Source organism: Malania oleifera, chromosome 1 (assembly GCF_029873635.1).
Source record: "Malania oleifera isolate guangnan ecotype guangnan chromosome 1, ASM2987363v1, whole genome shotgun sequence".
In the NCBI taxonomy this organism is placed as follows: domain Eukaryota; kingdom Viridiplantae; phylum Streptophyta; class Magnoliopsida; order Santalales; family Ximeniaceae; genus Malania; species Malania oleifera.
In genome coordinates, this window is record NC_080417.1 from 134,664,403 (window position 1) to 134,808,581 (window position 144,179).

The following is a 144,179-nucleotide window of genomic DNA, read 5'->3' on the forward strand; positions in this document are numbered from 1 at the left end:
TACTATGTTTGTGGTTAGTATTACTTATTAGGATATTTTTAGTATTTTAATATATATGGTATTACTTATTATACTGTATATTTATTATTTTTTACTATGGTACTTATTTTTATATTTTAGTATTATTGTTATTATTTTTAAATAATTTTGATTTTCTTTATCCCTATGATTTTATTGCGGGGGTATGAGCCTTCGGGCATCACGTACCCTAAGCTCTGAGAGAATATATATATATATATATATATATATGTATATATTTATTTACTTATTTATTTTACATGTATTTATAAATTCATAAAAGGGAGTAATTTAAAGAATTATTAGATTAACTTAGAGATAATTTCAAATTAATTAGGTACCGTTCGTAAGAACGGGCGCGTAGGGAGTGCTCGTACCTTCCCCTCGCGTAACGAACTCCCGGCCCCAACTCTGGTAATGTAGACCGATTCTACCCCTAACGGGGTAGTAATTATGTGTTCTAACCGCATTAAAGGTTAGTGGCGACTCCGATATTCATGTTTTTCCATGAAAATATTAAATTGATTTTTGATTTCGCCGCCCGGGGCACACGCGCTCCTGGGACGTCGCGACAGCTACGACTGCAGCTGAATACATGGCGGCTACACAGGCTTGCAAGGAGGCAATATGGGTTAAAAGATAATTGGAAGAAATCGGGCACAATCAAGAGAAAATTTTTCTATATTGTGATAGTCAGAGTGCCTTACATATTGCAAGGAATCCAGATTTTCATTCCAGTACAAAACACATCGGAGTACAATATCACTTCGTTCAAGAAGTTGTGAAAGAATGAAGTGTGGACATGCAAAAGATTCACACCAAAGACAACCTAGTAAATGTTATGACAAAACTAATCAACACTGACAAATTCATATGGTGTAGATCCTCTTATGGCATAACAGAAACGTAAGTGGCATGGAACTGACAAGATTAGAAAGGATGAAAAAAAAAAAAAAAAGGTTTGAAAATGACTTTAAGTGGGAGAATGTTGAATTGTAAAGTCATTTCTAACATTCAAAGTCCAACATAGGGGCTGCACTACTCATATGGTGGTTGTACTATTTATATGTTGGCTACACTATTCATTTGGTGGTTGCACAAGTTTACAAAGGTGGCTGTACTATTCATATCATAGTTGTATTATTCATATGGTGGTTGTACTATTTATTTGATGGCTTTGAAAAAGAGGCTTACAAAACCCCTATAAATAAGTAAGTGGTGGTGAAGGAAGATATCATCTCAAACATCTCTAACTCCACCTTTAGAGAGAGAAATCAAGTACTCTCCTACAAAGTGTCCCTGTTGTAGCATGTGTTTCTAATTTCTTCTAATTTTAAGGAGATTTGTATACTCCTAATTCAAGAGAGATGTATCATTGCTCTCCTCTTGTAATTAGAGAGAAGTTATATCATTATTTTTCATAGTGGATTCCTTCTACTTTTGCTCGTGGTTTTTCCCTCGATTTGTTTAAGGATTTTCCATGTAAATCTTGGTGTCAATTCCTATTTTTTCATTTCTTATTTTAGTTGTGTGATACTGTTCCTACCCATTCAATTTCTTAACAATTTATTACCAAATGGAAACACTAATAAGGCTAATCCACTAGCAAGAAATTGATTGAAGAATAGAGAAGTGCATATAGTTAATATACACTAACATATAGTAAGTTGATGAAAAGAGAAGAAATAGGGGGAAAGGGCCATATGTTGGATTTTGCACGATAGCAACTAAGTGGTATATTATTATAGCTTTGCCAAACCCCCACTGATCAGTATTTTAAATGACCCATATTGCGAGGCGCCAATGCATAAGGCTGCTTTTTTTTTTTTTTTTCTTTTGTTTTTCAACTAAAGGAGGGCGGCACCTCCATTTATTTATTGATATGCCCTCACTTTTGGTGAGGAATATCATGGTTACAAGACAAGCATTGAGAGACTACAGATAAAAAAATTAAAGGTCTCCCAAAAACAACACTAACAACCAACCAAAACTGGTCTACAAATCCAAATAAAGTTAAATAAGAAACAAATCTAAACAGACCTATCAAAAACAAAAATAATCAAATCAAATCAAATCAAAAAAATCTAAACCTACCAAACAAAAATCAAGAGGTTGAACTAATGACGAAAGGAAGTGAACCCAATCTATCCATCCAAAGGATACCTTTCATAGAATGTGATAAAAGAACACATAAGGCTGCTTGTGTTGCTAGCACAAGCAACTAAGCTGCTAACACTTGTTGACCAAATTTTTGGTTTTTGAAGTTGACCAAGACTCCTAGAACTTTGCCAAAACCCACTCAGTATATTTTGACTAATTCAGCCAACACTTGACCCCTTGGTTTGGAACTTAGTGAAAGTAAAACTTCCCATTCCCCACCAAGAGGTAATATTTTATCCCCAACTGGACACCCATTCTCCGTCACCTCCTCAGCCTCACAAACACTCAAAAACATTTAGTACTGACAATGGCTGCAACTTTCATCCAGCTCACAACCATCTTTCTGTTCCTCACTTTTCCCCTAACATCACTTGCCTCGCCACCTCCAATGACCTCTTTGATCCTCTGACAATGCCGAAGACTACAAAGAATATGAAATCGACACTCCATTCCCTAACACCGAATACTCAAGGGGGCGGTTCTCACGAGTGTCATAAAGAAAGGTACACATTGTGATGTTAGCAGCAATATATGCAATGGGAATTCGGCGACTAATGATGATAACCGTCTTTTTTGCTGTAAGAACAATTGTCAAAATGTCTTCCAAACAAGAACAATTATAGGACATGCGGGCAAGTGTGGTTTTGGACAACTTTATTATGGAAGTAAATGCATGTTGGTTTCAATGATCTTTATTGTGGCAAGTGCAACAAAGCATGCAGTTCAGGGGTTGCATGTGAGAACGTATCATGCAGAGATTTCTACATATAAGGAGTTCAAGCACAAAGATTTCACTTTTGTTTTTCTTTTGTAATTTTTTCATGCACAATATTAGTTCACTTTAATTGCTTGCATGAATATATCAATTTGTTGGATTGTATTCATAGTGAAAATAAGACCAAATGTACATTTATACATGAACATTAGTTGCTACATAGAAGACATTTTATTATTGATTCTAAATAATCGCAATTGATTGTTTATCAATTGAGTTCTTTCAAATATTTTTCCTTTTTAAAAATTTTTTTTAGCTGGATAGAATTTATGAAATTGAGATTAAAGTGAGTTTTGAGTGCAAATATGGTTGGTATGATTTAACAAGCACACTGAATAGCTTGGCATAAACTCTCAAATCATAATACTACTAAAATTAAGTCCAAAAAGGAAAAAATCCAGTCCCACAAAAACATAATTTAAATTTTAATGTCAGGCAACCATATGTTTGCATGCAAGGAGTTCGAGTCTAAAATTTTGAATTATGTGGAATTTGAAAAAAATTAAGATAATAATTTGTTTTGCATAAATATGACCTAATCTACGAAATTGAATCAAAGAACAGACTCAATACTTCCAAGCATGGGACAAATGTTTTTGTTGTTGTTGCTACTCACGATTGATGTTGCTACAAATAACCATATGCTAGTAGCTTGAACAAATGATCAAGTCCCTAGAATATGGCCAAGATCACTTGGGCATGCGGTAGTCACCTAAGTTACTAGGCAAGGCAAATTGCTTATCACCCAAGCGACACAGGAATCAGAAATAGCCGCCTATGCGATAAAGATCACACGGCCATTAGGTGATGTTGATCACTGCAAAGGTCACCAAATCATCAAGCGACGAAGCAAAGGGAAAACATGTCAATTATAACATATTAGACATTTAATGTTACGAAACAATCCTAATTTATTATAGGGTTCTAATGTTTAAGAAACGTGTTCAATATTAGGATTTAATATTTTAAATTTATACTTTTAGCCATAGAGTTAGCGTAGGTTTGACATAAGGATATAAATATGCATAATAATTATTGTATCGATATCTCAACTAATTTGCACAAATAATACAACTATCTCAGTTATGAACAAGCCCTAGTGCCTAGGCATGTACAAGTTTAACCAAAAAATACCAAACTGAAATCAGACCGAATTCCCCTCCATTTCAGTTTTTCGGTTCTCGACTTTGGTTTTGGTGTTTAAATTTTTTTAAAAAAATCGATTTCAGTTTTAGTTTGGGTTTCTACTTGAGAAAAGAACCCAAAAACTGAAAAAATAATTTTATACATTGAATTTTACATAATATTACCATTACAATTATATAAGTATATTTATAAATATTTAATCATTTAGTTATAATTTCTAATTCTTTATTCGTTCTGAAAAATGATTTTTTTTATAAATCAGAAGTCATAATAATAATAATAACTCATTAAAATGGGAAAAGTGTTTTATACAAGTGGGGGAGGCTCCCCCATGATTTAAGCCACAACACAACGAGTGTTGCCCGCCTACCACATGCAATTGCCCAAGGAATTCTGAAAACCAAGGAATTTGATTCGTTTGTTGGTTTTGTTAGTAATCAAACAGAATAGAACCGATTACTTATCCATCTCTTTATCTTCTCTTTCTCACTTCCTTCTCCTCTTATTCTTTCCTCTCAATTTCTCCTTATCTCTTCTATCTGAGTCTCTTCACCTCTTTTTCTTCTTTCTCTTATGATTTTTATGATTCTCATAGTCTCTACCTTTACATCTCTGACGAGATTTAACATAACAAGTTCATCCACAATCCATCACCACCATATCAATCTAAATTCACATCGTTCTTTAAAAATGCTTGATTTTTTTATCAAACTTTTTGGCATATGCCTTATCGACCCTTTATTTCATCAGTTATCAGAGGTACAAAGTAAGGCCAATATGCAGCCAAGGCCAATCCGACTTACCAATGCTAATTTGGCAATGATATAACAACAATTTTCTGAAGAAAGTTTTCAAGCAGACATTAACACCTTTCACAAAGGTAACAACTGTGATGAATATGATTGTGTGCAACTTGAAGAGCGAGATGAGATCATAGATGGAAAACCTGTAAAATGACATGTTTGGTGGCTCAAAACTCACAATAGAAACACCTACAAAAGCCTTATTGCCGGGCTCACACAATCCAAACATGGAAGTGGTCAAACCATCGCCTATAACTATTATGATGTATATGACCAACTTTCCTTATTCCAAGTGAACACGAGGGGTCAAACAGCATTCGCCTTATTACAATCTCCTCTTGGCCGTGTTAGCCCCAAGTTTTAATTAACCTAACTTCGATGATAACAAATTATTGTGTACAAATGGCTTTGTGCTTAAGTTATTCTTAACAAGATTAAACCATTAAAATTGAAGAATTGAGAAAAACTTTGAAAAATTAAAATCTTATTTATTTTTTTATTTTTCTCAATTGTAATTTGTTTTATCTTGTAAAATTCTAAAAATATTAAAGATGTGGCACTAATTGACTAAGACTATAAAAATGGCCAACAAAGAAGACCAAACCAGACTTTGTAGCATGAGGTGATTTATTGGCCCACAGAGGGCAATTGATTAGTCAAGACAGAAGTTGGAGATGGTCGACTGACCCTTGAAGGCAGTCGATCGAGTCACATAATTTTCATACAATGATATGATTTTTCCCTCTGATAGCTAGTAAGCTATCGATTGATTGACTAAGTAAACAGCCAACCAGTTTGACTAGAAAACTTGCATAACAGACAAAAAATGGCTAGTTTTCATTTAACCTATATATGCCCTTTAAAGCCTAAGAATGAGAAAGAATAGATCTACATTGAATTTCTATGTGCCCAAACTCTTTATTCTCTTTTAATATCTTGTGTCTAGTGTCATCACTTGCATATTCTTTGAGGATTTCTTCTATGTGCTTCAAATTTATAAATCATTCCTTGTGAAGAAATTTGTTTTGTAATCTCTCTTGTAATTTGGTCTCCTTGCCTCTATCTAAGCAAAGTATAATTGGTTTCCTTAGTTTTTGGAAAACATGAAGTGTAATTGATGACCTTGCTGTCGTGAAAGTAAGGGAATTAGTGGAACCTTAAGGTGGTTGACCTTAAGAGAGTGAACGTAAGCAGAGATAGTCGAACCACTATTAAAAAAAGTTAAAAAACGTTTGCATCTCTCTTCCCTTCTCTCCTTTAATTTTGTTTATTTAAATTATTTTAGATTGTGTAGTCAAGCACCTTAATTTTATTAAACCCAATTCATCCCCTCTTGGGTTGCCACTTGGGCCAACAAGTTGAAGCATCATGTGTTGATGATTGTGGCTAGACTCAACAACATGGGGGTTAAGAGGATCTTGTTACAGAGCTATGTAGATCATTAGGATGACCTATGGGTTGATTCTACAGTAGAAGATGAGAAAGTCATGAACCCCAAGTATCTTGGCCCTCTAATTTAAGGGGCCAAGAAAATTTTGGTTTAAAATGTAGCCTTGTCTAGATCAAAAAATACATATTTTATATTATTTTACAAGTAAAATTCACATATTCATTAGTTTTTTATTCAAATAAAACCCTCGGAGCCTATTGACCATATTAGTGTCTGCCTAATATGCTCAATTTTTCAATTGTGTAAAGAACATAATATAGATGTACAAAAAAAATGTTGAAAGTTGTAATATTGTTAAAATTTGGTCTACTAAAAAAAAATCTAGTCCTATAGAAAAATTTTAAATTTCAACATCTGATGATAATTGTATATTTGGATGCATGGAGTCCGAGTTTAAACTTTGAATTATGTTGAATTTGGAAAAACTAAATTAAAAATTTGTATTGCATACGTATGACCTAATCTACAAAAATCAAATCCAAGAACAGATTCAGTACTTCCAAGCACAAAACAATTTTTTTTTTTTTTTTGATTGCTACTCATGATTTATGTCGCCACAAGCATCCATATGCTATTTGAACAATGACAAATTCGGACATAGAACAAAGTATACCAATAACTATCAAGTAATTCTTCTTAGCTTTAGTGCGATTCTATGTTTTAAAAGCCACTTGCAAGGCGTGTCTTAAGGCTAGGAGAAACAAAATCTCATTTAAGACACTCTTTTAAAAGACGAAGATCCTAAAATGCACTCTCTTTGTGGCTTAAGGCTTTTGCTCATCAAAAGCGTTTTCACCCTCTCTCTCTCTCTCTCTCTCCACTTCAATGACTAATAGTATGCAAGCCCACCTTCTATCCCGTCAATGACTCCCTTCTAACAACCTTGATGATCTCTAGTGATATGTAATAAAGCCCCTCCCTTATGCGACAAAATACAATTTGCAATTCAAATTTAACAGCCATGTCATTTTGAAGAAACATAATTTTTTGAAAAACAGGAACTATTGGAAGCGGTATTACTTATTTACTTTATGTTTATAAATAAGAGGTCTTAATAGCAAGTTTATCATTTCAAATTCTTCTCCCTGTTTCTTCTGTTTTTCAATACTCAAACAGTCTATTTGCAACAGAAGTTATGTAGTTTGTTGCGTACAAATTTCTAGTGATTATTTTTCTTCCAGCAAACCCAAGTGAGTGGGAGCAAATATCTTTTTAAAAATATTGATCATTCACACATAAAAAATGTTTCAAGTAAATTGCAATTAAAGTTATATTAGCTTATTTTCAAATGCAAGGCCTGAAAGGGATTTGAGCCTGCACTAGGCGGTCATGAACCCTGAGTATATATCTTGGCCCAACGATTTGGGAGGCCAAGAAAACAATAATGAGCTAGCTTGAATGTTTGTTAGGGTCAAGTCAAATTTTTGTTTAATATGCAGCCTTGTCTAGATCAAAAAATACATATTTTACATTATTTTACAAATATAATGCCCATATTCATTAATTTTTTTTATTTAATTAAGACCCTCTGGGCCTCATTGACATTGACCCTATTAATATCTGCTTAATTCACCTACCATAGAACTACAACTGGTTCTGTAACAATTAAAATGAACTCACATCAATATATATTTAAATTAAACACACTTTAATTATATCAAATCGAGGATTGTTAGGCATAACCCATTAAAGATCATGACTCGACTTGGATTTGCTAAATTGAGAATCATCCATAATTCTTACATTCTATACGCTACACATGCCAGTATAATTGTCTGCCCCACTCAGCTTACTGTATGCCACAATATTGAAACAAATGTAGCTCACTTTTTGGGTAGAAACCATGAATGAAGAAAAAAGGAAATGGTCATTAGCATTAATAAGGCTAATCCATCAGCAAACAGAGACACCAATAAGCATAATCCATTAGCAAGAAACTGATTGAAGAAAGGATAAGTGAATATAATACACATATATAGAAAGGTGATGAAAAAGAAAAGGAGGGGGAATGGTCAGCTATGTTGGATTTTGAATGACAGCAACTTAAGTAGAATATTATTAGAGCTCTGCCAAACCCACTGATCAGTGTTTTGAATGAAAAGAACGGACAATAACCAAATTGCAAGGCGCCAACACTAAGGCTACTCGTGTTGCTAACAGAAGCAACTACGTTGCTAGCACTTGTTGGTCAAGTTTTTGTTTTTGAAGTTGACCAAGACTCCTAGAGCTTTGCCAAACCCCACTCAGTATATTTTGGCCAATTAAGCCAAACGAACACTTGTCCCGCTGGTTTGGAACTTTGTGAATGTGAAACTTCCCATTCCCTCCCAAGCGGTAATATTTTATCAAACCTCGAGCTATAAATACCCCTACAATTTCAATTCCCTTACACCCACAACTGGACATCCATTCTCTTCCAACTCAACCTCTCAAGCACTCAAAAACATTCAGTAGTGACTATGGCTGCATCTCTCATCCAGCTCACAACCTTCCTTCTATTCCTTGCTCTTCCCCTAACATTACTAGCCTCACCACATCCAATGAGCTCTTTGATCACTGACGATGCCGAAGACTACAAAGAGTACGCAATCGACACTCCATTCCTCAACACTGGATCCTTAAGAGGGCGGTTTCTGGCAAGCATCATAAAGAAAGGTACACATTGTGATGCTAGTAGCAACATATGCAATGGGATTTCAGCAAACAATGGTGCCAGCCTTCTTTTTTGCTGTAAGAACCATTGTCGAAATGTCCTTCGAGATAGGAACAACTGCGGGACATGCGGGCATAAGTGTGGTTTTGGACAACTTTGTTGTGCAGGTAAATGCACCAATGTTGGCTTCAATGATCTTCATTGTGGTAAATGCAACAAAGCATGCGATTCAGGAGTTAAATGTGAGAATGGCTCATGCGGATATGCTTCGTGAACAAAGAAAAAAGATTTCTACATATAAGGAGTCTGAGCATTGAGATTTCACGTTCGTTTTTCTTTTGTAATTTTTTCAAGTACAGTATTATTGGTTCATTTTAATTGCTGACATGAATATATCAATTTGTTGGATTGTATATATAGGAAAAATAAGACCAGATGTTTATACATGCTGAAGATGTAGTTGCCAGATAAAACATTTTCATTATTAATTCTATGAAATAATTTATTTGTTTATGAATCGAATTCTCTTTCTTATTCTTCCTTTATTTTTTTTTATTTGTCAGCTGGATAGAATTTATGAAACTGAGATTGGCGGTGACTTTCAATTCGCATATGATTGGTGTGATTGAACAAGCACACAAGATAGCTTGACGAAAACTCTAAAATAATAATACTATTAAGCTTTCGTCTAAGAAAAGGAAAAAAAAAAAATTCAATCTAAAGAAAAATTCAAATTTCAACATCTCATAACCCTATGTTTGGATGCAAAGAGTTCAAATTTTAAGTTTGGAATTACGTGAAATTTAGAATAAATAAATTAGTTGTATTGTATATGACGAAACCAACAAAATTTGAAATCCAAGAATCAAAATTTTATGAAAAAATTATTGCTTAAAATGGATAAATATTGGACATCCCTTCATCAAAAGTGCTCACACCCGCCCCCTACTTCAATGACTAATAGTAGAAATCACTTTTCTGTCTCTCCAACACTCCCTTCCAAATACCTCTATAATCTCTAGAAACATCTAACAAAGACTTTCCATTATGCAACAAATTTGCAATAGTTGCCACTGAGATTTGGTTCTTCATGTAAAGAAAATTGTCAAGATTCATTAGAAGGTGACAATCTTCGTCTTTATGAGCAGCTTACATAATTTTTTTGGTAACCAAGGTTTAATCGACCTCTTTTGCTAATGCATATGCAGAGCGGCAAGAGAATGCCGATAGAAACAAGGGTAAAAAGCAAATATGTAAGGAAACCAAGTCGACTGAAATAGTAGGTATAATTCTCTGTGGATTTTAAAGATCAGAATAAGCAGAATAAATACTCAATTTATTGAGCATTTTAAATAATAGGTACAATTCTCTTTGATTTTTCAATAATGACAAGTGAAGAACTCCGAGCTTGATCTTCAAATCTATTACATTATTCAAACAAGAAGGTTGTGAAGATGAAAAATTCCAATCAAGAGGAAAGTTGAAAGCTTGTCCTAAAATTCTTGGAATATGGTCTTGTTTTGATTTTAGATTTGACAATTACACTCCTTTAGAAGTTGAAAGGCTTCATATTTTATTGTTGAGTTTTTCTTTCAAAAATATTTTCTATAGAAAATGTTGCTTTGTACTATCATACAATGTTTTGACATCAAATTAGCATCTCATAAATGAATTTAAATGGAAGGGAGGTGCCTCTATTTATAGAGTGGAGCTTCCATTGAGATTGTGCCAAAAAGTATGGCCAAAACCATTAAGTTGCCAAATGGGCTTTCTTAATAGATTTTTCTAAGCGTCATAGTCTCATATCAGATGTGTATTAGGGAGATCTTGGGTTTATAAGAATGGTTTAGGCTTCGACTATGTCAAGTGTCTTTTATAGGACAAACATGTGAGGTCAGTGGGTCAAAACTGACAATACCCCACTGGAGTTTGACCCAAGATCATTACATTTGGTATCATAACCACTCTGAGGGTACTATCATCTAAATGGATCCATCCTAGAGGTACTATCATGTGAGTGTATCCTACACAAAGGTGTAAGTCACTTTGACGAGGATGTCAAAGATCAAACGAGAGAGCTTGTCACGGTCCCACATCAAACATATACTAGAGAGATATTAGGCTTATAAGGATGGTTTAGGCTCCGACAATGTGAGGCGCCTTTTATAGGACAGACATGTGAAGCCAATGGACCAAAGCGGACGATACCTCACCAAAGTTGGACCTAGGACCACTACACTAAGTGACAAGACTTCCCACTTTGTGAGGGTAGGGGAGAGTTGTCACAATGAACACAACTTACTCTTGCTTTCATTTTTTTTTTTATGTAAAGAATTTTTCTTTAAACTCAAACTCGTGACAAATCGATCACAGAAGAGCAACCTTACTATTGATCCAAGGAGCACCTGCTAACTTTCTTAATAAGCCATAACCAAAAAGGGTTTTTCACCCAATTGAAATTGACCTAAATCCTTCAAATTAGTACAGAACTTGTCTTGATTCAAGCTTAATTTAGTTTAAACTATTTTGATTTGAGTTAGCTGAGCACAAAATTGATTACATTGGATTTATTTAGCTTGCCACAATACTAATTAAATTAAACTTTTAATAATAGGGTTAACTTTATTTATTTGGTGTGGAGACACATGGCAACGGGTGTTTATCTCCAATTAAATGGGAAAAAAATGAGTTTATATTAAGATGTGAGTGTTTATCTCCAATTGACTGGGGAGTCATATTTTATCCAAAAACAAAAAAGAGTTCAAATCAATATTCAAAGAATAGATTTATAAATTAATTTTTATCTCCCATATCCATTTTAATGTTTTTTTTTTTAAATGGATATTGCTTGCATATATCTTATTCAGTACAAAAAGTGATTATTTTATGTGTTGTTTTACTGTTTTAGGTAATCAACATTGTTGTTAGTTTAGGATATCCCCATCCCCACACCCCCCCGAAAAAAAAGGCTCAAAACAAGCCTAAGCTTTGTGAAAAATGCAGTTTGATATTGCCAAAAAATACCTATTTATTTTATCTTATATGTAAGATAAATATATTCATTAATTTTGATCTAATTAAGAACCTATCATAGAGACCCATATCATAATCCTATCCAAAGAGAGAAGAAGGCCTACGTCTACACCCAACTTTACTATTTGTTTACAGAATTGTTCATATAAAAAAAAAATAATGATGGAAAGTTGCCCAGAAAATACCTTTCCACCTTTAGGAATTTTTCTTTGAGTTTTCTCTCTAAGAAAACATAATTTGTAAAGAGCAAATTAGATCCTCCCCGAAGAACCACTATGGCCTTCCTGTCAATTTTCAATAAAATCATATCAATCTGTCAAATACTCAGATAAAATTTGCATAAAATTATATACAGTCCACATGCCACACTATTACACGCAATATCATTGATGAAAAATAAAATCTACATTTATCGAATTAATTTTTCCTTGTGGTTTGCATGGTGCAACTTGCCTACTTTTCGTTGTGCAACATTTTTATTACTGCCCCGAAAAGAGAAGAAAAGAGGGAGCAAGGGTGAGCAAAGTTGGATTTTCAGTGACAGCAACTAGTAATATACTATTTATAGAGCTCCGCCAAACCCCACTGACTATATATTTTGGGTGGACAAATTGTGCAATTACCCAAGTTGGTAGAGACAGCCGAAACTGTCCCGCAGTAAACATATGCACATCCAAGCTTTTGATGATTTTGCAAGTTGACCAAGAGACTCCTAGAGCCTGCCAAACCCCACTGATCAATAGAAACGAACACTTGGCCACTTTGTTTGGAACTTGTGGAATAACTTCCAATTTCATCCCACAAGGAAAATTTTTATTATCAAACCTCGTACTTTAAATACTCGGCCATTTCCATTGTCTTTCACCCACCAAGACACCCATTTCTCCTTCATCTCCTCAGCCTCACCAGTCCACAACACAACTTTCAGCAGTGAATATGGCTGCCACTCTCTTCCAACTCACAGCCATCCTTCTCACCCTTACCCTCCCTCTAACATTACTAGCCTCCCCCTCCCCACTGGCCTCTTTGATCGTTGCTAACACCGAAGATTACGAAGAGTACATCATCGATACCCCAATTTGTCAATACCAAATCCTTGAGGGGTAGATTTTTAGCGAGTATCATAAAAAAAGGCACACATTGTGATGTTACTAACAATATATGCAATGGAAATTCAGCAAATAATGGTGCTAGCCTTCTTTTTTGCTGTAAGAAACATTGTCGCAATGTCCATCAAGATAAGAACAATTGCGGGACGTGCGGGCACAAGTGTGGATTTGGACAATTTTGCTGTGGGGGTAAATGCACCAACATTGGTTTCGATGCCCTTAATTGTGGTAAGTGTAACAAAGCATGCGATTCAGGAGTAAAATGTGAGAATGGTTCATGCGGATATGCTTCATAAATAACCAAAAGGATTTCTACTTACAACTAGCTAGTCGATGCATAGACATTTTGTTGGGGTTTTACAGATCAAGTAATTAATGGATAAAAAATAAATAAAGTACACACACACCAATATTGACACCAGAGTTACGTGGTTCGGCCAAATTCCGGCCTACGTCCACGGGAGCGAGAGATTACTATTTACTGAAAAAAAATACAGAGAAGGAGGAGGATACAATCACTCAACTCTCACTCAACTCTCTTATGCACGCTGCAACTCACCACACTCACTTCTCTCTTTTCACATATACAACTCCACACACACACATATATATATACACAAGGGGGAGCAAAAATTCAACGGGTGGTGGCTTAATGTCAACATGTCCGGAAGAGTAGGTGGAGCAGCAAAGGATGACGGAGGAGCAGCTGGCGCCGTAGATGTTGAAGGAGCAGCAGCCGTCTGCTTTGACTGGGTATGGATTCATCAATTCTCCCCCTCCATACCCATAGGAGGAGAATAATATGTTAATCTTCAATTGTCGTCCATCCCAGCTATATCCCTACATAGCTGGAGCTTCTCATAAGTTACCCCCTTTGTTAACATGTCTGTCGGATTCTCTTTAGTATGAATTTTGACTAACTTCAACAATTGTTGTTCCATCACTTCACGTATCCAATGATAGCGAATGTCAATATGTTTTGTTCGGGAATGGTACATTGAATTCTTGCTCAAGTCCAGTGCACTCTGACTATCACAATGTACCTTGTATTCTTCCTGTTTGACTCCTAACTCTTGAAGAAACCGTTTTACCCACAACATCTCCTTCCTAGCTTCCGCTGCGGCAATATATTCTGCTTCTGTTGTGGATAGGGCAACACACTTTTGCAATTTTGACTGCCATGATACAGCTCCCCCTGCAAAGGTGAACAAAAAGCCTGATGTGGACTTTCTTCCATCAAGATCACTAGCCATGTCTGCATCAGTGTAACCCTCCAAGATTGGTTCAGCTTCCCCGAAACATAAGCATAATCCCGATGTACCTTTCAAGTACTTGAGAATCCATTTCATAGCTTCCCAATGGTCTTTCCCTAGATTGGAAAGAAACCTGCTCACAACGCCTACAGCGTGGGCAATGTCTGGTCTCATACACACCATTGTGAACATCAAGCTTCCAACTGCTGATGAGTATGGGACTATTGACATTTCTTCCCTTGATGAGTGAGACAACTTCTTGCTTAGCTTGAAATGATTAGCCAGTGGAGTACTTACTGGCTTGGCGCTTTCCATGTTGAACTTTTTGATTACCCGTTCAATATACTTCTCCTGTGATAACCATAACTTTCTGGCTTTCCTGTTGCGACGGATCCTGATGCCTAGGATCTGCTGAGCTGGGCCTAAGTCCTTCATTTCAAAAGATTTAGACAACTCCATCTTTAACTTGTTGATCTTGCTTGCATCCTAACCAATGATCAGCATGTCATCAACATAGAGTAGTAGGATGACAAGATTACCATCAAGAAATATTTGAACATATGCACACTGATCTGCTGCAGTCCTCTTGTATCCGTGACTCACCATGAAAGAGTCAAATTTTCTATACCATTGTCTCGGTGCTTGCTTAAGACCGTAGAGACTTTTCTTCAACCTGCAGACTAGATGTTCTTTCCCTGGAACTTCAAATCCTTATGGTTGCTCCATGTAGATGTCTTCTTCCAAGTCTCCATGTAGGAAGACTGTCTTCACATCCATTTGTTCAAGCTCTAGATTTAACTTGACTACTAATCCAAGTATGACTCGAATTGTTGTCATTTTCACTACTGGTGAAAATATCTCGTCAAAGTCAACGCCTTTCTTCTGTTCGAAACCTTTGACGACCAATCTGGCTTTATGCGTCACAATTTGTCCAGTACCATCTTTCTTAAGCTTGAACACCCATTTGTTCCTTAGTGCTCTCTTCCCTTTGGGAAGTCTTACCAGTTCATACGTTTGATTCTTATGTAAAGAATTCACCTCTGCTTTCATAGCTTCTATCCATTTGGCTTTGTCGGTATGAGACTGGACCTCTTGGAAACTTTCTGGCTCCCCCTAATCAGTGAGTAAAAGATATTCTGATTCTGGATATCTTCTCGACGGAATCAAAACACGACCTCTTTCAGATCTTCTGGGCTCAGCTTCTTCTGGAGGAGGATATACTTCATCATCTGACTGATGTGATGATTCTGCAATTTCTGGTGAAGGGGGTTGTTGCTCCCCCTGCTCAACACCGTCTACATCTGTTTCCAAATGATCATCCTGCAATTCTCCATGATTTGTGGGAGAATATGATGGTGTAGGATTTGTTACAATGACTGGAGCACTGGAACTAGGCTGGTTAGACTTTGTTTGTGGTTCAAAGTCCTCAAATACCTGGTTTTCATGGAAAACCACATCTCTCGATCTGATGACCCGCTTCCTCTCTGGATCCCATAATCTGTAGCCAAATTCATCATCTCCATAGCCAATAAAGATACATGAAATGGACTTCACGTCGAGCTTTTGTCTCTGCTCATTAGATATATATGCAAAAGCTTTGCACCCAAACACTCTTAGATGAGTGTAAGAAACTTTTCGTCTGGTCCATTCTTTCTCTGGGATTCCAAAATTAAGTGGTGCTGATGGTGATCTGTTAATAAGGTAACATGCGGCATGAATAGCTTTCCCCCAGAATGGCTTAGGTAATTTAGCCATACTGAGCATACTTCTAACTCTCTCCATAGTGGTCCGATTCATTCTTTCAGCTACACCATTATGTTGTGGGGTACGTGGGACCATCTTTTCATGCCTAATACCACGTTTAGTACAGTATGCTCTAAACTCGTTGGAAGTATACTCGCCTCCATTGTCTGTCCGGAGGCACTTCAATTTCTTCCCTGTTTGCCTCTCCACCATAGCATGAAATTCCTTGAAATATTTAAATACCTGGTCCTTTGTTTTCAGAAAATATACCCACACCTTCCTTGAAGCGTCGTCAATAAAGGTAACAAAATACCAGTTGTTGCCGATAGATTTTGCTTCAATAGGTCCGCATACATCAGAATGTACCAAACTCAATGGCTTTGACCTTCTCTTCATAGAGGAACTAAATGAAACTCTATGCTGTTTCCCAAATAAGCAATGAACACATGGGTTTAAGGCAATACCTTTTGTGATTTTGATAAATGCCTTCTTCGCCAGTGTAAGGAGCCCTTTTTCTCCCACGTGTCTGAGTCTCTTGTGCCATAGGTTTGGTGATGCTTCATCTTCCATTGCATTGATGGCATCAGTACAAATCTTCACTTGCATTTTGTACAATGTGTAGCAAATGCGTCCTCGTGATATTGTCAAATTACCTTTTGACAATTTCCAAGCACCTTTCCCAAAGTAGCTTTCATAGCCCTGTTTATCAAGGGCTGCCCCAGAAATAAGGTTGAGCCGAAGGTCTGGGACATGTCGAACATCCTTTAGTGTTATGGTGCAACCAATATTGGTCACAATTTGCACGTCTCCGATTCCCACGATCTGAGAAGAACTAGTGTTCCCCATCTAACTGTACCAAAATCTCCAGATTTATACATCGTGAAGAATTCCTTGTGGGGAGTGGCATGGTAGGAGGCTGCTGTGTCTACCACCCATTCAGTGTCGTGATTCCCAATATGACAGCATGCATCTTCATCAATTGAAAAAACTGATATATCTTGGGTTAAGGTGACCGTGTTCTCACCTTCTTCTTTCTTTTGTTGCTGGCAGCTTTGACCATGATCCCGCCGAAATTTTCGACAATCTTTCTTCATGTGGCCTTCAATGCCACAATAGTAACAAGAGATTTTCCCTCTCTGCCAATTTTTACCATCACTGAATCTGCCGCGATCCTGGGATCTTCCTCTAGATCTGCTTCTACCTCTGCCTCTACCTCGACTTCTGGTACTGGTACTTTCTTGAGGTCGGCCTCTAGTTTCAGTAACAAAGGCTTGTGACTGATCTGCACCTGTTTCTTTTCTCCTGGCCTCTTCGTTGAATAAGGCATCTTTTACCATCGCCATGGTAAGTTTGCCGTCAGGAGCTGAATTGCTGAGAGTGATAACCAATGTCTCCAAGCTGTCTGGTAAGGAGCTAAGAAGCAGCAATGCTTCTGTTTCATCGCCAAGATCCATCTTCACAGTTGAAAGCTGATTTACTAGATTTTGGAACTCACTAGTATGTTCAGCTATAGAGGTCCCGCTTTTTAACTTTAGATTAACAAGCCGTCTCATTAACATGGCTTTGTTGCGGGCAGTCTTGGCCTGGTACATGTTTTCCAGATTCTCCCAAAGACTATAAGCATCAGTCTCTTGTGCGACGTGATGATATACCTTGTGGTCAATCCATTGTCTGATTTGACCAATGGTCTTCCTATTCATTCTTCTCCAATCATCATCTTTGACGGAATCTGGTTTCATACCTTTATAATCCAAAGGGTCTGCCAAATCCTTACAATTAAGGAGATCCTCCATCCGAGACCTCCACAGAGTGTAATTGGAAGCCGTGAGTTTGATCATAGTACCCGAGTCTGACTCCTCCATTGATTTTTAAGCACTAACTTGCTTGTGCAAAAAAATTGGGGCAGAATCTCAAGAAACCGAATGTACGGTTGCGTCTGGAACGGTCGAAAACCCTGGAAATGGCTTAAATTGTTCAAAAAACGGACCTGAAATGGCTTTGAAAAGCCTGGTCAAACTTCAGTCAAAAATTGGTCAACACTGGTCAACTATGCTGACGTGGCAGCAATGACGTGTCAGCTGACGCGGCGCTGAAGTGGCTTGCTGACTGTGCGGCTGACGTGGCCTGGCACTGGTTGACGCGGCGCTGACTCAGCTGTTGATGTGGCGTTGCCCGGGTTGCTGACTAGGCGCCACATGTCGCTGACTGGCGCGGGTCCCGACTGACGTGGTTGGGTGACATGGCGCTGACGAGGGTCCCGGGCGACGTGGCGCTGACGTGGCCGTTGTCTTCCTCCTGCGAATGTGCGCCGGACGTTCACCGGCGCGTGACGCTACTTCCCGATGAGTAGCCGGTGCGTGGAGGCGCGTATGGGAGCGTGGAAACGTCCCCTGGACGTTGGAGCTGCGTGTGGGCACGTGTGACGTCGTCTGATGTTGTTTGGAGCTCCGGTTGACACCGTTTGCTTTGTCTCGACGAGTGGAGTTTGATGGTGGCCTCAAAATTAAATTTTGAGCTACTGGACAGAGGCTCAAAATCTGGGAATTTTCTCCGATCTGAAATTCTGCTCCAACAATACGCTCTGATACCACTTTGTTGGGGTTTTACAGATCAAGTAATTAATGGATAAAAAATAAATAAAGTACACACACACCAATATTGACACCAGAGTTACGTGGTTCGGCCAAATTCCGGCCTACGTCCACGGGAGCGAGAGATTACTATTTACTGGAAAAAAAATACAGAGGAGGAGGAGGATACAATCACTCAAATCTCACTCAACTCTCTTATGCACGCTGCAACTCACCACTCACTTCTCTCTTTTCACATATACAACTCCACACACACACACACACATATATATATATATATATATATACACAAGGGGGAGCAAAAATTCAACGGGCGGTGGCTTAATGTCAACATGTCCGGCAGAGTAGGTGGAGCAGCAAAGGATGACAGAGGAGCAGCCGGCGCCGTAGATGTTGAAGGAGCAACAGCCGTCTGCTTTGACTGGGTATGGATTCATCACATTTCACTCACTATATTCTTTTGTAAATTTATTGGATTCAATATGTGTTTGATTCACCTCAATTGATTACATCAATGTTGATTAGTTAGATTTTATTGATAAGTGTAATAAGACCAAATAGTTATAAACAAATAGTATACTTTCCCCTTTCCCTTTTTTCCTTTTTTCTTTTTAATTTGTTTCCTTGTTGAACAGAGTTCCTAATTTGAGAGATGGCAACTTTCACCACACAAATGTGCTTAGTGTGATTTAAGATGTATACTAATAGCTTGATGAAAAATCCTAAATTATAACATTATTAAATTTTAATTTGACAAATAAAAAATAAATATTAGTCCCCAAAAAGAAAAATGAAAATCGTGTTCAACATTTGATTTCAACTAATGGGCAATGTTATGGGGGAAAAGGCACTCCTATGGAAATACAAGATAAAGGAAACAAAGAGAATATGTATATTTTCCCTTAAATGTTTATAAATGAGCAGTCTTGGTTACGTTGCCTTTGTCGCTTGGGTGGCTACTTGATATTTCTAGGTCACCTAGGCAACAAGTAAATCGTCTTACCCAAGCAATTGTTTCCTTGTAACTCTTCAGGCGATTTCCCTAACTAGATGACTCTTATGATTCTACAAGGGAGCACGAAAATACAGTGCAAACAATGCTTCCTACAACTACTCCATTTAGTTACACTTAAATGTTTATATATAAGCAATCCTAACGCTTTCAACCTAGAATATGTATTTCATTCACTATATTCCTAGGCCGAATGGTTTCCTAATCAGTCAATTTACATATAGGTAATGCCCCTGAAGCCTATTGGAACGCATTTGACCAATTGATGACGAGGATTAAGAGAAGATCACCCAATACTGAATTTAGGCCAGACCACTAGATGGTCCTCATATAACTCGGAATTTTCACCAATTAATTTAACAATTTTCAAATTAGTCTTGAGATTATTTTCATTCTTAAGATTGCCTTAGTTTTCGACAAACTTTAAATTCTTGGCTGAAAAATAATTCTTGAATTCCTCATGGTCGGTCGAGCTAAATTATTCCTCGTTAATATATTCAACTGTTGAAATCCCGAGTATTTGTGGGAATAGTGAGTAAATTTGGAAAGTGGGTAAAAGTAGAAGATTGTATATTATTCTATAGGGAAATTGTTTCCTTATTTAGAATATTTGATTGTATTATATATTGTAAGATTGGATGTACATAATTTAGAATTCAAGGAATACAAAAATCGAATTCCGTTTACATGGTATCAGAGTTAGGGTTTCTCAACCTTAGCTAACTATGGCCAGCAGCAGCATCAACAGCAGAGGGTCGACCGCTTCTAAAAATATCGACGGCAACTCAGAGGCCATCCGTTGGGGGTTCGAATGGGCTAGACAACACAGCCTTTCCACTCTCAGTGAAGAAATTAAAAAGAAAAGATTTCTGCGAGTGGGCTCAATCCATAAAATTGGTGATTGAAGGAAAAGGGAGACTAGGTTATCTTACCGGTGAACAGAGAAAACCAGACTCTACCGATGTTGTAGCCTTGCAAGAATGGAGGCCTTAAATACCAACCCTAAATTTGAATGGGCTTGACGTCTTGGCCTTAACTTCAAAAAGCCCTACAAGATCTGGGCAAAAGTCACAAAGAGGAAAATTGTGGTGCGAGCACTGTCGTAAGCCAGGTCATTCAAAAGATACCTGCTGGGAGATTCATGGAAAGCCTGGAGACTGGAAGCCGAGACAATATCAAAAAAATCGTGACTAGCAGGCTACTACTGATACTTCAACTGAAAGGTCACAAGGTGAGAAAAACAATAATACCACTCCAAGTGGTGTATTTAGTCCTAAGCAGTTGGATCAGCTATATATGTTTTCCTCAATTCAGACATTGGGTCAGTCTTCCACTGATTCTTTAGCTCACCGAGGTAATTTTTTGTCAGTCCTAAATACTATATCCCATTACAATTCACCATGGATAATTGACTCGGGTGCATTTGATCATATGACTGATTCTTATCATTTGTTCTCATCCTATTCACCATATGCTGGAAATCTGAAAGTTAAAATTGCAGATGGATCTCTCTCACCAGTTGCAAAGGAAGTATTCACATATTTGATTTTATAAATTTAAAATATGTCCTACATGTCCCTAAGTTATCTTGCAACTTGTTATCCATTAGCCAGTTAACAAAAAGACCCCAATTGCTCGCTAAATTTGTTTCATCTCACTATATTTTCTAGGACCTATCATCGGGGAAGACGATTGGTAGTGCTAAGGAGTATAAGGGACTCTACTACTTTGAGGAGGCAAGAACGAGTGAACAATGTAATACTGCAATTTGTGATTCTGCATCTATTTCTAGAGATAGTGAACTTTTGTTATGGCACTCTAGGATAGGTCACCCAAATTTTCAATATTTAAGACTTTTATTTTCTTCTATTTGTTCAAATAAAACGTCTTCTGATTTTCAATGTGAAGTGTGTGAGCTTGCAAAACACTAGCGTACTTCTTTCCCAACATCCACATACAACCATCCCGCCCATTTACTATGATTCATAGTGATTTGTGGGGACCCTCACGATCCCCCAATCGCACACATACGAAATGGTTTGTTACTTTTATTGATGATCATACTCGTATTTGTTGGGTTTACTTGTTGAAAGATAAAACTGAAGTTCATTCCATTTTTGTCAGTTTTCACTCTATGATTCAAACACAATTCCAAACTGACATTCAAATTTAAAGTATTGCTAATGGTACGGAATATTTTAATGATATTCCGGGAACTTATCTTAAAAAAAAAGGGGATTGGTCACTAGAGTTCTAGTGTGGATACCCCTTAACAAAATGGGGTCACTGAACGAAAAAACAGACATATACTTGAAGTAGCTCAGGCGTTGATGTTCTCTACAAATATGAAAAACTATTTTTGGGGAGATGCTATCTTAACAGCTACACATCTCACTAATCGAATGTCGAGTCGAGTTCTTTCCTTTGCCACTCCTCTCCAGAAATTCCAGGAACATTTTCCTACCTCTCAACTCCACTCCAGTCTCCCTCTGAAAATCTTTGGATATACTGCATTTGTCCATGTTCATGCTCACAATCGGGATAAATTGGAACCTTGTGCCGTTAAATGCGTCTTTATTGGTTACTCTCCTACCCATAAAGGCTACAAATGTTATGACCTTGTCTCAAAAAAAATGTTTGTTAGCCTTGATGTCACGTTCTTTGAAACCACTCCTTATTTCCAAAAGCCCTCTCTTCAGGGGGAGAAGTGGAGTGAAGATAAGTTCTTTGATTTCTTTACTACTAACTTTGTGCCATCTACTGCGTCTCCCATTGCTTCATTCCCTGACCCATCTACCAAGTCTCCCATTACATCATTTCCTGACATGTCATACACAAAAGATTACTTAACCTCAGGGGGAGATGTAGAAAAGCAAAACGACATAGAAATTCTTGTTTACTCAAGAAAGTTGAACACAAAAAATAGGGAGAATCTCATACTTGAGGCACCAAGAGCGTTGGAACCGATGATAGCTCCGAGCAACCATGAGTCCACGCCCAATCCCGATCTGGTAATAGATATTCATGAGCTCCCTTCTGATAAGCATGTACCTGATGACATCAATTTACCCATTGCAGTTGGAAAACAAACCAGGTCGTGTACTTAATATCCCTGGTCTAAATACATGTCTTATAAAAGCTTGTCTACAGGATATTGTGCTTTTACCTCTAACCTTGACAGGATGAAAATTACAAAGAATATTTAGGAAGCCTTGAAAATTCCTGAATGGAGGGAGGCTATCATGGAGGAAATGTGGACCCTAGAGAAAAATGGAACTTGGGACGTAATGAATTTTCCGAGAGGGAAGAAGTCAGTTGGTTGTAAATGGGTCTTCATAGTGAAATATAAAGATGATGGAACAGTTGAACGATATAAAGTCAAATTCGTAGCAAAATGATTTACACAGACTTATAGCATTGACTACACGGAGACATTTGCACCAATGGCAAATTTGAATACAGTTTGGGTCCTCTTGTCCTTGGCAGCCAATTTAGATTAACCACTATAGCAACTCAACATTAAGAACGCATTTCTAAATGGCGAGTTAGAAGAAAAAGTCTACATGACGATACCACCAGGTTTCAGTAAGAAAGGTGAAGAAAACATAGTATGTAAACTCAAGAAGTCCTTGTATGGACTCAAGCAATCTCCCAGAGCTTGGTTCGACAGATTTGCAAAAGTAATAAAGAACCAAGGATATCGACAAGGGCAATCAGATCACACTCTATTCTTCCAACAGTCTGAAAGTGGTAAGAGAACGATTTTTATAGTGTATGTTGATGATATAATCCTAACTGGGGATGATACAGTAAAGATGGAAAGATTAAAGAAAGTCCTAACTACTGAGTTTGAAGTTAAAGAATTGAGACAAATGCGGTATTTCTTGGGCATAAAAGTTTCTAGATCAAAAAAGGGTATTAGTGTCTCTCAGCAAAAGTATATCACTGATCTCCTAACCGAAACTGGCATGCTTGGATGCAAACCTAGTGAAACCCCGATTGAAGCAGTAAAGATGGTCGAAGACTGCGGAATACCAGTTGAAAAGGAAAGGTATCAAAGATTGGTTGGTAAGCTAATCTACCTATCACATAGCAGACCCGATATTGCATATGCGGTAAGTGTGGTAAGCCAACACATCCATTCACCAAAAAAGGCTCATCTAGATGTTGTGTACAAGATCCTTAGATATCTCAAAGGCTTTCCGGGCAAAGGACTTTTCTTCAAAGATGTGAAAGTAAGGAAGTAGAAATTTTTACAAATGTATATTGGGCAGGATCAGTGGAAGATAGAAGGTCTACCACCGGATATTGCACCTTCGTATGGGGAAATTTGGTAACTTGGAGAAGCAAAAAACAAAATGTAGTGGCTCAAAGTAGTGTTGAAGCTAAATCCAAGACAGTTGCTCAAGGAATATGTGAAGGACTGTGGTTACGAAAATTCTTGGAAGAGCTACAGATTCCGATGAAATTTCCTATCAAACTCTATTGTGACAACAAAGCAGTCATCAGTATCTCTCTCAATCCAGTTCAACATGACAAGACTAAACATGTGGAAGTGGACCAACATTTTATCAAAGAGAAGGTTGAAAAAGGAACCATCTATGACTTATGTACCTACCAAAGAACAAACTGCAGATATCTTTACTAAAGGGTTAGCACGACAGAACTTAAGTTAGAGATGATTAATATCTATGATCCAACTTAAGGGGGAGTGTTGAAATCCCGAGCATCCGTGGGAATAGTGAGTAAATTAGGAAAGTGGGTAAAAGTAGAAGAGTGTATATTATTTTGTAGGGAGATTGTTTCCTTGTTTAGAATATTTTATTGTATTATATATTGTAAGATTGAGATGTTCGTAATTTAGAATTCAAGGAATACAAAAATTAAATTCCGTTTACATCAACCCATTATGAAGTCTTAATGACGTGGTTGATGGTGGGATTAGCCTCTTCATCTTCTTCCTATAATTAGCCAAATAAATCATTCTCATGATCTTCATGGCTGATATTATCTATAATCAGAGCCTATTGCCTCTCATGTTGTTAAATATGGTTAAGATCATTATAGGCAATGCTTCGACTAAAAGGAGATCGTGGGGAATTGTCGTTTGCCCCCAACATCCACTATAAAAAGGCAGGTTGGCCAAATCCATCACAAGTCTTTGGCAATGTTTCAACCACTTCCATGGAATGAATGTGAGATATCTGCAATGGAAGCTTTCCTAGGTGTTTTTGTTGTGAGTCCTAAACTACCAAACATGTCCTTCACAGGTTTTCTATCCAGAATCTCATCTCACTCTTCAAATCACGGTTATCTTCATCGTGGTTGTTACCACATGAGAGCTGTGAATGACCTCATGAAAACTTTCTTCAAGCAAATTGTTATCAAATCATCGCCAAATAAGCATTGATGAGTCTAATTAGCCTTGGTGACATCATATTTTTATTTTACACCTTTGGTAACTAGTAACATAATGGATCCCACCATGCATGCCAAAAAGATGTTTGATCGGAATCAAACAACTTTTAAAGGATGGCGATGATAAGATTCAGATGGGGTGAAATGTACTAGTTATGCTAACCAACGTCAATGGTGCAAGGATAGGGATAAAATAGTAGATTTCGTACAAATCGTGGAAAGAGGGAGAAAGATGGGGAGGTGAAAGAACTTAAATTAGATGAAGGAGGAAAAGGAGATAAGAGGGGATAGATTAAAATGGGAGACAGAGAAAAAAAGAAAAGGGGGATAAAAGGCACTAGGCCTTTCCTAACTCTGAGTTATTGCATATGTATTTTGAATTAATTTGAGTTATCTTACAAGGTAGTTTGTACCCCATATTTATATTCTATAACAGTTAAACCTACATCAATTTTAAGGTTACAAACCATAAACTCGATCCATATATCCTAATTATAAATTCGATCTGCTTCTAAACATTAAAAGTCTAATCATAAATTTATGCCATTTTTAAACATTAAACATCCAATTATTATAGTTGGCATTCATGCTCGCCCAATGCTTATCTAACTCATTGCTTAATGACTAGGCGATCTCAGATGATTGGAAAACATTTTTCACTCGATGAATGAACAATCTCCATCGCTTAGTGTAATGGTCTTGGGTCCAACTCCAGTTAGTACACATCCAATGTGGGACCGTGACACTTAGGTAGCCACTTATGATCTCCTTGTCTCACCTGGTGACTAGGTGATCAACGTCATCTAATGGCAGCGTAGCCTTTGTCCTCTGGATGGTTATTTGATATTCTTAGGTCGTCTAGGCTACAGATAACTTGCTTTACCTGAGCAATTTTGTCAGTGTGACTCTTCAAGCGATTTTTCTGACTGGGCGACTATCACCATTCTCCAAGGAAGCGCAAAAATACAATACAAATAATAAGTTAAAGAACAATCAATAGTTTTTTCTAATAGAATAGTTTTAATATCAACAAGCACATCAAATAGCCCTTAGTCACTATTCTACTTGAAAATACAAAATTGTGCAAATTAACATTTAAAAAAAAATTAAAAAATGTTGTTTTTCAAGAGAGAGAGAGAGAAAGAGAGGCATCACAAGAAGAATCATGAATGCATATACCCACGCATGTTACCCTCTACCTCTCTCCATTTCCTATTCTACACTTCCACTACTCTCTCCTCTCTCTTCATACTGCTCCGGGCACATGATATCTCCTCCCATGATGAATAGCAATGCTAAACAACAACATTTATCAAGCCTTAACATTCCTTTTGTGTCAATGGCTGGACAATTCATAAGGTGTAAATTGTCATGCATCACTAGTTAAAACACTCTTACTTTACTAGTCAATCAAAAGTATACTGTAGTTAACCACAAGAACACATTCACAATCATCAAATATAAATCAAAAGTAGTAAGAAATCATGCAATCAAATGACACAATGAATTGTAAAGCAAAACAATTCATTGCTAACACTTATATAAGCGTGTATTTAGTAATGGAAGCAAATAGACTAAACATGTTCACTAATGCTTGTGAGTTTTACAATGACTGATTAATACTCGCTCTCACCTAAAGAGTTTTATGTGGTATTCTAGCTTTCACACTAGAAAACATAAAATTAATCAAGAAGTCATACTCTCATTTTACATTAAAGCATAAACTCATTCAATGAATAAAACATATGATTACCAATCCCATGTACACAAGACGTGCGGTCACAGATAAGCATGATATCCTAAACAAGCTTAGCTTGTTCCACCCAAAATGTAGCTAATTTGAACATGGTGATATAAACAAAAAATGGATCACCCATATTCAACTATGATAATTTTTATTTTTATTTATTTTTTCACAAACTTACATTGAACGCAAGCAAGATTACTAGAAGCCAACACCTCCAGGCAACCATGGCTTTAATACCATGTTAATCAACCATTTTACCTAAAAACTTAAGCTATTAATCTATGGACCAGCAACATAAATCAAGCCTTAATAGTCTTCAAAATGGGACTCTAAAAATATAAATCAACTAAATAAAGAAATAAGCAAATCTCTCCCAAAAATGATGTTTCAAATAAATTACAACTCTGTATTTAATTATTTTGGATGTAAAGGGATAAAGTAGACTTGTCCGCCAACCCTCCCAGCCCAATGATTAGGTCCATAAAAAAAAATGAGTTGGAAGGCTTGATTCAAATAAACTAAATTCAAGCAGGCTTAAATTTTTTTAAAAAAAATACAACTCTATCTTGTCTGAAAAATACATATTTTATAAGATACACATATTCATTAATCTTTTTTTCTAATGTTTAAGGAGATAAAAATGCCTACACCCGATTTTTCTACAAGTCTAACAAGCAAATGATACATATATACAAAATTGAGTGATGTCATAAAATCTAAATTTAGAAATAAACTAGGAGCCTGCCAACCCTAGAATACAACACTAAAAAGGAATCCAACATCAATACAAATCCAGCTATAGTATTATTTTGATCCAATGGTAATAAACTAAACATGTTATAATTATATTAAATCATGCGTTCTTGGACATAACTCTTGAAAGATAACCCTTGAAAGATTTCAACTCAATTGGGATTTGCTAAAATATGATTGAAGCATATCTAATATTTGATATATATGAATGAAATGAAGTGGAAGTGAAATGAAGCGAAAATTTATATTGTAAAAATATAAAATTAGAAGGATGTATTTCATTATATTTCATTCTATTTGGTGTAGCAAACAAATCGTTAGTTCTCACATTGTGCTCCCTATATCGTGCATGGCCTGGCACATTGATTGAAGCCGAAAAGTATATTCTCTTACTTTTTGGAAAGAATCTGATTAAAGAAAGTGGGGAAATGTTAAGTATAATTAATAAGGCAAATCCATTAGCACACACCACCACTAAAAAAGCTAATCCATTAACAAGAAACTGTTTGAAAGGCAGACAAGTTCATATAAAATAAACACAAATGCATCCAACAAATGTCTTCTCATCACTAAATAAAGTGCAGAATAGTCCATATAAAAATAATAATAGAAAATTGTGCAGAATATTTCTTCCCATCTCTAGTGATTTTTTATTGAATTCTCCTAAAAGTAGTGTGTTTTGCAAAAAAAAAAATAAATAAATAAATAAATCCTCCCAAAGGACCATTCTTCTTATCAATTGTTCTGACTAATAAAATCAGGCCAAGTACCTAGATAGAGTTCATATATAATCAATTATAGCGCACATGCCATGTTGAAAATTAAACTTGAACAGTGAGACGGTGGCAGCAAAAATTTGACTGCAGCAGCTTCATCAACTGGCAGCCCACCTCCATTGAAATTGAGCAAGATTCGGCCACCAACCTCACCAAACCAGCCACAATCGTTGAAGTTTAATTCTCACCATTATTGATTATATTATTGTATGTTTTACTATAAATAGGTGTGTGTATGTGTTGTGATAATGTGGTGTGTTGAGAGAGAAAAACCAACGAGTGTTGAGAGAGTTGTTTCCTCTGTATTATTGTTTCAAATTGAAATATATTTGTGTGCAATTTATCCTTACTGAGTTTCAATCACAATCAGTGACTGAGTGTTCCTCTCCACCCATCAATGGTATCAGAGCGTCCAGGAACGTTGAAATCCGCCAAACAGAGGCAAACAAAGAAAAAATCCGATTTTCTCCCAGTTTTGAATTTGCTCAAAATTCAAAATTGAGCATACCATTTTGAAATTCGACTCGAGTCGATTCTAACGGTGAAAACCACGTTTCAAACGAACACCGAGAGACTCCGCACGCGCTCCCACGCGCCTCCCACGAAGATAGCGTCCTTCCCACGCCCGCACGCGCCAACAAAGACTCCGGCAAACGTCGACACGCGCCCGCACGCGTCTTCTTCACCCTATTGGCGATCCGGATCCGCGACTCGTAAGCTGGATCCGTACCCGAGATTTGACCCGCATCCGACCCGCTCCCAGCAACGGACACGCGGCACGCGTAGAGAACGCCACGTGGCGTAATGGGAACATTAACGCCGTTAAATTGCCGTTAAGTTAAACCGGTTAGTTTAAAAATTCACCAGAATTTTCCTGTAGCCGGTTCAGTGATTTTTAGACTGGTTCTTTGCAACCCAAAACCGGTTCCGAAGGTTTTTCGATCTTCTGAATACATTGGTGGCATCAGATTTGCCAAAATCAGTCCCCATTTCTCTGTTTTTATATATTAAATTCAATGGCTAACGGTACTATCCAATCGGTCATTCCAAAATTGACCCGGGAGAATTATGACAACTGGTCGATTCAAATGAGAGCCCTTCTAAGTGCTCAGGATGTCATGGACATCGTTGAAGATGGGTACAGAGAAAGCCCATCAAAAGAAGCCGAAACAGCTATGCCCGATGCTCAAAAAACGATCTTGCGAGCCGATCGAAAGAAAGATTGTAAGGCGAAATCCATAATCTACCAAGGCCTTGATGAGGCCACGTTAGAAATCATCGCCTCTGCCAAGACATCCAAAGAAGTCTGGGACTCTCTCCATCGAACACACAAAGGTGCAGATAAAGTGAAAAAGATTCGTCTTCAGACATTGCGAGGTGAGTTTGAATCTCTCAAAATGAAGTCTACTAAATCCATTGCTGACTACTATACACGAGTAATGGTAGTATCAAATCAATTGAGAAGAAATGGAGAGACTCTCAATGACGAGAGAATTTGTGAGAAAATTTTGCGATCTCAAGATCCAAAATTTGATTATATTGCTGTGACCCTGGAAGAAACAAAAGATCTTGAAACAATGTCCGTAGAAGAACTTGTGGGCTCACTCCAAGCCCATGAGCAGAAAGTCAACAGAAGAAGTGATGATAAAGCACTGGAGCAAGCTCTCCAAACGAAGTTGTCCCTCACTACAGATAGATACGACAAAGGGGGGACGTCACAGCAAGGAAGAGGACGAGATCGATGATCTCGTGGAAGAAATTCTGGAAATTTTGATTCCAGAGGAAGTAGCAGAGGCGGAAGAAATTCTACTAGAGGAGGACGAAATCAACAGAACTATGTCCCACGAGGCAGAGGACAAGGAAGAAGAGGAGGATACAATAACCGCTCGAATGTAGACAAAAGAAACATTCAATACTACAATTGTCACAAGTACGGACACTATAGTAATGAATGTTGGGGGCGACAACAAGAAAAGGTTAATGAGGAGGTCAACCTTGCCGAAACTGAACATGCAAATAGAGAATCGTTGATGCTGATGGCACACAATTCAACTCCCCAGGACCAAAATGTTTGGTACCTTGATTCTGGAGCCAGCAACCATATGACTGGCAGAAAGAACTTATTATTTGAACTTGATGAAAAAGTTCAATAGCAGATCTCTTTCGGCGATAATTCTAAAATCCCAGTCCGAGGGAGAGGAGATGTTTTGATCAAACAGAAGTCTGGAGATCATGCTTACATCTCCAACGTCTACTTGTGCCAGCCATGAAGACTAATATACTTAGTCTCGGACAGCTCGTGGAGAGAGGCTATCGAATTAGCCTCAGTGATAAGCAGATGGTGATAATAGATGCTCGAGGAAAGCTTGTTACTCGAGTTCAAATGGCAAAGAATCGAATGTTTCCGCTCGCCATCCAACATGATACGCCAAGGTGTTTGAGCGCTATCATTAGCAACAAAGACTGGCTATGGCATCTAAGGTATGGGCATCTAAACTTTGAAAGTTTGAAACAATTAGGAAGCAAGAAGATGGTGAAGGGCTTACCCAATATCCATCATCCAAATGTGATATGTGAAAGCTGTATTTTGAGCAAGCAATACAGAAACAGCTTTGGAAAGCAAGCCGACTGGAGATCAACCATGCCTCTCCAGCTAATACACACAGATGTGTGTGGTCCACTAAGACCATTTTCGAATGGACAGAATCGATACTTCCTCACCTTCATTTACGACTACAGCAGGAAGACCTAGGTCTACTTCCTGAAAAAGGAAGTTAGAGGTGTTCGACAAGTTCAAAGAGTTCAAATCTCTTGTGGAGAAACAGAGTGGCTTCTGCATCAAGTCACTCCGGTCAGATCAAGGAGGAGAGTACAAAGACGAAGCTTTCCTGGAATTCCTTAGACAACAAGGGATTCAGAAACAGTTCACACCATCATACACTCCCCAGTTGAATGGTGTAGCCAAAAGGAAGAACCGCACAATCCTTAACATGGCTAGAAGCATGTTAAAGGATAAAAATGTGCCTAAGAGTTTTTGGGCAGAAGCAGTGTTATGTGCAGTCTATCTGCTCAATAGGTGTCCTACAAAGAATCTTGATACAAAGACACCATATGAAGCCTGGAGTACTCACAAGCCCAGTGTAAGTCATCTTAGGGTGTTTGGCTCCATAGCCTACACCAAGATCCCAGTAGCAAGAAGGACAAAGCTGGAAGATAAAGGAGAGAAGTGTATCCTCGTTGGATACGGTGACAGCACCATGGGATATCGACTCTACAATCCCATCAACAAGAAAGTCTTTCACAGCCAGGATGTCATTTTTGAAGAAAATGAATCCTGGAAATGGGACCAGGCTGAATGTTCCAAAGATGCGGAATTGACACTTGAAGGAGAAGAACCTACACAGACAAGAGAAGTGGCTATCGAGCCACAAATTCCTGAGCTGCAAACACCTCCACGTGGTTCACCACAGAGGAATGAAGCTCCATCACCAATAGAGCGTGAAATCTCAGACATGAGACCTAGAGGAGCTCGAAATCTAACCGATCTGTATGAAAATATAGAACCAATGGAAGAATATGTTGCTCTAAACTGTCTGTTGCTAACTAGCGACCCAATTAGCTTTGAGAAAGCTAACGAAGAAAACAAATGGAGGAAAATGATGGATGAGAAGATTCAATCCATAAAGAAGAACAAGACTCGGGAGTTGACAAATCTCCCGAAAAGCAGCAAAACTATTGGTGTAAAATGGGTCTACAAGACCAAGAAGAACACTCAAAGAGAAGTCCAAAGATACAAAGCAAAACATGTTGCCAAGGGTTACAGGAAGAAAGAAATGGAATTGATATCTTGCAGAACGTATGATCGGATGGCTAATATTTCAAAGCCACTCAGGCATGATATTTTTGTAAGACTGAAGACAATGCTCGAAATGACAAAGTTAGGAGAGTCAAGTTTAAGGGGGGATGTTGAAAATTAAACTTGAACAGTGGAACGGTGGCAGCAAAAATTTGACTGCAACAGCTTCATCAACTGGCAGCCCACCTCCATTGAAATTGAGCAAGATTCGGCCACCAACCTCACCAAACCAGCCACAATCGTTGAAGTTTAATTCCCACCATTATTGATTATATTATTGTATGTTTTACTATAAATATGTGTGTGTATGTGTTGTGATAATGTGGTGTGTTGAGAGAGAAAAACCAACGAGTGTTGAGAGAGTTGTTTCCTCTGTATTATTGTTTCAGATTGAAATATATTTGTGTGCAATTTATCCTCACTGAATTTCAATCACAACCAGTGACTGAGTGTTCCTCTCCACCCATCATGCCACACTACTTGACATAATATCATTGATAAAAAATAAAAATAAATAAAACAATAAATAACAGAAAAACTTTGGTGATCCTTAATTTTTTTCTCGCGGTTTGCATGGTGCAACTTGCTAGTTTTCACTGTGTAAGCCCAAAAAAAAAAAAAAACCAGCTAAGTTGGATTTTTGAATGACAGCAACTAGTAATATATTGTTATAAGATCTCTGCCAAACCCCACTAACTGCATATTTTTAATGAACAAATTGGGCAAATAAAGCGCCCTCACTGACGCAGTATATATGTACATGCACATCCAAGCTTTTGATAATTTTCCAAGTTGACTCTCCTAGAACCTGCCAAACCCCCACCGAGGCACTCATCAGTGGCAACGAACACTTGGTCCCTTGGTTTGGAACTTGTGGAAATACTACAACTTCCCGTTTCATCACAAGTGCGAAAATTTTTATCACCAAATCTCATACTTTATATACCCCCAACAATTTCCATTTGACTTTCACCCACCAAGACACCCATTTTTTCATCATCTCCTCAGCCTCACCAGTCCAGAACACAAATTTCAGTAGTGAATCCAACTTACAGCCATCCTTCTCACTCTTACCCTCCCTCTAACATTACTAGCTCCCCCTCCCTACTGGCCTCTTTGATTGTCGAACACACTGAAAATTACAAAGAGTATGTCATCGATACTCCATTTGTCAACACCGGATCCCTGAGGGGTCAGTTTCTAGCAAGTATCATAAAGAAAGGAAAATACTGTGATGCTAGCAGCAACATATGCAACGGAATTTCAGCAAATAATGGTGCTAGTCGTATGTTTTGTTGTAAAACTCATTGTCGCAATGTCCTTCGAGACAAGAACAATTGTGGGGAGTGCGGACACAAGTGTGGTTTTGGACAACTTTGTTGTGCTAGTAAATGCACCAATGTTGATTTCAATGCTGTTAATTGTGACAAGTATAATAAATGCGATTCAGGAGTTAAATGTGAAAATGGTTCATGCAGATATGCTTCATGAATAACCAAAAGGATTTCTATTTACAAGAAGCTAGTCCATGCATATACATCTCACTCACTGTATTTTTTTGTGTACTTATTGGGTGCTTTGTTTCTTAATTGATTACATCAATGTTGATTAGTTGGATTGTATTGATATGTGAAATAAGACCAAATGATTATACCCGATCATTGATTATTACATAGATAACATTTCTTCAACAATAATTTTTACTTTTATAAATTGAGTTTTATATCCTTTCTTCTATTTTTTTCTCGTTGGATGGAGTTTCTAAATTTGAGATTAATAATGACTTTCACAACACAAATGTAATTAGTGTGATTCAAGATTTACGCTTATATGATAGCTAGATGAAGACTTCTGAATCACAGCATTATTAAACTTAGTTTGACAAATAAAAAAATAAATATTAATCTCCCGAAAAATAGTGAAAACCATCTGTGACATTGGATTTCAACAGAGGGCCAGTGCTATGAGAAGGGGCGCTCTTAAAGAAAGATAAGATAAAGGAAGTAGAGAGGAAACATATGGAAATGTGAATAGTTATTCAGCGGCTATCTTATTTATTTGACATTACATCATCTTTAGATCAAATTATGCAAAAATAATAGGTGGTCATCCAATCATTGTATATACATTTTTCTAGTACATAGATGGCATTCCAAATTCACACACATGCATGCATATACACCAAATACAGAGACAATTGATAGTCATCTGACTATCACACCTCACTAAATTTTCTATTTGTATCTAAACTTTGCATCCTTCACTTTTTATTAATGCAAAAACTATCATCTAACCACTATATTGTATTTTTTTCATTTTACAAAGAAATGAACGATAGTCATTTAGCCACTACATCCTTAATTTCATTTTAAATCCTTCTTAAGACAATTTTATACTTTGCATTATTTCCTGCATCCTTCCAAGTGAAGAGATGAACAATGGGGAAATTTTACTTTACCCAATACCTTCAACTTCAAAAGTAATTAAGTTTAAAAGTTTTATTCAAGATCCCTTTAAATCTGCAAATGCCGACCCTTTTTTCTTTCTTTGAGGTCATTTTTGTGCTCTTATTTGAAAAGAATGAATTAATTTGCATAATTGAACACATTAGTTTTTAAATATGTATATCATAAATTTTGTCCTGAAAACTCCTCTTTCATCATTTATTCAATATTTATTTAGGATTTTAACATTTCTATTTATGTAGAGGTTTTCATTGTATTTGCTAATAATTTAACAAAAATGTGTATATAAAAAACCTTAACGTTGCATTTGAGAGCATGAATTTTAGATCTTGAATTTGGATTTGGGTAAATTTGGATAAATTTCAATATAATTTTATATTAAATATTATCCAAATTAAATACAAATACAAATTCCCAAACATAGGGTTAAAGAATGTGTATGAAATATCTTAATTACCTTTTTTCCTATAAGAGCGCAAGCCTTGGATCAATGACAAGGTTACTCCTTTGTGACCAGTTGGTCACGGAAATCCAAGGAAACAGTCTATTTGCATAAAAACAGAAGAAGGTTGCGTATACTATGATGACCCTCCCTATAACCTCGCAAAACAAGGAGTTTTGTGGTCCAAGAATGCCTTTTTACCTATTTTCCTCTTCGAAAAATGTGTATGAAAAACTCTTAAAAAATCATTGAATTTTTTGTAGATTGAAAATTCCCAATTTTCTTATTTTGCTAACTTTTTTGGTAAACAAAATCCTCGCATCACATTCCCATCACAAACACACATTTTCCCACTGCCACAAAGATAGATGAACTTAAACACAGGACAAATGAGAGAGAGAGAGAGAGAGAGAAAGAGAGAGAGAATTTATGGTTGTAAGCTCATCACCACAGCTAACAACTAATTTTATGGCTGTAAGCTCATCACAATAGCTAACTACTATTGATATTTCATATGAGTTTCACAACAATCCCAACAAATCCTTGCATTTTTGGATGTTTGGAGCTAGTACAAATAAAGCATTTTGGATGATTTGAGCTAGTACAAATAAAGCAATTCACCTCCAAATCTGATGGTTGAATGGTGAGATCTTTATCTTCTTGGAGAGACGAATAGTGTTGGAGAGAGAGAGAGAGAGACTAAGACGAGCTTGTCCTATCATCATGAGGGCAACGATGAAGAAGCAATAAAGAGAACTCTTCTTGAGAGGAACTCTTCAAGAGGAGCAAAGAGACTAGGAAATTTTGAAAAATACGTAGAGGACTTAAAGTAAAGTTGAGTTTGTACCCAATGCCACCAACCCCTAGTACCCCACCCCAACGAATAGAGGCCAATAAACAAACATGACCTAGACGGCTTGAATCAAATAAACCCAACCAATGTTAGGATAGGCCTAAGTTATATTAAAAGAAAAAAAAAAATACAACTCTATCTAGCTCCAAAAATACATATTTTTATTATTTTATAAGTAAAATGCACGTATTCATTAAGTTTTTGAACTAAACGCCTATCATAGGGCCTCATCAATGTTGAAAGAGGGAAAAATGCCTCCCCGTTACACTGATTTTCCTATATGTCTAATAAGCGTCAAATACACAAGCAAATTTGAGTAATGCCGTAAAGTCAACATTATAAAAACAAATTAGAAGCCTGCAAACCCTAGAGCTACTAGTGAACCTACAACACTAAAAACAAATGTAACATCACTACAAATCTAACTATAAAATTTAGATCAAACTTTGGATTTGAAATTGTGTAAATATAAACAAAATGTTATATAAATTTATATTAAATTTTATTCAAATCTATCCAAATTCAAAATCAGAACTCAAAATATATACTCCTAAACATAACTTGTTCCAATAGTAAAAAACTAAACATGGTATAATTATATTCAATCATGAGTGGGCATAATTCTTCAAAGATTTCAACTCAACTAACTAGGGTTTGCTCAAACGTGAATGGGACTTGGTTCTTACATTTTGCACACTACATATTCCATTTCTTTTTCTTTTATTTGGCCTGCATATGTCACATTGACTGGGGCCAATCTTCTGAAAAAGCAGATTCACTGGCTTTCCGGGAAGAATCTGATTAAAGAAAAGGGGGGAAATGGTCACTATAATTAATAATTCATTAATAAGGAACTATTTAAAAAGCGGACAAATTCGTATAAAATACACACAAGCACATTCCAAAAGAAAAGAAAGGGGGGAAATGGTCAGTTGGACTTTTAGTGCAGCAACTAGTAATATTAAAGATCTGCCAAACCCCACTCAATATATAGTCTGAACGAACATAATAGGCAATAATGAAATTGACTGAGAACAAACTGTAACATAGCCAAGCTAGATTTTGCTGGCCAAGTTTTTGATTTTTGAAGTTGACCAAGACTTCTAGAGCTCTGCCAAACCTCACTTGGCATGCTTGGCGAATCCAACCAACACTTTCCCTCAGGATTGGAGCTTGTTGAAGTACAACTTACTGTTCCCTCCCAAGAGGGAATTCTTTATCACCCACCAACCAGACACGACCATTCACCGCCATCTCCTCAGGCCACCTCACTATAGCCTCAAATGGCAATCCAAGTTCTTGATTACCAAATTTATATTTTTTAAAAATAATAATAATAATAAATAAATAGAGGCAAATCCACACAAACATAAAGAGTAGGGAAGAGATGTAAACTTTTTTATAGTGGCTTAGTTATTCCAAACTCTACATCCATTCTCTCTAAGCCTCAACTGCCTTAAGCCTTAAGGTTCCACTATTCCCAAACTAAACTTTACAACCCCTTGCTTTATATGAAAGCAAATTTACTAATTACATCCCTTAATTTGATGAATGCAACTACACCTTTAAGTACAACCAAACAAATTCCTCGCAAGAAAATATTAAGATCAAATATGAAAACAAAAACTCTCAAGAGAAATATTGAGTTATGGCATAAGAGTTTATAGGTTTTTCTCTCTTTGAAGAAGATAAGCAAATTTAAGAGATTGATGAGAGATAAAAGAGAAAGATGGTAAGGCAAAGTATTATCAATAGTCTCTTATCTCTTTCTTTGGGCTTAAAATTTGGAGTCAAACTAGCTATTTAGCTCAATTAGAATGTGTCAAGCAGTTCGAACGATCAACCTATCCCTTGAGCTAGTTGACCTATCACTAGCCATTACATAGCCATTGACATGTTCTACCTATCAATTGGTTTAGTCACCCTTCAACATTTTGTTTGGACCAGTCGACCTATCCCTCAACACTATACATAAGACATCCCATTCTTACCTCATTTTGAAATCCTTTTAAACCTAAACACATCTCCACTAAATCTGAGGTTTAAAATAAGGTTTCCTTGTGCCATAAAGTAATAAAAAGCATGGAGTTCAAAAATTCAAACTTGTAATTAAAGGATAAAAAATACTAGTAGACAAAACAAATATCTTCAATCTCTCACAATCTTCCAATTCTAGCTTAAAACCTTGTTGAATCATAACTTAAACACAAAATTATTAGTTCAAAATAGTTTGTTATCATCAAAATAAAGTTAATAAAGCCTTGGAGCTAACATTCAAAACTCCACAAACTTTCTATATTGACCATTGCTAACACACTCATCCTCTCACCCTTCCCCTCCCTCCACTTGGGCTGTCAAATGGCATCTCTATAGTGACTTATAAAGAAAGGTGCACATTGTATTGGAAACAACATATGCCATGGGATTTCAGAAAATAGTAGGGCAAGCCATCTGTTTTGTTGTAAGAAGCATTGTCGAAACATCCTTTAAGACAAGAATAACTATGGGTAATGGGGTTAAAAGTATGGTTTCATATAGCTTTGTTGCACCAACATTGGTTCTTGTACCTCTCATTGTGGTAAGTGCCATAACGGGCTCACTACCCTTCCCAAAACTTGTAAACCAAGAAGATTTTCAAAAAACACATGCCCAGGATAAGCCCCAAGTCCGAGAATGGTTTGTGTGTATTTTTTGTGCATTAAAGCATGTGCTTATGAGAATGGTTCATGCATATATGCTTCCTAAATTAGCCAAAAGGACTTCTATCTACAACTGGCAAGCACAAACATTTCATTTGTTTTTTTGTATTTTTATTGGGTACAATACATATTTGATTCAATTTAATTGCTTACGCAAATATATTGATTAGTTAGATTCTATTGATAAGGGAAATAAGACCAAATGGTTATACATGAACATTATTTGCCAAATAGAATTTCTAAACATGAGATAAGTGGTAACTTTCACAACTATGTGATTAGTGTAATTTAACAAACCGCTGTAACAGGATAGCTTGCAAAAACTATCAAAATATAACATTATTAAACTTCAGTTTGACAAAAAAAATAAAGATCAGACCTAAAAAATGAAAAATGAAAAAATTGATGATAGATTTTAACCAAAAACCAGCAAGATGGAGGAAACCACAAAGAAAAAGAAGAGGAAGCAGAGAGGAAATGTATAGGAATTGAGTATTTATCGGGCTATGTTATTCATTTGGCATTTCATCACCTTCTTATTACATGATAAAAATATAATAGACAATTATCCAACCAAAGCATGTACAGTTTTTATTTGTATAAATGATAAGTAACCATTTAGTCACTGCATCTTTTATGTGTATAGAGTTTATCTAACTTCTTCCAAGCAACAGACTTTAGGTTCACAACCCATGAGGAAGGTCTGGAGTTACTGGTAGGTGGCATAAGGGAAAGGACATATGAATGCACCCTATCAGAACAAACCCACAAATAATGATTTGAGAGTACCAAAGTTGATGATTGGTAAGCTAACTAGGGCATAGACATTGTTGCTCATACTAGATGTGAACGAAGGGGCTCATGCTAGATTATGGAAAGGTGTTGGTTGCACCAAACTGAGGAGAAGATGAAGACATGTTGGGGGCCATTGTAGATGCTTCAAATTTTAATATCATACAAGGTTTGAATATAAAATTATCTTCACTATATATCACAATTAAACATGCATGAGTGTAATATATAAGAGCATTAATTTCCTAGAGTTTATCTTTGATTATAAATACTTAAGGCATTGTCAACTACAATTTCAAAATACAGGGTGGAGAGATGAATTAGATTAGGATTTGGAGTATTTATCCCCAACAAAATAAGAGTTTATATATTAGTCAAGAAAATAAAAACAAACACGACAGTATCCAACACACACTGTTTATCTCCAAATATTGCCCTAAAATCAGACATTTTTGGTTCAATGCTCAAAGTTATCTACTTTTGCATCCGTGTAAGGACTGACATAACTGTGCAGAAGTGAAGGTGGGAAGATGGGTTGAAGGGGACATGCTTTTACATTGTCCTCTCTGGTTAGTTGTGTTCTTTTTAGCATTTTGTAGGAACGGATCCATGGATCATGCATTTTAATGTCAATATTTAACTACTATAATTAACAATTAGTCATTCAATTATTATTTAGATATGATTTATTATTCAATTATTACTTGGCATTATACTAAAATAAGCAACGTAAAAATATATACATTCTCAAATGAATTTTAGTCTAATTTAATTCAATTTTGACAGGGAACACACTAAGCAAACGCTCCAATTTGATTCTAGGTTCTCGTTTATGGTAGAATTCTTTGTTCAAACCAAACAATGTAATTGAGTTCAAACAACAGGCCAATTTTGGGCCTCATCCCTTCAGACAAGCTGGGAATCACAAGATTTTCTGTAGGTGTCGGAGAAACTCCATGGCATTAGAGCAAGAAAGTCCTGTCATTCTCGTGGAGACATAATGTCTTCAATATTTATCTCTCTCTTGCCATAGAACGACTTACCTCTTCCATAGTATTTGAGCACGATGGCCTAGGAATCATCATCAATGCAGAATGCATCCACTTCCTCACTATTCTTCTTACAGTAATTTTCAACAGTCAGTAAATCTCTACTATTAATGAAGGAAGGCAGAGACAGTTTTCAATCTGCCATTTTTTTCCCATATTGTTCCACAGTTCTTTTTCTATGGAGTAACAAATGAAATGAAATTTTCAAATTGGACAATTAGTAAATTGATACTCTCTTTTTGCAGATATTTGTCTCTAGAACTTTTGAAAAACTATCCACAACTATCAAAAGCCTTGGAGCACACAAATTGCACGTGCCCACAGCTAATGTGGTGTATGTGTGTATATATAGTGTGTGTTTGTGTGTGTGTGTGTGTGTGTGCACGCACGTGTGAGTGAGAGAGAAGGGCAGAGGGGGAGTTCAAATTACACATGATGCAAACTTTTTGCAAGTTCACTCTTTCCAATAATCACAGGGATTTGATCATAGTGATCATAATGCATTTAACTTCAAACTTCTAAGCAGATTTATGTCTAAATCAACCATGAACACAGAAGAACAATGGCTGGAGACTTCAAAATTGCAAATCCACTTAATCAACGGATAGGCAAATAGGCAACTTTCTGAAAAAAAGAACAAGAAGACAATAAAGGGATGATTTTAGAACACAAAAACATGATCTGGATTCCAATGATGAAGTTATTGTATGCAAAGTTGCCATAGAGATGCACAAGCTACGTGAACAGAAATTTGCTTAAAAGAAGATTCAGACATCAAAACTGACTCAAAGCACCAGCCAATAGGAAGGGGAAAAGAGGGAGTTGACACTAAAGCTTGCAAATAATGGATGAACATAAATAAATTGATGTAGATCTTGTGAACGCACTCCCCCTCTTTTACGGAGAAAATAACATGTATTTAAGCAAAAGAAAAAATAATCTTTTTCAAGTTACCTCAGGCTGAAGCTTATAGATATCGAATGAGCTCAACTGCAAATTTTCCCTTCTTTGTTGAGTTAATTTCTCCTATCTGAACAAAATCAATAAAAAATTCGAAGTTGATTATAGTCATATGATGTGACAAAATTTTCTGGGACAGTGGTGTTTCACAGAGTTGATAACTCACCTTTAGTCTCCCCTTTCCACTAACTGAAACAATATCTCCAGTCTTCAGTATGGTGCCATTTTTAGTCACCATGGTCCAGTTAATGCGCACATCCCCATTACTACAAGAGGGAAAAATAAAAAATAAAACACACATATATATAGGATTTTGAATACCCATGCCTATGTTATGCAAAACTACATTGAAGTAAAGTAATATACAGTCCCATAATTGATTTCAAAGATGACCACCATGAATCACCCCATAGGCAGCTATAAGACTAGATATTCTGTATTGATCAAAATGTTTAAGCAACTAAAGACCATACCGTGCATTAGTGAAAAAGAATTATTTGTTTTAAATTAGGCAGCAGCGAATAGGATAGGGAGGAGTAGATCTACAAAAACATGGGGTGTATGAAACAAGGGCTTCATAGGTCTTTAACTTTGAAGAAAGTTACCTTGGATCAAGCAGAATGCTGGAAGAAGAAAAAAACCAATCTAATGATAGGAGTTAAACACCATCCTTTTGGCAATTGATAGGTTCAATCCGCATAACACTAGTTCTTTAAACCCTAATGTAATATTATTGAAAGAACAGATATAAAACAATACTAGACAATATGTATAATCATGCAACATTCTTTACTGTTCAACAGCTATCAAATACTAGTCATAAAATCCTAAATCAAACTACATGTAACTCATTACCATTTGGCTTTTTTTTAATAGCACTGTATGTTATACAAACTGCCATCCATTTGCTACCATTTGACTAGATAAATAAATCACAAGTACAAGATCCAGTAGGGCTTGATAACAAAAATTTTATAATAAATAAGAAAAGGTGCAAGGTTGGAGGAGGCATGTCAAAGTCCTATTCTAAAACCAATAAGAATAAGATTATAATAGGTGTGGATTTAACAGTCCAAAAATGTGCAAATATGACTAATCATTGAGCTGGTAAAAAGTAATCAGATTTCACTGAATGTGTATTATCTATAGACATAGGAAAACCAAAAATAATATGAGCAAAAGGCTCTTAGAAAGGACTTGATTGTGATATGGGGCACAATAAAGGCAACGAATAGTTCCAATCACTTTTTTTTTATTAAATATATATATATATATATATATTGAGAGAGAGAGAGAGAGAGAGAGAGAGAGAGAAATTACAACCTAGGTGAGGATACTAAATCCTCAAAAGTATTTTAAAAAACAAAATTAAACAATTTTTTTAATATAAATACATAAATAAAATCAAAGCTAACAATAACTAACCAAGAAATCCCCTCTTTAAACTATTACCACTATAATTCACCAAACACTTCACAAATTTTTTAAAAAATAAAATAAAATCAAAGCTAACAATAATTAACCAAGGAATCCTCTCTTTAAACCCTTGCCCCTATAATTCACCAAACATTTCAAATTTGCTAGCTCCCTTTGCCCTTCTTCGCCTTTGTCTTATCACCATCTATCCAAATTCGATTTCCTCCACAATCATAAATCCATAGACCCAATTTATCCATCAAATGCTTAGCTTGTAGATCCTTCCCAAAAATCTCCTCCATGGGAGTGGGAAAAATTCCATCCTTGCGCATTTCCATTTTTTCTATACCACCATAATCAGAAAGACTAATCCCCTCTAATCCTTCCATTGGACGTGGCAGTACATATGTTAAATCCCAAAGCAAATCAAATGAATCAGAAGCATAACCATACAGTTCATGAACCTTGCCCAAAAGCAAACCCCCATCACAATCAAAATTACTAAGGCCTTCACTATCACTCTTTGAAACATCCTCCCAATTATGTTTTTCATTCCATATGCTAACCCTCTTACTAGTATCACCTTTCTAAACAACTGGCTCTTCCACTATACTTAAAATTCCTCCTAAAACTCTTGTTAGAACCTTTTTTTGTTACCCCACTAGAAGAAAGCCGCTTTTCTTCAAACTTTTTCCTCATTTCAACCTTGGTTGGGGCAAAAGTGTCCTTGCATAACAAAATGTCATTGGCAATGCAATGAGGAAATGGTTACCCTAGAAATTAAGGGGGCATGTATAACCCCTAGGGCATTAAGGAGAGGAATGAAGGGGTGTAATCCCCCCATAAAGGATCTCAATAGCCCCAAATTTGAGAGAGGCATTTAAGCTAACGGGAAAGGCGTACATAAAGGAGGAGCAAGGTAAAGGTAGGGGACATGACTTCAATTTTCGTTGCCAACTTCTGTCATTTTTCTTTCTTTCTCCATCATACCCTGACTTAAGCATCAGAGAGATCCATGGAGGCTACATTGGTCCTCCCAACTAGTTTTAACTTTTCACTGATGGATTTTTCTTTTTTCTTTTTCTTTTTTTTGGCAACAGATTGGCATGCCAAGTAGGTGGAGAGGGAAATTATCTTGATACCATTTCAAACCATGTCAACTTCTTGTAATGAAGCTCACAACAATCAATCAGAGGGAGCTGACTCTCCCGTGTCAATAGGTTCTCCACCACAAACCGACAAACCCTACCATGTCGAGATGGTTCCTATGGAACAATTCATTGCCTTCCCTTTAAGACAAAGTAAAGTATTAAAAAATCAAGAGTCATTGGGTTCTAGTATATAGGAGAACAGTCCCTCCAAATTCTAGAGCTACCGTTTACTCAGGAGGTGATGGAGGGAACCCTACCACCGGGATGCCAAGCCTTGACAATTATGACAATACAATGGATCCTATAGACCATCTGGACGCCTTTAAGACATTGAAGCAACCTCAAGAATCCCCTGGAAGCTACAATGTGTAGAGCTCTTGTGGTTGACTTATAAGGCCTAGCAAGATCATGGTATCATGGGTTGAAGGCGCTGTCTATAAGCACCTTCAGGGAGAGACAATTCGAAGGGCACTTCATCAGCAGCCGAAAAATAACCTGGTCTAGGGGGAAAAAAAAGAGTCCCTCTCTTCAAGAGCAAACTCTCGAATGCCACCCTCAAGGTAAAGAATTTAAACCACAAAGTAGTTGTAGGTGCTCTAATCACTAGAACTTGGAGTGTTCCTTATCCCATCCATAGTTATTATAACTATTTGATTCTCAATTCGAATCTTAAGCTTGGAATCAAACAGGCAATAAAACAGTTGCCCTGGATCATAAGATAATCGATCAATTCTCAAGGTGAGTTGATGAATCATGTCAAATCACAAGACTCATGCGATTCAACCCTAATTGTGTCACATCCAGCTTTGCCCCCTCTAAAACCCAATTAGAAGCCTTTTTTTAACTTTTTTTCTTTGCACGATTTTAGTCCTTGAGTAATTCACATAACTTCTATCCCAGAAAAGAGAAGGAAAAAGTCCATTGGCCTTCTACACCTTTTTGTTTTCTCACTTTCTACCTTTCTAGCTTTTTGCCCTATTTCCACCATTGAATAAAACCAAGGAAGGGTCTAGACTAAAGCACCTAGATTGGAGAGGAAAACCATTGTCAGTGTGTGAAGCTGTGAAGTTAGGCACTTGGTTGCCTTCACTTTCAATTTTTTTCTTTTTTGGTGGTTCATTTTTTATATTTTAATCAGTTTTTTTTTCTTTTTCTAATTTACTTTCTTCTTATTTAGTGGTTGAGATAGCCATACATTGAAAGTGATTTTATTTTTTTTTTATAAAACACCATAAAGTTCAAATTTTTATTGCTTTTTGTTGATGCATTCTCTTAAATAAGCCTTTAAAAAAAAAAAAAACCATAGTTCACTTTTTTATTAATTTTTTTCTTGATTCCTCCACTTATTTTTTAAAAGAATGCATACATATGATTTTTTTTTTGTTAAATGTTAGTATGTTACATGCATAAACTTAACTCTGTAAAGATAAATTTCAATTTTTCAAAATTTTTCTTGGTTACTTTACTGATTTTTCAAGCATTTGTATCTTATACTTTTATACTTAGAGCTTTATTATTACATTGCATCAGCCATTCAACTATCAACAATCAACCATCAAATATCAATAATAATAGAATGTTATAATGGACATGATTTTATAATATTCATTATACTATTTTAGAATTACAGTATTATATTATACTTCTTCTTTAGTTGTTTCTTGCTTTTTTTAATATCTTATTCATTTTGTATTTGTAGGTTTAAAATTGAAATTAGAATTGGAAAGTCTCTGACTCTCTACCTATTTGAGTGTTGGATTTGGGAATATGCTTCTAGTTCAAGTGTGAAGCCTAAAAATAAGAGTTCCAATGCAAAAAGTGAAGATCCTATAGGGGAGCATTATTCTCGAATTATGATAATAGAATGCATTTGAAGTGCAATTATTGTGACTTGAATATGGAGTGGCATAATTAGAATGAAGCACATTTCGCGAGGGATCATGATAATGTAGCTCCTCGTAAGAAATGTCAAGACGAGGTGAAGGGAAAATTTGTAAATATTTTGGAAGGAATAAAACAAAAAATAAAATTGACAATGAAAATGAACTTTTCAAGAAGAGATTGGAGAATAAGAATAAGAAGTTCAAATTATAGGAGGACAAAGAAAAGGCAACATGGATGCATTTGTAACTAAAGGTAAAGGGGCTTAGGGGAAAAGTGTTTAAACGACAAAACTATGAAGGCAATGGTGAAAAATAGGGATCCGGTGGTTCAACACATTTGCTAGATTTATATGGACATGCTAACCATTCAACTTGGTGTAGAGTACATTGTTTGCTTCAATGATGAAGATGGTTGGGGAATATGGAAAAGGATTGAAGCTTCCAAATTACCATGAGGCTAGAGTAACCTATTTGGGAAAATAAGTTTATAGTATCAAAGCAATTATGGGCAAATATAATAAATATTGAAAAGAATGTAATAAAGACGAGATGTTCTTTGATGTCAAATAGATGAACCGACACAAAACAAAGGAATCTTAGAAATTTTCTTGTTAATAGTCCAAGTGGCATGATTTTTCTCAAATACATAGATTGTATGAAGGGTGCTTATAGATTGTATGAATTTTTTGACTCGTTAGTGAAAGAGATTAAACGGAAAAATGTGGTCTAAGTGGTGACGAATACTACTTCAACTTATGTAGGTGCCAATGAGTTGTTGAAAGAAGAAGAAAGAAATATTTGGTCCTCCATGCGTGACTAATTGCATTGACTTTATATGGGTGCTTAATATGTATGGGGAGTTTTTTTAAAGAAAGAATTGAAGAGAGCAAGGGTAAGGCTTGCTACATCCTTTCTTACTTTGAAGAATTCTGATGAAAACAAGCTTCCTCTTCCAGCCATGCTCGCATGGGAGGAATAGACCACGCATCATTATGCTTTGATGGAAGCTAAGAAAGTGGAGATCATATTATGTGATGATAAGTTTTTGAAGCAATGAAGTATTGTTTACAGAGTGTGACCACTTGTGAAAGTTGAGGCTTGTTTATGGTAATGCCAAACTCGCAATGGAGTATATGCATGAAGCCATGTATACAACAACAAACTGCCCAAAATTTTAATAAATAATTATCAAAAGACCAAGTATGATTGTATTTGGAACATCATTGGCATGAGATGTGATTTGCAACTCCTTAAGGTACTTCATGTGGCTGAATATTTCCTTAATCCGAGGTAAGTTGCATTGTTTAAAACTATATAAACTTGGTAACATGTTGTGTAAGCCTATTAAGTATTCATGCATCTTTATTACCTTTTTGTTTGTGTGCTCCAATATAGTGATGACCATAATGCGGACACAGAAGTCAAAGTTGGTCTATACTAAAAAATTGAATAAATGTATCCGGATAAGTTGCTTCCCACCCCCTGGGGCGAAAATGCTATCTCGATTGGATGCATCAATTCAAGGGTTGATAGCATCCCATATCGATGGGGATTGGGATCCAACTCTCAAAAGTGGTGCCCTAAACTAATTAATCATTTTCATATAAAATCATAAGAAAACATTTAGAAAGTTTAAAACAAGTTGTAAGAAAAATTGCATAATGGGTTGTGCTTAACCGTGAAAATAGAGCCCTAGAATAGAGATGAAATTGCTGCCACAAACTGCTGCGAAGCCTGTTATGGTTAGAAAAAGAGGACTCCCTGCTGCTCCGAAGTGTGCGGCACATAGAAGAGGCTCCAACTTCTTGCTGTTGGCCTGCTGCGACGAAGGATGGATCCCATTCAAAAAATTTGAGAGAGTTTTTCAGTCAAGTGAGAGAGAGAGAGAGAGAGAGAGAGAGAGAGAGAGAGAGAGAGAGAGATGTTTCTCCATTTCAATTTTCAAGTGAAAGGGAGAGATGGGTTATTTCAGTCCCAAGAGAGAAAAACAACAGTTTTGACCTTGAACCCACCCCCCCCCCCCCCCCCCTCTCTCCTTTTTTAACTGGTAATGGAATGCCAAAGTTGCCAAACATTCACCCTTGAAAGTTGTACAACTGGGAAGTTATTCAGCTATGTTGGAGAAAGTTGAGTTTGTCCAAGGACAGTGGAGGAGTTTTTGACAATATCTTTTGTTGGGTTTGGGAGGAAGAAGGAAGGAAAAGCACTATGGATTAGTGCTTTATTTGCAGTATTTTGGAGTTCATGGAAGGAACGTAAATCACGCATATTTTCAGGGAAGAAATTAGCATTTGTGTTGGTGTGGGAGAACATTCATTTTCTGGCTTCTCTGTGGTTTGTGGGTAATGGTAATTTCAAGGGAATATGTGTGATAACCATACCCTTTAGGCCACAGTAAATTTAAACTACTTTGATAAATTAGCATGACTTTGTTATTCAATAAACAAGTTCATACTAGCCTTGCTATTCATTTATCTGAGTTGTGTTAACTAATATTGGAAATTCCATTTGACTTATTAGTGGTAGGAGGGGCTTAGATGAAACAAATTATTAGGGTCAAGCTAAAACATAAATAGCACAAGAGTTGGGGCACAGAGAGAGACAGAGAGAGAGAGAGAGAGAGAGAGAGAGAGAGAGAAGGGGGCATGCTGAAATTAGGTGTGACACCTAGCTGCACTAAAACCAGCAACCACCACCTGGCAGTTCTGAGAAGCCAGGAGCAGACACCCAGTGCACAGCTGTCTGCACTGCAGGACCCCTGTTGCCACCAGCTGCTATGGTCCTGCCGTGTCTCCAGCTGCTGGCTTCACTTTTCCAGCCTGCAGAACAGCCTGAACATAGAAAGAATATCTCAAAACTCTTGCTGAAAACCCCAGTTCTAGAGAGAGAGAGAGAAAGAGGGCAGAGAAAGGGGGAGATAACTCTGCAGAAAATCAGGGAAATTAACAGAAAAATCAAGAGAAAATACAGGAAGTTCAGAGGGAAACTTGACTAAGGGAAACTTGACTAAGTTGAAGTTGAAGAAGCTGAAAATCAAGGTAGGTGTTCTTAATTTTCATTAATTCACATAGGGATTTTGGGTATTTAAAGGAAACAAAGGTAGAAACTTGTATAAAACTGAATCCTAATCAGGAAGATTTAAGTTGTTATCTCTAATTACTTGATATGGCATCATAATACAAATGTGTTTCTTTGGTTATCATAGTTGCATATCTTGTTTAATTGGAAATTTTTCATGTGATAGATATTCCTCTTGTAAGGATGATGGTTTTACCTGCTATGGCAAAGCTTGTGTATGCGTATGGTGAATTGTTAATGTGTGAAATAGATGGCACCATGTGTTGTTGTGGCTATGGTATTGTGGAATTTGAGCAAGTAGGGATTGTGTCTCCCTTGGGTGAAAGGCCCAAAACCTCCGGAGGGTATTTCCGTGTTAAGCAGTAGTTGGCCAAGCTGGAATTTGGCACTTGCTAGTATTTTTGCATTAAGCAGTGACTCGCCAAACTAGAATTTGGCACTTGTTTGAGATAAAGTGTGTACTTAGTTGGGATAGCATTGCTATATTGGGGGAAAAAAATGTGTAAATGCATGCTATTTGCATGTTTTGCAATGGTCACTTTAGATAAACAAATTGCCTAGAATAAAGAGTGTGTTCATGCATATTGCTTTGAACAAAGAGTGTGTTCATGCACCTTATGATCATGCATACACGTAAGAAATCCTGTGTTAAGTATTGAAATCCTCATTTGAATAAGGGAGAGTTAAGAATGTCTACTGAGCTTGTGGCTGCTCACCCTATTCCTTAATAATTTTAGGTTCAAACTGAAGAAGAGCTCCACTTGTTAGGTTCCCCAAGATGCTACCATTTTGACATGTTTTACAGGTTGGCCGGAAGACAATAAGGATACTAAGCATGTGTTCAGTTTTGGGGCGGTCATGTATGTAGACAAGGAAGTGAGAAAAATGTTGTATGAAAAATACTGCCGAATGTGAAGAGCTTGTTACTAAATGAAAAACGTTTTTATTGCTTATGAAATCATATATATGTTTTGTGTTTCAACAAATGTTCACTCTTAATTGGCTTTAACTTGGTTCCAAATGATGAATTGCAAAACAAATTCTTGCCTAGGCCTAGTGATCCCATTAGATTTTAGATGGAGTCACAGCCAGTCACGTGCCAAAAACTAGGGATGTGACAGAGCCATATCAGAGCTTTGGTTACATTGGGCCTTACTTAAAGAGAGAGAGCATGATAATATTAACTTGAGTAGCGTGTGGGTGGGTCCTTGACTTGCATTTGCTTAGGTCATTTATAACTATGTTAAGTAGATTTAGGCAAATGCATAAGTATAATAAAACAGCTAGTTGTGTAGCTTAGTCAACGACTACATGTCCATGGAAATATTTTATGGTTTCGTGAGAACACTTGATATTTTTATTTTCCTTCAAGGAGTATGAGACTAAGGGGTGGTCCAAGTTCTTCAACCCCACCACAGCAGGGTATCGATTCGACGCAGAACGTTCCAAGAGAATCTGAGGGTTTAGAAGAAATTTACACAGCCTTACAGATTATTAATCAAGCTATAGCTATAATGAATCAAAATAATCAGTCGACTCGGCAAAATAACTATGATAGTCAGCTGAATCAACCGCCAACGGCGGAGCAAGAGCTAGAAGAAACAATTGCCGAAAACAAATGCATATTCTGAAGGGGTTTAAGAAATTAAACCCTCCCAGCTTTGCAGGGAACTTAGAACCCCTAGAATCAGAAAATTGGCTGCAGAAAGTTCCAGAAACTTTTTTATATGCTTAGAATGCCAGATGAGTATAGAGTCATCATTGCAAGTTCACTATTTGAGGGTGAGGCTGACCATTGGTGGAAATCTGTGCAACGGGTAAGAGATGTTGAAGCTATGAGCTGGGTAGACTTTGAAGCAATTTTCAATGAGAAATATTTTCGAAAGGCATTCCGAGAAACCAAATTACAGGAACTTATGCAGTTGACTCAAAGGAACTTGTTTGTTAGCCAATATGAAAGCAAATTCGCTGAATTATCACGGTTTGGACTAGAACTTGTCCGCAGAGGAATTGAAGGTTCAAAGTTTGAAAGGGGACTAAGACCTACTATCAGGTTTAAACTTGTGGCTCTAGGGATTGAGAGTTTTGGAAAAATAGTGGAAAGAGCTGCCTTGATGGAGCAAGATATTGAAGACGCTCGGAAAATTTATGACCAGAAGAAGAGGTCTTCATTTAGCCAATCCGGATCAGCTGGAAAGAAGCCAAAAGTCTCTCCAACACCATAGACCAGTGCTCAAATCGGTCGCCCCTTTCATAGGGTTATAAAGTGTTATGAGTGTGGACAAGAAGGGCATATAAGGAGGGAGTGTCCTACCTCTCAATCTCCTGTGATACTACAAAGACAACAACAACAAGCAACTCAGTTCTCTCGCCCCGACCTTATCAACCATATCCTTCCCCAGGTTTGAGTTTTCCTTGAAATTCAGCACAACCAACCCAACTGGATACTCCTGCAAATCCATCTAAGGTTGAAGCTTCATATAGAGGAAAGGGGAAGGAGTTGTGGAATAAGGTGCAAGGAAGATTTTATGTCGTTGCACCACCCCAACATGGGCATCATGGAGAGCTACCAAATGAGGAGGCAAGTAATGCTATGGTGGAAGGCATGATTCTATTACACTCAAGGTCTTAAATTTCAATTTCGACTCAAATTTTGAAGCTCCAAAAGTACGAAAAGTTCGATTTCTATGTCAATTTTGATTTTGATTCAAAAAAGATAACGAAAATCAATAGTAAAGCATGGAATTCTTCGTGAAACTTTAGAAATGGTTAACAAACATAATAATGTAAGTTTTAGGACTAATATATTACAAGTTAAATACATCTATGTTGTGTATGAGGTGGAAAAGTTATAATATAGTATGTGTATCAAACATATTTGTAAGATAATGTACATTAAACATATTCAGTTAATACAAGTGAAATTCATAAATCATTTAAATATTATTTATTATACAAATAATGATAATTTAGACATGAATGATTACATAAAATGTTGCTGCAAGTTTATTTTTCATATAATTTCAAAAGCACTTGTAAATATCTTTTGTTTCAATAAAAATAAATAAAATAAATTAAGAGAGAAATTTCATTTCACTCCTAAATCTCTCGTTTGAATTCCGAGGAAATTTCATTGTATAGTTATAATTTTGACAAGTTTCGCTAAAATTTTGAGATTTCAATAAATTTTAGATGATTCATTGATATTTTGACGGAAATTATGCAAGATAGAAATCGACTACCATTTCAATTTCGAGGGTAACAGAAACCACAAATTTCGACGAAAATTTCAACAATTTCGTGGAAATTTAAGACCATGATTACACTACACTTGGGCAAGAGTTTTATTTGATTCTGGTTCTACATACTTCTACATTTCTACATCCTTTGCTAATATGTTGTGTTTAGAATCTGAACATTTGCGTAGTGTCTTGTGTGTTGCTTCACCTATGGGGAAAACTATAAATGTGAACAAAATATGTAGAAAATGCATTTTACATATTGATGAACATGACTTCCCTATTGACTTATTAAACATGGGTAATATGGATTATGATGTAATCCTAGGAATCGAGTGGTTCTCCATTTATCATGCATTTGTTGATTGTTTCAAAAAGAAAGTAGTACTCAAAGATCCAAATGGAGCGATAGATTCCTTCCATGGAGACCAAAATAAGAAGCTATCATGACTCATGTTTGTATCTAGGTTGCTTGTGAAAGGATGGAATTTTGGCAAATGTCTAGGGTTTGTAGCAGCAATCAAAGAAAGTACACAAGTTAATGAAACCCAAGCTTCTTTGCCTATAGTTGATGAATTTCCAGATATTTTTCCAGATGATTTACCAGGACTGCCTCCAAAGGGAGAGATTGAGTTTACTATTGATTTAGTGTCAGGGACAGAACCTATATTGACTACCTCATATAGAATGACTCCAACTAAACTAAGGGAACTTAAGGTGCAACTACAAGATCTCTTCAACAAGGGATTTATTCGACCTAGGGTATCACCATGAGGTACACCTGTATTATTTGCTAAGGAACATGATGGGCATTTAAGGCTATGCATTGATTATAGGAAGTTGAATCGGGTTACTATCAAGAATCGGTATCCACTTCCAAGAATTGATGAACTATTCAATCAATTGGCAGGATCCCAATATTTTTCGAATATTGACTTGCGATCAGGTTATCATCAACGAAGAATTCGAGAATCAGACATCCCAAAGATGGCACTTCGTACATGATATGGTCATTATAAGCTTCTTGTGTTACCATTTGGGGTTACCAATGCACAACCATCTTTATAAAATAGGAGTGTAATCGGTTCTATTCGGTTCGGTTTTAAACAAAACCAATAACCGAACCGAACTAATCAGTTTTTAAACTACACAAACTGAAACCGAACCATACACCGACGGTTTATTTAAACCAAAAGCCGTTTTTTCCCGGTTCAGTTCGGTTTTTCCGGTTATTAAACAAAAAATTTCAACTTTAAAGACCCAACTAAGGGTGGGCCAAAAATATTAGGCCAAAAAACAAATATTTTATGCCTAAAAAAAATGGGCTTTAAGTTGCTAACCTACAAAATATTCAAATACCTAAAACAAATGGGCTTAGTTAAGTAGGCCCAGCTCATCAATTAAGAGACAAGTCTAGCCCACAAATTGAGTGCAAAAGCCTCACCCACCCAGCCCATGCGTTTATAAGAGGGGGAAGGATTTCCCCTCTTTCCTCCAACCGATGAGAGACAATGGTCCCCTCCCCTCTTCAGCTCTTTAATTCCCCCCTCCAATCCTCTCACTGTTCCCTCTTTAGTTGTCCCACATTGGAAAAACGGAAGTGGGTGCTGCCTCTCCTTCTTTATAAATATGAAAAAACTTCAACTTAATCATACACCTCTTTATATGCATATATATATATATATATATATATATATATATATATATATATATATATATATATACGTATATTATACATGTATATTATATACGTACACACACACACACATATATATATATGCATATTATTAAAGTTATTTATATATAAATTGGTTATATATATATGAATATATGTATATTATAAAAATTATTTTTATATTAATCGGTTTTCTGGTTTTTCAGTTCGGTTTTTTTATAAAACCGAAACTGAAACCGAAAGTCGGTTTTCATAAAATCCAAAACCGAAACACCGAACCGAATTGTTAAATGGTTCGATTTCAATCTGACTTTTAATTTTTCGATAAATTTTGTTCACCCCTATTTATGGATATGATGAATCGAGTTTTTCAACCATACCTAGATCAATAGTTTTTATCGATGAAATTTTGATATATTCAAAGACTCAAGAAGAACATGAACTACACTTGCAATTCGTAGTTTCTTGGGTTTGGCAGGGTATTATCGCAGGTTTGTGCAAATTTTTTCCAGAATAGCTATGCCATTGACTAAGCTAACAAGAGAAATTTGCGTGGAGCAAAGAATGTGAAAGAGCATTTCAAGAATTAAAGCAACGATTGACAAAAACCCCAATACTAGCTCTTCCAAACAACAAGGATTGCTATGTAGTATATATAGATGCTTCCTTGAATAGACTAGGATATGTGCTGATGCAGAAGGAAAAGGTGGTTGCATATGGATCATGACAATTAAACCCACATAAGCGCAATTATCCAATGCATGACTTGGAATTGGTTGTTGTCGTGTTTACGTTAAAATTATTGTGTTCATACTTGTATAGAGACAAAATTTGAAGTGTATTCAGACCATAAAAGCCTTAAATATCTCTTTACTCAGAAGGAATTGAACTTAAGGAAATGGTGATGGGTGGATTATGACTTCGTACTCCATTATCATCCTAGTAAGGCAAATGTTGTGGCAGATGCACTAAGCAGGAAGTCGTGACATACATTGGCAAACTTGAAAATTCAAGGTGGAAGATGTTGGAGACAATAGATTCATTTAACTTGCAAACAACCCTTCAAAGAGATAAGGTTCGTATATATAACTTAAGGGCACAAACAACTCTGTTGGAGCAAATTATTAGAGGATGAGCAAGACCCTCAATTTTAGAAAATATTGAGAGGTATAGAAGAGGGTACACACTCTGAAGAATAGACAAAATCTTCTGATGGAGGACTTTGTTATACGGGTAGGCTTTGTGTTCCACATGATTTGAAAAAGGAATTCTTGCGGAAAGCACATTGTTCTAGATACATAATCCATCCCGGTAGCACTAAGATGTATAGGGATCTGAAAAGGCAATTTTGGTGGGCAAGTATGAAGAAGGGTGTGAGAGAATTTGTGACAAAATGTCTAACTTGCCAACCAGTGAAAGCTGAACATTAAAAGCCTGTGGGTTTATTACAACCATTACCAATAGCACAATGGAAGTGGGATGAGGTAACAATGGATTTTGTTTCAGGGTTGCCAAAGACTACTCTTGGTCATGATATCATGTGGGTTATTATGGATAGGTTGACAAAATCAGCTCACTTTTTACCCATCAAGACTTTAGAATCACTCAAAAGGCTAATTTGGTTGTATATAAAATAAATTGCGCGAGTACATGGGATTCCGTTATCCATCATCTCCGATAAAGATACACGATTTACTGCTTAATTTTGACAAAGTTTCCAAAAGGTTATGGGCAGCACAATAAAAATTCAGCACTGCCTATCATTCTGAAACAAACGGCCAATCTGAAAGGGTAATTCAAATTTTAGAGGATATGCTGAGGGCCCTTAGTAGAATTTGCCTAAAGCAATAATTTACAATCAAGTATAAATACGGCATCTTATAAAGCTCTATATGGGAGACCTTGTAGATCACCGGTGTGTTGGGCAAAGATAGGGAAAAATCAAATGCTTGGTCCAAATTTAATTCAAGAAACTACTAAAAAAATTAAGCAAGTTCGAAATCATCTCGTCACAGCCTAAAGTTGAAAAAAGAGTTATGCTGATAAAAAAGAAGATGGCCACTAGAATTTGAAGTCAGAGATTTTGTATTCCTAAGGGTGTCACCTCGAAAGGGAATATTTAGATTTGGGAAGAAGGGGAAATTACAACCTCATTATGTTGGGCCGTTTCAAATTGTCAAACGAGTTGGGAAAGCAGCATATAAATTGAGGTTGCCATCTAAATTAGCTCATATTCACAATGTTTTCCATGTCTCGACTCTCGATGCTTCGAAAGCATAAACCAGATCCGAGCCATGCTTATGAATGGTCCAATATCCCATTAAAGGAGGATGTCAGTTATAAAGAAAATCCTACCCAGATTCTTGGAAAGAAGGAAAGGGTCTTAAGGAAAAAGGTTATTCCTTTGCTGGTACTAGGGCAACACCATGGCATCGAAGAAGCAACCTTGGAATCAAAAATCAACATGGCTGAAAGACATCCTCATTTGCTTATAGCCTAAGGTTGGATGAAATTTTGAGGATGAAATTTCTTAAGGGGGAGAGAGTTGCCATACCCTTTAGGCCACGGTAAATTTAAACTATTTTGATAAATTAGCATGACTTGTTTTGTTTTTCAATAAACAAGTTCATACTAGCCATGCCATTCATTTATTTGAGTTGCATTAACTGATATAGGAAATTCCATTTGACTTATTAGTGGTAGGATGGGGCTTAGATGAAAGCAAATTACGAGGGTCAAACTAAAACATAAATAGCATAAGAGTTGGGGCAGAGAGAGAGAAAAAAAAAGATGGGGGATGCTGACACCAGGTGTGACACCTGGCAGCACTAAAAACCAGCAACCTCCACCTGGCAGTTTTGAAAAACCAGCAGCAGACACCTAGCGCACAGCTGCTAGCACTGCAGGACCCCTGTTGCCACCAGCTGCTATGGTCCTACCATGTGTCCAGCTGCTGTCTTGACTTTTCCAGCCTGAAAAACAGCCCAAGCATAGAAAAGAATACCCCAAAACTCTTGCTGAAAACCCTAGTTAGAGAGAGAGAGAGAGAGGAGAGGAGAGATAACTCTGCAGAAAATCAGGGAAATTCAGAGTCAAGACATAATACAGGAAATTCATAGGGATCTTAAACTAAGTAGAAGAAGCTGAAAATCAAGGTAAGTGTTCTTAATTTTCATTTATCCACCTAGGGATTTTGGGTATTTAAAGGAAACAAGGGTAGAAACTTGTATAAAGTTGAATCCTAATAAGGAAGATTTAAGTTGTTATCTCTACTTACTTGATATGGCTGCATAATACATATGTGTTTCTTTGGTTATCATAGTTGCATCTTGTTTAGTTGGAAATTTTTCATGTGATAGATATTCCTTTTGTAAGGACGATGGTTTTACTTGCTATGGCAAGCTTGTGTATGCGTATGTTGAATTGTTATTGCGTGAAATAGATGGCACCATGTGTTGTGGTTATGATATAGTGGAATTAGAGCAAGCAGGGATTGTGTCTCCCTCGGGTGAAGGCCCTAAACCTCCAGAGGGTATTTCTGTGTTAAGCAATGGCTGGCCAAGCAAGAATTTAGCACTTGTTAGTATTTCCACGTTAAGCAGTGGTTGGCCAAGCTGGAATTTGGCACTTGCTTGAGATAAAATGGTGCATTTAGTTGGCATGGCACTCCTATGTCGGAAAAAAAAAAATGTGTAAATGCATGCTATTTGAATGTTTTGCGATGGCTACTTTAGATGAACAAATTGCCTAGAATAAAGAGTGTGTTCATGCATATTTCTTTGAATAAAGAGTGTGTTCATGCAGCTCATGATCATGCATACATGTAAGAAATCCTGTCTTTTAAGTATTGAAATCCTTATTTGAATAAGAGGGGAGGGGAGGGGAGGGGAGGGGAGGGGGGGGGGGGTGGTGTGGTTTAAGAATGTCTACTGAGCTTGTGGTTGCTCGCCCTATTCCTTAAAATTTAGGTTCAAACTGAAGGAGAGCTCCATTTGTTAGGTTCTCCAAGATACTAACATTTTGACATGTATTACAGGTTGGCAGGAAGACAATAAAGATACAAAGCGTGTGTTCAGTTTTGGGGCGTTTATGTATGTAGACTAGGAAGTGAGAAAAATGTTGTGTGGAAAGTACAGCCCAATGTAAAGAGCTTGTTACTGAATGAAAAACGTTTTTAGTTGCTTATGAAATACATATATATATGTTTTGTGTTTTCAACAAATGTTCACTCTTAATTGGCTTTTAACTTAGTTCCAAATGATGATTTGTAAAACAAATTCTTGCCTAGGCCTAGTGACCCCATTGAATTTTACATGGAGTCACGGCTGGTCATGTGCCAAAAATTAGGGACATGGCAATATGCTTCTCAAATATTAAGCAGGATTGGCTTGCTTTGTTGACTTCTTAGAATGTGCTGATTTCTTGCCTTCTTGGGCTGTTTTTTACATCTTTTGGTTTTCTTTTTTTGTTTTCCTTGGGGTTTCCAGACTTTGTTGAGGAGGTGTCTCTTCTCCTGATTGTACCCCTTTTCTGTCTAATGACTTTCTTTTGCTATCAAAAAAATAATTAATTTTTATTTTTGTGCATTAAGTTGTTATTAAATTTAATTTTTTACGTCAATTTGTCTATTTATAAAATCCAACAATCTGTTCACTTAGTAGTACAATAGTATTAAAAAATTAAGATACTAGTTTCAAATAAGTTAATTTACTAATTTATTATTGTTTATTTAAGAATAATAGTGATATAGCTATGTTTCTCTAATTGAAATTTGTAAAAGAAAAATTGTAATTGCAAATTATTGATAATTAATAAATAGGGGTGAATTTGGTTTTCTTCATCTCGGTTATGGCCTAAACCAACAACCAAACCAAATTGCTCGATTTGTAAAAATACTGAACTGCAACCGGACTGCACACCATGAGCTTAAGAAGAACGCAATCTGTCAGTTCAACATTTAGTTCAGTTATTTTCGGTTTTCAAAGTTATCAACTATACAAATCAAGTCCATTAAGGCCAAGACTTAATGCTTTATAATAGCCAAAGTCTCAGCCCAAGTCAATCGAAGACCTGGAGGTCCACAGTTGAAGAGCACTGTGGGGCCTTTATAGGAAGTCAGAGAAGTTCCCTTCTTCTATTCAACCAATGTAGGACAAGAAGAATAAAAGGAGAAGCTGCAGTGGACTATGGGATACAGCAACAGAACACTCAATCAGTCAATCCTCCCAGTTCCCACATCAAAAACTTACAAAACATACTAGGATCCAGCATAGTGGTTCAAGTGTATGATGACAAAAAAAAGCATTTAGTCTAAGCCTACCCGCTGACCTCCCCAAGGAACTGCACGCCTCTTAAGTAGCATACCCTGTGCCACACACATGCCAGAACCCAAAAAGCAAAGCATTCCAGGTAACTATGATTCGTATGTTGAAACAAGGATCAAGATTGATCAATAATTGGAGATGGCTACTCTAAAAAGAGACAAGAAACAATTTGGTATTATATTGATTTAATAGTTGCCTTTATGATAATTTTTTCAACTTCTAGTTTTTCTTAGTTAAAAGCATAGATACGATATGGTGTTTGTTCATTCTATTTTATCATATATATAGCTTTATGGTGAGAGATTTATGGAGAGGAGTGCAACGAGCTTCGCAGGGTTGGAATACGAGTCCATAGCCTTATATGTAGTGCCACAGAATGTCAGTGGAATTGGACACATTTGACCATGTTCACACCAAAAAAGGAATCTGTTGGAACAACAAGATTGAATACTCTTATTTACTAAAAACAACACTAAACTAGACCTATGGCAAGCAAGGAGGCAACAAAATGGGGAGACATATGATCCTATTCGTTTATTTGGATATGGAATCGGATTATGAATGGATCGCTGAAAAGAAAGGCCCCCATCTGAAAGACATTTCATAGATGGATGTCAATGAGTGCTTTGAAGATAGAGGAGCTGGATATAGGAAGAAAAGAAAAAGAGGTATGAGTAGTATGACTAAGACTTTATATTTGCTACTCTCTAAGTGATTAGTTTATGAATGGAGTTCTAAAAGTCCTTGTGTTATATTCTAATAATTTTATAATGTCATACGATTATGTACAACCAAGGAACTTGAGATTTGATCATAGAGGAAAAGGCAAAATGTTTAAGAAGATGCAGTCGGCAACCCTTTCTTCTTTTACTTCACATAGCTTTTCGTCCCCTTGATAGTTGGAAGTTCAGGTGGAAGAATTTGCATCCAATGTTCCATATTAAGAGGACCCTTCCCCATAAATTGAAGAAGGTTGACGAATGGATGTCATTCTGGTTTAGGTCATTTAGAAAGTTATACAAGGTAGTCAATGATTTATAATGAGGAAGGGGATAAAGAAGAAGAGGAATGAGAAAAAATAATTGTGGTAGACGATGAAGTTGATGGCGATGAAGAGATGATGATAACCTCACACTCACACCAAGGGAATGGGATGATGATGCACATTAGACATTAGTTGTCTATAAATAGTTTAGAGTTTATTTTGTTTTATGAAAATGAGAGGACTTCTAGATATCTTTTTTGTTTTGAAGATAACATATCACATAATGCATGCGTTGTAGTTCCGTGCAAAACTAGCTTAACTTGAAAGTTGGTAAAGGTGAAAAAGTTAGATCATGGTATATCTTTTGTATATGGATAGTTTTTCCTTTTATATGGATATGTGTTTGAGGTAAATAGATCATGGTAAGAGGGACATCCCGAAGCATTCTAATACAGCTGAGGAAGTCGCACATCGACCTAAGTTTCAACCTTGCACCCTGTTAAATAAAACTCATGCTCGTGTTTTAATGCAGATAGAAGGATAAAATTACGTTACCTAGCCAGGAAAAATGACAGCCCTCGAACAAAAGCACAATACTGCAAAATATTGCAAATACCATGCGAACCACAATCATGACAGAGAAGATTTTGTTCATCTAAAAACCGAGATTGAAGTCTGATCCGACCAGGTCATCCCTCCAAATTTGTAAAGAAGGGGAGATTGATCTTGGAGAAAAGAACAAAATTTTGGCAGCTGCGCAAAATGGAGGAACCAGTTGCTCAAGAGTCGAGAAATTCTGTGATTTTAGAGGCCAGATGGCAAAGGAGATAGTGGAATAACCTGCAAAAGGCATGCTTGCCAACTATTCCACATAAGAAGGAAGCCATAACCTTCACAAAGGATGATATGAACGGCATTCAGGTGTACCATGATGATGCCTTTGTGGTATCCTTGATGATTGCGAACTACAAGGTGAAGAGGATCCAAATAGATTTTTTCTATTAGCAAATAAAATCTTTATAAAAGGGCATCAAAGGTATGCCAACCAAGTACAACAAATAAAACAAGGATCACCCACACTGCAGGGTGTCACAAAAGTCAAAAATTACATGAGGGTCACTCAAAAACAGCTCACTAGGCCACCTAGTAACAATAGAAATTCACCAATATTTACACTAATTTGCAAGGGTGTAGCTGATCATTCAAAGGCTCTCCTATTTCTTTCCTTCCAAAAAAACCAAAAGATGGAAAGTGGGGTGAGCGTCAAAACTTTCCTCTTCTCTTTAGTGGCTCAGGTACCTTGCTAGACCCATAACTCCTCTACCACAGAGCTGGCAATGGCCCACTGCTGCCTGGTCAAGGAAAAGGCCATGCTCCAAAGGCTCCTGGTCCAGGGGCAGTGCAGGAGGATGTGATCTATGGATTCAACATTAACCACACATAGACAACACTATTGACAAGGGACAGCCCCCTTTTTTCCAAGTTATCATGGATTAAAACCTTCCCATGCATTGCCTCCCAAGCATGGAAAGCAGCCTTTGTGGGGGCTGTTGTTTTCCAGATGCGATTCCAAGGGGTGTTGCTGCAGTTTGTTCCCAGTCAGAAGAGCTTCCTGTAAAGGATCTGACTGTGAAGCTACCATTTCTGTCCATAAAACATTTTGGCTCATCAGTAATGTTCCAGTAAAAAAGGCCGAAGCTTATACAAACTCCTGTAAAGTCAGTGACGTGATCAATTTCCCAATCAGCAATGTCTCTAATCAAGGGAATATTCCAAAAGTCCTTTGATCTGAAATCTAAAGATATTGACTAATGAGGGCTTCCTCATCACAAGCTAAACTGAAAATGGATGGAAATTTAGCACTTATAGGCATTTGGCCACACCAAACATCGTGCCAAATGAAAACAATGTCCCCATTCCCCACTTGAAAGCTGGTGTAGGGAAAAAATCGTCCCAGCCTTTTTCCTCATGTATTTCCAAACTCCAACTCCATAGAATCCTCTTCTAGCGTAAGTGATCCATTCATTGCACTGGAGCCCATACTTAGAAGCAATGAATCCCTGCCAAAGGTGATTTTGTTCCTTCATGAATCTCCATAGCCATTTCTATAGAAGGGCTTCATTGAAAGTAGAGAGGGGTTTCATCCCCAAGCCTCCCAAATAAATAGTTTTAACCATCCCCCATTTGACAAGGTCGTATTTAAATTCCTTACCCAAGCTCCCTTAAAGGAATCTCGTTGAATTCCTTCAAGCTTTTAGCAACTGATAGAGATAAATGAAAAAGGGAAATATAATAGACAAGGAGATTGGTCAAGGTGCTCTTGAGTGTGTCTCCCATCTTTTGACAAGAAGTTCCTTTTCCCAGCCACCAACCTTTTCTCGAACTTTTCAATTATGGGATCCCGAGCTCCTTTGTCTTTAAATTTGGCTCGAAGACGGAGACTGAGTTGCTTAACGGCGAAGGTCCCCATCTTGCAGCCCAAAAGTCCACCAAGGAGAGGCCCACAAGTGCTGCCCCCAACCAGAATATTTTCACTTTTCCCCAGACTCACATTGATGCCTGAGACTGCCTCACGCCCAACCAAAATTCATCAGAGGTTAAGGATTTGGTGAGGTCTTCTTCATGAACACACCAGGACCCCTCTAGTTGAATTCAAAGGAGACATGGCACAACCTTTGGGGATGATTTCGCTTCGTATGACAACATGAAGCATAGTCTCAAATTTCCAAGAAATTGTTGAAATTCCGATTTTCATCACCCTTAAAATCAAAAATGGCAATTGATTTCCATCTTACAAAATTTCCGTCGAAATTTCACCGAATTATCCAAAATTTATCTAACTCTCAAAATTTTAGCAAAATTTGTCAAAATTTTAACCATAGAATAGAATTTCCTTAGAATTCAAATGAGAGATTTAAATGCAAAGCAAAAAATCTTTTTTAACTTATTTTATTTTTTTTATTGAAACGAAATATTATCAAGGGCTTTTGAAATTATATAAAAATTAAATTTATATATTAGCAAAAACATTTTATTTAACTAGTCATGTATAAATTATCTTTATTTGTATAATAAAAAATATTTAATTGATTTATTAATTTCATTTATATTAACTGAATATGTATACTATATATATTTTTACAATTATTGCACCTCATATACAATATAGATGTATTTAATTTATAACATATTAATCCTAAAACTTACTTTATTAAAAGTTTCATAAAAGAATTCAATGCTGTATAACTAATTTCTATCGGTTATTCAAATCTAAATCAAAATTGGCATCTAAATTTCCTCACTTTCGGAGCTTTGAAATTTTATCAAAATTGAAATTTAAGACCTTGGTATGGAGCAAGCTTTGTCAAATAATGATGATGACAGATTTCCTAGTCTTATATACAATGTCACTAGGACGCCCAAGCTTGAACACATTGAAGGTGGTGACCTCCACTCATCACCTCTTCATGAAATTCCCCACTCCTCATGGCATAGCTAAGGTAGAAGGTGACCAGAAGGCAGCCTATAGCAGTTATGTTGCAGGCTTGCAGCATTGAAAGGTAAATTTAAGATATAAGAAATTGATAGCCGAAAATCTATATGTAGGAAACTTTAGTAGCCCGTGAAATATTTTCTTAAAATTTGAATAAAGAATTGCAATTTATTTATATCTTCCACAAAAATTGTGCAAGGTCAACTATATATATATATATATGTACATATCTCAGCCAAAAGAGCCAGGTGCAAAGCCTATGGAGAGCCATTAAAGGCCTAATACTTAAAAATATTACTCCTCATTCCCTTCCTCTTGAAGCTTACTCTTCATCATCACTGCGCCCCGCCGGGGGGTGGGCGGCAGCAGTGTGGGGATGGGGTGGTGAGGATGTCAAGTGATCACCTAGGGAAAATGCAGTGTCTCAGGAAAGGATCTTTTTGAAGTCTCAACCAATCAAGATAAAGAGCCAGCCTCTCAATGTGGTAAGTGGTAGCCTTGACAGATAGCCTTGAAGAGCAGGCCAGCTCCCAAGGTGGCGATCTTTGCAAAAAGGCTGAAGAAGGAGGCCAACTCCCAAGATGGCGCAAATAGCTCTGAAGAACAAGCCACCTCCCAAGCTGGTAACCTTGGCAAATGGAGAGTATGGGAGAGGGTGTCCAGGGCCTATGAGGGTTTGTGGGAATTGGAAAGTGCAATTTTTTTATTTTATTTTTTTTCAGATTCATGCTGTTATGAAATATGGATCAAGTGGGGAGAAATAGCAAAGAAGCAGGCAGAGGTGGCACAAGTCGATTTAAATTAAAATAGCAAATCATGCACATTTAATTGAAAACTCATAGACAACCCTGACAAACATCAACAGCCATGGAGATTTGAGATAAAACTGCGAATCCTGTCAAGAACATTATTAGTTGTACTAGATCACTATCTTCTCTAATAACGCATGATCTAGGACCAATGTCCAAAAACTTTAAGTCTCCATTCAAGTTTGAATTAAACTACTACGTAAGGGCCTTTTGATGGCATAGAATGCTTGGATGATAATGAATTATTTTTAGAAACCAAAATTACTAAAATAATAATACCACAGAATCTTGATTCCTAAAAAATAATACCCTAGAATCTCAAAGATATAATCCTAATAAAATTCCCCTCAATAAAAAATGAAAAATACAATAAAAATTAGAAAGCCAAATAGATCTTGTTAGCATGCTGCATCATCTTGGGACGCAAACAAAACTGAACTAGAAAATTCTAATTAGTAAAAATACTAACAAAAATAAAATGTTGAAATAAAAGAAGGCATTAAAAGGAAGTAAGATCTTCTAAACTTCTTGGAATTGGCCTGCATTGACATAGCAACACATATACTTAGAGGGCGTTTGATAAAATTAAGTGTTAAGTATTGAAATCTAAATCAAGTTCCGAATTAGTGAATCTAATTGAGAACCAATTTGAGCCACTAAGTACATCACAAGAAAATTTTAGAAAAAGAAAATTATCAACCACCAAAAATTCATTGACCCCAAATCAAAAATTCATTATTCTCATGGTTTGATTTCCCATCAGACAAAATGAAAAATAAATAAGTAAATAAAGATCGTAGTAGAAGAAAAGATCCCTTTTCTCCTCTACACCCTCAAACTCAATTCGTGCTCTAGGCCAACATTGGTGTTGATGGAGGAGGAATTGGCCAAAGGAGCCAACACTAAAGAAAGAATAAAAGAAAGAGATTAAAAGAAATTGCAAGCATGAACAAGAGAAATGCATCAACTTCAACTTTTTCCAGCGGACTAGGACATGAATGAATGTCCTAAGTGGCAAGACCACAGCTTCAAGAAAGGGGATTTCAAACTTGCGCGAGAAACTCTTTCTATCCATGTGGTAGAGGTAAGCAAGATCATGGATTGATGTGCCTGAATCAGGTTGATCAAGTATAGCTGCTTAGAGCTTTCTCTATACCTTAAATTGAACTGCCCTGCTTGAATCTCTCTTTTTGACAGACAAGCAAGAGTTCTTAGTGTCATCACATTGGCAGGGATGCCTACACCCTCAGCAAACAGGAAAGAGGGAGAGAGATCAGCTGTGGGAGATAGGAGACGATTGTGTGCATGAAATTTGAGTCTCATCCAAATAAAAATTAATGTCTACCCGAACAAGAGAGCTTCAGATTTAATTCAAACGCCTTCTCAAACAAATCCAAGTCTAACTGGTGTAACTTAATCATTTACCACTTCAGACTTACCCTCTACTTAGAGGCAAATAAGAGCAAACAAAAAGCCCCTTAATGTTCCAAAACAGATTACTGCTGCTAACCTCAAGCTACAGATAATTACTCTTTTTAGTATTAATAAATTGCATGCTTACAAATGCCTAGATGCTGGTTGAATGAATTACCGCAATCCATGTAAGCAGCAATACTAAGGGGGCTTTTATTTGCACTTATTTGCCTCTAAATGGAGACTAGGTTTGACTTGGTTCATTATTAAGTGAGCTGGTCAGAATTCCATGCTTTTGGGAACACATTATGTCTCGAGCCCTTTTAGCCATAGTTTAAACTCTATTTGAATAAGAATAAAAGAGCTCATCGCACTCTCTCAGGAAATAATAGCTGAGTAGGCAATGATGGGTACCCTGCATGGCTACAAAAGTACAAATACACCCCGAGCTACGACAACTTCCAGTGCTTGCATCACCACCATTTACAGACAATGCCTCTCCCTCACCAATGGCTTTTGATGTCACTATAATTCATCCCTTTCCAGATTTGGGTTTTCATTCAGATCCATCTTCTTCAATGTGCAACAATATATATATACGCACATATATATATTTTGTTACTTCTTTGTATTTTCCTGTGATTTGTATTTTTTACCCAGTTTGTTGCTGCAGAAAAATCTGAATTGCAAACCCAAATTTGAGAAGAGACAAACATGTCAGGTCTGAGAAACACAAATCTGCAATTTGTTTGGAGAAGTGGAAACTCAAATCTGAGAGGGAACTGCAAAAATCAAAATGGAAACACACATACCATCCGCTGATTTTCTGATGCCATGTTAAAGACATTGGTTTATGAATTGTTCTCTCATGGAATGCTGTCAGCCAAACCATGCCATGGATTTTTGCAATGCAATTATTTTCATCTGTAATAGATTGATATGTAAATTTTTCATTCATTTTTTATTTTTTTATCCATCAAAAAAAAAAAAATTTTTTGCTGATTAGGATCTGCCCATTTTAAATTTTTCTATTATGTGATTTTTTTCTTCTTTTTTTTGTTGATGCAATTTTTTTCAATCAAATTTATCAATCGTGGAAAATTGCACCATAGGCGGATCCCATAAAAATTTACAAATGTTCAAATACCAAAAAACTTTTAACCATTCAGTCTTCAGTAATTCAAACTTGGGTCTTAATCTAGTTCATCAATTCAAAGCTTTATTTAGAGTTCAAAACTTAGCACTTATCTAGGCTAGAAAAACCTCAAGCAAGCAATTATTTCTTACCAATGAATCATAAATCATAAAATCAGCTCATTATAGGCAGCATATGATGTACCTGATTAAGTCGACTAGTTTTGATCTCGAAATTTTGAATCCTGCGCTAGCTATAGCATCAACCCTCAATGATGCTTCAATAGTTTTGAATGACTTAGTCCTGCAAATTGGAAACAGCCATGTTAAAAGTGACGCTAAATGGAAGGTAGAATAAAAATGAATATATATATATCTCAATTACATAATGACTCAGAAACCTTGGTGGTTCATATTCAATAGCAGGCAATGGTATCTTTCTACAAGTAACCGGAACATTACCTACCTGCGAGAGGAAAACATGTTACTGAAAAAACAAAAGATAGTATGAGAGTTACTTGTGTAATAAGCCACTACTATCCTACAGCTGGTAACTATATTTTCATGTTGTCGCACACACTTTATTTAATTGGGCAAAATATACAGACCACTCCCGAGTTTCATCAAAAAGAAAGGGATTTCCCTTGAGTTCTCAAAAAATACCATGAACTTCCCTTGACATTTAATCCTGGTCTCATTTACTAACTCTCTGTTACTCAACAGTCAATGACATGAACAGAATGTAATGATTTTTCTATAGCAAAATGAAATGAAATCACTTTTTAATTTTTTTTTATATACCATTTTTACCATTCATTATAATCCAGAAGGTTATCAAGATAGTCTATGATGTCATTTTTTTATTTTTCTTCGTTCATATGTGTTAAGATTTGATTAAAATGAATGACCTAACTTGAAGATAGGTCTCTTCCTCTATTTATAATACAAATTAAATACATTCCAATGACAATAATACCCTTACTAACTCTCACTAATCAACATACTAACACACACAATAATAATAATACTAAAAAGCATACATAACCTCTAACACTCCCCTCAAGCTGGAGCATAAATGTCATGTGCTCCTAGCTTGCTACAAATGAATTTAACACAAGCACCCCCCAATGCTTTGTAAACAAATCAGCAAGCTGCATCTCCGAATCAACATAAGCGATTGTAATGAGCTTCTGCACAAGTTTCTCTTGAACAAAGTGGCAATCAACTTCAATGTACTTCGTCCGCTCATGAAAGACCGGGTTGGAGGCAATATAAAGAGCAGCTTCCTTATCACACATCAACTTCATAGGCTCAGAAAGTGAAAAACCCAATTCTTCCAACATGTTCTTCAACCAGACAAGCTCACAAGCAATGTGAGCCATAGCACTATGCCTCTCCTTTTAACATCCTCAACCACCTCATTAGCTACCAAGACGACATCTAAAATTTGTCTCTCTTTAACAAAAGCATATTGGACCAAAGAAATAGTTCCCACCAACACCTCACTAAGTCTCCTCGACAAGACCTTATTGAGGATATTGTAAATGCTAGTAACTAGACTTGTTAGCCTAAAATCTTTCACCTTCCTCGACCATTTTTCTCTTCTTTTTTAAAGGAATGAGCACAATGGAAGAACAATTAATGCTCGTACACACTACACCATTCCTATGGAATTCACCAAAAAACTCATCACGTCTCCTTTCAGAACTTCCCAACTATCCTTGAAAAGAAATCCGAAGTGAAACCATCCAGTCCTAGAGCTTTATCCCTACCCATATCAAACACAGCCTCTCTAATTTCTTCCATTTCAAATGGCCTCTCTGACCAATTAGCAATTTCATCCCCAATGGGTTCCCAATCAAGCCCCTCCATCATCACCCTATTCTTGCAATCCATAGTGTGGAAATACCCGATCCCTGATTTTTAGGGATACCGCTGCAGCAATTCTTATTTTATTATTAGTGACTATGTTAATTTAGGAATAAAGAGATTCTGTAAAATTCCTGATATCTCTATTACTTTGTTTCCTGATTTTGTGGCAACTAGTATCTTGTTACCGAATATAGTGAAAGGAATTTTTCTTTTTCTTTTTTTTGATCTGTAAATTATAAATTGTATTGATCAAAAAAGGATATGTACAGAAGCACTGGGCATACCCCAAGTAGCAAACAAGCTACTGAAGCAAACACAAGAAAACACAAACAACTCTAACGAATTACGTCAAAACCTGGGCATACCCAGCACACAACATAACACAAATTTTAAACCACCAAAGGCCTTATGAGAAATGGAAATTTGTCATAAAGGACCCTATACACATGAATTTGAACAACCCTGATGATAATAGAGGCAACCGAAGTGACACTACCTTCAAACTTCCTTTTGTTATGAAAGTGCCAAATCAAATAAACCATGGAGGTAAAACAGATCTTCTTGGCCATAGACTGCATACCCTTGCCCCTAGCTTCCTTAATAAGCCATTTGAGGGAAGCTTTAATAGTAGACATTTTCCTTGACAAACCCAACCAAACCTTGAGCTGGTCCCAAACAGCCTCAGAGACCTTACATTTAAAAAACAGATGGTTTCTTCCTTCCATTATAGGCTGTACATTTATCATTAAGGAATAAGAGAATTATTTTCTTCTCTAAAATCAACATGGTATCAGAGCCACCTCTGAACCATAGATAGATGACAAAATACAGGATGACAATGGCTCGGCAAAGTCAATCCTTCTCCGAAGTCACCTCCCATCCTGAAATCTCAGCCACAGGCAGCAATGGATGATCATATGGCAATCTTCTGCCCATTACAGGGCACAAACTCAATGGACATCTGGCCTCCTGTGACGAGAACCACACAAAGCCAGAACAGAGTCTATTCAGCAAAGTACAAAATGAACTTTTGCAAAAATTGATCAACCAGCAACAATCATCCAATACCTCAGTCATTGGAACCAGATCCTTGGCACACAAAGGTAATTTTTTTAAATGCTCTCAGTGCAACAAGAGAGAAAATCAGCCCATAGATTGTGGATTCGGGAGCTTCCGATCACATGACTGGAGTTGCAAGGATTTTTAATACTGAATAGTCCATGTCATGAAAATTTTTCTGTCAGAAATGCAGATGGGTCTCTCTCAAGAGTAACAGGAACAGGTTCTGTGGTTATAAAGAACCTCACCCTAAACTCCGTCCTCTTAGTCCCAAACTTAGATTACAATTTACTTTCTATTAGCAAACTCACTCAAGAGCTTAACTGTGTTACCAAATTCCTCCCTAACTTGTGTGAATTTCAGGACTTGAATTCGGGGAAGACGATTGGCAATGCTAAGATGTGCTCAGGGCTCTATATCCTCAAGGTTGGTGATCTTCCAGAACAACAAACTCACAAGATAGATTCGGACAAGGCAAACAATCAGTCTAAAAAATTTTCTTTTTCTGTTTCTCGTTTCAATAATGATAGTGCAGTTATGTTATGGCCCTATAGACTAGGTCATCCAAATTTCGTATACCTTCAAAAACTAATTCCTTTACTATTCAGCAATAAAAATCCAAAAGATTTTCAGTGTGAAGTTTGTCAATTCGCTAAACATGCCCGTAACCCTTATTCAATTCAACAATATAAAAAATCCCATCCATTCTCAATGATCCATAGGGATGTCTGGGGACCTTCACATATCAAAAATATTACTGGGACTCGCTGGTTTATTTTATTTGTAGATGATCACACTAGGATCACTTGGGTGTTTCTCATGAAAGAAAAGTCATAGGTTGGACAAATCTTCAAAAACTTCAACACAATGATTCAAACTCAATTCCATACCAAAATACAAATCTTAGGACTGATAATGCAAAGGAATACTTCAAACACATTCTCGGAGATTACCTACAAAGTCAAGGCATTATACACCAAAGTTCATGTGTCGATACTCCTCAACAAAACGGAGTAGCGGAAAAAAAAAAAATAGACACATTCTAGAGGTTGCTAGATCACTTATGTTTTCCACTCATGTCCCAAAACACTTCAGGGGGGAAGCAATACTCACAGCAACTTATCTCATAAACCAAATGTCTTCCGGCGTCTTAAAACTTCCAAACACCTTGTCAACTCCTTCTTCACTCTTATCCCAACACCCGAATTGTCCCAACAATACCACTCAAAGTATTTGGTTGCTCCATGTTTGTCCATGTCCACCAACAACACAGAAGTAAACTCGACCCCAAAGCACTCAAGTGTATATTCCTTGGTTACTCTCCAAACCAAAATGGGTACAAATGCTATTCCCTGGCTACAAAAAGACTATACACTTCAATGGATGTTTCTTTCTTTAAACATCAACCTTACTACCCCAAATCTAATATTCAAGGGGAGAATCTCATACGAGAATAAAAGCTGTGGGATATTGATGCCACAACAACCAACAACCACCCAAGTCCACAACTCACCATCCCTCCTATCTCAACTACTCCTACTCCTACTCCTACTCCAAACCACAGTCACCAAACATAAACAAAATCTGAAAATCTTCCACCTCCTTCAACTCATGTCCAATGTCCGAAACCTGCAACAATGGTGAGTTCATTGTATATTCTCAGAAGGAGAAGATTCAAGAAGACTTAGAGCAACAAGCACCTCCCGAGCAAAGTCAAGAATCTAACCCGAATGCAAGAACACATGAAACTTCACCAGGTAACACTAGCCCTGAATTCATCACTAATGAGTCTACTGTTAATGACCTTAATTGTCCCATTGCTTTAAGCAAAGGTAGGAGGTCATGTACCAGTCATCCAATCTACAACTTTGTCTCTTATAAAGGTTTGTCACCTAGCTTCCAAACATTTGTGGCAAATCTACTATCATTGGCTCCCAATCTTGACTGGCCTCTTCACCAACTTGATGTTAAGAACGCCTTTCTCAATGGAGACCTTACAGAAGAAGTCTACATGGACATTCCTTCTGGCTTTAAAACACAGGCAACTATGAATAAGGTATGGAAGCTAAAGAAATCCGTTTATGGACTGAAGCAATCCCCGAGAGCTTGGTTTGACAAGTTCAACAAAACAATGAAGAAGTATGGGTATTCTCAATGTCAAGCAGATCACAATTTGTTTATCAAACACTCAACCGCAGGAAAATTGGCGATTCTCATTGTGTATGTACATGACAACATCTTAACAGGTGATTATGAAGACGAACTGATCAAGCTCAAAACCTTACTTGCCAAAGAATTCGAAACCAAGGATCTTGGGAGCCTAAAATACTTCCTTGGAATGGAAGTAGCCTGGTCAAGAAAAGGAATTTCAATGTCACAATGGAAGTATATACTAGATCTTCTTAAAGAGATAGGAGTGCTAGGGTGCAAACGAGCAGAAACACCCATGGACTCAAGTACTAAGCTTGGAGCTAATAAGGACAGTGCTCTAGTGAACAAAGGCAGATATCAAAGACTTGTTGAGAAGCAGATTTATCTCTCACACACCAGACCTGATATTGGGTTCTCGGTTAGTGTAGTTAGTCAATTCATGAATGATCCAACTGAATAACATATAGAAGTTGTCAACTGAATACTGAGGTACCTTAAAATGACACTAGGTAAAGACTTGTACTTTAGGAAAAACACAAGGAAAGATATTGAAGTGTTCGCTGATGCTGACTGGGCTGGATCAATAACTGACCCAAGGTCAACATCTGGTTACTGTACATATGTGTGGGGAAACCTAGTAACATGGCAAAGTAAGAAACAACCAATAGTTTCTCGAAGCAGTGCAGAAGTGGAATTTAGAACTATGGCACTCGAAATTTGTGAGGGAATATGGCTGGAAAGACTAATGACAAAACTAGGAATCATCACTTCTGAACCAATGAAGGTATTTTGTGACAATCAGTCAACTATTAACATTGCATAGAATTCGGTGCATCATGACACGACAAGACATGTGGAGATAGATGGCCACTTCATAAAGGAGAAGATAGAAAATGGGACAGTTAGTTTGCTATACAGGCCGACAAGTCATCAAATAGCTGATATCCTCACTAAAGCTCTACCAAGGAAGAATTTTGAAGATTTGGGTACCAAGCTTGGCTTGATTAACATCTACGCCTAGCTTGAGGGGGAGTGTAAAAATACCCAATCCCTAATTTTTAGGGATACCGCTGCAGCAAGTTCTGATTTTATTATTAGTGACTACGTTAATTTAGGAATAAAGAGTTTCTAGAAAATTCCTAATATCTCAATTAGTTTGTTTCCTATTTTGTAGTTTCCTATATTTGGCTAGTTTCCTCATTTTGTGGCAATCAGTATCTTGTTACCGAATATAGTGAAAAGAATTTTTCTTCCTTCCATTATATAAAGGCTGTACATTTATCATTAAGGAATAAGCGAATTATTTTCTTCTCTAAAATCAACACTTAGTGTAAAGGGATTTAAGAAGTCATTAATCCCCTTTCAATCTGCATTTGATCCCTCACGACCCTACCTAAATCTAACTCCAACTCTTTGATCAAAATCTTCCTTCTCCTCCCATTAGCTACTCTATGGAACAACCTAGAATTGCAATCCCATTCCTTACCCCAACAAACCCTAGATTTTTGTCCCCAACTCCTTTCTTCCCTTAAAAAAAGCACTTCTAGTTCATCACAAAGGTGAACTCTCTTATCCCTGTCTTCCTTTCCCAACGAACCACACTCCCCTAATCGATCTAACCCTATCAAATCATTCAAAATCTCTTTATTCCAAGCTTGAAGCCCTTCTTTTACAAGCATCAACTTCTTCATCACCATAAAACCTTCCCACCCTTGAACATGACACTCCTTCCACCAATCCCAAATATGGTCCCAAAAGGAAGGTTGAAAGGCATTAGATTCCAACAGGTTGGACTATGATTGGACGTAGGCCTAACCAACACCTATTGTACAATGTTCAAGAACAAATTGTCGCAACGTCCTAGAGGGATCAACTCTCAAAATACTGGATTCGAATCTCCGTGTCACCTCGACCGAATGGCGAACTCGAGATTATGTAAAAAGGGGAATATATGCAGTGAGAGATGGGCTATAAGATAGTCCAATGGAGCCACCACTAACCTATTCTTACCCTAGGTGAGGTTAGAACACCTATTTAAGATACTACCAGTTTGTTGGTCTCTAAGCTATTCCTAGGTCTAAGGAAACCGATAGTCAATGATCTGTGTTACCGAGTTGGATTTGGGAGTACAGTTAATCGGTTATGTAGACGGAAGGTAGTAGCACCCCTTTACACCTGTCCAAAGGGCGGCACCTGATTAGCCTAGAATCACCTTTGAAATTAACCGATTAAGACTCAAACTCTTCCTTCTTATTTCAATTACCAATCCATAATATATTAGGCAACTCTGCGAAAACAGAAGCTGCCCTCACCTCGGGATCCATGAAGGTGTGCGAAGACACAATCACCAACAATCCCAATGAGGATTAAGAGCTTCTTGAGTTTATTTTAGGTTAAGGGTTTTCCTTATCAGACCTTTAAATATCAAGAGGACTTGCGAAAGACAAAAGCCCCACGCCTCTGATTTCTTGAGGGCATGCAAAAACATAACCCCCAAGTTCAAAAGAAAATTTATTATGGAATTTTATTTCAACAAGACATGCAATTTGTTTCTAGAATTTATTTCTATTTTTCAAGATTTTTAAAGATCTTTCTCAATTTTTAATTATTTTTGGGATTTTAAAAATATTTATTTTTTTGGCCCTTTGAATCAAGAATAACTCACATAATTTTTCTGATTTTTTGTGATTTTTTCTAGAGTCTTTTCTCAAATTTTTTCTGAATTTAAAATGAATTAAAAATGATTTTTATAAATTTATTATTAATTTTAGAAAAAGGGGCAGTACAAGGGGAGCTTAACCAAGTCAAACCCAGGTTGACCCAATTCAAGGAGAGGAAAAGAGGAAGGAAAATAGGCAGGGCTGCCACACATCGCCCACCTGTGGTGACACATGACAGCACGCGGACGGCGCTTTTTTTTTTTTTTTTTTTTTGGGTAAGGACACGTGGCAGAATGACATCACCAGCCACGTGACAAGATGCCACTGGCTTAGGAGGATAGGGTGAGGATCACTGACGTATCAATGATGCAATCTAATCGTCCAGAGAAAACACACAACAAATGACCCAGATCATGCCACGTCTTCGAGTGACGTCACCCAGAATGCATGGGCATGGTTGCACCACATGTCACCACCCGAAGACGGAGAAGTGGTCAAACGGAGAGAAGCTAAGAGATGAACGCCTGGGGGGGTTGCGTTGTTCTCTTTATACATATATATTATTTATTATAACTTTACTTTTAAATATTATATTATTGTGTATATATATATATATATATATATCAATTTCATTATTTATCTAATAAATCCAATTTAATTATGTTTAATTAATAATTAATTTATTTTTATTTTTATTTTATTTTTCTTTCATACTATTCCTTTTTTTTTTATTTAATACATTAATTTAATAATCTCTAACTAATTAATAATTTTAATTGATTAATAATTTTAATTAATTAATTTTTTTATTTTTTTCCCTAGGTTATTCTTCCCTCCTTAAAAGAATTTTGTTCTCGAAATTTTTACCAACTAATCAATCATTTCCTCATTTTAGGAATTTATAACTCAATACATCTCACATATCACAATATCTATCCAATGAATTCCTGCATTATCCACAACGAAATAAAATCATCATATAAACTTCTCAATCATCCATAGTCAAATTAAATCATTATTACCTTAATCATAAACCCATACCTGCGCCCTTGACAACATCTGCCTCAATCGGAAATCAACGAGTACACTGGTCCACCTCTACCTAGAGGTAGTTGCTGGTTTCCCCCGATACCATAACTTCTGAAATCAACTAACCAACCTCATACCACACATTTCCATATACTTCAATTTAAATATCAAACACCCAAGTTGACCACAAACCGTTAAACCACAACACCTAAATTATTCTTCTTCAAAGATTTTTCTCTCTAAATCAACCAACCTAACCATCGAGTTCAAATTCCAAGTTCTAATTTCTCTGCTCGGAAACATCACCATCAATGGATTTACCATGATTTTTTGAAGCTAGCTACTTCTTCAGAAAAACACAGAAGACCATCAAGGGATTTCTGCCCCCAAGTTTACGAAACACAACTCAGAATTCCTAACGGTATCTTAATCTACCCATCCCTATCCTTATCGCAACTCAATCCTATACTCTGGTATAAATCATCTCTAACCTTATACTCTAATATTTCCATAACCAGGCGGTGTGAATCTAATCACACTTCCGGCTGGACATTTCTCTGATACCATCTGTAACGCCCTGACCCCCTACATGGGCCCGGAGTGTTACTAATCCATTCATTTACCTGATAATCCACATACTAATATCATGTACGCAGCGAAAAACATAATTATAATCTTCAACCAAATATAATACCAGAGTTTTCTAAATCTATCTACATACCATAATAAACCATGCATCCACCTGTATTCACATATATACATGTCTCCAAAACATAATCCCCAAATACCAATATTCACAACCATTCATCTATCTGAAGACTTCAATACATAAAGCATAAAACATAAAATATACATCTCAAAATTAACATAAAAGTATACCCTTTTCTCTTTCTATTTCCCAAAAATGCTATAAAACCTCGAGCTCTCTAAGCTCGATCTCAAGGAAATCCTGAAAAAGATAAATTCATATTCAGGTGAGACACATCTCAGTAAGAGAAGAAACAATATATTAAAATAGTGTGTGACTAACATGAGTTTATATAACATATTATTCATCATTTGCAAATCATTAACATAATTTCTAAAATCATTTTCTGGTCCTATTCAAACACATGCAAGATATTTTACCCACGAGGTTACCTAAGGATAAGGGTAATTACCCGCCCATACAAGTAGCACCCCTCTGCTCTGATACATTAGGCAACCCAAAGGTCACAGCTAAAGCATACCAAGGCACTCACCTTACTCAATAAGCCCTCAAGTGATAAATTAATCTTGTACTCACACAGTTCATACAAAAGTTTACCGGCAAAGGCTCCCAAGAATAAATCTATCCACTCATACAAGTAGTTTCCCTCTGCCCTAGCGCGTTATGCAGCCTACTACTACACTTGATACAATCAGGGCACTCACCTTTCTCAGCAAGCCCTTGGGCGAAGATTTTACCCCACCCTAAAGTAACATGTTCTACTAGCATAAATACTGATAATACCATAATAAATTATTTTGTTTGTCATTATTCTGCATTTCTCAACTGTTCATGTTTCCATTTTTACTTTTCATTTCATTTCACTTTACGTGACTCTTTCCCATCTTACATTGTTCACATTTCATATTTCATTTCGTTTCATTCATTTCCATTTTCATTTCATTTCATTTCATACCCAGCATCTTTCAGCTGTTTTACCCAGCATTTTTCAGCTGTTTTACCCAACATCTTCCAACTGTTTTACCCAGCATCTTTCAACTGTTTTACCCAACATTTTTCAGTTGTTTTACCCAACATCTTTTAATTGTTTATCTAACATTTTTCAGCTGTTTTACATGGTTGCATTAACACTCACATGCAGCATATTTCATTTAACATTTTCATACTCAGTTCATTTTCTGTATATCCTGCATCTTATACATATAACATATTTCCACAACATTCCTATTTACTTATGCCACACTATTTAACAGTAAAATTCATCTATATTTCCTATAAAATAAGTCAACCCACATTTAATATTCACATACTAGAAAAAAAATACCTTTAATTTCTTACATAATTATTCTGAAAAATATTTCACTTCATCAGTTCAATTTTACATATAAGTATATAATAAAACAGCTCTAGGTTTAGAAAGCATAATTAAAAGGGTTAGCATTTTAAACCCATACCGAAACATATACACGTATATATAACACAATTTATTTTCCATTAAATTCATAAAAATTCTGATTTAATATATATTTTTCACCTTACCTGATTTCTTGAACTACGCCAACAGAGACATCGAAAAATACCTGCGGCGCTCACCCGAGTCCTAAATCAAAAATCTTAATTCCATTAAATTAATCCAAATAAAATATTATTTTAATATTTCTTAAGCCCATAAATTCCAAATAAATGATTATTCCCTCAAATATAACCAATTCACCAAATTTCCTAAATCCCACTCTCGCTTTGGAGTGGGGCTTAGAAAACCCCAATTGGAAATTTACCCCAGCCAAAATGATGACGATCACTAGGACCCCATGGTGGTGCCTAATCGTCAATTTGACAAAAGATCTAAGGAGAAATTAAGGATTTAGAGGAAATATACCTTTCCCCAGGAATGGTGCCTATGCCACTCCCACGAAAAATCCGCTCCAATAGAAATATCGGTGGCGGAGCTACGAACCCAACGGTACCTTCCGTTTCTCGATCAGCTGAATATCCATCGACAAATTGAGGAGAGTAAGAGAAGCGGAGACGAAGAAGTGGACGAACGGAGAGAAGTTGAGAGATGAACGCCTGGGGGGGTTGCGCTGTTCAATTGGAGATTTTCAATTTCATTCCATATATATTTGTTACTTTCCCTTGTCTTTTTCTTTCCTTTTCCCTTTCTTTTCACCCAAACTCTCTAGACGTTCTCTCTCCTCTCCTTCTATCTCTCTCTCTTTCATCTGCTCTCTCTCTCACCTCCCTTCTTTCTCTCTTTGATCTCTCTCTCCCCTCAGCCCCTTCTCTCTCAAATCATCTCTCTTTCTCTCTTTGTTCTCCCTCGATCTCTTTCTCAACCCCTTCTCTCTCTCTCTCAGCCCCCTCTATCTCTCTTATCTCTCAATTCACTCTCTCTCTCTCCTCTCAGTCAACTGCCAGCCCCAACCACCACCTTCAGTGGTCTCCGCTGTTCACAGCAAAGCTTGGTAAGGCCCCCAATCCCTTCTCTCCTCTCTTCTCATCTCTTTCACTTTCATCTGCTCTCTCCCTCTTTCTCACCTCCCTTCTTTTGTTCTTGTTTTTGCAGGTTAGGCACAAATCCACGAAGGCAGAGAGCTCTGAACCCTTTGCCTAACCTCCCTACCACAAGATCCAAGCTAGATCCAAAGGACACTCCTTAGGTACCTCTCTCCTCCCCAATCTCTTTTTATTTTCTTTTTCTTTTCTAAATTTTCGGGATTTCCTGAGAATTTTTTTGGCTAATTCTAGGATTTTCCTAGGATCTATACAGGGCGCTAGCCTGGGTATTAACCCAAGTTAAGTTAGGTTAGGTTTAGGCTCGGGTTAAGCTAGGGTTAGGGTTCCTTTAGGCTTGGGCTTGGCTAGGCTGGTGAGTTGGGTTAATGTGTTAGGTCAAGTTAGATTAGGTTAGGTTAGCTTAGGGTCTGGGCTAAAGAGTCAAACCCAATTGGGCCGTGGGTGTTTGGGCTCTGGGGTGGTTTTGGGTAGGTTGGGATTGGGTCGAGCCCAGCTGGGCCTAAATGAGTTGGGATTGGTTAGGGCTAGGCCAGGCCCCGTTAGGCTTGGATTCAGGGCCTAGTTCTAATAGGTTTGGGCTTGGGGTGGTTTTTTGGGTAGGTTGGGACTGGGCTGAGCCTAGTTGGGTCTAAATAAGCTAGGATTGGTTGGGCCTGGATTAAGGGCCTAGGTTAGATAGGTTTGGACCTGGTGGGGTTTTTAGGTAGATTGGGATTGGGTGAGCCCAATTGGGCTTGAATAAGCTAGGATTGGTCAGGGCTGGGCGAAGCTTAGTTGGGCCTGGATTTAAGGCCTAAGTCAGATAGGTTTGGGCCTGGGGTTTTGGGTAGGTTTGGTTGGACATGGGGTCTTGCGTTTTCAATGGGATCTAGGTTGGGGAGTTTGGGCTTAGACTAGGATTGGGCTGAGTGGGTTTTGCTAGGTTAGTTGACCCGAGTCCGGGTATTCGGGTCAGGGTTCTCGAGTATGGGTTCTCGGATCTAGGTTTTCGGATCCGAGTATTTGGGTCGTTGACCCGAATTTGGGTAGTTTGGCTCGAGTTCACAGGTCAAAATTTGGGTTTGCCTAGAATTTTTGTAGGGCTTTTGGGAGTTTTTCTTTTGAACTTGGGGCTCTGGCTGAGGGAATTGAAGGGTATTTTGGGGGTTTTTGGGATTTGAACTCAGGTTTTGTTTGGGGACCCTGCAGGATTTTGGGAGGAGTTCTGGTAAAGCTATGTTTGGGAGTTATTGGGCAGTGAGCTGAGTTTGAATTCAGCCTTGGGACACTGATGAGGATTCCAATTAAGCTCAAACAACATGAAATTAGAGCAGCATATCAATCAATTCACAAAAATCAAGTGCTCTAATTAACTTAATCCAAGATTCATTTAAACCTAGAGAAATAGGGAATGGGTACCTACCTTTTTCAATCTCCTCCTGCTCTACTGCCTTAGCTTGACTCCCTCTTCTTCTTTAATCCATTTTCTTTGCCCTTTATTCTCAACAACTCCTTACTGCTTCTTCATTATGCTTCCGTCCTACTCTTTCGCAGCAACTCCTTGCTGTTCCTTTGTTCTGAGAAGCCTTTGCTTCTCTTTCCTTTCTTCTTGGTAGAGTTCTACCTCTTCTAGATCTCTCTACATCCACTCTCTAGGTCTCTCTTACTCTATTGGGAGCTTCAATTTTTCCGTCCCCCACTCTTTTGTGAGGGTTGCTATTTATAAGCAAGAGAAGGGAGGGAAGGGCCTTGATTGGCCCTTCAATTATTGAGGGAAAGGGGGTAAGGGCCAATAAAAGCAGGCTCGAAGGAGCCTGTTTCATTCTATGGCTGCAGAGGGGGAGTGGGTGGGAAACATTAATATTTTCTTAAAACAGAGAGAATAGGGCTTAGGCTATGGTGGGCTACCCCAAATAGAAAGTTTTATTTATTATTGATTTATTATTTTTGTATTAACTAATATATTATTATTTATTTAAACCTCTACCCAAGCTAGGCCTTAGACCAAGCCAGACCCAAATTGGGTCTCAAGCGGAGGACTAAGCCCAAGATTGGGCTTTCAATGGAACACGGGTCCACTGGGGGCCACAAATGCAAGACCAAGCCCAAGATTGGGCTTCCTGGTGGGCTATCACTAACTGGATTCTTTTCTTTTGTGTGTGCAGGTGAAGAAATTGAGAGGCTAGCCCAAGGATGCAGGCTTTTTTTTCCTTTTTGGTCTATTAATCTTCATTTTTTTTAATTTTCGATTGTATTAATGAAAAATAAATTATTGTAAAGTGGTCTAATGATATACTTGAACCCGGGCGGAGAGGATGAGTGAAATTAGAGACCACACCTAGGAAAAGACCTTACACAACACTTACATATTTTTTCAAAATAAAAACAACCTAATTATGCCTAAAATTGAAACTAAAAAAAATTTTAAAAAAAAATAAAAAAAGCGCCCAAATTTTGCTATATAATGACCAGGCCAAATAGGGTGTCTACACAAATCTTCCTTATTATTCATAAAAAGGAATCTACCTATATGGGACGACGCTCTATCTCCGGAGGCCACCCAAGTAAAACAGCCATTATTTAAGGCACATCCTTTAGACCACACTCCCAAATAAAAGAAGCGAATCTTCACATGCTACTATCCACCCTAGAAAACTCCCAACTGCTCCCTCGAAGTACGAGTAATATTGAAATCACCTCCCACCACCCAATGCGGATTACAGAGTTCATAAAAGCTAGCAAACTCATTAAAAAAAAACTATTACACTGAGAAGAAAGAGTAAGAGAAGAAGACCACCATTCCACAACCACCTTAATCTCTAGTAAGATTGATAGGGAAAAGGAGCCTACTAAACAATTCTTTAAAATGTAAATTCTAGTGCCCCAAGCCCCTGAAGAAGCAAAAACCACCCATTCTCTAAAGCTCAAATCCCAAAGGCTCCTATAAGATTGAGTACTATCCTCGAATTTAATCTCCTGCAAAAAAATTTATAAAAAAAATTGATAGCAAAAGAAGAGATTTCATTAATAAGAGGAGAATTTACAAAAGGAGGAAAAGATTTCTCTCATCAAAGTACTGGAAAAAAAAAAAAACTAACTAATAAAACAAAAAGTGGAAAAAAACATAAAATTCAGAACAGAACATTCCTAGAGTCTCGCTAAATATCTGAAAAACTAACTCCCTTAAAGCAACCGAACCCAACACACCATAAAGAAGTCAAGAGAGGAATCCTCTCCCAAACCAGCTACCAGTTCAACTTTCTTCCTGAAAATATACTTGCATTATGCTCCAACCATAATCCCCACAGCACTACAAAAATACCACACTTCCATGCTGTCTTCCTCTCCTTCCCTCTACCAAACCCCTCAAACAAAATCAACAACAATTCCTCCACCAATGCTGGACAGACCCAAGATTCTCCCATCACACCAAATAAATTATTCCAAATTCTCCAGGCATAGTCACTGTGTAAAAATAAATGAGGTGCCGTTTCAGAATTCAAATAGCATAACACAGACATATGCAAAAAAATAAAATGTCAAGGCTAATTCTATTAACCAAGTCCCTAACAATCCTTCTCTTCCCCAAAACCCCTAGACATCTAATATTTCACGACAGAATCTTATTTAGGAACATCCTTAACCCCTAAACCCTTCCCCCTTTATCATAATTGACTAAGGAAGCTAGTCCACCCAATTCCCTGCTCAGTTTTTAGATTTCCTTCTCTCCCCAACCCCCTCAATACTAGTTCTAACCTCAACTCCCACAAGACAAAACAGTTTGAGGCCTAAGTCAATCCAAAGTTTCTAGGAATCATCATTTTCTCTCTCAACCCCAAAAAGGTTTACTGTACTAGCATCCCCTTAATTTTTTATTCCTTATGGCACATAGGTAATTCAGAAATAGTATTAACAGACATAAAGATGGCAAGTTTACCTTCAAATATAGCAATGCATTCCTGCTTTGATCACATAATATCCTTTTCAAGATCACTGGTTATAGTTGAGGAACTAGAACAATGCTAGGCTAAACTAAGAGGAATTTTGGTTAGTGTGGAAAGGTCGTTTCCTTTTAAAATCATCAAGTCCTCTGTACTCTACTCCCAAGCCAAGGATCACACATAACCTTTCAGATAAAGAGAGCTTTGAATATTTACCTCTGATGCCTGCCTCTGCCTCGTTCATAGCCTCACTTCCTCCCTCGTTGTTATCTCCTCCATCCTTCCTTCTTAGATTCTCACAAAGAGCTCCTCCTCCTCATAATAGTACAAAGATAACAAATCCTCCTCATCGTCTTTGAAATCTGAAAGTCTCTCGTCTTAACTTTCTAATGACATCATTTACATATGCTCTTTCTTCCTCCAACTTCCTCTGCACTCGATCACACACATCCCACAATCTTCACAAGGTCTGGGTCGAAACCCCAGTGCCATGGTCCACGCTCATTTCCCTTTAAGTACCTTCAGTCGTAACCCCCCGCATCCCTTCATCTTCATTTTCATTATAAATCTTCAAAATTTACACATAGGTTTTCTTATTTTCTTTATCTCTATGGACCCAAAAGAATCTGTTCCTCAAAGAAGAGGGCTCGTGGCTACTCACAAAGCCCCAAGCCCAAAGCCTAGTAACCCCTATTTCCATCTGTGTGGTAAAGGAGTGTTCTTTATGGGCTTCATTTGGACCTAGTTTTTAGCCCACATTTTAAAACTTGGCTGTACTTCTCAGCTGCATTTATCTAAGCTTTGCCACTCAAATCTTCCAAATTCCTCCACACCCATAATCCCCAAAAACACCACCCGAGATCCTCTCCTTATAATTGTGCTGATTATGCTCCCTGAAATCTCTCAAATTTGAAAACTTTGCTTCCAGATTATCTACGCCAGAGTTCCCCCTCCGCCAATTGTCCTAAGCTTAGCCTAACACCATGGCAGGTCTAGTGCACTAACGCACTTTTCTGAACCGCAATCTGCACATCAAAAAAATAGCTTGCCTCCATGCTTGTCATCATCCACCTGAGATTCCACCTTGTTCCTCTCTGTTGAGCTATCGTCTATTCCCCAAACAACTTTTCCCAACCACCTGCTTCCTTCCCTTCCGCAAGGCAAATGGTAAAATGTGAGAATTTATCTATAGATAAGAACCTCCCAAAATGGTTTTCCCTCATTCAATTCATTAAGAAATGGTTGGGCACTCTGAAGGACCTCCTAACCCATGGGTTAGCAGATTTGGAGAAGAGGAATGTCCTAAGTTCCACAAGAAGTCACCACCTCCTTTCCTCCAGGGAGAGATACAAATGAAATTCCCGTCCAATCTCTAGCGTTCTTTTCCGTAATCTTGAGAGAAACAGCATCCTCAATGAAAAAAAAATTGCTTGTTAGTGTTACCAATAGAAAGAGAAGACCATCCATGATCAAAAGAGTCATCTGGATGGCTGTCCATGAAAGACTGGCATTATGATTTAGATGATGTTTATAGAGAAAGAAATTTATTAAGAAAGAAGAATATACAAAGAGGATAAAGAATCCTCAAAAAATTAAAAAAATAAAAAGAAAATCCATTACAAGAATAATCCAAGACTAGGTCAAAAGAGCGAGCTAACAGCAATGAATATCAACAAAAGTCTAGGCAGTGAACATCTTGCGGTGAACACCCACAAGAACACTACGAGCACAATCCCAAATCCACCACAGAACCACGATCTCAAAAAAATCTAGGCATGTCTCCCCCAACCAAATAACAGTAAAAATAGAACTCCACCACAAAATTCTGACATTTTTATGCCTGAAGGCTGCCAAAACCTCTAAAGCTAATGTTAGATTAGCACTATCTAAAAGCTTAAGTTATTAGGTGTGGCCCAATTATGTATATCAAGCTTTAACAATCCCCATGCATGCAGCCCAACTGCACAAGGAGAGAGAAATAAATGACAAATGATAAATAACACCCATCACAGGGAATAGGATAATTTTAACAACACCACAATAAACACAGGCAACAAGACTAGAACCCAGGAACTCCTCCAAACCATAGTTCTGATACCACGTTAGATTACCCACCTTATCTAAAAGCTTAAAGTGTTAGGTTGTCAGCCAACAATGTATATCAAGCTTTAACAGCAACCATCAAGAAAGCCTCCAAAGAATAAGGACACGCCCAACACTCTCCCAACAAACCAAATAGTTTGTTCCATAAAGACTAAGCTATGCGGCAGTGCTCATTTTCAATTGGTATATTTTCAAGAAAAGCAGACATGAGATAACAAATCCACTAGGGGATTTCACTTGGAAAAGAAAATGTTCCATACTAATGGATTCGGATCCATAACCATGAGTTCCAATATGCGAGATCTTGTAGCACTTACCAATGAGGCCCTATCGATTAGTATTACACAGAAGAAATCAATTATGGACACTAATACAATTAGATCCACTCTTCATAGACCTCCAAAGAATAAGGACAAACCCAACACCCTCCCAACAAACCAAATAGTTTGTTCCATAAAGACTAAGCTACGCGGCAGTGAAAAAATAAATGAGCATGATCCTTATTACAACCATAACACATAATGCACACATTTAGAGACATGAGTCACGTATGGTCTTTGAACCAGCAACAAATCATTGGTTAACTCTATTCACACAAAATATTTTATCTTTGAAGGAACTTTAGCTGTCCTGCCTCTCCACAATCTTGGCAAGGGGGGAAAGAATAAAAAGACATGTTTAGATGAATATGAAACGATTTACAAGAGAAAATTCCTGAAGTATCCAAATATTAGATCCTAACATTCCCACAATAAGAATAATAAGAATCCAACATCCTCTGGTTTTGTAGGAGGACCTATTATCCTCCACACCTAGCAAATTCTTCTCTCTTGTTAATGAATTTCTTCTTCTATCAAAAACAAAAATGAAAATGTATCCAACAACCCAACAACCTCAGGAGTGAAAAAAAGTTCCTCCACTCCCTATCAATGAGATTATGACAAAACTGAAAACCCTCAGAAATCTCAAAGAAATCCTTAACAAGAAAAGAAGAAGTGTGTGCCTAAGACACAATGAAAAATGAAAATGGAAGGAAAAGCAATAAAAAACACAAACAAAAAAACAAACATAAGGCAAATATTCTTCCGGAGAACCCTACACCCATCTCCCACAAACACAATATATTTGATGCAAGGGAAGCATATAGAAGTTACCTGCAAGATGAATTTCCATGGACTTACATGTGATACCCTAGCTATAAAATTAGCATCAGACCCATTCTCTTAATAACCAAATTCACTTTTAAAAACCTTATGTCGAAGAGAATCCGTTTCCAAATGGAACCACCATAAGTCCATAACCATTTACCCACCAACGAGATGTTTTTAGGTACCAAATTGCCAAGACAATGACAACAACTTCCCATCTACTTCACATATATATATATATATATATATATAGAGTTTGTATCTATACAGAATTGCACACATATACCTATATATATATATATATATATGTATGTATAAACATATATGTATATATGAAAATTAATCAAATATAAAATATATCATCCTTAAATTTTTAACTCAATCAAAAACTCACTATTTTTTTTAATATCATTAAATGCTGAACCATTTTACCGTTACATAAAATTTAATGAATCAAACCCTCACTCACTAATATTTAATATTAATTGTATCACAAATTTATACGTTAACCCAACAATACCACCAACCCAATAGCTTTACCAGGCTGATTACCAGTCCAAATTTTAAAACCGAGAGAGGCAACCAGGGACTGAAGTTCAGTCAAGCTGTTGCTGCAGAGATCGGCCACCATCCTCTGTGGGGAAATTCAAGCAGTAGAAACAATGCATTCCCCTCCCATCAAGCAGTTTATTCTCTTTTCTTTAGGAAAATGTATGCTAAGCAAGAGGATGAGATGGTAGGCAAGATAGGGCAAGAGACCCACATGCTGTGACAGCAACTTGATTTTTCCCCTTTGCATCACTGATACACTGCACCATCACCATTTCCAGCCAAGATGCAGAAGAGATCTTGCGCATTGGAGGTTGGTACATTGAGAGAGAAGATAGATCAGATTCAGATAGAAAAGGTGATGTCCGTGTGTGTGTAAGAGAGAGAGAGAGAGAGAGAGAGAGAGAGAGAGAGAGAGAGAGAGAGAGAGAGAGAGAGGAGGAGGAGGAGGAGGAGTGACTAGACAAAGAGGCCATAAGGGTAAAAGTCACACAAAAATTTAAACCTTGTTGATGGAGAAAGTTGGTGGTATTTTGAAAAATCAAGGAATCACTCATTGTCAGTCCTTCTGATGAAACTCAAGGGAGGTTCACTGCATACAAACTATAAGATAATTTTGATATTTTGCTTCGTTGAAGATAAAGTTAACAAAGAAAGGGGAGAGCAAATATATGGATGTCAACTATGTACAATGAAACATGTAATTCAGGCAATAAAATGATCAAAACATAACCAATCTGGTCTGTTAAGCAGAAATGCAGATACTTGTACAATGTATCAGCCTTGATGGTCAATTTAGCCAAGAAACAATACATCAGAAAATAGAAGCTACCTTGTCCAGTGAAGATAAGAGAAACTCGACAAGTTCTGGAACAACAAGAATTTGAGCCCCTTTTTGTCCCTAACAACAAATAAAAAATGATTAATCTAAACTCAGCTAGTCTCATCCCATAATTTAGGGTCTACTAAGACAAATTACTTTTCTTTTAAAGAATACGATCCTGAAAATGGTAACTCACTGATCTAAAAATTCCTATAATGCAGGATCAAGATGATGAAATTATCAAAAGGATCCAATGAGTTCCTAGGAAGCAAGACTGCTGAAGAAAAAAGTGTTCAAATTCCAGGTATATATTGGGCACCGGAGTCACTCAAGAATGACCCGATAGGGTAAATATTTATTATTTTATTTTATTTTTTAAATTATAAGTACGTTTCAGGTACATGGTAGGTGTGCATACAGTAAGTATCAGTGTGAAATGGGTATGGGAGGGGCCCAAATTTAAAAAAATTAAAACCAGGGTCTAATATAAAAGAATAAATATCATTAGTGCTTACGCTCCTCAAGTAGGCTTAGCAGAAAATCTTAAGAGACAATTTTGGGAAGATATGGATAATAATACAAGACATATCAAAGACTGAGAAAATATTCATAGGAGCATATCTATATGGACACGTTGGAAGGGATAATAAAGGTTATGAGAGAATACATGTAGGATATGGATATGGAGACAAAAATAAGCCTAGGAAGATGATCTCAAACTTCGTTATGTCATATGATTTTACTACAATGAATACTTGCTTTAAAAGAGAGAAGATCACTTAATAACCTTCAAAAGTAGACAAAATAAAAGTCAAATAGATTTTTTCTTAATTAGGAGGGTAGATCGTTTATCATGTAAGGATTGTAAAGTTATCTCAAGTGAAAGCTTAACCACACAACATAGAGTTTTAGTGCTAGATATATGTATTAAACCATGGACGAGAAAGGATAAAATAACCAGTGTAAGACAACTAGATGATGGAACCTAAAGGGAAAAAATATAATAAAATTTAAAGATAAAATGATTAAAGATGGTGATTGGACTATAGACGATGGTGAAGACACAAACAATCTTTGGAGTAGGATAGCTAGCTCTATTAAAAAGCCAGCAAAAGAGATTTTAGGTGAATCAAGAGGAAGATTCTCAAATAGTAAAGAAAGTTGGTGGTGGGATCAAGATGTCCAAAAAGCCGTAAAGACAAAAAGAATTTGGTATAAAGCATGGCAAAAATGTAGAAACATGGATAACTTTGAAAAGTATAAAGAGGTGCGAAAAGATGTAAAAAAAGGCTATTAGTGAAGCTAAACATAGATCATTTAATAATTTATATGATAGATTAGATACAAAAGAAGAGGAAAGAGATATATTTAAACTTGCTAGAGCTAGAGAAAGAAAAAGTGAGGACTTAGGTAATGTAAAATGTATAAATAGTGAGGATAATATTGTTTTGGTTAAGGAAGAAGATATAAAAGAAGATGGCGAAGTTACTTTAATAAGCTATTCAATGAAAACCAAATAGAAGGCTTAAACTTAGAATTGGCAAATGAGGAAAAAACTAAAAATATGAGATTTATTTGCAAGATTAGAGGTAATGAAGTTAAGTTTGCACTTAAAAATATGAAAAATGGAAAAGCTATAGGACCAGATAACATCCCAATTGAAGTTTGGAAATGCTTAGGTGATAATGAAATTATATGGTTAACTAATTTATTTAACAAAATTATAAAAACTAAGAAAATGCCAAATGAATGGAGGAAAAGCATTTTAATACCTATATACAAAAATAAAGGAGATATTCAAAATCGTAAATCGTGGAATTAAACTTATGAGTCATATGATGAAACTGTAGGTTAGGGTAATTAAACAGAGATTAAGGCTAGAAACAAAGGTCTCAAAAAATCAATTTGGTTTTATATCTAGGAGATCTACTACAGAAGTTGTATATCTTTTAAGAAGATTAATGGAAAAGTTTAGGAAAAAGAAGAAGGATTTGCATATGTTATTAATTGACTTAGAGAAGGCGTATGATAGGGTATCTAGGGCAGTTCTTTGGTGGGTTATCTAGGGTAGTTCTATGATGGGTTTTAGGAAAAAAGGGTGTATGTAGTAGGTATACTGATGTCATTAAGGATATGTATGATGGAGTAATGACTAGTGTAACGACTGTAGGTGGAGAGACTAGAGAATTTCCAGTCACAATAGGTGTATATCAAGGATCTACTTTAAGCCCTTATCTTTTTGCTTTAAGTGTGCTTTGTGATTGTAGAATACCCTTAAAATTAAAAACGATGTTTTATAGGACGATTATAAGACCAGCTATGCTATATGGATCAAAATGTTAGACGACTAAGAAACAGCATATCCAAAAAGTAAAAGTTATCGATATGAGAATGCTTAGATGGATGAGTGGTATAAAATTGAAAGATAAATTAAGAAAGGAACATATCCGCGGTAAGGTAAGCGTAGGTCCTGTAGAAGATAAGATAAGAGAGGGATGAATTAAATGCTTTGGGCACTTGCAACGCAAGCCACATAATGTGCCTTTGAAGAAGAGTGAGTTAGTTACTGTGAAGAGCAATAGAAAGGGCAAGGGTAGACCTAAAATAACTTGAAATGAGATCATGAGTAAGGATTTAATAGCCTTGAATATATCGAAAGAAATTGGTAATGATCGTATAAATTGGCAAAAAAGGATTCATGTAGCTAAGCCCACTTAGTGGGACTTAAAGCTTGGTTTTGTTGTTGTTGTTGTTGTTGTTAAATCTAAAATTTTGCCAGTACTACTCTTTCAATTTCTTTATTTTTCTATTTCAAATTAAATACAGTGCTTTTAATTTTCAATTTAAGATAAGAATTGATGACAATTTAGAGACAATTTGTTTGATTGGTTAGTTTGTAATATGATGTAAAAAAAGGGGGGGGGGGGGGGGAGGCAGCCCAGTGCACAAAGCTCTTGCGTATGTGAGGTCCAAGGAAGAGGCAGACCACAATGGGTCTATATTAGCCTAGGTGATAACAAATAAGCAACAAGAAACAACAAACCAAGCCTTTAAGTCCCACTAGATGAGGTCGGCTACATGAATCCTTTTCTAGCAATTTACACAATCACGGGCAATTTCCTCCAGCAAATCCCAGGTTATTAAACCCTCACTCACTATCTCATTTCAAGTTATTTCACGTCTACCTCTACCCCTTCTACTACCCCTCACAGTAACTAGCTCACTCCACCTCACAAGTGCATGATGTGGCCTATGTTGCACATGCCCAAACCATTTGAGACATCCTTCCCTTATCTATTTTACCACTCATCCACCTTACCATTCTAATTTCGACAACTTATACTTTTTGGATATGCTATTTCTTAGTTGTCCAACATTCTAATCCATATAGCATAGCTGGTCATACAGTCATCATATAGAACTTCCCTTTAGGTTTTAAAGGTATTCTACTATCATACAGCACACTTGAAGCACTTCTCCATTCTATGAAGCCTGCTTTAACTCTATGTATTCCATCTTCTTCAATTTCTACTTCAGCTAGCATAATAGATCTAAAGTATCGAAGTCTAATAGTGTTATTAATTTCTTGACCACAAAATTTGAACTTTTCTCTACTATACCTCCTATCATGATTGAAATTACATTTCATATATTTTATCTTATTTTTACATATCCTTAAACCTCTAGATTCTAAAGCTTATCTCCATAATTCTAACTTAGATTCTATTCAAATTTCCATCCCTAGTTTCATCAATCAAGACAATAGCATCTGAAAACAATATACACCATGGGACCTCATTTTGGATACCCCTAGTCATTGCTGGTGTAAAAAGATAAAAGCTCAGATCCTAGATGTACAATTATTGTGATTGCAAATTCTCTAAACTCTCCACTTGTAGTCCTAATACTATTCATTACTCTACAATGCATATCCTTCATGACATCAGTATACCTACTACATACGCCTTTTTTACCTAAACCCTCCATAAAACTTCCTAGGTCTCCTAAGTCAATGAAAACCATATGCAAGTTCCTCTTTTTTTCCATAAACTTTTCCGTTAATCATCTTAAAAGATATATAGCTTCTATATTAGATCTCCCATGCATAAAACCAAATTGATTTTCTTAGACTTTTATTTCTAAACTTAATCTTTATCCAACTACATTTTCTCACAATTTCATTATATGACACATAAGTTTAATTCCACAATAGTTATTACAATTTTGAATATCTCCTTTATTTTTGTATATAGGTATTGAAGTGTTTTTCCTCCATTTGCCTGGTATTTTCTTAAATTTTTATAATTGTGTTAAATAAATTAGTGAACCATATAATTCCATTACCACCGAGGTATTTCCAAACTTCAATTGGGATGTTATCTAGGCATAATTGCCTCTGGGATCACAGATGTTCATTATAACTTGTTTTCTAAGGAGGATGAGGGCAGACCAATAGTGGAAGGTTTGGAGTGAGATCCTTTGTTTGTTGATAAGATAGTCTAGTTAGAGAGACCTTCTGAGGAAGAGGAAGTTAGGTCTACAGTTTCGGGATGGAAAGGGATAAAGCTTATGGGCCAAATGTTTTCAATTAGCTTTCTATCAAGATTGTTGAAGAATAACTTGACGAAGGTTTTCAATGAATTTTACTAGAATGGGACTTTAAGTAAGAGTATTAACCCAACCTTTTTTACTTTGGTGCCAAATAAATGTAGGTCTATTAAGATTTCTGATTATAGATTTATTAGTCTAGTATCCAATGTTTATAAAATAATCACTATAGTGCTAGCTAAAAGGTTGAGTATGGTGCTTGATAAGACCATTTCTAAGACCCAAAGTACTTTTATGGGTGGGGGGTGGGGAGACAGATGGTGGATGCCATTTTGATTGCGAATGAAGTCGTTGAGGACATTAGGTGGAGGAAGAAGAAGGGGCTCATTTTTAAGCTAGATTTTAGACAAGCTTACAATAAAGTGGGCTAGAATTTTCTAAGGAAGATTTTAACAAAGAAGGGGTTTAGAGAGACATGGAGAAGATGGATGAAAGATAGCATGTCTAATGTGAATCATTCGGTGATAGTGAATGGTGAGGCTAAATCTTGGATGATGTTTTGAGTAAGATGGTTGAAGTAGTGGATAGAGGTTTAGTTGAAGGATTGGGAGTGGGGAGGGAGGAGATTATGGTCTCACACCTTCAGTTTGCTGATGATGCTATCTTTTTCTATGAGGATCATAGGCCTTCTTTTTTGAATGTTTTAGGGCTTCTCCATTGTTTTGAAAGGGTTTCAAGCTTTTGATTAATATGGGGAAGAGTGGTATCGCAACAATTAATGTGCCTGCTAAGCATGTTAGGGAGTTATCATTGGAGGTAGGGTGTGTTGAACTGGAGTGGTCGTTGCCCTATCTAGGGGTTCCTTTGGGGGGTAATCCTAGATCAATTAGCTTTTGGGATCCACTGGTGGAGAGAGTGTCTAAGCATTTATATGGGTAAGGGAGCTCTTTTTTCTTTGGGAAGCAGGATTACTCTAATTCAAGCTTGTCTTTCTAGTATCCCATTTGTATTTTCTTTCTACTTTCAAAATTGTAGCAAGAGTTGCTAGCAAGATTGAGAGAATTATGAGATTTTCTCTAGTCAAGGGTAGGAGGCTTTAGGGACCATTTGGTGAGATGGGAGGTGGTTTGCAACTCTAAATGGGAGGGGGAGGGCAATTTGGGTATTGGAAATTTGGTGTTTACAAACACAACTCTCTTTGCTTTGGTGGTTCTCGCTTAAGGATACTTACTTGTGGCATAAAGTAAAGCGAGTTTGGAAATGATGAAAATGGGTGGGATATTAATTTGGGTTCTAGATGTTCTTCATAAAGTCCATGGAAAGCTATTTCTCATATTTACCCTCTCTTTATTCCTTATACTAAATTTGTGTTCAGTAAGGGTTGTAATATCACTTTTTGCAAAGACTTTTGGTTGTGAAATGTTGTTTTTTTCCACCTTTTTCCTCGCCTACTTCCTTTGAGCTCAAGGCAAAATGATCCCATCTCTTCTTTTAGTGTAGATCCGGATGGTCCTTTACCTTTTTGAGATTTTCATTTTAGGAGATCCTTGAATGATAAGGAAACAGAAGAGTTATCCTCATTGTTGGTCTTTTTGAGTAATTGTCGGGTATCCTCAAAAGTTGATAATTGATCCTAGTCATTGGATCTCCCAGGGGTTTATTCCTGCAAATCTTGTTTGTGACTTCTTGGTAAGAGCCAATTTTCCTTTCCACTTTACAAAACTATTTGGAAGGCCAAAGTCTCCCCAGAGAATCAAAGCTTTTCTTTGGTTGGTTGTGCTTAAAAGGATAAACGCTAATAGATTGTTGCAGATTAGGAGGCCTTTAAAGGCTCTCTCCAAATATTTGTGTGCTTTGTTTTAAGGGCAAAAGACACTGAACTCCTTGGAGGTTTGACAAAATTCCATTGACCTCCCCTAAGGTTTCAAAAATTCTAAGGAACTCCCTGAAGTTTGCCAAAAAGACACAAACCTCCCCTTGTGTTTTGAAAAAAGATAAGTCTTTTGAGGGGAGGTTTTTGAATTTTGGGCAAACCTCAAGGGAGGTTTGTGACATTTTTGAAACCTCAGGGAAGGTCAATGGAATTTTTTTAAACCTCAGAAAAGGTCCATGTCTTTTTGCCAAACCTCAGGGAAGGTGAGTGTGTTTTGCCCTTGTTTTTTAATAGCTCAAAATCTGCTCTATATCTTTTCTTGCATTGTGCTTTTGCATGGAAGATTTAGAACAAGCTATTCAATTATTTTGGAGAAAGTTGGGTTTGTCCAGGGACAATGGAGGAGTTTTTATCTTTTGTTGGGTTTGGTAGAAAGAAGGAAGGATTAGCCCTATGGAATTGTTCTTTATTTGCAGTATTTTGGGGTTTGTAGAAGGAAAGTACCAGTGATATTTTCAAGGAAGAAAGACTTTTGTTGGGTGTGGGAGAAGATTCATTATTTGGCTTCTCTCTGGTGTGTGGGTGATGAAAACTTCAAGGGAATGTGCTTTTCAGATATTTAGCACGTTTGGCATTCTCTAATGACTTCTTAGGAAATGCTGATTTCTTGTACTGTTTTCGCTAAGGAGATGCCTCTTCTCCTAATTCTATATTTTTAATCTAATGAATTTCTTTTTCTATAAAAAATATGTTATTTGGTTATATACCTTTCCCATTTTTCATCTTTTTTTTAATGTAAACTTAACTTCATTAATTCTAATTTTGCAATAAATCTCATTTTTTTAGCCTTTTCTTCATTTGTTAATTCTAAGTTTAAGCCCTCTACTTGGTTTTCATTAAATATCCTATAAAAGTAACTTTGTCATCTTCTTTTACATCTTCTTCCTTAACCAAGACAATATCATACTCTTTATACATTTTACATTACCTAAGTCCTTGTCCTTTCTTTCTCTAGCTCTAGCAAGTTTAAATATGTCGCTTTCCATTTCTCTTGTATCTAATCTAGCAAGTAAATTATTATATGTTCTATGCTTAGCTTCACTAGTGGCCTTTTTTGCATCTTTTCTCGTCTTTTTATACTTTTTAAAGTTTTCCATATTTTTACATCTTTGTCATGTTTTATACCAAAGTCTTTTTGTCTTTAGAGTTTTTCTAACATCTGGATCTCATTACCAACTTTCTTTACTATCCGAGAATCTTCTTCTTGATTCACCTAAAATCTATTTTACTATCTTTTAAATAGAGCAAGCAATCTTACTCCGAAGAGTGCTTGCGCCTACACTATCCCTTATTGTCCAATCACCATTTTGATCATTTTATCTTTAAATTTTATCATATTTTCTCCCTTTACGTTCCACAACCTAGTTCTCTTGCATTGATTTATATTACTCTTTATCTTCAAATTTTTAATACATATATCCAACAATAAAACTCTACATATAGTTAATTTTTCTCCTAGGCTAACTTTACAATCCTTACTTAATAAACTGTAAGAACCCGAATTTGTATTGTCTGGGTTAAGTATGTGAAGAGGGGTGAAAAAAGGGGAATTCTGCAAACTTCGTCAACGAGGCAATAATTCGTCGACGAAGGTAGTGGATTTCTCGTCGACGAAATTCAAAACCTTGTCGACAAGAAAAAGCCGAGAGGCGGAAAATTGGAAATATCAAGCTTCATCGACGAAGCCTCCGATTGCTCGACGAAATGCCGGATTTTTCGTCGACGAAGACACCTTTTCGTCGACGAAATCCCTCAGGTCAAAGGTCTATAAAAGGATATTTTGGGGTTGCTTAGCTCCTAAGTTTTGGATTTCTCTCTCTCTCTCTCTCTCTCTCTCTCTCTCTTCGATTTCTTCGCCGTTTGTCGCCGGATTCACAAATCCACAGTTCCTGCGAGGATCAGTGAAGGATTCTCTACGTTTCTACTGGATCGGAATCTCGTTCCGAAGGATTTTGGGTTTCGGGCCAAAATCGAGGTAAGGTTCGGTTTTCATTTCTGATTTAGTATATGTGTAGTAGTACGGATTGTAAGCATGTACTATACTGTGGTTTGTAGGTTTTGGAGTCTCGGTTTATAGTTTTGAGGACCGTAGAGTTCGTAGTTGGATTTCGAGTTAAGGTAAGGGGATTCTGTTTATATCAATCCATTTTTAAAATCAGGATCGGTAAGCTTGTAGGCTACGATCGTACGTATGTTTTGACTACTTATTTGGGGAAATCTAAAGAGTAAAAATGCGAGATTTTCGGGTTACAGTTTTTCGGGAAAATTGGGGATTTTGGGTATCATCTCTATTTTGTTTGGAAAACCGTTTGTCTTGTTTAAACTGTATTATTGAGGTGACCATAATCCATATTTGCATAAACTGTATACTTGGAATTGTAAACGATATGATTTGCCGTAAACCAAATAAGTGTGGTACGTATGAATGTATGTATGTTGTTCCAGATATTTGTGAAAAGCTATGTGGCGGTCTATTACTATACGCTGAAATGTATAGGGACGTGAGTTCCCAAAATGATTCCAGGTTTTGAGAAATCGGCTAGTGGCGGCTAATTACCGTACGCCGAGAGTGGCTGGCTCTATACCATGGTGTGAAATATCACCAATATGGTTCGGCTGGTCACCGAAGGTGTGATCTACACCGTATGTTGCAATGGATTCACAGTGGGCCTAGGTCGACACAGCGTAGTTGTCACATGGCAATGTAATCGGGATGAGACTAGGTGACCTTGTGTAGTTGCGTATGTACCAATGGATTCACTATTAGGCCTGAGTCGTAGATCTTCGTAGTTGCATGTGTAGAAACGTAACCGCTGTGAGACTAGGTGACCTTGTGTAGTTGCGTATTTGGCAATGGATTCACCATTGGGCCTTGATCGTCGCAGCGTAGTTGCGTATGTAGCAATGTAATCGCTGTGAGACGAGGTGACCTGGTGTAGTTGCGAACTAGTGTGACGACACTGACCGTATGTATGTATGTATGTATGTATTTGGGTATCGTATGAACTGAAATGGGTTTTTGTGAAAATATTGGAACTGTATGGAAATGTATGGAACTGTTTTGAAACTGTACGAATTGTTTCAAACTGTATCGTATGTATAGTGTTATGACGTATGTAAAATAACATTGATATGCCACACACTGATATAACCTGTTTTCTCCCTTACTGAGAGGTGTCTCACCCCGAATATATACAAATGTTTTTCAGGTCCTTCGGGTAGTCGAAACTAGCATCCTAGCATCCGGAAGCGAGGGGTGTCGTTTAGCTACTAGTGCCTGATAGGTATGAGTTTTTGTAAACAGGTTGTCGTGATGGATTTTGTAGACGCCCGTAGTGTGTATGGCATTCATAGGGATGGTTACCCTAGTATGTATAGACTCTGGTATGATATTTTTATATGTATGAAAGACCGTATTCCGTTGCGTATACTGATGAGTATGGATGTTCAGGTGTATGTTTATAGGGCAACCGTTCACCCCACGAGGTCGGACCCTCTTTGTATGTTGTATCATGTATGTTTTAATTGATACAGAGACAGGTTAGGTTCCTAAATTCACCCTCGGGTCCCATTTCCGGGTTCGGGACGTGACAGCTTGGTATCACAACTAACCAGATTGTTAGGTCTTGTAGACTTGGTTAGAAGTATTGATGTGTACATACCAGAGTATAGGATGTAGGAAATGGGTAGTGTTGGTCGAGGGTTGTTCTGTTGCTAGATCGGGAGGTGTCGGCGGTATTCCGTGTTTTTCCTGGAATGACGATTCCAGTAAAGGCAGGACAGACCATTGATAGACTCGTGTCGGTGTGACGGGACAGGCTTAGACCTGTGAGAGTAATAGTTGACATAATTAGGTCTATGATTGTGTTAACTGTGTACGATATAGGAATTCTAACAGATTCCTATTCTGTTTCAGTATGGAGCCCAAGGATAATAACTTGGAGAGTGGCTCCGAGGAGACGGCGAGCGACGAGTCTCCTTCTGTGTCTCGTGGTTTGGCGAGACAAGTGATTCGAGAAATTAGACGAAATGTTAGGAGACGCGAGAGCTCTCCTACTGATGCGGGGTGTACCATTGAGAGGTTCACACGCATGCACCCTCTGACATTTACGGGAGGACCTGATCTGATAGTGGCGGAGGACTGGATTGAGAAGGCCGAAAGGATTTTGGGAGTCCTCCACTGCACTGAGAAGCAGAAGGTCTTGTACGCTACCTTCCAGTTGACTGGGGAGGCAGGGCGATGGTGGACAATGGTGAGTCGGCTTGAGAGGCAGAGAGCTGGTCCATCTGATATGACGTGAAGCCGCTTCAAGGAGGTATTCTTCAAGAGATACTTTCCAGTCTCCACCCGGGATGCGAAGGCTGATGAGTTTTCGGGCCTGACGCAGGGAAATTTGACGGTACAGAGGTATGCTTCCAGATACATCGAGTTATCTCAATTTGCATCGTATTTGGTTCCGAATGAGCACAAGAAGGCGCGGAGGTTTGAGAAGGGTCTGAGGAAAGATATTCGCCGTCTTGTGGGGATGCTGCAAATCCGTGAGTTCTCTGTTTTGGTGGATAAAGCCACCATAGTTGAGACCGACCTTCGGGGAGATGAGGTAGCAGGTTCAGGGAAAGAGGCCAGTGTCTTCTGGTCCTCAGACTGGCCCTCGACAGGGTCAGTGGAAGAAGAAGAAGAACTACAGCTCTGGTTATCGGCAGAACATCGAACGGCCGAATGCTCAGGGGGATCCATCCTCCGCACCATGCGCCAAATGCCATAAATGGCATGATGGCGAATGCCGGTCATTCTGGGGTGTCTGCTACAACTGTGGCGAGACAAGCCACATGGCGAAGAGTTGTCAGGAACAGAGGAAGATTATGCCTGCACAGAGTCAGAACCGTGGGAGTAATCAGATGCCTCGAGGGAACTACCAGACGACCATGGCTCCGGCGAGGGTATATTCACTTACTCCTGCAGATGCGGAACACGCTGGGAATGTGCTGACAGGTATCATGTTGTTGCTTTCAAATAAAGTTGTTGTGTTATTTGATTCAGGGGCAACCCATTCGTTCATATCTGCTAGATTTGTGAAATTGTGTGGGGTTGAAACCCAACTTTTGGAGGAATGTTTGGTTGTAACTACGCCGACGGGGAGTGTAACGATTTGAAGTAAAATGTTAGGAAACTGCCCAGTTGTGATTCAGGAGAGACTGTTGCCGGCAAATCTTGTAGTATACGACATGTCAGGTTTTGATGTCATACTGAGAATGGATTGGTTGTTTTCCAGCTATGCAGTGATTGATTGTCGAAAGAAGGTGGTAGTGTTCCGACCTCCTGGGAAGCAGGAATTTGAGTTCGCCGGATCGTGTGTACATTCTACGCCACAGATTCTATCAGCTTTACAGGCGAGGAGGTTACTCTTGGATGGTTGTCAGGGGTACCTAGCTTGTGTGAAGGAACCGCCACGGGATGAGTTGAGACTCGAGGACATTCGGGTGGTCAACGAGTTCCCGGATGTGTTTCCAAATGATTTACCCGGTTTACCTCCAGATCGTGAGGTGGAGTTTGCGATTGAGTTGCTGTCTACCAAGGCACCGATCTCTAAAACTTCGTACCAGATGGCTCCAGCAAAACTTCGGGAGTTGAAGGAGCAGTTGCAGGAATTACTGGATAGGGGATTCATTCGACCTAGTGTTTCACCCTAGGGAGCTCCAGTACTGTTTGTGAAGAAGAAGGACGGGTTGATGCGTATGTGCATTGATTACCGTGAGATGAACAAAGTGACGGTGAAGAACCGTTACCCTTTGCCTCGTATAGATGATCTTTTTGACCAGTTGCAAGGGACGCAAGTCTTTTCGAAGATCGACTTGCGGTCAGGATATCATCAGGTGAGGGATAGAGCAGAGGATGTAGCGAAGACTGCTTTCCGAACCAGATATGGCCACTATGAATTCTTGGTTATGCCATTTGGGTAACCAATACTCCGGCAGTGTCCATGGATCTGATGAACAGGGTTTTCCATGAGTACCTAGATCGATTTGTAGTGGTATTCATCGACGACATTCTGGTATACTCGAGAAGTAAGGAAGAGCATGTAGAACATTTGAGGTTAGTATTACAGATTCTGCGGAAGAAGAAGCTATGTGCTAAGCTAAAGAAGTGTGAATTCTGGTTGAATCAGGTCGCGTTCTTAGGCCATGTGGTGTCTGAGGGCGGCATTTCTGTTGATCCTAGTAAGATTGAAGTTGTGGTCGACTGGGCTAGACCGAAGAGTGTGCAGGAGGTTCGGAGTTTTTTGGGACTAGCGGGTTACTATCGTCAGTTCGTGGAGGGTTTCTCTAAATTGTCTGGACCTCTGACATGGTTGACTAAGAAGGGGGTGAGGTATGACTGGACTAGTGATTGCGAGTAGTGCTTTCTCGAGTTGAAGCACCAATAGGTTACTGCTCCAGTATTGACCATTCCTTCAGGAGATGGGAGTTTTGTGATTTATAGCGACGCGTCCTTGAAGGGTTTGGGATGTGTGCTTATGCAACAGGGTAAGGTGGTAGCTTATGCTTCTCGGCAACTGAAAGAGTATGAGAAGAATTACCCTATGCATGATCTGGAATTGGCTGCTGTAGTTTATGCCTTAAAGATCTGGCGACACTACCTGTACGGTGTTCAGTGTGAAATTTTCACTGACCACAAAAGTCTCAGGTACTTTTTCACGCAGAAGGAGCTGAATATGAGGCAGAGGCGGTGGCTAGAATTGATTAAGGACTACGATTGTACGATCAGCTATCACCCAGGAAAGGCTAATGTGGTAGCAGATGCGTTGAGTCAGAAGTCAGAACATGCAGCAGTAAGTGCAGTTGTAGCTTAGCATCATGTTAGGCGAGATCTGGAAAGCCTTGGCGTAGAGTTGGTGTCTGGTGATCATCAGGCTTTCATTGCTAGCTTGGTGATTCAACCGACCTTGTTTGAGCGTATTAAAGCTACGCAGGCTAGTGATGCGGAGTTAGCTGAGATTGTGAAGAAAGTGCAGCAGGGTTTGGCTGCGGACTTAAACATCTCTGACAAAGGTGTGTTGAGGTTTGGGATTAGACTGTATGTTCCAAGCGACGATGAGATCAGAGGGACGATTCTGGAAGATGCACATCGTTCTTTGTATACAGTACATCTGGGTAGTACAAAGATGTATCGAGATTTGCGCGAGTCCTTTTGGTGGAGTGGTATGAAGAGGGATATTGCCCGGTGTGGAGCAATGTCTGACGTGTCAGCAAGTGAAAGCTGAACAACAGAGACCGGCAGGGCCGTTGCAGCTTTTGCCTATTCCGGTATGGAAATGGGAGCATATCTCCATGAACTTTGTTACCGGATTATCGACAGCGCTTCACAAGCAGAATGCTATTTGGGTAATTGTGGACAGGTTGACGAAATCTACTCACTTTGTACCGATGAAGGTTAGCTACCCTTTGAGTAGGCTAGCGGACCTGTATGTGCATGAAATAGTGAGAATGCATGGAGTACCGGTGTCCATTGTTTCAGATTGTAATCCAAGGTTTACTTCTCGATTTTGGAAGAACTTACAGGAAGCGTGGGGACGAAACTTACTTTCAGTACAGCGTTCCACCCCCAGACTGATGGACAGTCGGAGAGAACGATACAGATCTTGGAAGATATGTTACGGGCTTGTGTATTGGACTTTGGTGGTAGTTGGATTCAGTTTTTGCCACTAGTGGAGTTTGCCTATAACAACAGCTTCCAGGCTAGTATAGGGATGGCACCGTTCGAGGCTTTGTATAGTCGGAGGTGTCGATCTCCTTTGTATTAGGATAAGGTCGGTGAACATCAGGTTTTAGGACCTGAACTCATGCAGCAGGCATCTGAGAAGGTAGGTTTGATCCGGGAGAGGATTAAATCGACTCAGAGTCGGCAAAAGAGTTATGCGAATGTTCGCCGCCGTGAGTTGGAGTTCGAGGTGGGGGGTAAGGTATTCCTTACAATCGCTCCGATGAAAGGAGTTATGAGATTCGGAAGGAAGGGCAAGTTAAGCCAGAGGTATATTGGACCATTCGAGGTACTTGAGCGAGTGGGTCCGGTAGCCTACAGAGTTGCACTAACCCCAGCACTCTCAAGGGTCCACGATGTATTTCATGTATCCATGTTGAGAAGGTACGTGTTGGATCCGTCGCATGTTATCAGTTACGAGTCTTTGGGACTTGTGGATACTTTAGCGTATGAGGAGATACCTGTTCAGGTTCTGGACCATAAAGTTCAGAAGCTTCGTACCAAAGAGATACCGTTAGTGAAGGTATTGTGGCGGAACCACGAAGTTGAGGAAGCTTCTTGAGAACTAGAGGCGGAAATACACCGGAAATATCCACAGTTGTTTGAGTAGTATTCAGATAGCAGGGTGGTATGAGTATGTATGTAATCCTCTGTTATCGTATTGTGTTAGTGGTTAGTCTCTGGGAGAGTCCTGTTGTATTATAAGCTCCCGAGATTGTGTATGTATGTGACCACGGTATTCCTCCGCCATAAGTGAGGGCATGTATGTATGTATTGAAACAGGGCTGCGTATAAATGGCCGCCGTATTCTCTAAAGGATGTATGTATGTATTGCGACGGGGCTACGTATAAATGGCCGCCGTATTCTCTAGAGGATGTATGTATGTATTGTGACGGGGCTGCGTATAAATGGCTGCCATGTTCTCTAGAGTATGTATGCATGTATGTACGTATATATGGCGACGGGGCTGCGTATAAATGGCCGCCGTATCCTCTAGAGTGAGTATGTATGTATCATAGAGGAACTGCGTATAGGTAGTCACCGTTTCATCTCAGAGTATGTATGTATGAGTAGTATGAAAGTATTCGTAATGAGAGATTGCAAATTTCGATGACGAAATTTTTGTAAGAAAGGAAGATTGTAAGAACCCGAATTTGTATTGTGCGGGTTAAGTATGTGAAGAGGGGTGAAAAAAGGGGAATTCTGCAGACTTCGTCGACGAGGCAATAATTCGTCGACAAAGGTTGTGGATTTCTCGTCAACGAAATTCAAAACCTCATCGACGAGAAAAAGCCGAGAGGCGGAAAATTGGAAATATCAGGCTTCATCGACGAAGCCTCCGATTGCTCGACGAAATGCCGGATTTTTCGTCGACGAAGACACCTTTTCGTCGACGAAATCCCTCGGGTCAAAGGTCTACAAAAGGATATTTTGGGGTTGCTTAGCTCCTAAGTTTTGAATTTCTCTCTCTCTCTCTCTAGATTTCGAAGCTCTCTCTCTCTCTCTTCGATTCCTTCGCCGTTTGTCGCCGGATTCACAAATCCACAGTTACTGCGAGGATCAGTGAAGGATTCTCTACGTTTCTACTAGATCGAAATCTCGTTTCGAAGGATTTCGGGTTTCGAGCCAAAATCGAGGTAAGGTTCGGTTTTCATTTCTGATTCAGTATATGTGTAGTAGTACGGATTGTAAGCATGTACTATACTGTGGTTTGTAGGTTTTGGAGTCTCGGTTCATAGTTTTGAGGACCGTAGAGTTCGTAGTTGGATTTCGAGTTAAGGTAAGGGGATTCTGTTTATATCAATCCATTTTTAAAATCAGGATCGGTAAGCTTGTAGGCTACGATCGTACGTATGTTTTGACTACTTATTTGGGGAAATCTATCAGGTAAAAATACGGGATTTTCAGGTTACAGTTTTTCGGGAAAATTGGGGATTTCGGGTATCATCTCTATTTTGTTTGGAAAACCGTTTGTCTTGTTTAAATTGTATTATTGAGGTGACCATAATCCATATTTGCATAAACTGTATACTTGGAATTGTAAACGATATGATTTGCCGTAAACCAAATAAGTGTGGTACGTATGAATGTATGTATGTTGTTCCAGATATTTGTGAAACAGCTATATGGCGGTTTATTACTGTACGCTAAAATATATAGGGACGTGAGTTCCCAAAATGATTCCAGGTTTTGTGAAATCGGCTAGTGGCGGCTAATTACCGTACGCCGAGAGTGGCTGGCTCTATATCCAGGATGTGAAATATCACCAGTATGGTTCGGCTGGTCACCGAAGGTGTGATCTACACCGTATGTTGCAATGGATTCACAGTAGGCCTAGGTCGATGCAGCGTAGTTGTCTCATGGCAATGTAATCGGGGTGAGACTAGGTGACCTTGTGTAGTTGCGTATGTAGCAATGGACTCACTATTGGGCCTGAGTCGTAATCTTCGTAGTTGCATGTGTAGAAACGTAACCGCTGTGAGACTAGGTGACCTTGTGTAGTTGCGTATTTGGCAATGGATTCACCATTGGGCCTTGATCGTCGCAGCGTAGTTGCGTATGTAGCAATGTAATCGCTGTGAGACGAGGTGACCTGGTGTAGTTGCGAACTAGTGTGACGACACTGACCGTATGTATGTATGTACGTATGTATTTGGGTATCGTATGAACTGAAATGGGTTTTTGTGAAAATATTGGAAATGTATGGAACTGTTTTGAAACTGTACGAATTGTTTCAAACTGTATCGTATGTATAGTGTTATGACGTATGTAAAATAACACTGGTATGCCACACACTGATATAACCTGTTTTCTCCCTTACTGAGAGGTGTCTCACCCCGAATATATACAAATGTTTTTCAGGTCCTTCAGGTAGCCGAAACTAGCATCCTAGCATCCGGAAGCGAGGGGTGTCGTTTAGCTACTACTAGTGCCTAATAGGCATGAGTTTTTGTAAATGGGTTGTCGTGATGGATTTTGTAGATGCCCGTAGTGTGTATGGCATTCATAGGGATGGTTACCCTAGTATGTATAGACTCTGGTATGATATTTTTATATGTATGAAAGACCGTATTCCGCTGTGTATACTGATGAGTATGGATGTTCAGGTGTATGTTTATAGGGCAACCGTTCACCCCACGGGGTCGGACCCTCTTTGTATGTTGTATCATGTATGTTTTAATTGATACAAAGACAGGTTAGGTTCCTAAATTCACCCCCGGGTCCCATTTCCGGGTTCGGGGCGTGACATAAACGATCTACCCTACTAATTAAGAAAAGATCTATTTGACTTTTATTTTGTCCAATCTTGAAGGTTAATTAAGTGTTCTTCTCTCTTCTTTAAGCAAGTATTCATTGTAACAAAATCATACGACATGGCAAAGAGTAAGAACATATCCCTAAACTCATTTTTATCTCCATATACATGTCCTCCATGTATTCTAGCATAATCTTTATAACCTTTTCCAATGTGACCATTCTATGCATATTTTCTAAGTTCCTTATATCTCTTGCATAATAATATCCATATCTTCCTTAAATTGTCCCTTAAGATTTTCTACTAAGTCTATTTGAGGAGCATAAGCACTAATGACATTTATTATATCTTGACCTAAGAATATCTTGATTTTTATGATTCTGTCATCATATACTCTTTTGACATCTACAACATTGTCTTTTAAGTTTCTATCTACAATGATTCCTACCCCATTCTTATGTTTTTCTTTTCTAGTATACCAAAGTTTGAATCCTCATTTTTCAATTTCTCTAGCATAGCTGGTCTTACAAGCAGCAGGCATTGCCCCTAACAGTTCCCCAATTTAGTCACCACCCAAGGAATAAGGAAACCAGACTGTACCCTCTATGAAACCGTATTCTAACATTTATCTAACAAGCAATCTCATATGCTTAAGCTGAAAAATCACTTCTTTTTTTTTTCATAAATACCAAGAAGCGTTCAAATTAAGTTTAATAAAATCCAGTGGCTTGAATCTGATCAAAGGAAATCGTTCTTTAGAAACAAATAGCTGCAGCCTTGTCAAAGCATAATTAGATTTCAAATGGTTCCGCTCAGAAACCTTCCTGAACAAATTGAGAAAAGCACATACTTTACTTATTATTCAGAGATAGTATTAATACCTGCAAAATAATATCCCCAATCTTTTCCCTAGCAATCCCTGTACCAAGAATTGCGCCAAGAAAATCACCATGGGAACAAGGTTGAAACACAAAGTTCCCTGTGATACTGGAAAGAGCATCCACTTAACCCATATATATTAGATGTTCCATTAACCTACACCATTGAAGCCACTAAAATCAGAAAATGGTAGAGATCACACTCACATCAATCCTGCAACAATATCTGGAGCACTCATCAATGCTTCTGGGTGTCCAACAGAAAGACGACAACGCTCAGCCTAGACAATATTGAAGATATATCTGCAGATTAGAAAACATAATTTAAGCCTTAACAGAAACTTGCTGCATAATTGTTTAGTTTGACCTGTGGGTATCCTCCTTGAGCTAGGGCTTTGACATCAGACAATTTTTCCAGAACAAGCAAAGACTCCTTAAGCACAGGTGGAGTAAGAAAATCTGTATGGAATACTTCTCTTCTGGATGATGCTCGTTTTGCCTATAGGGAGTGCAGAAAAATGATTGAATAATTAAACACCAATCATTTTCAATTAATAACATAAAAACAGCCTTCATCTTCAGTTCAAACAGTCCATATAATTATGATAAAAGAAATACTTCATCAAAGGCAACAGTGTGAGGGCACGGTGATATCCATAGTCAATTAGTGGAAATACCATGTCAAGAATAAGCTTCACATCTTCAACGGTATTTTTGTCCGCCAGTCCCCTAAGTAAAACATCATTATCCCCCTTTATAGCTTGCACCAATTGACATATTCCTGAAGCTAAGTTGCGTCAGATTCTTAATAAATGAATAGCATAACTCAAAAACAAAGCATATTTTAAACATATCAGTTTGTAGAACTGTTGACTGTCAAGGAATTTAAACCTTTTTGCTGCAAAATGTTCATAGCAAGTGGAAACCACTAGTGCTGCTACCGAACAAAATCAGTGGGAAGTCATCTGTTCCACCTATTTCTTCCATTACAAAAATTAATCTTGTTGAGAACCCATGAGTTCTCAACAACTTGTTATAGAATTAGAATATTAGACTTGTAAAACATTGGTTGTTATTTGTGAGAGAATTGATAGGCAGAGTATTCTGAAAATATTTGTATTTCTGTATTTGTTTCGTGTAGCATACATAGCAATTTATACTAATGTAATTACAACTGATTTCCTACTTTAACGTTGAACAATTCAAACTCCTACAGATATACAAATTCAGTTACTCAGGATCGTATCTCCTCATTGTTGTCCTCCTGATTTGCTGCTATGATTTGTTATCCTCCTGATTCTCAGCCTTGACTTCAGCTACAATTACTTGATCCTCTACACGCCCCCTCAATCAGGAGGGTAGATCACGAACATTCAGATTGTTTTGCACTTGTTTGAATTTTATTGGTGGTAATGGTTTGGTAACAGCATCGGCCAACTAATCTCTACTGGAAATGAATTGAACCACCAATTGTTTGCTGCGAACTTGATCTCTAACAAAGTGAAAATCTATTTCGATGTGTTTTAATCTTGCATGAAACACAGGATTGGAGGTGAGCTAAGTTGCTCCAATATTGCCACACCATAGGATTGGAGCTTGTCGTAGAGGAAAACCAAGTTCAGATAAAACTGATTTGATCCATGTAATTTCGGCTGCTGTATTTTCTAGCGCCTTGTATTCAGCCTCAGTACTGCAGCAAGCTACCGTAGGCTGCCGTTTGCAACTCCAGGAGACCAAGTTGGATCCCATATATATGCAATAAGCACCCATTGATCGTCGATCATCCCTATCAGCTGCCCAGTCTGAGTCAGAATATGCCTGCAATCTGAAATCCGTAGCTTTGGTGATTAGTAAACCTGTAGAAATTGAATGTTCAAGATAGCGCAATATTCGCTTGACTGCAAACCAGTGGGAATCAAGAGGCCTATGCATGAATTTACTGACTTTGTGTACAGCAAATGCTAAACCAGGCCTTATAAATGCAAGATATTGCATGCTGCCGACAATACTTCGATAGAGACTTGCATCCTCAAAAGGTTTTCCATCTGTAGAATTGAGGTGACAATTAGAGGCCATAGGACTGCTGCAAGGTTTGGCCTTATCCATGTTGCTCTGTTTAAGCAAGTCAGCAATATACTCGCGCTGAGTTAGATAAAGGCCATCAGAACTCTGCAGTGCCTCTACACCAAGGAAGAAATTCAGAGAACCAAAATCTTTGACAGCAAATGTTTCCTTTAAGCAATTTATCACTCTGCTGATTGCAGCTGAACTTGAACCCATTATCAAGATATCGTCAACATAAATGAGAATATAAACAATAGTTGTTGTTCTAAAAACAAAAAGTGATCTATCAGCTTTACTTTCATGGAAATCTAAGGACTTGAGCTTGTCTGAAAGTTTAGAGAACCAAGCTCTTGGGGCTTGCCGCAAACCATAGAGCAATTTATGTAACTTACAGACATGATTTGGATATTGTGGATGAATATAACCCTGTGGTTGAGACATGAATACTTCTTCTTGCAAATCACCATGCAAAAATGCATTTTGCACATCCAGTTGCTTTATAGGCTAATTATAAGAAATTGCAATGGAAAGCACTAACTGAATAGTTGCATGTTTGATGACTGGACTAAAGGTCTCATAGAAGTTGATTCCTTCTTGTTGGTGGAATCCTTTGGCGACTAGTCAAGCTTTGTAACGCTCAACAGTCCCATCTGCTTTCTTTTTAACTTTGTAGACCCAACGAAATCTCACAATGTTGGCTTCAGCTGAAGGTGAAACCAAAGACCAAGTGCCATTTTGCAGCAAAGCAGAAAAATCTTTATTCATTGCTTCTCGCTAGTGAGCAAACTTTGATGCCTGAGTATAAGACGTAGGTTCCATGGCTATATTACTACTTCCTGCTAACAATGCTTGAGGTAGTGGATACCGAATACAGCCATCACTTGGTTGCCAAGGTTTATGAATGTTAATCTTTGATCTTGTTGTCATAGAATGACTGTTTGTTACTCTGCTGGGAGAGGCAGGTATCAACTGTGAAGCAGGCAGTGTGTTAACAGGTTGGGCTGGAATAATAGCAGACTGGAATTCTGCAGTAAACATATCATGTAGATGTGTATTTGATCTGTTCCTGCAGGCAGAGACGAACAAGGTGCAAATTGTGTGCTCATGGAAATATAATTATTCTGCAAATCTCTCAAACTCATAGATTTTGAAACATTGATTTGACGTGGAAGAGAAACGGAATGTGATGACTGCTCAGTAGGGAAGCTGGGATTGGTGTCTTTGATGTAAAGAAGAAGTGTTTCATCAAATATGACATGTATGGAAACATAAACCTTACCAGTAGAAAGATCGAGGCACTTATACCCTTGATGACAAAGACTATAACCAATGAATATGCATATTTTTGAGCGAAAATTGACGTTATTTTTATTGTAAGGTCTCAAGTTAGGCCAGCATGAACAGCCAAAAACACGCATAAAAGAATGGTCCAGCACACAGTGATAAAGAGTTTCATAACGTGATCTTTGCTTTAAAACTGGTGTGGGAAGCCTGTTTATAACATACGCAGAAGTTTGAAAGGCATCTTCTCAGTAAAGCTTTGATAAATTCGAGTGTACCAACATGCTTAAACCAACTTCGACAATCAATGTTTACGCTCAATTGAACCGTTTTGTTGATGAGGGCAAGCTAGTTGATGATTAATTCCAGTGTTTTTAAAATAAGTGTTCAAGTGCCAAAATTCACCACCCCAGTCAGAATAGATGGCTTTTATTTTTCTTTCAAAATGTTTTTCAACATATGCTTGATACAAAAGAAAAATTTGTTCGACATCTGACTTGAGTTTAATAGGGAATAACCAAAGAAACTTGGAATAATCGTCTAAAAAACTTACATTATATTTGGCACCAGTGATAGAAACCATAGATTTGGGTCCCCATACATCACTGAAAATTAAATCCAAAGGTTTGGAAGAAACTAACGCAGAAGATTGAAAAGGTAAGTCATGACTCTTAGCCATTTGACATTCAGGGCACACAGAGTGCATCTTATTTTTCTCTACTGGAAAGGAAATGCTGGAAAGAACTTTGTTGACGACAGGAGCTGAGGTGTGTCCAAGTCTACGATGCCACACATGAAGAGAGACACGAACATTGGAAAAGGCTTGAGGGAGACTCGATTTGGTGGAGAACCGATAGAGGCCATCACTAAGATGTCCTTGATGAAGGACCTTCCCCGAGTAGTCCTTCACAATAAAGAAATGGGCATGAAACTCAAAATAAACACTATTATCAACACAAAATTGCTGCAAAAATATTAAATTCTTTTGAATCTCAGGGACAAGAAGGACTTGGTTAAGAATAAAGGTAGAAGTAGCCGTTGAAAATTTAGAGGATCCAGTTTTAGAGATTTGCAAACCTTGACCATTTCCCACTTGAATATATCTAAACCATTGTAGTCATCATTCGTTAGGCTCATATTAGCTACATCATTGGTAAGATGATGGGTTGCACTTGCATCAGCGTGCCTCTAAGTCTCCCAATTGCCATTACTCACAGCTACCATAGCCTGCTTGGGTGCTGGTTTTGGAGTCCTCATAAGAAAGATCAAATCTATGATAACATTTTCGAGCAGAATGTCCTGGTTTACCAAAAACCTAGCAAATAAGAGGAGACTGATCATTGCTTCGGTCAGCATAATTGAAGCCACCACACCCCCTTCCTCAAGGACCATAGCGTCCACTTCACGCAAAAGACTAGCATTGATGTTGAGCAACATTTGCAGATGCTTGCTGGACTATAAGAGCAAGTTGGTGTCGAGAAAAACGAGCTTCCATGGTCAGTAATAGAGAATAAATTTCTTCAAGTGTCACAGTGTCAATGCGGGCAGAGATGGAGGCCACGAAGCTGTCATATTCATGGCCTAACCCTGCAAGCACGTAAGTGATAATATCGTCACAAGTCATAGGTTGTCCTGCAATGGCTAACTTGTCTATAAGTCTCTTGATGAAGAGAAAATACTTTGTGGCAGATTGGCTGCCCTTAGTTGCAGTGGCCAATTGTGAGCGTATTTAAACAATTAACGCATGAGATCTGGAAGAGAAAGTTTCATCGAGAGCACGCCAAACAGCGTTGGATGTTGTATAGTTGACTACCTAAGCAAGCACCCCTTCAGTGAGGGAGGACATGAGCGTGCTAAGAATGAGGTTGTCCTGACGCACCCACTCAGTGTAAGCAGGATTTAGTATTTTAGAAATAACCCTAGTTTCAGAGTTAGAGACAGAAATGGTTTTGCTTGGTTTTGTTGTGGTACCATCAATGTACCTAAAGAGATCCTAACCTATGAAATAAGGCACCATTTGTGCTTTCCAAAGAAGATAATAGTCTTGAATAAGTTTGACAATAACAACATTAGAGATGGAGATAATAGAGGGATGGTTGGGAACTTGAGTTTCAGTAATAGTGGAGGAGGAAGGAGATGAGGAATACATAGGTAGACGTTGGTCTTTTCACGGCTCGAATGATACCATGTGAGAAAATTGATAGGCAGAGTATTATGAAAATATTTGTATTTCTGTATTTGTTTCGTGTAGCATACATAGCAATTTATACTAATGTAATTACAACTAATTTCCCACTTTTACGTTGAACAATTCAAACTCCTACAACTATACAAATACAGTTACTCAGGATCGTATCTCCTCATTGTTATCCTCCTTATTTGCTGCTATGATTTGTTATCCTCTTGATTTGCTGCTATGATTTGTTATCCTCCTGATTTGCTGCTATGATTTGTTATCCTCCTGATTTGCTGCTATGATTTGTTATCCTCCTGATTTTCTTCCTTGACTTCAGCTACAATTACTTGATCCTCTACACTATTATGGTTGGCGATTCGACACAATTGATTTTTTCATATTATTCAATGCACAAGAGAGATCCCCTAATATGGGTGTCTTTTGGACGGGGGCCAATATGACTCTAGTATGCCCCAGTACACAAGGCCTGAAAGAGGTCTGAGAGGAGGGATGTTTGGAACTCTCCCCGACATTGCATGGGCAAATTGCTGAATATAACTATCACGTCATGTTCTATTGGGAAATAGCAAATGCCAACTCAAACTACTCGCCAAATTTTTCAATTCTATACTTTAGTATATAATGTTCCAACTCCATGTTACTAATCATTGGTGTTTAGTATAATGTTCCAACTCCATGTTACTAATCATTGGTCAAATGAACTTGCATTAGACAGCTACAACTTCGTTTGCATAATCAACCGAGATTGCTCCTAAGCGATTCAAAGTAATTGATAATATTTTTCCCCCAATCAAAACATCGTTAGACAGGTTCACATATAAACTCCAACATACTATTTGAGAAAAATCTGCCCATGATACTAATTTCAACGGGCACAAAATCTAACCCAATTTCACTGTTCAAAACGATTTTAATACACCACAAGCACAAGGTTGGCCAAATGGGTACCTGAGATTATGCAAAATTGCTGAAATTAAACTCAAATGCGAGCATATTAAGTGTAATCCACAGGATTTCATGCTGAAAAATGAATGACCCAGAGACGCATTCTACCTGAAGAAATGGAAGGAGTTATGACAGGAGCAAAACGGAAGGTTCCGTAGCAAGACAGCTTGTGGGGGTAGCTGTAAAGAGATGCACGAGCATGAACTGCTCTTCTTAAGACTGCTGGTGCTGCGAAGCTTGTGGCCGCCATGCTCAGTGCGCGTACTGCGCCCATGGGGCGTTCGCTGCAACAACACCGGCAACTGGAAATTGCCAAATTGGTGACGGTCGCTACTTGCGCCTAAACGTAGAGGCCCGGTTCATCGGCTCAGGGATGGGCTGGACTGAACCGAACCGGTTTCTGGGTGCCCACAGCCAAGCCCTATGCTCTGTGTGGTAAAATTGAAAAATTAAAACCTACTTATTATCGAATGACCCACATAAGATTTAGTTAGTTAATAACAATAAATCTAAATTTAAATAATTTATTAAGAAATTTTAAAATATAAGATAATAGAATTTAAGATATTTGAAAATCATAATAGATTGAAGAATTTTCAAAATTTAAAACTCTCTAATTATATAATATTAAAATTACTAAAATAATGTAAAACTCGCATTATTAAAATTAACTTCAAAATATATATATAATTATGTGAACACTTCTCGAGTGTTATTTTTCATGACTAGAGAATTTAGAAAAAGAAAAAAGAAAAAGAATATGACACTTAAAATAAGTGGTATTTTGACACTTACTTTTATTATAGGATCCTATAAAATTATTCTTAAACATGTTTTAAATTACAAATATTAATATTTTTAATTAACAATTTTATTAATAATTATCTATAATTAAAATTTAAATGTTTTCTAGTTAAAATAGTATAAGATTATTATTTTTAATTAATAATAATCTTATTATTAATGTATATTTATAACATAGAATTTTTAAATACTGAAATTTGAATTAAAAAAAATCCTACGTACCAATAACCAGACCCAAGTACCTGACCCGAACTCTAAAACCTAAATACCCATATCCATATTCAGATCTGGGTTCAATTGTCTATATCCAAACATCCATACCTAACCTGGGTCCAAATTTGACCTAAATCTAAGCTCAAGTTCACCCATTGACCTAAACTCGTTAGACTTAAAACCTAAGAACCCAATACCTTAGGGCCCAATTGGGCTCAAACCATTACCAAACAACAAGCCCACTTGGGCTTAACTCAAAATTCACTTACTTGACTGGCCCACTTCCAAATTGAGCCCCATTGTGCTAGGCCCAATTAGTCAAGCCTCATTTAAATAAGTTCAAGCCCAATTCTCTACAAACCAATACCCAAAGCCCAAAGCCTAATTTAGTTCGTCCCATTTAAGCCTAATCTAACTTAAATCCAAAACCAAATTCTAACCTGTTGACCTGACCTTATTGGTTACGCCTGGTTTTGTATATGACAAATACTCATTGTATCTAATGAGTGTTTGAGTTTTTGTGCAGGAACTAAGACTGTTAAGATAAAGGTGTACACAACGCAAGTAAAGCCTGAAAACCAATTTATAATTCAGCATTGTAATATATTTAATTGGTCTGTAATAGTAAGTAGGTATTTGGTTTGTAATAAGCTCACACACATCACATGTATGATTTACTACGTAAGCTCAAACAAACCATGAATGAGAAAAGACCTTAGGGTGTACCCTTCGGTCGACCGACACCGGACTTTTTCGGTGTCTTCAAATTGGACCTCAAGTGACCCTAGGACACACACATTTACACATATGTTTATTAGGCACTTGAATAGGGCTTGTATGTTTCGAAACGGGACTGAAATGCACACATGGTGCACTTTCGGTCGACCAGCCAAGCCAGTTCATTTTGGCCTGGTCGACCGAAACCAAGCCTGGGTCAACAATTGACTAGGGGTGAGCATAATTCGGTGAAAATCGAATTAACCGAATTAACCGGCCGAAATTGGTCGGTTCGGTTCGGGTAAAAAACTTGGTTCAGTTGGTTCGGTTGGGATTTTACAAAAATTCGGTTAATCGGTTTCGATTCGGTTAACAACCAAAAATAATTCGGTTAACCGATTAACCGAATTATTAATTAATTAAATTTTAAGTATAAATTATGAATATAATTGTTTTTTATTATGAACATGGATATACCTTATGAAAATTAATGTTGTCGTCGAAGGGGATGACAACGCCGACAATAAATTTTTTCAGAGAAATTTTTTTCATTTTTTTATTTTCAATGTTTCAATAATAACAAAAACATCGCCTTTTTTTTTTTTTATTTCCACTTGATTTGCGAAGACCTAGAATAAATAAATAAATAAAATTTATTGCACCTCAAAATAAATAAGCCTATGTGATAGAGTAAATGCATCAACACAATTATTAAAATAAATTAGTTATGAAATTTTTATTTAATGTATAATTGAATAAATTCGGTTAAAATCGATTAACCGAATTACCCGAATTGGTAATTCGGTCGGGTTCGGTTCGATGTGATTCAATAATTCGTTCGGTTCGGTTAACAACATTATTTAACCGAATTTTTTGGTTAATTCGGTTAATTACCTTAATTTGGCCGAACCAACCGTTTGCTCACCCCTACAGTTGACCAAGGCCCTAGTCGACCAAACCAGGTAGTTCAAAAGGCCTTGATCGACCGAAAACCCCTGGGGTCAAAAGTTTGACCATCGAGTCGACTAACCCTTTTTGTACTCCAACTACTTGGTTGACCAGAGGGTCCTCGGGAGAAATCCCAGCGATCTGGTCGACCGAACCAGGCAGTTCAAAATGTTTTGATCGACCAAACCTCAAAAAATTGAGAAATCGCCCTCTTTTGGTCAACCGAGCCTTCAGTTCAAAAGTCCCCTGGTCGACCGAAGCATATGAGACTTGGTCGACTGAACTTGTTCTAGTCGACTGGACCTCTCGGGTTGCCCTGATTTTTTGCTGCAGTTAATATTTTTTAAACAAGGTTAAAATGTTTTAAACGTCATTAAACTTCCCTAAGAATACCCAATAGGTCCCCAACGGTCATATTTTCTCCTATGCCTATGTATATAAGGTCATTTGAGAAAATTAGTAATGGATTAACCACTTTGATTATGGGAGAATTCTCTGAAAACCTAAAATCCTATACTACTCATTTTTTTACTCAAATCACTCATACTTGCCTTCTATTATTTCCTACATCATTTGTAAGTTGATTGAGTGTTTTGCTTAAATAGGTTTGCTCTCCTTGTGTTACTTGTTTGACGCGATTTTCTTGAGAGCCAAACCTAAGGATTCTTAGGGGGCTTTTGCTAATAAGCCTATCCTAAGAAGACTTTGTTTGATCTTCTAAGCTTGCACCTTTATTGCAAGATCTTGAGAAGATTGTATTTGTTTTTGGTTGCAAAAACTTTTCAAACACTTCCAAATATCTATTGCGCTTTTATCTTGTAAAATATTTGAAGAGATATTTGTTTGTGTGATAGTGGTCTTTGTTGCAATATTCACTCACTCATATATTATTTGTTGAAAGCAAAGATTACACATTCATTGCAAACCAAGCAAATACTCCATTGATACTTGCATGCTTGAGACAGCCTGCTAATTGAAATCCTTGAGACTTGACATCTTTGTGTGAACTTATTGGCTGAATATCTTGTGATACAAAAGTTGCTTGTTTGACACTCTCACGTACGCATTACACTGATAGAAAATACTTTCGAGAGTTGAACCATCTAGACCACATTGAGCTTACGTATTGAATTATATTGTGGTGTATGTTATTGCGCGCATTTGGGTACATATCTGCTTTACATGAAAGCACAATCACTGTACTATCTGATTATATACACATTTGTTGTATATCTAAGCAAGGGCCTGAAGAGGGAGACTAGCCCTGGAATAGTCCCGGATTGGCTTAGACCCGGTTAGGAAAGTTAGGTGTATCGTCCTGTTAAGGCGTGTAGGTTGAGGTCAGCCCCGCTAATTGACCTAGATAAGGTTGAGGTCAGTCCTGTGTTAATTTGACCTGGTTGTAAACGGTGCCACTCCACCCTTTAGTGAGCTATTAGTGGAATCCTCTGGCTTGCGAGCTAGAGGCGGGGACGTAGGCATAGTTGGCCAAATCCTGATAACATATCGTGTGCCTTGTTTATATTTATGTTCTTTATATTTACCGCACATGTATGTTTTGGTGTGAATGATGCGTTTGATTTAATTTCCGCATCATTTTTATCTACGCATTTGGAATCGCATAAAAAGATCCTAGGTCTGTGTAATACTGATTGTACAATTAGTTGAACCTAGGAAGAAAGTTTAAAATTCCAATTCAAACCCCCCCTCCTCTCGGGAATACACCTTTTCTAACATAACCAACCCTCAACCCAAATATAATGGACCCATTGACCCAAGCCCATTCAGACTTAACCAGTCTAGCCCACCAATTTACTCATGCTCCAAACCCAGTTTAATATGTCATAACCCTAGTCAACCTTAGCTCTTGTTTGGACTCCAAGAAAATCTACAAAAACGGCCAACCAATTCTCAAAACAATTTTAAAAAAAAATTTAAAAAAAAAAACTAATTTGTAGAAATTTTGGTAAAAGATTTAAAACTCTATTTTATAGATTCGTAAATAAAAATACAAAACTAGAAAAGAAAAACAAAATGCAAAGAAAAAGAAGTTGAAAAATAAAATGAAGAGTAGAAAGAGAAAGGGAGGGAGGGAGGGGGGGGAGAGAGAGAGAGATGTGAAAGAGAGAGGGTGAGATATGTGAGAAGAAAAGAGAGAGCGTAAAACAGAGAGAGAGAGAGACAAAGAGAGAGATCAATGAAGAGAGAGAGAAGTGAGATCAAAGAAGAAGACTGAAAGAGAGTTAAGAGAAAAAAAGAGGTTCGAAGAGGAGAGAGAGAGAGAAGTGAGATTGAAGAGAGAGAGAGAGAGAGATGCGGGAAGTGAAAGAGAACAAGGAAATTAGGGAGAAAGATGTGTGTGTGTGTGTGTGTGTGTGTGTGTGAAAGAGAGAGAGAGAGAGAGAGAGAGAGAGAGAGAGAGGGAGTTGTGTGTAGAGAGAAGAGATATGGGTGAGAGAGAGTAACGGAGAAGAGAGAGAAAGAGATTCAAGAGAATTTGGAGGAAGGAAAAGAAAAAGAAAATAAAAGAAAAGAAAAAAAGAACCTATATACAGAATTTTTAAACAAAAAAAAATGGGACAGGTGTCATCATACTAACAGTGATCGTGACGCTGCCATGAGCACGACTTTTGGGGCGACGTGTCGCAATCCTAACCATCCAATGTCACACCCCGAACCCGAAAATAGGACCTGGGGGTGAAAATATAATCTAAAATGTCCCTATATCTGATAAAACATTCAAAGATACAGTACAATGGATGAGGGTCCAACCCCGTGGGGTTCCCAGGCATTGTAAACACATCTAATCACAATCATATATGTAGCGGAAAAAGGTCATTCTATAACAATATATACAGTACTATACCAAAGTCTATACAAGAACAGAACATGGCTCTATCAAAACGTACAAACGGATGCCCAAATACATCTCAAAATGGCAACCCACCAAAAATACAGTTCTAGCACTTACCCAAGTGTTAAACGCAGTACACCGGCCACTACGCTCCCTACACCAGGATGCTAGTTTCGGTTACTCGAAGGACCTGTAAAAAATGTACGTATAGTAGGGGTGAGACACCTCTCAGTAAGGAAGAACACGGGTTATATCGGTGTGTGGCATTTGAGTGTTATCATGATGCAACATACACGCAGTTAAATGCAGTCTAGTACTAATTCACACAGTGCATACACGCACCCATATACATACACATGATCAGCAATCCCGGTGTCGTCACACCCTTCGGCCCAAAGCCAGCCCACGACATATGGTGTTGACTCGTAGCCAACCCGCGAAGACGGTGCCACCGGCACATGGCCAATCCCCGACTCCCATGGCATCGTACCAGCGCATAACTGGTGAATCCACACCCTTCAGCCTGATCTACCGGAATAGGCTCACGCCCTCGGATATAGAGCCGGACACTTTTGCCCACATGACAGGCGGTAAATACACGCCCTCGGATATAGAGCCGGACACCTTAGTACCTGGAATTATTTCGGAACCGCGTTCCTACTAACATTTCAACACATCACACACACATGCATGCTCATATAACCAAACAAACCACACCCATTTGGTAATCTAAATCATGGTTTTCCAAACAAATACAGTTTAAACAAGTCAAGGTACGGTCATCCCAATATCACAGTATAAATCAACATATACCCGCAGTTTTCAACAAAACCAAAGATGCAGCCCGTCACTCCCTTTTCCCAAAATTGTAATAATGAAAAACCCATAATTTTTCTCATTAGATCCCCCCAAATGAGTAGCCAAAACACACACAGGACCGTGGACCACAGTTCCACCGAGTCCGATTTCAAAAATAACCAATATAAACATAATTCCCCTTACCTTTTCCCCGAATAAAAAATCTCGAACCCCAAGGCCCCTAAACAGCGAACCGAGTTTCAAAACCTACAAATCACAGTACAAAATATGTTCACAAGACAGTTTCCTACAAAACTACGGGATCATAAATGAAAACTGAGCCTTACCTCGATTTTTCGCCAAAACCCGAAAATCTCCGAAACGAGATTCCGATCCATAGAAATTGTAGAAAATCCTTCCACGATCCTCGTGGTAACTTCAGATTTCCGATTCCATCAACGATCGGTGAAGAAATCTAGAGAGAGAGAGTGTAGGGAGAGTTCTAGAGAGAGAGAGATAAATGATTGAAGTTTCTTAATGAGGAAGTAAAAGAAAATCCTATTTATAACCCTTTGACTCGGGCACATTCATCGACGAAGTGGTGCCTTCGTCGACGAATCTTTCACTGCCTTTGTCGACGATTCGGTGGCCTCATCGACGAGTCTTGATATTCCCTATTTCTGAAACTCCTCGGCTTCTCTTCGTCGACGAGTTTCTGAATTTCGTTAATGAGAAGAACAAATGTTTCGTAGACGAAATATGCCAAATTTCCCAATTTGCCCATCTCTTATTTATTTAAACCCATTTATCACGGTTCGGGTTCTTACATCTAATGTGTGTTTTCTCCAGACAGTCAGATCATTGCCATATCAGCGATCCGTGTTAAATCTCCACAGCCCATTGTGTTTTGCCACGTGGCAGGTGATGCCATTCTAGCATTGCCATGTTGAAATAAATTTTTAAAAAATAAAAAAATATGTGTCACATGTTGCCATCGTCGGCTAACATGTTGTTGCCCTCATCCCCAATTGGGTCAGCCCAATTTAACTCGAGTCAACCTTAGTTGACCCGTTGACTTTAGTTCAAACCAGTTGAACTGGTATGACTTCCTTTGAACCGCTTGATTTATTTTATAATTTAAAATTTGATTTTTAATTCATTTTAAATTTTTAAAAATTATAAAAAAAAAAGAAAATTATTTTAAAAAATAGAAAAATAAATAAAAACTGTTTGAGTCATTTTTTACTCAAATAAAAAAAATTAAAAATAAAATGCCAAAAAATTAAATAAAATGGTAGAATATTCTTTAAAAGCCCTAGAAAATTATGGAAAATACTCAAAATTTCAGAAAATTTTTTGGAAAATTGGGGAAAAATTTTGGGAATGTTTTAAAGACTTTTTGTTTGAGTTTGATAAAAATTTAAGTTGTCACAACATCCCGATTAAGGGTCTGAAATGACAAGAGATAATAATAAATTGAAGGTTCGATGGAGTCATCACTAACCTGTTATTTTCCTATGTGCAGTTAGTTCACCTAATTATTACTCGTTGATTGGTCTCTAGACTAATATTAAGGCTAAACAACTAGTAGTTTCAGTATACTTTTACCAAAGTTGGGATCAGGAGGTTAGTTATGTGAGGGAAAGGTATTAGCACCCCCTACACACGTTCTACGAATAGTACCTAATTAATTATTGTTGTAGTATGTAGCTTATATTGAGTGGAACACATATACAGAGAAAGCATGCTGAGGAAAAAAAAAAAGAAGTTGGTCTGCAGAAATATCGTTAAAGGTTCGATGGTTACATCGATAATTTTAGACAGAAGTCAAGTCTAGAAGAAAACCATCGATGGTTTGCATAGTCCATCGACGGTTTCAGACTGAAAAGAAAACCGTCAACGGTTTTATTCAGCACTGATTTTGAAATTTGAATTGGGAAGATCAATAGGTTGGGGATACGGAGGCAAATCCTTTAGGGATTGATGTAGGGGTATTTAGGGAATTTTCTAATCCCTTTGTACATGTAAGGTTAGCATAAATACAATGTTGTAACCTTGATTTTGATAGATAGTGAAATTCAGCTGTCGCTTGCTCTTGTGGACGTAGGCATTCTGCCCATGTGTCTTTTATTACTTTCATTATTTCTATGTGTTTTCATATTGTTCATCATAATTGTTGCATCACACGATCATTTCTGCATTCATTTGCACACCAAATTGGTATCATAGTTATTGGTTACAGTGGCTGGGATTTCTTATGCAAAGTTCTCCATTGTCAAGTTCGACAAATCAAAAAATTTCGGACTATGGCAGAGGAGGGTTAATGATTTGTTAGTGCAGCAGAGTATGGTGAAGGTGTTATACAAAAGACAGCCGGAAGGCATGCACAACATGAGTTGGAATGAACTGGAAGTGAAGGCTATGGTGACTATCAGGCTTTGTCTGGCTGATGACGTGATGTTTCATGTCATGGATGAGGAATCGTCGGCGGCAGTTTGGCTGAAATTGAAAAGTCAGTATGTGTCCAAATCATTCATGAACAAGTTTTATCTTAAGCAAAAACTATATGGGCTTAAGACGTTAGAGGGTTTGAATATGAACCATCACATCAACGTGTTTAATCAGATCATCAATGATTTGAAGCGAGTTGATATGAAGTTCGAAGATGAAGACAATGCATTGATGCTATTGAATTCCATACCTGTGTCTCCTATGTATGAAAATTTGGTTACAACTTTGATGTGTTTAAAGGAAACTCTCAAATTGGAGGGGGATATGCTTTCTATGTCATCCAGTTCAGAGCAACTTACAGATTCTTGGATTCTAGATTCGATAAGCTCCTATCACATGACACCCAATAAAGATTGGTTCACCACCTATAGGTTAGTAAATTTTAGTTTTATTTTGATGGGTAACGATGCATCATGCAAAGTTGTCGAGATAAGAAAAATCATAATTAAAATGTTTGATGGTGTTGTTAGAACATTGTGTGATGTTAGGCATATACTAGATTTAAGGAAGAATCCGATTTCATTAGACGCTTTAGATTGCAATGGATTTAATTACAAGTCTTAAAGTGGAGTAATGAAGGTGAGTAAAGGTGTCTTGATAGTGATGAAGGGGCAAAAATTAGCAGGAAAAATCTATACACTGCTAGGTACCACAGTTGCAGGTGGAGCTACAGCTCCAGAGTTTGAGTCAAATAGTACTATCTTGTGGCATATGAAGTTAGGACATATGGGTGAGCGTGGGATAATGGAGCTTCATAAGAGAAATCTTTTGAAGGGTGTCAAAACATGCAAGCTTAATTTCTGCAGGTATTGTGTTTTTGGAAAACAGAATAGGGTGCAGTTAAAGACAGCCACACACAAGATGGAGGGAATTCTTGACTATATTCATTCAAATGCTTGGGGGCCAGTGAGGGTAGCATCACGGGGAGGACATATGTATTTCGTGAGTTTTATTGATGATTACTCACGAAAGGTCTGGGTGTACTTCATGCGACACAAGTTAGAGATGTTTGTCAAGTTCAAATTATGAAAAGCTGAAGTGGAAAATCAGACTAAGAGGAAGATCAAATGCCTCGGGTACGACAATGGTATTACATACACAAATTCAAAGTTCATGGAGTCGTGCGAACATCATGGCATTAAGAGACATTTCACAATACGTAAGACACCACAACGGAATGGTGTGGAGGAAAGGATGAACCAAACAATAGCTGAAAGAGCTTGGTGTCTTGGGTTGAATGCAAGGTTTGCAAAGAACTTCTACGTAGAGGCAATGAATATGTCATGTTTTGTGATTAACATATCACCGAGGGCAACACTAGATGGGAAAGTAGCAGAGGAGGTGTGGAAAGGTAGCGTGGTAGACTACTTTGGTTTGAGGGTGTTTGGATGTCTAGCCTACGTGCATGTTTCTAGTGAGGAGAGATCGAAGCTTGATGTAAAGTATAGATAGTACATATTTATAAGGTATCAGAAAGGGGTGAAAGGTTTTAAATTGTGAGATTCGAAGGCAAACAAGGTAGTAATAAGTAGAGATGTCGTTTTTTATGAGAAAGTCATGTTGCAACGTACTTAGGAATAAGAGAAATAGGTGCTAGAAAATTGCAGCAGCAATAAGCATGTGGTGCAAGTGGAGCTAAAGGCTCATGGTAGAGATGACAATGTTCAGATATAAGGAGTTCTAGCTTAAGAGATAGGCATCATCACAATATAGTTATAGATAGGCCCAAATGCACTATCAAGCCACCCCCAGGTATGGTTTTAATGATCTGGTTTCTTATGCACTCATTAATAATAGCAGGGATCCTACTAATTTTCAAGAGGCGGTACACAACCAAGAAAAAAGTATATGGATGGATGCTATGGTGGTCAAATGAGTGTATATTAAGAAGGAAACAAGTATTAGAAAAGGAAGGAGAAAATTTCAAGGCTCGTCTAGTAGAAAATGGTTACTCATAGAGGAAAGGGGTTGATTACGATGAGATCTTCTCCCCTATGGTCAAACACACTTCCATAAGGGCAGTGTTGGGTCTTGTAGCACACTTTGATATGTATTTGGTGCAAATGGATGTAAAGACAACGTTTCTCCACGGTGATTCGGAAGAGTTGATTTACATGGTACAACCAGAAGGATTTAGTCAGCCTGGACAGGAACACTTGGTCTATAAATTGTGAAAATCACTTTACAAGCTGAAGTAGTCTCTGAGGTAGTGGTACAAGCAGTTTGACTCCTACATGATCCGAATTGGCTACAGAAGATGTGAGTATGATTGTTGTATTAATGTGAAGATTCATGATGACAGTTCATTTGTTTTTATGTTGCTTTATGTGGATGATATGTTGATTTCTATGAAGAGTATGACTGAGGTCAGCAAGTTGAAAACCCTGTTGAGTAAAGAATTTGACATAAAGGATTTAGGTTTGACCAAGAAGATTATTGGGATGGAGATTCGCAGAGACAAAGCTTCCAAGAGATTGTGGTTATCTCAGCGTAGCTATGTTGAGAGGGTGTTAGAGAGGTTCAACATGAACAATGCAAAATTGGTGAGTACACCTTTGGCAAATCATTTTAGATTGTTTAACGCTCAGTGCTCGAAGATAGATGATGAAGTTCGTGACATGTCAAAGGTCCCATATGCCAGTGTAGTGGGGTGTTTGATGTATGTTATGGTTTGTATAAGACTGGATTTGGCACAAGTCATTAGTGTGGTAAGTTTCTTTCAAATCCGGGATGACAACAGTGGGATGTAGTCAAGTGGATTTTCAGATACTTGAGGGGTATTACATACTATGGCATCATGTAAGAACCCGACCCTAGATATGTAGATTGACTAACTAACGAAAGGGTAAAAAGGTAAATTTTGCAGGTTTCGTCGACGAATTCATTGTTCTCATCGACGAAGGCCTTCATAATCTTCGTCGCCAAAATTCAAAGCCTCGTCGATGAATAGATACCAAACATATTGTAAAATATCAGAATAGGGTTCATCACTGAAGGAGCTGATTCGTCGACGAAATGTATGAATGATTCGTCGACAAAGCGCCGTCTCGTCAACGATGTTGGCCGGGTCAAAGGGGCTATAAAGAGCCTATTTCATTGCTTAGGTGCTAAGAAACCTCAAATTCTCTCTCTCTCTCTCTCACTCTCTCTCTTCAATTCTTCACTGTTCGTCGCCTAATTCAGCGATCTGACGTTACTACGTGGATTAGGGGAGGAATCTCTTCGAATATAGTGGATCAAAATTTCATTTCAAGGATTTTTGAGTTTTGACCCAAAAACGAGATAAGGGTCCGATTTCAGTTTTATTTCAGTATATATGTAGTAGTAAGAATTGTAGTGAATTATATTCCTTGGATGTTTAGGTTTTGGTGTCTAGGTTCGTACTTTTGGAGCCGTAGAGTTCGTATTTTGGTATTCGGGTAAAGGAAAGGGGATTCTATTTATATTAATTTATTTTTTGAAATCGGGATTGGTAAACCTGTAGTTTACGATCGTATGTATGTTTTGGTTACTTATTTGGAAAAATTTATCAAGTGAAATGCGGGATTTTTGGGTTACAATTTTTGAAAAAATTTGGGGGTTTCAGGTATCATCTCTATTTTTGTTGGAGAAATCGTATGTTGTATTAAAATTTGTAGTATTGAGATGATCGTACCCATATTTGTGTTAAACTGTATTCTTGAACTGAAAAACAATATGATTTGTTGTATTCTCAAATAAGTGTGGATTGAAATGTCGTATGTAAAATGTTCCAGGTTTTGTAAAAAATAGTTAGGGGCGGCTAATTACCGTACGCTAATTAGTATAGGGACATGAGTTCCAAAATTGTTCTAGGTTTTGTAAATTAGCTAGGGGCGGCTAATTACCGTATGCTAAATCAGCTAGAGGCGGCTAATTACCATACATTGATGTCATGTCTCGGCTAATTACCATGGGTGAGAGTGTTCAGCTCTATATCCGAGGGTGTGAAATATCGTTTGTTCTTTCCGGTTGGTCATCGATGGGTGTGAGCTACACCGTACTGGAAATGATATCACTGTGAGGCTTCGATTATTGTAGGGTATCGGGTGCTTGAGTGCGACGACACTGACCATATGTTTGGTATCATAGCTAACTGACACCCACGCTTTCGGACCCTAGGATGCTAGTTTCGGCTACCCGAATGACCCGAAAAACAATTGTATATTCAGGGTGAGACACCTCTTAGTAAAGAAGAAAGCAGGTTATATCATTGTGTGGCATACGAGTGTTATTCCGGCATAAAACATAACACAATATAATATAGTACAATACAGTTCAATACAATTCAATACAGTTCCAGTATTTTTCACAAATCCGTTCCAATACATACGATGCCAAACATACGGTTAGTGTTGTCACAACCAAAGCCTCACAGTGATATCGTTGCCAGTACGGTGTAGCTCACATCCATCGATGACCAACCGGAAAGAACAGGTGATATTTCACACCCTTGGATATAGAGTCGGACAATCTCGCCTACGGTAATTAGCTGATACATGGTGTCAGCGTACGGTAATTAGCCGCCCCTAGCTGATTCAGCGTACGGTAATTACCACCCCTAACTGATTTACAAAACCTGGAACAATTTTGGAACCCATGTCCCTATACTCATCAGCGTATGGTAATTAGCTGCCCTTAGCTATTTTTACAAAACCTGGAACATTTACATATGACATTTTATTCCACGCTTATTTGAGTATACAACAAATCATATCGTTTTTCAGTTCAAGAATACAGTTTAATACAAATATGGGTATGGTCATCTCAATACTACAAATTTTAATACAACATACGATTTCTCCAACAAAAATAGAGATGATACCTGAAACCCCCAAATTTTTCCGAAAATTGTAACCTAAAAATCCCACATTTTTACCCTATAGATTTTCCCAAATAAGTAACCAAAACATACATACAATCATAAACTATAAGTTTACCAATCCCAATTTCAAAAATAACTGATATAAATAGAATCCCCTTACCTTTTCCCGAATACCAAAATACGAACTCTACGACTCTAAAACTATGAAACGAGACACCAAAACCTAAACATCAAAGAACTATACTTCACTACAATTCTTACTACTACATATATACTGAAACAAAACTAAAATCAGACTCTTACCTCATTTTTGGGTCAAAACCCGAAAATCCTCGAAACGAAATTCTAATCCACTATACTCGAAGAGATACCTCCCCTAATCCATGCAGTAACGTCAGATCATCGAATTAGGCAACGAACAGTGAAGAATCGAAAAGAGAGAGAGAGAGAGAGAGAGAGAGAGAGAGAGAGAGAGAGAGAGAGAGAGAGAGAGAGAGAGAGAATTTGAGGTTTCTTAGCACCTAAGCAATGAAAATAGGATATCTATAGACCCTTTGACCCAGCCAATCTCGTCGATGAGATGGCGCCTTCATCAACGAATCATTGAAACATTTCATCGACGAATTGGTTTCTTCGGCGACGAACCCTATTCCAATATTTTACAACATGTTCGATATCTCTTCATCAACGAGGCTCTGAATTTTGGTGACGAAGATTATGAAGGCCTTCATCGCTGAGAACAATGGCTTCATTGACGAAGCCTACAAAATTTACTTTTTTACCCTTTCGTTAGTTAGTCAATCTACATATCTAGGGTTGGGTTCTTACAACCTCCCCTCTTTACAAAAATTTCGTTCTCAAAATTTGTAATTTCTCTTTTACCAACTCAACTGTAAGAACCCAACCCATGATAAGTGGGTTTAAATATGTAAAGAGAGGGGCATTTTGGTAAAGAGCAAGCCTCGTTGACAAAGCTAGATTTCGTCGATGAAGTCTTTGTCCTTCTTGTTGATGAAATTCAGAGACTCGTCGACGAGGAGAAGCTGAGGAGTTTCAGAAACCGGGAATATCATGATTCGTCGACGAATTCCCCGTCTTGTCGATGAGAAGACTATAGGGCCTTGTCGACGAGGGCACCATTTTGTTTATGAATTTTCTCGAGTCAAAGGGATATAAATATCAAATTTCATTGCTTCTTCATTAAGAAACTCAAATTCTATCTCTCTCTCTCTCTCGAACTCTCCCGACTCTCTCTCTCTCTAGATTTCTTCGCCGATTGTTGTTGGAATCATGAATCTAAAGTTACCACGAGGATCGTGGAAGGATTCTCTACAAGTTCTATGGATTAGAATCTTGTTTCAAAGATTTTTGGGTTTTGGCGTAAAATCAAGGTAAGGCTCGATTTTCAATTCTGATCTGGTAGTTTTGTAGGAAAATGTGTTGTGAGTATATTCTGTATTGTTGATTTTCAATTCGATTCGCTGTTTAGGGACCTTAGAGTGTGGGATTGGCTATTCGGAGAAAAGGTAAGGGGAACTGTGTTTATATTGGTTATTTTTTAAATCGGACTTGATGAAACTGTGGTTCACGGTCCTGTGTGTGTCTTGGCTACTCATTTGGGGGGATCCAACAGGGAAAATTATGTTGATTTATACTAGTACAGTTTTGAGAAAAAGGAGACGACGGGCTGCATCCCTGGTTTTGTTGAAAACCGAGGGTATATGTTGATTTATCCTATGTTATTGGGATGGCCGTGCCTTGACTTGTTTACACTGTATTTGTTTGGAAAACCATGATTTAGATTACCAAATGGGTGTGGTTTGTTTGGTTATATGAGCATGCATGTGTGTGATATGTTGAAATGCTAGTAGGAACGCGGTTCTGAAATTGTTCTAGGTACTGAGAGTGTCCGACTTTATATCCGAGGGAGTGTGTTTATTCCCTGCCACGTAGGCAAGAGTATCCGACTCTATATCCGAGGGCGTGAGCTTATTCCGACAGATCAAGCCGAAGGGTGTGGATCCACAAGTTAACGCCGGTACGATGCCATGGGAGTCGGGGACTTGCCATGTGCCAGTGGCACTATGTTCACGGGTTGGTTACGGGCCAACGCCATATGTCACGAGCCGGGTCCGGGCCAAAGGGTGTGACGACACCAGGATTGTTGATCATGTGTATGTGTGTGTGTATGCACTGTGTAAATTAGTACTAGACTGCATTTAACTACATGTATGTTGCATCATAATAACACTCAAATGTCACATACCGATATAACCTGTGTTCTTCCTTACTGAGAGGTGTCTCACCCCTACTGTACGTACATTTTTACAGGTCCTTCGAGTAACCAGAACTAGCGTCCTGGTGTAAGGAGCGTAGTGGCTGGTGTACTGCGGTTAGCGCTTGGGTAAGTGCTAGGATTGTATTTTTGGTGGGTTCCCATTTTGAGATGTATTTGGGCACCCGTTTGTATGTTTTGATAGAGCCTGTTTCTGGTCTTGTATAGACTCTGGTATGGTACTGCATGTGTATATATAGAATGACCTTTTTCCACTGCGTATATGATTGTGTTTGGATGTGTTTAGGGTGCCAGGAAACCCTATGCGGTCGGACCTTCATCCTTTGTACTGTATCTGTGGATGTTTTATCGGATACAGGGACAGGTTAGATTACATTTTCACCCCCGGGTCCCATTTCTGGGTTCGGAGCGTGACATCAACTACAAACCCAAACGCATACTCGACTCTAGGAAGAACCGGCGGCCACCAACATAGTAGCCCCGTCCCAAATACATACATACCCTCACTTATGGAGGAGGAATACCGTGGTTACATACATACACTGTCTCGGAGCTCACAATATCACATACTCTCCCAAAGACTAACCACATAATACTACTACGATAACATAGTATTATATACATACATACATACTCATACTGACCCTGCTAAACTACTACTTAGAACAACTGCAGATATTTCTAGCGTATTTCCTCTCTAACTCCCAAGAAGTTTCCTCAATCGCATGATTCCGCCATAGCACCTTCACTAACGGTATCACCTTGGTAAGCAACTTCTAGACTTTATGGTCCAGAATCTGAACGGGTATCTCCTTATACGCCAAAGCATCCCTAATCTCGAAGGACTTGTAACTAATCACATGCGATGGATCCGACACGTATCTCCTCAACATGGATACATGAAACACATCATGGATCCTCGAGAGCACTAGGGGTAGTGCAATCATGTAGGCCACCAAACCCACTCGTTCCAGTACCTCGAATGGTCTGATATACCTCGGGCTCAGCTTGCCCTTCTTCCTGAATCCCATCACCCCTTTCATCGAAGCGATTCTCAGAAATATCTTACCCCCAACCTCGAATTCCAACTCACGATGGTGAACATCCGCGTAACTCTTCTGCCAACTTTGAATTGATTTAATCCTATCTCTGATCAATCTGACCTTCTCAAATGCTTGGTGTACGAGTTCGGGACCCAATATCTGCCGTTCACCAACCTCGTCCTAATACAAAGGAGACTGACACCTCCGACCATACAATGTTTCGAACGGTGCCATCCCTATACTAATATGGAAGCTATTGTTATAGGCAAATTCCACTAATGGTAGAAACTGAATCCAACTACCGTCGAAATCTAATACACAAACCCGTAACATATCCTCCAAGGTCTGTATCATCCTTTCTGACTATTCAACATTTCGGGGGTGGAACGTTGTACTGAAAGTAAACTTTGTCCCCAGTGCTTCCTGTAAACTCTTCCAAAATCGAGAAGTGAACCTCGGGTCTCGATCTAAAACAATGGACATCGGTACCACGTGTATTCTAACTATCTCCTACACGTACAAACCTACTAGCCTACTCAAAGAGTAGCTAACCTTCATCGATATAAAGTGAGCAGATTTAGTCAACCTATCCATGTAGTGCTGGTGGTAACCCGGTGACAAAGTCCATGGAAATATGCTCCCATTTCCACTCTAGAATACTCAATGACTACAACGGCCCTGCCGACCTCTGATGTTCAGCCTTTACCTGCTGACACGTTAGACATCGCTCCACAAACTGAGCAATCGCCCTTTTCATGCCACTCCATTAGAAATATTCACGCAAATCTTGATACATCATCTCTATTTTTGTTGGAGAAATCGTATGTTGTATTAAAATTTGTAGTATTGAGATGAACGTACCCATATTTGTATTAAACTGTATTCTTGAACTGAAAAATGATATGATTTGTTGTATACTCAAATAAGTGTGGAATGAAATGTCGTATGTAAATGTTCTAGGTTTTGTAAAAATAGCTAGGGGTGGCTAATTACCGTACGTTGATGAGTATAGGGACATGAGTTCCAAAATTGTTCCAGGTTTTGTAAATCAGTTAGGGGTGGCTAATTACCGTACGCTAAATGAGCTAGGGGCAGCTAATTACCGTACATTGATGCCATGTCTCGGCTAATTACCTTGGGCGAGAGGGTCCGACTCTTTATCCGAGGGTGTGAAATATCTCATGTTCTTTCCGACGCTAAATCAGCTAGGGGCGACTATTGGTTTGCATAATCCATCGACGGTTACATCAACGGTTTTAAGCAGAAGAGTAAACCATCGACGGTTTGATGAAATCGTCGACGGTTTTGTTCGATGCTATTTTTGAAATTTGAACTGGGAAGATCAATAGGTTAGGGATCCGAAGGCAAATCCTCTGGGGATTGATACATGGTTATTTGGGAAATTTTCTAATCCCTCTGAACATGTAGGGTTAACATAAATACAATGTTGTAATCCTGATTTTGATAGTGAAATTTAGTCGCCGCTTGCTCCCGTGGATGTAGGCATTCTACTGAACCACGTTAAATATTGTATCTTTTTTTACTTTTATTATTTCCGTGTATTTCCGTATTTTTCATCGTAATTGCTGCATCGCACGATCGTTTTCACATTCATTCGCACAACAATTATGAATTATCCCTAAAGTGAATTGAAGAGTTAGTAGCCTTAGTATACTTTTACCAGAATTGGGATCGAGAGTTCAGTTATGTAAGGGGAAGATATTAGCACCCATTACACACAGTTCTACGAACGGTATCTAATTAATTTGAATTGAATGGTTCTTAATTAACTCCTTAATAAACAAATAAATTTTTAAATTTAAAAAATATATATATAAAAATAAGGTGCAATTTAGGAATGTCTAATAAGACCTCCAATGGAGGGGATCTTATTAGATAAACCCCCCCTTAGAACTAATATAAGTGGGGTCTGAAACACCTCTTTACTTTTTGTTTAATCATTAGGACGTGCATATATATATAGATATTTAATACACGAAATGATAAAAAAACATTCATCAAACTCAAACAAAAGGAGTCTTAAAAACATTCTCTAGTTTCTTGATTTTTTAAAGAATTTTTTCAAATTTCTAGTATTTTTTTCTATAAATTTTCAAGATTTTTAACGAATTTTCCTCTGTTTTATTTATTTTTGGTATTTATTTTTCTATTTTTTTTATTTGAGCCAAAACTAACTCAAATAATTTTTACTTTTTAAAAAATAAATTTCCCTTTTTTTTTTTTTTTACTATTTTCCCAATTTTTAAAAATTTAAAATTAATTTTTATATTAGAAATAAATCAGCAGTCCAAGAGGAGTTAGACTGGTTCAATTAATCTGAACCGGGTCAACGAGTCAACTTGAGTTGACCCGAGTCAAATCACGTTGACCCGGTTTGAGGAAGGAGCTGCCACATGTCAGCCAACAAAGGCAACATGTGGCGAGGGAGATTTTTATTTTTAAATTTTTTTTTGAATTTATTGCAGTTACATGGCAACATGCAATGGCTGTTGGACTTGTGACATGAATTGCTAACATGATAGGGATTTGGCCATTCAGAGAAAATAGACATCAGATGACCAAGATCACACCACGTCACCCCCAAATGGGCAGTTCCTGTTGCGCCACGTGTCATCGTTCGTACGGTGACATGTTTCCCACTTTTTTTAATATATATATATATATATATATATATATTCCCTTTTTCTTTTTCTTTTTCTTTTTCTTTTTATTTTTCTTTTTCTCCATAATACTCTCGAACTTTCTTTACTCTCTCTCCCTCTCTCTCTCTCTCTCTCTCCCTCTCTCTCTCTGTCTCTCTCTCATAGATCTCACCCTTTCTCTCTCTCTCTCACCGATCTCACTCTCTCTTCTCTACTTTCACTCTCTCTCTCTCAGCTCTCTCTCCCTCTATCTCCCTATGCTTTTTCTCTATGTATCACAAATCTCTTTTGTTCTCTAATTTGCTCTCTCTCATCTTTTCTTTTGATTTCTTTCTTTTTGCTTTTTTTTTTCCTGATTCTCTCTCTCCCATCTTTCTCTTTATTTTCTTCCTTTCTGCTCATCTCATTCTGATTTTTTTTATTATTTATTTTGCATGTTGGAACACTGATTTGTGAAGGTGGAATTTTGAGCTCTCCCAATCAAATCTTTCGCGAGTAGATGCCTTTTTGATTTTTGTATTTCTTTTTCTTTGTTTTTCCTTATGTTTTTATGAATTCATTGGCTATTCTTGTGGGTTTTCTTGGAATCTGTTAGCCTTAGTGGCTACACCATCATTGTTTAATGTGTTTTGATGATATTAACCTATATGTTGTTCCTAGTGTTTTCCTATCTTTGCAGATCATGTTTAGTACAGGTACTCGTACATGAATTATTGGATCGAAGGCAAAGATCAGACCGAGTAGATGTCAAGAAGGAAAGATCAAATGGACACGTACTCAAAATGACCCAAGCACAACAAAAGAAAGCTTAATTGTAGAATTATTTGTAATAAGAGTTGTGTGACGTAGTATGTTTTGTAACTCTTGGGAGTGTGTTTCTTGCATGATTTTTGAGCAAGAGTTGAGCAAAGCACATGCATACTAGGACACATGAGTTTATAGGATTGCACTAAAGACATAAACACAAACTCACCTTTCATAGCTTTCTAAGTTAAAACAAGAGTTTGGCAAATGAATCCTAAAACTCAAATATGTTTTCAAAGGGACAAGTTTTTAACATCCTAATTTTAAGAACATTTTAATACTTAGTTCCGATTGTGTTAAAACAAGTTTAATGTCCTAAAGGTTCAAAGAAAGTCGAGTATATTTACAAAAGGACATACTAAGCATATAAGATATCAAAATGGGTTTTCAAACGGGTTTTATTAATTAAAATATCTTATATTAAAAAAGAAACTCATTTGGACAAGTTTTAATCTTCATTAGACTTAATATATTTCATATAATTTTGTCCAAGAATGATTTGAGTCATTAAAACACTTTTTGACAAGGAAAAACAAAGTAATCGTCACTGTCATAGTGCAGTCTTGAGTTCTGAACACCTTACGGTATTTGGGCATAACTTTTTCTTAAAAAGTCCAAATTAGACGATCTTGGTGTCCTTGGAAATCTAAGACAAAATGCCACAACTTTCATTTTGGTGACTTTTTCTGATTCAGGGACCTCGTCGATGAAATTCAGATTTCGTCGACGAATTATGGGCAGAAGCGCTCCAACAGGTGGAAAACGGCTAGTTTGCCAAATAGAATATTTTTTCTTCCCCCCAACGGCTAGTTAACGGTTCCTAAGGTTCTTGGGCTATAAATACAAGCTTTTAGACTTGTATTAATATGGTTTTGAGCATTGTTGATCATTTTTGTGAAAAATATCATTTTATCCAAAACCTAAGCACTTTGCACTTTGCATTTTAGTTATTCTTCACAAGTGCTCAATCCTCTCTTGCTCAATTATCTTGTAAGATTCATTCCTTGAGAGAATAGAGTGAGGATTTTTTTGTGTTTCATATTGGCTCATTTAAGGAGCACTAAATTGTATTTCTAATCTCTTGTAAGGTTCTTTGTGAACCATTGTTGTAAGGTTCTTTGTGAACCGAAGCGAAGGCTCTTGGTGAGCGCGGTAGGGGTTTGTTCCCAAGTGTAGGGATTTGTTCTCGAGTTGTAAGGCTTCTCCGCCGGTAAAGGAGTATCTTTAGTGGATTGTGGAATCCTTGGCTTGGTGCTAAGGCGTGGACGTAGGCTTGATGCTGAACCACGTAAAAATACCGGTGTTGTTCTTTCTCTCCCTTACACTCTTTATTTTATATCCTGTGCATGATTTATATTTATATTGCTATATAATTTCTTCTATCTTGCCAAGAATTTTTATTTTGTAGAAAAATACGTATTCCTCGAAAAGAGTCTATTCACCCCCCCTCTAGACTATATACTCCGGGTTGGGACTTCCAACAAGTGGTATCAAAGCGAGGCGCTTGATTTTTCGAAGTAAAATCCAGAGCGTAAAAGATCAAATGGAGTATTCGGTGAGCACCTCTTCATATGGATGATCCATTTATCAACCACCAATGTTCAACGGTTCAAACTACCACGCGTGGAAAAATCAAATGTCCGCATTCATTCAAGCATATGACTTGGATTTGTGAGAGATCATCTCCAAAGGAGACTTCTCAATCAAAAAGAAAAATGAGGATATTCCGAAGACTTTATTCGAACAATCACCAAGTGAAAAAAGGTTAGTTGGGCTAAGTTTTAAAGCAAAGCATATTATTTTTTGTGGTTTAAATGATGATGTACATAGTCTTATTTGTGAATGTCAAACCGCAAAAGAAATGTGGGACGTACTTGAAAACATCTATGGAAACACATCACAAAATGAACAATCAAAAATATGCATGCTAGTTAGAGAATATGAAATATTTAAATTAAATGATGGTGAAGAAATTTCTTCCATGCTCACTCAGTTTACTCGCCTCATAAACAACTTGAAAGCATTTGGTAGAATTTATTCATTAGAAGATTATATTCAAAAAATTCTCCAATCTTTACCTAAGTGATCTATAACCATTGAAGAAGTAAAAAATCTAGAAAAACCTAAGATAGAAAATGGTTTGGTCTTAGAATCATCTTGTACTAATCAACAAGATGAGGATAATCAAAAAGAAAAATGAGGATATTCCGAAGACTTTATTCGAACAATCACCAAGTGAAAAAAGGTTAGTTGGGCTAAGTTTTAAAGCAAAGCATATTATTTTTTGTGGTTTAAATGATGATGTACATAGTCTTATTTGTGAATGTCAAACCGCAAAAGAAATGTGGGACGTACTTGAAAACATCTATGGAAACACATCACAAAATGAACAATCAAAAATATGCATGCTAGTTAGAGAATATGAAATATTTAAATTAAATGATGGTGAAGAAATTTCTTCCATGCTCACTCGGTTTACTCGCCTCATAAACAACTTGAAAGTATTTGGTAGAATTTATTCATTAGAAGATTATATTCAAAAAATTCTCCAATCTTTACCTAAGTGATCTATAACCATTGAAGAAGTAAAAAATCTAGAAAAACCTAAGATAGAAAATGGTTTGGTCTTAGAATCATCTTGTACTAATCAACAAGAAATGATTGAAAATACTGATATTGCATTCTTCACAAGAGAAGTTAAGAAATTTTTAAGTAAAAGAATGCAACAAAAAGAAAAAGAAGAGTCATGCATTGAATGTTGCGATTGTATTAACTCTAGGCATGACATGATAAATTGCCCCCTAAATCAAAATGAAGAAAATTTTCTAAATGGGGATCATAATGCCATAAATGGTGTTACTTAGGATCAAATCGATAGATTAGCCACCGATGATGAAAATGAGAAAGAAGCACATCCTTGCTTCATGGCAAATGAACAAGAAGATGAAGTAAGTTCGGATGAGAAGGATTATGCACCTTCATATGATGAAATTGTGAATAGTTGTGTTAAATTGTTTGATGAATTACTTAAGTAAAAAGGAAGAACAAAAATGTTGAGAAAGAGTTTACTTTGTCAAAACAAATGGAATTTTCTTTGAAAGAAGAAAATATATCCCTTAAAAGGATAAATGAAGAGTTTGTTTTAAATTCTCAAAAAGAGCATAAAACTTTGAAAGAAAAGATATAAAATTTGGAAGGAAAATTGTCAAAATTCAAAGGCAAGGAACCTTGTCTTTATTTTATCTTGAAAGAAGAAAATTACTCTTTAAAAAAGGGAAAATGAGGAGCTTATGGAAAAAGCTCAAAAAGACCATGAAACTCTTCAAGGGGAAGTAGGAATTTTGAAAAATAAAATTGAAAATATTTTGAAAGAAAATACTCTCTTGAAAAACAAAGTTGAAAATCATGGTAAAATCATAAGAGGAAAAGAAAACACAAATAAATCTTTGAAAGTTAAGAAAAAAAACGTTTCTAAAAAGAATTCAAAATCCTCTTATAAATCACAAGGTTATGCCTCAACAAGCAAAAATAATGCAAATAAGTTAAGGCCCTCACATGAAAAGAAGATTTGTCTATATTGTGAAAGAAATGGTCATGTTAGATATTTTTGCCCATTTAGAGGAGTTAGAGGCAAAGAAAGAAAAATGGAATGGGTTGTGAAGAAAAATCCATTGGGACCCAAGGAGGAATGGGTAGTACCAAAAGGAAACACATGAGTTCTTTGAATTGTTTCCTTAGGACCTAGGATTAGGAATTAGGTTTAGGTAGATTTAAACCCCACCTAGGTAAAAGTATTTAATAAGTGAAAAATCCCAAATTTTGAATTGTTTAAATTACTTTGTTGGGAACTTTTGAAAAACATGCCAATATTGATAAGTTCAAATTATAAAACCAATGTGATGCTTTAATTGTATATGTCATTATCAAATGGTTCCTTTTTGAAAATGTTGGCTATTATTTATGGGATAAATAGCATGTGCTCTAAGTTTATTAAACGGAAATACCTTGTTCTTCTCATATAAGTTTCTAAGGTTTTGAATTTAAGTTCAAAGACATGTTATGATAGGTAAATCCATCTCTTATGGAAAAGAGATGAATTTCTTAGTCACATAATTCGTTTTGATGATATATATGCTCTTGTTTGAATACATAGTAGAATATCTAAACATAACATTCATGAATTGAGTAAAAATAATCATAACAACAAGTAGCATTCTAAAATGAAGCATTTATTTGTGATCTCATATGTTTGAGGAATACCTTCCCATTAGTGGCAAATTAGGAGAACATGTCTCCTATTTTCTAAGAGCATTGTCAAATAAAACCAAGTTAATTGAAAATGTATATTTTCCTCATTTTACTTTATCTCATGTCATGATTCATGATTTACATCTCGTGTTAAATTCATTAACAAATCATGGGTTATATTTGCATGATATCTTATGAGATATCTTAAAAGAAATTTTTAATTTCTGTGCTGCAGCTTCTAGTAGTCACTCCAACCATGTAAAAATACCGGTGTTGTTCTTTCTCTCCCTTACACTCTTTATTTTATATCTTGTGCATGATTTATATTTATATTGCTATATAATTTCTTCTATCTTGCCAAGAATTTTTATTTTGTAGAAAAATACGTATTCCGCGAAAAGAGTCTATTCACCCCCCTCTAGACTATATACTCCGAGTTGAGAATTCCAATAGAATCCAAACTAGAAACTAGGGTTTTGGTTAGCTCAGGTTGAAGCTAACCTTTGGCTTGAGTTAAGGATGGGACTAGGGTTTAGGTTGAGTTAGATTGAGTTTGCTTCAATTGGGCTTGGAACTAAGGTTGGGTTAATTGGGCCATGGGCAGTGGGCCTAGTTTAATTTATGTTTGGGCTGAATTAACTCAAGCCCAATTAGGCCTGATCTCATTTGAGCTAATTTAAAAGGGTCAATTGGGACTTGGGCTTTAGACTAGTTTAATCTTAATTGTGCTTTGGGTCTTATGCTTAGATGGATTCTAAGGTCAATGGGCTTAAGGTCTAATGGGTGTAGGTTAATGGGCCAACAGTCAATTGATCTTGGTCAAATGTTGACTTGGACCTTGGGTATATGGATTGGTTGACTTTGAACCAAGTCAAATTGACCTAGATCCCGAGATCGAGTATGAAGTAATCGGATCCTGGTTATTGGATATGAGTATTCGAGTTGTCGGATCTAGTCAAATTCGGGTCAAAAAATTGAACTAGTTTAGAGTATTCTAGTTTTAAATTGAATTCTTGTTCACAAGTTTTGTCTAAATTTTAACTTAAATTATAGAACATTAAATTTTAAAATTCAACAATTTTCAAACATGCCATAAATTTAAACAAATTTAAAAACTAATCAATACAAAATTAAGAACCAATCTCTATTTATGAATTCCCCAATTTGCAAACCTAATCTTTCCTTTGCTCGAAGTTTTCTAAGCCTCCACTGCCAAGCTTTTTCCACTCTCTCTGTTTCTAAATCCTCCAATTTGCAAGCTTGTTCTTTCCTTTGCTACCTTCCCCAAATATCCATCTTTTGCGCAAATCAGAACCCAACAAGCTTCCAATATATTACTTACCTGCTTCCCCTCTCAAAACCTCAACCTTTTAAACCCTCGACTCTTTTCTAAGTATTCAATTTTTTTCCCCTCCAATTCTTTTCTCCACTTCCTTCATTCTGAAAATATCTATTTACAGGCTTAGAGGAGAATAATTCAATTAATTTTGATTAATCAATCAAATTTAAATTAAATTGATTAATCTATGTGTGCTTTAAATTTTGATTTTATTCACATGTCTTTAATTGCTATGTTCTTTTTTTTTTATTTTTTTAATTACATAGGAATTCCAGCCACCAACAACCCCCTGGTGCGGCACAAAATCTACGGATCAGCGTCCTCCCCCTAGGTCTCGTTGATCAGGTAAAGTTTAGAATGCGGACACGGCTTCTGTGCATCAGTTGGACATTCGGCCAATCCAACTCCCGGGACATACCTTCATTACCATCCACGGTCCTCGCTGGCTCACAAAAAACTCTCACCATCCACGTTCCCCGCTGGCTCACAGAGCAAACTTTCACCATCCACGGTCTCCACTGGCTCACAAAGTAAATTCTCACCATCCACAGGCACCGCTGACTCCGTGAGTGTATTTGCGTGGAATTGAACCTCCGATACTCTTTCTTATGTACTGATATCTTTCCATCGCGTCATGCCCGTGGGGGCCTTTAATTGTTATATTCTTTTTTGTATGTACAAGTGTAAAGATAGAGACCACCTGATTTCTATCTTTTTTATTTTCATTTTTTTCTATTTTTTTTCCATGTATTCAAATTTTCATTTTCCATGTATTTTTCCATTTTCATTGTATTAATGAATATTTTTACAACCAGAAATTGGACTAGGAGAAGACCCAAGAGGGTATTAGATTACATCTAAAAATCCAAATTCTGCTATATAAAGTCTCGGACAAAATGGGATATCTACAATGAACTTTTTGTACAAATGAAAATTGACTTGTCAATTCCCTCATTAGAAGTCTCATTAATTTATATATTAAGTTAGAGTTTTTATTAAAATTAATATCAATTTACATATATTATTAAAATACATATATTCTTGCTAAACATCACTAATCACAAGATTATGAAACAAAAGTCAAAAATATTATTTTAATGAAATAAATTGTTTATTTGTTTACGTCAAGCAATTTTAGGTTTAGTTGTAAATTTCATTAATATAGATTGAAAATTTTATCAGAGTTAAGACTTGATCATTTTGACTTGTTTTAGGCTCGATTAATAAAATGAGTCAAACATGTACTCATTTGGTTTGCATAATCAACCCCGGAATGGAATCGCGTTTCTCCGTTCGATTTGTGAGATTAAGAATGGAATTATATTTTGGCCATAATGCGATTCCTACAAATGGAGGAATTATGATTACAATCCAAATAGGCTGGAATCGATATTCATTCATGGAATCAAACTCATTTTATAAATAAAACAATTCAAAAAACAATAATAAATGCTAATAACACTAATTGTTATTATTATTATTATTATTAGAATAATAATAAAAATAATAACAACTAATGATAATTGCAATAATAATATTAATAATAAAAAAGACCAAAATAATAATTATTATTTTAAGGATAATAAAAATAATAACAACTAATAATAACTTCAGTAAAAATAATATTTATTACTGCCAAATAATAATAACAACAAGAGCAATAAATAATAAAAAAATCAAAAAAATAAATATTATTTTAGGGATAATAATTATTATAAAAACAACTAAAATAATAATAATAAAAAAAATAATCATACTAATAATAACAACAAGGAAAATAACAATAAAAAGTGCAAAAATAATAATTGTTACTATTTTAATGACAAAAAAATATTACAAAAATAATAGTGACTAATAATAATTGCAATGACAATAGTAATTATTACTATAAAATAATAATAACAAAAAGAACAATAACAATAATGAAAAGGAAAAATAATAATTATTATTTTAAAGATAACAATTAGTATAAAATATATATATATATATATATATATATATACCAACAATAAAAAATAAAGTTAAAACTAATAAAAATAATAATACAGAATTAATTAATTATGTACTATATATTTTTCAAATAAAAAATAACTTATTTTTTGTTTCATTATAGAAACCATTAAAAAATACCAAATATTGAAAAAAAAATTAAAACTAAAATCCTACAATTATTCATGTTATTAACGAACGTAATTACATTCCAAAACAATTTCATTCCTCCCTTCATTCCTTTTTTGACTTTTTGTACAAATGAAAATTATCTTGTCAATTCACTCATTAGAAGTCTCATTAATTTATATATTAAGTTTAGAGATTTTATTAAAATTAATATCAATTTACATATATTATTAAAATACATATATTCTTGCTAAACATCACTAATCACATTTTTTTAATTTATTTTTTAAGAATTCTATAACACAAGACTATGAAACAAAAGTCAAAAATATTATTTTAATGAAATAAATTGTTTATTTGTTTACATCAAGCAATTTTAGGTTTAGTTGTAAATTTCATTAATATATATTGAAAATTTTATCAGAGTTAAGACTTGATCATTTTGACTTGTTTTAAACTCGATTAATAAAATGAGTCAAATATGTACTCCTCATTTTGTTTGCATAATCAACCCTGGAATGGAATCGCATTTCTCCATTCAATTTGCGAAATTAAGAATGGAATCATATTTTAACCAGAATGCGATTCCTACAAATGGAGGAATTATGATTCCAATCCAAATAGGCTGGAATCGATAGTCATTCATGGAATCAAACTCATTTTATAAATAAAACAATTCAAAAAACAAAAATAAATGCTAATAACAGTAATTGTTATTATTATTATTATTATAAAAATAATAACAACTAATGATAATTGCAATAATAATAAATTATATTTATTATTATAAAGTAATAAAAACAACAACAACAATATTAATAATAAAAAAGACCAAAATAATAATTATTATTTTAAGGATAATAAAAATAATAACAACTAATAATAACTACAGTAAAAATAATATTTATTACTATAAAATAATAATAACAACAAGAGCAATAAATAATCAAAAAAATAAATATTATTTTAGGGACAATAATTATTATAAAAACAACTAAAATAATAATAAAAATAAAAAATAATAATTATACTAATAATAACAACAAGGAAAATAACAATAAAAAGTGCAAAAATAATAATTATTACTATTTTAAGGACAAAAACATATTACAAAAATAATAAAAATAATAGTGACTAATAATAATTGCAATGACAATAGTAATTATTACTATAAAATAATAATAACAAAAAGAACAATAACAATAATGAAAAGGAAAAATAATTAATATTATTTTAAAGATAACAATTAGTATAAAAATAAAAAATAAAAAATAAAGTTAAAACTAATAAAAATAATAATACAGAATTAATTAATTATGTACTATATATTTTTGAAATAAAAAATAACTCATTATAGAAACCATTAAAAAATACCAAATATTGAAAAAGAATTGAAACTTAAATCCTACAATTATTCATGTTATTAACCGAATGCAGTAATTACATTCCAAAACAATTTCATTCCTCCCTTCATTCCTTTTTTGCTTCAATTTCATTTTTGTGAATAAGAATAACCACCTGAGGGAATGTAAGTAATTTCCTCTTTTTCCTTTCAAAAAACCAATTTAAATAACCAAACAATTCACACTTTGTAAAGCGCCAACACTAGCTGAAACACTAATACACTATTCCTTTAACTAGTGAATGAAGTACATTGCGTTTTACCACAAAAGCACATTCTCAACAGTTAAATAAACAGCAAAAATAATAAATGACGAGCACACAGTAAAACATTAAACCAACGTAATTTGAAACACATAATTAATCTACTTTGTCAAAAGAAACCCATGAGCGATTTCTTCAAGTGCAAACCAAACTGAGCCAAGAAAAATAAAAAACATACTACCGAAGCGTATCGTATATCCGTGCTTGAGAAGCCTAATACTCAAAATACAATCTTAATTCCTCACCACCAGCCTTTCCTATAAAAAGCAAATATTTTGAGTAACATTCATTCTTCAAAGAAAAAATTTATCAAAGTCAGAAGCTTTAAAATACACCAGTCAAAAGTCGAAACATGATTGTGTATGTTCTGCTCATTTTGGTAAAATATGAGGGACTACATGAGCTACAAACAACATTATGAGATTCAAAGTCCATCCCCTTAAAGGATGCAACGAACAAAATTACCTTTATATTTAATACTACAGGACCTGTCGCTGGCATGCCCATCCAAAAGAAGGAAAATTGGTTCCCCAGTCCTTTAATTAATTCTAGTTTACTTCTTCAAAATAGATATAGATATTGGTATCCAAGTACTAGCAGCAGCACAACAATCACAGCAGCAGCAGGTGCTGCCCATACCCAGTAGTTCATTGGCTTCTTACGCCTGGGAATGACTTTAGGACGTGAATCCATGCTGCCTCTTGGTCGACCTCTGTTCCTAGCGCTATTTTCTTTATTATCCTTACTCTTGGATGGAACTGGTGCTTCAGTGTTGACACCATCCTTCTCTTGTATGGCAGCCTCTACACCAGGTTCAGTTGGCTCCTCGGGATTGCTAGCAGTCACAGATGCAGCAGCCTTTTTCTTTGCTTTCTTTTCACGCTCCTGCAATAAGAAAGTTCCATCAGCTCTAAAATTCCGCACAGAAAAAAGGTCAATGAATTGCATATATCAGCAGAGTAATAATTTCCTTAAGCTTCTTTTCAGCTTCTTTCTGAGCTCTCATAGCCGCTTTTACCGCAGATTTTTCAGCCAACTTCTTCTTTCTTTCCAAGGCCAGCTTAGCTTTTGCAATTTCTTCTTCTCTTTTCATCTCCTTCAACTTTGCAGCGTCAACTTCATTATCCACAGTAGAGTTATTTTGTGCCTTTTCAAGCCCAGAAGTTTTCTCCTTGGTTTCTTTCTCAGCATGCTCCAGTGTAGTTGCTGAATCTGCTGCTAGTGTTTTATTTGCTTCTTTCTGGACCTTCTGTGTGGGTAAAGTATCATGTTTGGGAGGAGATTTCAAATCTTCCTTTGGCTGCTTTACATTGGCTTTTGCAATCGTCTCTGTTTCCAAATGTGTTGGTGCCACTGGTGGCACCAAAGGCTTCTCATCTGGGTTTCTCATTCGTCCATCTCTACTCAATTGTCGACTATCTAGAGATGGCAAAATTCTTTTCTCATAATCATCCCTAAAAGCCTTGTTGCTGCTCCACAGGGACATAAATTTCTCCATCTAAACCAGAAGGCAAAAATACAAAATTAGAAAAGAGGCTGAGAGTGTAATATATCCCAAGAGGTAGGATGAATTCTCACGTACCTCTGTGTGACACAGTTCTTCAAGAGCCAAAAGATCCCTCTTTGAGGCGAAGTCCCTGGCCTTATTCAGAAGTGCCCGGTTCTGGTAAAAGTGTCCATTCTGGAAAGAACATGAAGAAAATTCATTAGAGGGAATTTTACTAGAAATATAAGTAAAACACCACTTTGCTAAAGCA

General features: G+C 37.1%; 2 protein-coding genes across 22 annotated transcripts in view; both read right to left on the bottom strand.

The window, feature by feature from the left end:
* Positions 1 to 12,032: 12,032 nt before the first annotated feature.
* Positions 12,033 to 112,988, bottom strand: LOC131159661 (uncharacterized). 19 transcript variants are annotated; one of them, XM_058114752.1, is made up of 11 exons: positions 112,667 to 112,958; positions 106,749 to 106,858; positions 106,439 to 106,570; positions 106,279 to 106,352; positions 106,075 to 106,180; positions 87,706 to 87,774; positions 67,558 to 67,622; positions 67,362 to 67,460; positions 41,723 to 41,822; positions 41,551 to 41,626; positions 12,033 to 12,322 (listed from the first exon to the last, which is right to left on the bottom strand). In XM_058114752.1, exons 1-10 carry the CDS (start codon positions 112,830 to 112,832, stop codon positions 41,564 to 41,566), a joined length of 984 nt encoding a protein of 327 aa, XP_057970735.1. In that variant the 5' UTR covers positions 112,833 to 112,958; the 3' UTR covers positions 12,033 to 12,322; positions 41,551 to 41,563. The 19 variants fall into 19 exon arrangements, with proteins under 19 accessions (XP_057970735.1, XP_057970848.1, XP_057970855.1 ...); XM_058114785.1 differs by lacking the exon at positions 12,033 to 12,322 and adding an exon at positions 28,053 to 28,071; XM_058114821.1 differs by lacking the exon at positions 12,033 to 12,322 and adding an exon at positions 36,515 to 36,853 and having other exon boundaries at positions 106,749 to 106,852; positions 112,667 to 112,965.
* Positions 112,989 to 142,684: 29,696 nt separating this feature from the next.
* LOC131151686 (proton pump-interactor 1-like) overlaps positions 142,685 to 144,179 on the bottom strand; it is an 11,009-nt gene continuing 9,514 nt past the window's right edge. For 2 of the 3 annotated variants that reach the window (XM_058103071.1, XM_058103150.1), the window contains exons 6-7: positions 144,005 to 144,103; positions 142,685 to 143,920 (exon numbers count right to left, since the gene is read on the bottom strand). In XM_058103071.1, coding sequence (XP_057959054.1) covers positions 143,357 to 143,920; positions 144,005 to 144,103 — 663 coding nt within the window. In that variant the 3' untranslated portion in view covers positions 142,685 to 143,356. The remainder of the gene's footprint in view (positions 143,921 to 144,004; positions 144,104 to 144,179) is intronic. The other variant, XM_058103217.1, reaches the window with a different exon arrangement.

What these genes read in the sequence shown, in the direction of transcription:
- LOC131159661 (XM_058114752.1), bottom strand. Translation starts at nt 112,832, where the DNA reads ATGGGCGCAGTACGCGCACTGAGCATGGCGGCCACAAGCTTCGCAGCA. An exon ending in AACTCCTTCCATTTCTTCAG is followed by an intron (nt 106,859 to 112,666) that starts GTAGAATGCGTC and finishes GACGCAACTTAG; the next exon opens with CTTCAGGAATATGTCAATTG. An exon ending in TTGGGGATATTATTTTGCAG is followed by an intron (nt 87,775 to 106,074) that starts GTATTAATACTA and finishes ATTTGTTGTTAG; the next exon opens with GGACAAAAAGGGGCTCAAAT.